At 42.5% G+C, this 144,179-nt stretch overlaps 3 protein-coding genes across 4 annotated transcripts in view; 1 reads left to right on the forward strand and 2 right to left on the reverse strand.

The window, feature by feature from the left end:
• Nucleotides 1-13,112, reverse strand: part of MRPL42 (mitochondrial ribosomal protein L42) — a gene marked incomplete at its 3' end in the record, with an annotated part of 18,620 nt that extends 5,508 nt beyond the window's left edge. The window contains exons 1-4 of the mRNA XM_080706355.1: nt 12,977-13,112; nt 11,472-11,535; nt 10,229-10,313; nt 65-228 (exon numbers count right to left, since the gene is read on the reverse strand). Coding sequence (XP_080562481.1) covers nt 65-228; nt 10,229-10,313; nt 11,472-11,535; nt 12,977-13,049 — 386 coding nt within the window. The 5' untranslated portion in view covers nt 13,050-13,112. The remainder of the gene's footprint in view (nt 1-64; nt 229-10,228; nt 10,314-11,471; nt 11,536-12,976) is intronic.
• Nucleotides 13,113-35,683: 22,571 nt separating this feature from the next.
• Nucleotides 35,684-78,562, forward strand: UBE2N (ubiquitin conjugating enzyme E2 N; the record flags this gene model as incomplete). The annotated part of the gene is made up of 4 exons (XM_080706356.1): nt 35,684-35,713; nt 77,043-77,289; nt 77,700-77,840; nt 78,522-78,562. 4 exons carry the CDS (start codon nt 35,684-35,686, stop codon nt 78,560-78,562), a joined length of 459 nt encoding a protein of 152 aa, XP_080562482.1.
• A 12,621-nt stretch (nt 78,563-91,183) lies between these two features.
• On the reverse strand, nt 91,184-110,274 carry NUDT4 (nudix hydrolase 4; the record flags this gene model as incomplete). 2 transcript variants are annotated; one of them, XM_080706667.1, is made up of 5 exons in its annotated part: nt 91,184-91,386; nt 91,651-91,735; nt 94,512-94,556; nt 95,626-95,736; nt 110,176-110,274. In XM_080706667.1, the coding sequence occupies 5 exons, from the start codon at nt 110,272-110,274 to the stop codon at nt 91,184-91,186; spliced, it is 543 nt and encodes a 180-aa protein (XP_080562793.1). The 2 variants fall into 2 exon arrangements, with proteins under 2 accessions (XP_080562793.1, XP_080562792.1); XM_080706666.1 differs by having other exon boundaries at nt 91,651-91,738.
• Nucleotides 110,275-144,179: the final 33,905 nt, after the last annotated feature.

The following is a 144,179-nucleotide window of genomic DNA, read 5'->3' on the forward strand; positions in this document are numbered from 1 at the left end:
GTGCGATGAAACTGTGTTCTATTAGTTTGTGTAGTGGGAGATGAAGGAAGAAAATCAAACTTACTGTCCATGAGGATACCAACGGTGCTTAGTAGTAAAGAACATTTTGCTAAGTTGTTCTATCATGGGTCCTTGCTCAAGGGGTTCATCTTTCTCTTCCAATCTGGTTTTCAGCACTTGTTCCTGTGTTTCTTCATTATTGTGCACAGGATCAGGTCGAGGGATAGGCTACAAAATAATCAGTAACAAACAACATTAAAATGTAGAATTAAACAAACATATTAAAGTCAATCACTAAGCCAAGCATGGGAAGGAGGGATGGGGAGGGAATGGGGTGGGAACTGGGTAAGGGCTCACTGGGCGATGTGTGCATGTATGTCTCCGCCATCTTTTATCCCATTAAGATGTATGACTACAATGCACCAATAAAAAAAATTTTTTAAATGTAGAATTAAATGTAACCAGACATGGTGGTTCACACCTATAATCCCAGTATTTGGGAGGCTAAGACAGGAGGATCATAGGTTCCATGGTGGCAGTGTAGTATCTCAGTGCGACCCTGTTTCAAAATTTAAAATAAGGGGGAATTGGGAAAGGACTAAATCAGAGATGTGTGCATGTATGCCTCTACCATCCTGTACTCCAATTAAGATGTATGACTATAATGCACCAATAAGAAAAAAGAAAATAAGAGATAGGAGGACACAGGTTCGAGGCCAGCCTAAGCAATTTAGATTCTCAACAACCTGGTGTTTTTGTTTTGTTGGTACTGGGTATTGAATCCAAGGATCTTCCTCCACCTCAGAGCTACACCCCTGAGCCATTTATTTATTTATTTGTAAACGGGGTCTCAACAGGTTGTTGAGAGTCTGGCTAGCAAAACTGCTGAGGCTGGTCTCAAACCCATGATCATCCTGCCTCAGCCTCTCAAGTACTAGGATTATAGGCATGTAACACCACGCCTGGCCAATAATAATATTCTTACTCAGTTATTTTTTATAATAATAAGATACTTGTTACTTTAGTTTCTATTTTCTCAAAGTATAAATTGGGCCTATTATTTCTTAGCTTAAAAGTTTACAGTTAAGCCAGGCATGGTGGCACACGCTTGTAATCCCCGTGCTTGGGAGGCGGAGACAGGAGGATTGCGCAGGTTTGTAGCCAGCCTTGCTGGCTTAAGAGAACCTGTTTCCAAATAAAAATATAAAAATGGGTGTCTGGGAGTGTAGCCCGGAGGTAGAAGGGTTTCCAGGAAGCCCAGTACCAAAAAAAAAAATGTTTACAGTTAGCTGGGTGTGGTGGCAGACACTTATAATCCCAGCATTCAGGAGGCTGAGACCGGAGGATTGCGGTTCGTTACTTAGTGATGCCCTTTGCAAGCTCAGTAAGACCCTGTTTCAAAAATAAAAAGACTAAAAAAATAGGGCTGAGGTATAGCTTGAGAAGTATAATGCACCTGGGTTCTACCCCCAGTACTAAAGAAAAAAAAAGTTTACAGTTTACCTTTGTATCATTAAGATGACAATGAGAAATCAATAGTTGGGGAAAAAAAAAAAAAATATATATATATATATATATTTTTTTTTTTTTTTTTTTTTGCAGTACTAGGGATGGAACCCAGAGGCATTCTACCTCCAAGCTACACCCCCAGCCCTATTTTTTTAATTCTTTATTTTGAATCAGGGTCTCACTAAGTTGCAAAGGGCCTCACTAAGTAGCTGAAGCTGTCTGCAAACCCTGATTCTCCAGTCTCAGCCTCCCAAATGCTGGGTTTACAAAAAAAAAAAAAAAACAAAAAAAAAAAAACAAAAAAAAAAACATGCCCAACTTGGAAATGATATTTCTTTTTTTCTTTTTTTTTTTTTGGTGGGTCTGGAACCAAGGTCATTCGACCTCTGAGCTACACCCCCTGCCCTGTTTTTTATTCTTTATTTTGAAACAGGGTCTCACTGAGTTGCAGAGGGCCTCACTAAGTAGCTGAGGCTGTTAGTGAACCGCGATCCTCTGTTCTCAGCCTCCCAAATGGTGGGATTATAAACGTGTGCCACCACGCCCGGCTCCTTGGAAATGATATTTCTGAGAGCCAACTGAAGCAGGAAATGTTTTCAATGTTTTCATTTCAAGTAACTTAAATGTCATTAATGCTTTATGGTAATTTGGGTAGTTCCCTGTCCCCCCCCCCCCCCAAAGACATTAGTTACTGAAACTTTTACCTATTCAACACATATGAGTGGATAACGGATTCCCATCAGTAATAGTGGCTCACTAAATCCTGTAAGAATCACTGATTTGAGCTGTGGCTCTAATTCAGTGGTAGAGCGCTCACCTAGTCTGCACAAGGCCCTGGGTTCAGCCCAGTACTCGGGAGGCTGACACAGGAGGACTGTAGGTTTGAGGACAGCCTCATAAGTAGAGAGACTCTCACCAACCTAGTGAGACCCTGTTTCAAAATAAAAATAAAACAGGACCGGAGAGTGTAGCTCAGAGGTAGAATGCCCCTGGGTTCAATCCCCAATACCACATACAAACTAAAAAGAAAGAATCATGAGTGGCACGTACCTGCAATCCCACTAGTTGGGAGGCTGAGACAGTAGGACAGCCTCAGAAAGTAGTGAGGCCCTCAGCAACCTAGTGAGATCCGGTTTCAAAGCAACAAAAAAAACTGACCTAGAGTTTAACGCAGAGGTAGAATGCCCGAGTTCAATCACACTTGATGAATCAAGTTACCTGTATTTTAATATTAATGTGTGTAACAATGGTTATAACATTTAACAATACGATGTTATAATCATGAAAATAACTACCCATAATGCATATAACAATTATAATATTGCCTTGTCTTACAAATCATATATATTACAGAAAATCTGACTTTACAATCAGATATGAAACATTCAAAGATGTAACGAAGTTTACATTCATGCAGTATTACCAACAATTGCGACATTCTACCACTGAATAAAATATTATAGCATATACTTGTATCCAGCTTATGTTCACAAACAAGATGTCCTCTTAGAATGCACTGATTAAGTACTTTAGAAAAGCAAAGTACTAAAAGTATCAGTAGGAAGTAGACAGGAGTCAAGTCAGAGCCTTGCCAAAGACAATATTCTAAGAAGGTTAAAAAACATAAGTAACCGAGCACAGGCAAGAACACCGAAGAGGTCATTTTTAGAAATGAATTTTGAAGCCAGGTGTGGGGCACACGCCCGGAATTCCAGTACTTGGGAACTGACACAGGAGGACCTTGGCCTCAGCGACTTAGCAAGGCCCTCAACAACTTAGTGAGACCCTATTTCAAAATAAAAAATAAATAAATAGGGTTAGAGGTGTAGCTTAGAGGTAAAAAAGCCTCAAGCACAATTCCCAGTATTGTTAAAAGAAAAAAAAACTTGAAACATCAGATTATGAAAGGTTCAAAGACTAAAAAGGAACCACTTACAGTGGTGTAGTCCTCCTTGATAGTGTAGAGAATGAAGAGGAGGGGGTAAAAAAGAGGTTAAGAACAGGCACTGTAGTCTGATTCTGCCATTTAGCACCTCTGTGGCCTTAGGCAAGTTTGATGAGGATTAAGTAAAATAATAAGATTTCCTGTCCCCCGTAGTCTAAGAATTTAATATATGATAGGTAGCCATTAACATTTCTTATAAGGCCCTAAACAGAAAAAAGTGATATAAATGAATTTTTTGGTTTTATTTTCGAACTGGGGATTGAACCCAGGGGCATTTCAGAATTACACTCCCAGCCCTTTTTATTTTGAAGCAGGGTCTCCTAAATTGCCAAGGCTGGCCTCAAATCTGTAATCCTCCTATGGAAGCCTCCAAATACTGGGATTATAGGCATAAGCTACAACCCAGCTTATATAAACAAATTTTTGTTTGTTTGGTGGTACTGGGGGTGGAACCCAGAGGATTTCTACCTCCGGGGCTATACTCCCAGACCTTTTTTTTTTTTTTTTTTGGAAACAGGGTCTCACTAAGTTGCTGAGAGCCTCACTAAGTAGCTGAGGCTGGCTTCGAACCCATGCAATCCTCCTGTCTCAGCCTCCTAAGCGTGGGGATTACAAGCGTGAGCCACCACGCCCAGCTTATATAAACAAATTTTAAAGAGGAAGTGGTTCTCAGACATTTAAAGTAATTTTTTTTTTTTTTTTTTTTTTGGTGGTACTGGGGTTCCTGGAAGCCCTTCTACCTCCAGGCTACACTCCCAGACCTATTTTATATTTTTGAAACAGGGTCTCTTACGCCAGCGTGGCTGGCTTCGAACCTGCGCGATCCTCCTGTCTCCGCCTCCCAAGCGCGGGGATTACAAGCGTGCGACACCACGCCTGGCCATTTAAAGTAATTTTAAAAGATCATCTCTTAGCCAGGTGTGCTGGTGCACAGTTGTAATCCCAGCACTTAGGAGGCTGAGACAAGAGGATCACACAGGTTCAAAGCCAGCTGCAGCTATTTAGTGAGACTCTCAGCAACTTAGACCCTGTTTCCAAATAAAATATAAAATAGGTCTGGGAGTATAGCCCAGAGGTAGAAAAGCCTCTGAATTCCACTCCCAGTACCACCCAAAATTTAAATAAATATAAATAATAAATAAATAAATAAATAAATAAATAAATAAGAGATCATCTCTTTTGTATAAAGTGAAATACTAGTGAATGCCGTTGTAAAAATTATACGATGAGCCAGGCATGGTGGGCACATGCTTGTAATCTCAGCATTTGGGAGGCTGAGGAAGGAGGATTATGATTCACAAACAGCCTCAGCTACTTAGGAGGACCTTTGCAGCTCAGTGAGAACCTGTTTCAAAATAAAAAAAAAAAATAGGGCTGGGGACAGGCGTGGTGGCGCACTCTAGTAATCCCAGCATTTGGGGGGCTGAGACAGGAGAATCACGGTTCAAGGACAGCCTCCACTACTTAGTGAGACCCTTTGCAACTCAGTGAGACCCTTTTCAAAAATAAAGAATAAGAGCCGGGCATGGTGGCGCACACTTGTAATCCCAGCATTCGGGAGGCTAAGACTGGAGGATCGCGGTTTGCAGACAGCCTTAGCTACTTAGTGAGGCCCTGTCTCAAAATAAAATATAAAAGCTGGGCATGGTGGCGCACGCTTGTAATCCCCGGGCTTGGGAGGCTGAGACAGGAGGATCGCACAGGTTTGAACCCAGCCTCAGCTACTTAGTGAGGCTTTCAGCAACTTAGTGAGACCCTGTTTCCAAATAAAACATAAAATAGGTCTGGGAGTATAGCCCGAAGGTAAAAAGCCTTTGGGTTCCACCCCCAGTACCACCAAAATAAATAAATAAATAATAAAAACAATAAGGCAGGAGGTATAACTTGGAAGTCGAATGCCCCTGGGTTCCATCCCCAGACCAAGAAAGAAGGAAAGAAGGAAAGAAAGAGAGAGAGAAAGAAAGAAAGGAAGGAAGAAAGGAGGGAAGGAAGGAAGGAAGGAAGGAAGGAAGGAAGGAAGGGGCGTGGTGGCTCACACTTGTATTTCCAATGTTTGGGAGGCCGAGACAAGAGGATGGCACAGGTTCAAAGCCAGCCTCAGCTACTTAGAGAGGCTCTCAGCAACTTAGTGAGACTGTTTCAAAATAAAAACACAAAATAGGGCAGAGGGTATAGCCCGTAGATCAAATGCCCCTGGGTTCCTTCCCCAGACCCAGAAAAAATTAAATAAATAAAATAAAATAAAATAAAAAAAAAATAAAGAATAAAAAAAATAGGGCTAGGGGTGTAGCTCAGAGGTAGAATACCCCTGGGTTCCATCCTCAGTAACGCAAAAATAAGAAAAAAATAGAGCTGGGGGTATAGCTCGAAGGTAGAATGCTCCTGGGTTCCATCTCTAGTACCCCCCCCAAAAAAAAACAAACATATATATATATATATATATAGTACCCTGAGAGGTACTGAACATGGGATTAGAGATCAGAAAGAAACATGGGATTAGAGCTGTGAATCAATATGGAATCGCCTGCGTCAAAGCCTAACCAAAACAAAATCGGAGTAAGTAAATAAAGCTGGGAGGTTCTGGAGGAGGGCATCTCATACATTTACGCCTGATTAGAACTCGCACAAGAGGCTATGCCAGAACCACAACCTTGCAAAGGCCGCTGTAGCCTCACACACCTGCTTAACTACTGCCTGGTCAGCTGACACAGCCTCGACTGATCCTGTAGACAAGGACTGTGGTTTCTAAACAACTTATGCAGGCTTCCTTGTTTTGCCTTTAGGAACTCCCCCTTGTATCAACCTCTTGACCCACTCACAGTCCACTTGGCACTTGTATTCCCCTGGCAATGCTGGGTTACTCCCAAATAAACTCTTGAAATGTGGAGGCTCAATCTCTGCTGTTATTTGCATTGGCACAGATTGTAAGTAAGTTTTATCTCTTTTAGGTTTTTATATTTGTTGCTAAAGAGCAAATGTTTTAAATATTATCAAAATGTTATTAAGTAACAATAAATGTTCCTGTCTCTTTTACTGTTTCCAAGCATGCCTAATTATAATGTATCACAAATTCTCTTTGCTGTATATGGTTTAAAAAATATTTTTCAGTTGTAAAGATGAAAAGACACTGGCATGAATGGACTCTTTGAAGTCTGTAACAAGAGCTCCTGGCAGACTCCACAATTTTTTTATGTAGTACTCCTTGATCAAACTTCAAAGAAAGGGTATGTGTTTCAGTAAGATGAAAAAAACCTGAAACTGTCAACTTTATGAAACTCAAAACTATCCTCAATTTCCCTTGTTTTTCTTAAGAATTTTAAAATTTGACTGGGGCGGGGGGTTGTTGTTGCTGTTTTGGAGACTGAACCCAAAGGCATTCTATCTCCAAACCAACATCCCCAGCCCTACTTTATTTTTATTTTGAAACAGGGTCTTGTATTTTGTTAGTGATAGTCTCACTACTTGCTGAGGCTGTCCTTGAACCTGCGATCCTCCTGTCTCAGCCTCCCAAGTACTGGAATTAAAAATATGACTTTTGATCAGGGATGGTGCTACATTCTGGTAATCCCAGTACTTGGGAGGCTGAGATAGGAAAATCACAGGTTTGTGGTTATAGCCTCAGCTTAGCAGCCTCTGCAACTTAGTGAGACTTTGTTTAAAAAAAAAAATAAAAAATAGGGCTGAGGGTATAGCTTGGAGGTAGAATGCCCTAGTTCAATCCTTAGTGCCACACACACTCAAAAAAATAGAAAGAAATTTTCCACTAAATCAATATTTAAAAAGTGCTTATTTATATTTTTGCTTAATTTTTCTAAGTCATTTTTTTGTTTTGCTTTGTGTAATAACTTTATTTTCCTAAACTAGAAATTCTAAATTCTAGAAATACAGTTTTAGAATAATACTACTTTAAGACGGGCATGATGGCGCATGCTTATAATCCCAGCATTTGGGAGGCTGAGACAGGAGGATCAAGGTTCACAGACAGTCTCAGCTCCTACTTAATGAGGCCCTTTGCAACTCAGTGAGACCCTATTTCAAAATAAGAGATAAAAAAAATAGGGCTGAGGGTGTAGCTCGGAGGTAGAATGCCCCTGGGTTCCATCCCCAGTATACATACATACATACATACATACATACATACATATATGTATATCACACACACACACACACACACACACACACACACACACACGAATAATAGTACTTTAAACCAGGTGCAGTAGTCCACGTCTATAATTCCAGTATATATCTATAATCCCAGAGGCTGAGACAGGAAAACTGCAAACTTCAGGCCAGCTTCTGCAATTATGAAGACCCTCAGTCACTAAGCAAACTCTCGTTTCAAAATAAAATAAGCCGGAGCCAGGCGTGGTGGCGCACACTTGTAATCCCTGCATTCAGGAGGCTGAGACTGGAGGATCACGGTTCGTGGTCAGCCTCAGCTACTTAGTGAGGTCCTTTGCAAATCAGTGAGACCCAGTTTCAAAATAAAAAATGGGGCTGAGAGGCCGGGCATAATGGAACACGCTTATAACCCCAGCACTTGGGAGGCTGAGACAGGAGGATGGCACAGGTTTGAATCCAGCCTCAGCTACTTAGTGAGACCCTGTTTCCAAATAAAATATAAAATAGGTCTGAGGGTGTAGCCTGAAGGTAGAAATTCCCTAGGTTCCATCCCAGTACCACAAAATAATAATAATAATAATAATAATAATAATAATAATAATAATAAAAAAATGGGGCTGAGGGTATAGCTCAGAAGTAGAATGCCCCTAGGTTACATCTCCAGTACTACAAAAAAATAAAATAAAATAAGCTGGGCATGGTGGTACAGGGTTAATCTCAGTACTTGGGAGGCTTAGACAAGAGGATCTCAGGTTCGAGGCCAGCCTCAGCTACTTAGTGAGGCCCTTCACAACTTAATGAGACCCTGTCTCAAAATAAAAGATTAAAAAATAGGACTAAGGATGTACCTCGGAGGTAGAATGCTCCTGGGTTCAATTCCCAGTACTGAAATAAATGAATAAATGAATAAGTGAATAAAAAAATAAGCAAATGGGGCTGGGGTGTAGCTCAGAGGTAGAATGCCCCTGGATTCAATCCCCAGTACTAAAAACAAAAAATAAGTAAATAGGATATCATTCTTTACTAAAATACACATCAGACAGAAGTAGGAAGAAGGAACTTGTCATTTGCATCTAGGAAAAAAAACCAAGTTCAGCCAGATGTGGTGGCGCACACTTGTAATCTCAGCATTTGGGAGGCTGAGACAGGAGGATCGCAGTTCATGGACAGCCTCAGCTACTCAGTGAGGCCCTTTGCAACTCAATGAGACCCTGTTTCAAAATAAAGAATAAAAAATAGGGCTGGGGGTGTAGCTCGGAGGTAGAATGCCCCTGGGTTCAATCCCCAGTACCACCAAAAAAAAAAAAAAAAGGAATAAAAACTAGCAAAAGAAACAGCTAGTTTTATAACTAGCCCTAATGATTTTTAAAAAGATACTACTAGCCAGGCATGTTGGCACATGCTTGTAATCCCAGCATTCGGGAGGCTGAGACTGGAAGATCATGGTTCATGGACAGCCTCAGCTATGTAGTGAGGCCCTCTGCAACTTAGTGAGACCCTGTTTCAAAATAAAGAATAAAAAAATAGGGCAGGGATTCTAGCTCAGAGGTCAATGCCCCTAGTTTCCAATCCAGACCCGCAAAAAAAAAAAAAAGATACTACTAAATGCATCATTATCTTATTACTGTCCCCAGTAATTCAATCCTCAGTACCACGAAAGATAAAATAATAAAATAGGATGCCGGGTGTGGTGGCGCACACTTGTAATCCCCGCGCTTGGGAGGCATGCGCAGGTTCAAAGCCAGCCGCACTGGCTTAAGAGACCCTGTTTCCAAAAATAGGTCTGGGAGTGTAGCCCGGAGGTAGAAGGGCTTCCAGGAACCCCAGTACCACCAAAAAAAATAATAATAAATAAATAAATAAATAAATAAATAAATAAATAATAAAATAAAGTAGGGCTGATGATATAGCTTGAAGGTAATACAACACACAAAAAAAGTAAATAAAAGTTATAAAACAATCCAGGTATGGTTGCACACACCTGTAATCCCAGTACTTGGGAGACTGGGACAGGAGCACTACAGGTTTAAAGCCAGCCTCTGCAACTTTTTTTTTGGAGGGGTATTGGAGCTTGAACTAAGTGGCATTCTACTTCTAAGCTATGCTCCATTCATATATATATATATATATATATATATATATATATATATATATATATATATATATTATATACACACATATATAATATATATATACACACACACATATATACATATACATATATATTTTTTTTACTTGAGAGAATCTACATTGCTTAAAGTCTCACTAAGTTGCTGAGACTGCAATCCTCCTGTCTCAGCTTCCCAAGTACTGAGCCTCAGCAATTTAGCAAGACCCTCAGTAACTCAGTGAGACCCTGTTTATAAATAAAAAATACAAAAGGTAGGAGTGTAGCTAACAGGTAGAATATTTTAAAATAAAATATAATAGGGAGGGTGTAAATCAGAGGTAAAACGCCCCTGTGTTCAACCCCCAGCACTGCCAAAAAAAAAGATGAAAAAGAATAGAAAATCAAAGCAGAAAAAGAGCGAGGCCAGAAGACATACTCCAAATAAAGGAAATCAGACAATTCCCTCAGTTTTTGGTACTATAAGGAAGTATGAACATTCCTAAAAGAAAATTAAAAACCATGAGATTTTTCACACATACCTTGGTGTGTTCGTATGGTATGTCCACAGAAGGGTGGTAGCACACTATCGTCCTGCCGTCAGATGTCAAGGCAAGCTCTACTTTGCTTAAAAAAAAAAGTTTTCAGATTAGAATTATACTTTAAGGCATGAATGCTATTCTTAGAACTAAAATCAATGACAAATTCCTAAAGAGAAGATGTTGCATTACTGGACTGACAAACTGGTACCCTTAACATAGGGTACGGCTCTCTCAGCCCACAACAAAAGAGCTCAGAGATACACTATGAAGTACATTTTACATAACAGACGATAGGCAGTAGATTCTATTTCACCATGATTTTAAGGCTGAATAGCAGGACAGGACTACAATGAACATTTCAACAATCAAATTATTATTATTATTATTATTTTTTGCATGTCTGGGGATGGAACCCAGAGGCATTCGACCTCCAAGCTACAGCCCCTGCCCTATTTTTTTTTTTTTTTTTATTCTTTATTTTGAAACCGGGTCTCACTGAGTAGCAGAGGGCCTGAGTAGCTGAGGCTGTCTGCGAACCGCGATCCTCTGGTCTCAGCCTCCCGAATGCTGGGATTACAAGCGTGCGCCACCACGCCCGGCTCATCAAATGATTTTTGATAAAGCATGGAGTTTATACAATACAAAACATTTTTATGACTCAACCTATGTATATTAAAAAATGCTACCTAATCCAGTTTTATGGCTACTTATAATACTAAATGTACAATTAAAACTAGAGTCAAAAGAGAAGAAAAAAGTTTTTACTAACATTTGCAATAACTACTTCATAGCTTAGAAAAATAGATACAGTTTTTGCACATCATACTCTGCTGTGGAAGAAAAAGGCAGTGTCATATATATATATATAGTGACTGGAACTGAATAAATACCAAATAAATGGTACTGAATTAAATGTTTGTAATTTAGAATTACTGAATGTCAAACAAGAGATAATTATTTAAGCTAATAGAGACGAGCCCTAAGAAAAAAACTATACAAACTAATTAACTTCTACAAAAGCTGAAAGCATGCGTGAGGAAGAAAAGACAGCATTTCTAACGGCATGGAACACAATAAGGACTTTTAAAATATTTAATCCCAGATAATAGGTAAATAAGATTATGGAAACAATTTTTAAAACAAAATTAAAGAAATAATAATTAAAAAGGCAAGCAGAAAATAAAATTAACTAATTTCAGATACAGCTAAGACTGCTTTTTTTAAATTGAATTTTAATACATACCAATTATAGTCATCTGGAAGAGAAGAATATGTAGATTTGTGACAAACACAAGATAAAGCTCCATCTGCAAAAACCCCAAACAAAAAAACAGATTTGAGCATGTATTCTCACACCAATTTAAAACTAGTTTTATTCATTCAGCCATTACTTACCGTTTACTGTGAAACAGATTATGTCTGAACTAGGGGACAGGGATCAAGACCCTACCTACTAACGGGCTGAGAGAGATGACACAAGAAACTACTGCAATATAGAGGACCAGTGCTCAGGGCTGGTGAGCACTGGGAGAGACGGCCCTGGGACAGGCTGCCAAATGCAACCACACAGGTTCAAGAAGACCTTTCCCCTGGAGACGACGGCTACGGCGCTCTGAGGGATGAGGAACCGAGGAGGACTTGGTAAGGGGTGAGCACAAAGTTCCTTGTACAGGAAATAACAGGTACAAAGACCAGAGATAAAAAAGAAAGTATTTGAGTATTTTAACCTTTCCAATGACGAACATGAAGTATTTGGGCATTCCAGGGTATAGAGTTTATAAAGGAAAAAATATTAAGTGTTAAATACAGATAATTTGTTCAACAGTAACTTTTCTCAGTCAAAATGTTCACATTTCAAAGCATATTTTCATTTTTTACAATAACAAATTGAAGAGCTATAATTACATCATCATCATCATCATCATCATCATCATCATCATCATCATATTTGCAACTCAGTGAGACCGTTTCAAAATAAAGAAAAAAAAAAAAAAGAATTACTTGGGATATGGTTCTCAGGTAGAATGCCCATGGTTTCAACCACCAGTATCAATACATAAATAAATAAAAAGTAACAGGTGTAAATACTAAGTATAAATGTTTCAAATAAGAGAAAGTTATCCTGTAAGGATCCCTCACTTAAATCCCACTTGTGGTTTACACAGTTAACTAGTGTTTGAGCCACATCTTTTACTCTGCTTTTCTGCATGTGTACAGTACACACATGGTATATCAACTTTTAAACACAGAGACCCAAACCATATGACAGAAATGATTCTTTGACAGCCTTTTACTTTCTTTTCCATTTGGAAATGTTTTCATGTTTGGTAACAGCTGCATGATTTTCATAGTTTAGATATAGCACGCTGGGCGTGGTAGTACACGCTTGTAATCCCAGCATTCGGGATGCTGAGACTGGAGGATGGTGGTTCGCCAACAGCCTCAGCTACTTAGCGAGGCCCTTCACAACTCAGTGAGATTCTGTTTCAAAAAAATAAAAGACTAAAAAGTAGGGCTGGGGGTGTGTGCCTCGGTGTACAATGCCCCTGGGTTCCATCCCCAGTACTGAAAAAAAAGATGTAGCACAATTTATCCATTCCCCTTTTGACTGACATTTAAGTTTTCTCCCCTTTTTCATTATCACCAACATTCCCACAAAAATAGGTGTATACAATCTTAACGCATAAGTATTCTATACATGTGAAATGCTTAAAATTCTATTTAAACATTAAAAAAAAACTCACTTACTTTGAATTGGAACTACATTCTTCAAGATGGTTCCTTTTGATAGCACCCATTTTACTGCCACCACTGCTGCCATGGTATCATAAGACGATTACCAAGCGGTATGATAAAAGATGTTTTAAAAGAAGCTATCTTTAAAATCTGCTTCTAGGCACACCAATTTTCATTCCTGCTTAAGAAAAAAAAGAAAAATTTGAGTGGGGCCTATGGTACACTTAAAAACTATAAGAACAAACTAGGAATCACACTACCTAGCAATTCAGTCACCTGAAGCTAGGGTTTTAAAGAACTTTGCATTTCCATATAATGTAATAATAGGACAAAAAAAAAACATCAAATATATGATGAGAAACCCCAGAACTAGCTACATTGTTGAAATGTTCAGCTACTTCCCTTAAATACAAACTTCTGAGTACTCACTGCAGCTTTTTCTACTTAATAAGTAATTAGTAAATGTGTAGTTCAGGTACAGTGGCGCACGCTTATAATCCCAGCATTCGAGAGACTTGAGACTAGAGGATCGTGGATTCAGGGACAGCCTCAGTTACTTAGTGAGACGCTATTTCAAAAAAATAAAGAATAAAAATATAGGGCAGGGGGTGGAGCTTGTCAGGTAGAATGCCCCTGGGCTTCATCCTCAGTACCACACACACACAAAATGTGTAGTTACTCTTAGAAACAGTCACTCACTCGTGGTTATACTGAGCATCCATCCTTCTACTACTAATGTATCTATGTACAACCCTCCAGTACCACATACACACAATCTTATTACATCACTTATAGTAGTATTGTTTCTGATTAAATACTGAGGCCTATCCTTGGCCTACTAGAGAAACACTTGTAAATTTCATCATCTTATACATGCATATGGTTTTATACTCTCCAAGATACTTCACCAGCATTTCATTTTACTCTAATATTAATACTTAGTAATAAGGATAATAATAATAAGGTATCCTTATTTTGAGTTATGAAGAAACTAAAGTACAACTTTTTTATTTTTATTTTGGGGAGGGAGTACTGGGGATTGAACTCAGGGTCAATCTACCCCTGAGCTACATTCCCCAGTCCTATTTTATTTTTTATTTTGAAACAGGACTTGCTAAATTGCTGAGTCTGGCCTCAAACCTACAATCCTACTGTGTCTCCCAAGTATTGGCTTTATAAGCTTGTGCCACCACTCCCAGCTTAAAGTATAAAATTTAAGGGACTTGCTTCCAAAAACTTTAGAATTGGCCATTTTCAAACTGGAAAACTAGAAGCAAATCATTAAATAAATGACCTCCCATTTCCTCAACGGTAAAAATGGGGAAAACAATCACCAATCACAATCTTCATAAGCTGCTGATGACATATAACTATTTTACCCCCCCCCTTTTTTTTTTTTTTTTTTTTTAGTATTGGGCATGGAATCCAGGAGCATTCTACCTCCAAGCTACACCCCCAGCCCTATTTTTTATTCTTTATTTTGAAACAGGGTCTGAGTTGCACAGAGCCTCACTAAGTAGCTGAGGTTGGCTTCATCCTGTCTCCCAAGCGCAGGGATTACAAGCGTGGGCCACCATGCCCGGCTCACCCCCTGGTTTTTACTCATGCTTTTAATTGGTCTCAATGACTATTCCTCCTCTTCCCCAATCATATAGTGATGAAAGGAAAAAATTAAGACACATATTCTCTTAATTTGCCAGACTAAGGTGTGCAGGCTGATTCAGGGCACTGTCAATAGTTAGCACTGCTAACCCAGAGTTCACATGGTAGGCTATTTTCAGTCAACATCCCACTACACACACACACACACACACACACACACACACACACACACACACACACACGTGCTGTGACTTTCCTAAGCCTGTGAAGTAAACAGCTTCATTTCATAGATGAAGAAGGAAGACTCAAGCTGGGAGTGGAGGCACCAATATGTAATCCCAGTACTTGGGAGGCTGAGACAGGAGGCTTATTCGTTCAAGGAGAAACACAGCAAGTAGTGAGACCCTTAATCTAGCAGACCCTGTTTCAGAATAAAAATAAAATAGGGCTGAGGATGTAGCTCGGAGGTAAAATGCCACTGGGTTCAATCCCCAGTACCAAAAAACAAAAACCCAAAGACTCAGCCTGGGGGGTAGGGCATGCCTGTAATTCCAATACTGGGGAGACAGAAGGATCGCAGATTCGAAGCCAGCCTCAGCACTTTAGGGGGATCTTGTTTCAAAATAAAAAATAAAAAGAGAGCCAGGTGTGCTGGCGCACGCTTGTAATTCTAGTACTTGGGAGGCTCAGCTACTTAGTGAGACCCTCTGCCACTTAGACCCTGTTTCAAAATTTAAAAAAAGGGGGGCTGGAGGTGTAGTTGGAAGGCAGAATGCCTCTGGATTCAATCCAAAGTACCACCAAAAAATAAGAAATAAAAAGAGCTGGGGATGTAGCTCACAGGTAAGTTCAGCCCCCAGCACCACTAAAAAAAAAAGGGGGGGGGAGGACGAAGACTCGTAGAGGTCAAACGCATTACTTGCTCGCTGTTCCCACTGCCTAACAGGTGGCGTGGACAGACACAAACCCAAGTCTTCCGATCACAAGCCCAAGAACATCTTGGGGGTCTTTGGGTCCCTCCACCCGAGGCCAGAGCACTCAGCCTGAGAGTCCAACTATTCGCCCCAAGACGCAAATTTAAGAGGGCAGATTCCTTGGCACGGAGTTCAACCCCTCAAAGCTATAGAGGTAGGGTCTGAGGTTTGAGAAACAGGCTCCTAGGAGCAGGGACCAGCACCCAGGCACAGCTCCCAAGGACTTCGACCTGGAGGAGTCCCGGGCCGCGAGGTCCACCCTCCAGCCCCACGCCCACCAGGCGCCGGCGAGCGCTGCAGGAATCGCGGGCCAGCCTGCGGTGACACCTGCCCACCAATCTTCTGGGCCTTCGGGGATTCGAGGGACTCCTCCAGCAGAGGAGGAAAGGGCAGCGGTACCTGGACAGCTACTCACCGCAAGACCGCCATCTTGGCTCTATCCGGGTCCTCCGAGACGCCGCCCCGCGTCCGCCCGGCCCGCGGAGCACGCTGGGAATTGTAGTCTCCGTGGGAAAGCGACCTGGGCGCCCAAGGCTGGCGGGCATCCCGCGGAGGGCTCCAGGCTTCCTTTACAGCCCCTTGACCCAGGGTTGCCAGAGTACTCAGAAAGACAAAACCTCTGCCCCACGCTCACATCCGTATTAAGTAACAAGTACTTTTTCTTTTTTGCACAGGGGATTGAACCCAGGGGCATTCTACCTCTGAGCTACATCCCCAGCCTTTTTTGTGTGTGTGTGGTACTGGGGATGGAATCCAGGGGTCTCCTACCTCCGAGCTACAACCCCCAGACCTATTTGGAAGCAGGGTCTCACTAAATTGCTTAGCGCCTCACTAAGCTGCTGAGGCTGGCTGCGAACCTGCAAACCTCCTGTCTCAGCCTCCTAAGTACTGGACTTACAAGCGTGTGAGCCACCACACCCAGCTTCTCCAAACGATTTTTGTCCTCTCTAACCTTCTGGTCTTAGGCTTGTTGGAAGCTGAAACAGGAGAATCACAGATTCAAGACCATTCTCAGCAATTTAGTAAGACCCTGTTTCAAAAATAAAAAATAGCTGGGTGTGGTGGGTGACACTTCTCAGTACTTGGAAGAGTGACACAGGAGGATAGCAGGTTTGAAGACAGCCTCAGCAATTTAGCGAGATTTCTGCAACCTATTACAGGCGTAGCACGCCTGTAATCTCAGGGTGGGAATTTGAAGGCTGAGACAGGAGGATCGCAGGTTCTAGGACAGCCTCAGAAAGTAGTGAGACTCTTGACCTAGTGAGACCCTGTTTCAAGAAATAAAATAAACTAAGGCTTGGGGTGTAGCTTAGAGGTAAAATGCCCCTGGGTTCGATTCGCAATATGGCAAAAAAAAAAAAAAAAAAAAAAAAAAGAAGAGGGAAGGTTGGGGATAGCGCTCAGTGGTACAGCACTTGCCTAGCTTGTGTGAGACCCTCGCTAAGTAACTGAGGCTGTCCTGAACTGCAATCCTCCTGTCTCAGCTTCCCAAATGCTGGGATTACAAGTGTGCGTCACCACGCCAGGCTTTGTAAAAGGCAGATCATAAAGATATTTTCTACTTCAAAGAATTGAGTGGATCAAAAATCAGAAAGTGAGGTGGGTATGCTACTGAATGCCTGTAATCCCATGCCTCTGGCTTCAATCTGCAGTACCACCAAAAAAAAAAAAAAAAAAAAAAAAAAAAAAGCAGAATGTAAAATGCCTTAACAAAGTGTTTGACATGTAGTAAGTAATCAATGCAATCAATGCTAGCTATAATTTTACCGTGTAAGTGCTTAATAAAAAATAGTTATGAAGATCTGCCCCGGGCCGGACGTGGTGGCACATGCTAGTAATCCCAGCATTCCGGAGGCTGAGACTGGAGAATCACGGTTCGCAGACAGCCTCAGCTACTTAGTGAGCCCTCAGCAACTTAGTGAGACCCTGTTTCAAAACAAAGAATAAAAAGTAGGGCTGGGTGTGTAGTTCGGAGGTAGAATGACCCTGGGTTCCAGCCCCTGTACTGCAATAAATAAATAAATAAATAAATAAATAATAAATAAAAATCTGCCCCAATGAGATAACTTATTTCTTACTCATTAAAATAAAATCTTCCCATTTTGACTATCAGGAATAATAGAATGAACGTAATTAAAAGTGAAGAAATAAGCAGGATGTGGTGGTAATAAAATAAGCAGTACTGGGGAGGCTGAGACAGAATGTGCAGATTTGAGGACAGTCTCAGCAACACAGAGAGAGGCTTAGCAACCTAGCAAACTCTGATTCCAAACAAAAAATAAATAGGGCTGGGGGTGGTGCTCATAGGTAGAATCCTCCTGAGTTCAACCTCCAGGACCACACTGAAATAAGTAAATAAATTTGATCTAAAATATAAACTAATGATTTTTAGCTTGAGGTTGGTATATCCTAGCATATCAGCAGAAAACAGATGACATACTCCAACTGGTATAATTCCAGTAGAGCTTCACAAAGTTACGAGCGTCATATAGGGGAATCACAAGTAATAGTATAATTCCTGCTTTGTTACACTGTTTTGTTTTTTTTTTTTTTGCCTGCCCCTCTAGGCTTGAATACACAAAGAGAGGGACTAGTTGCCAGACCCCTTGAAGGGAACAGTGACCTTTACTTGAAGAAGATAGCCAGCCTGAAATGACTTTATAGGATCACCCCAGAGAAGAATTACCCTGACCTCTTCATCCATCCCCTCTCTTACAATCTAAGGCTCAGTTCCGCAAAACCATCCTCTACTTCAGGTGCCAATCTGAGATGTAGATACAGATGGATAGATATGTTTAGATATAGCATACATCTGTGTGTGTGATCTTCTCAAATACAACTGGACAACAGTATTACTAGATGGGTTTAGTAAGTTTGATTTTATCATTTATGTGTGTATACATACATAATTTGTGTATATCTATATTCTATATATACTTGAGAAATTATAAAATATTTGGGATTATTAGGTTTTGTGGCTTATTAAATTTTCTTTGTGATCCTCATTTTTAAGACTTTTTTATTGGCCAGGCATAGTGCTATACACTTGTAATTCAGGTACTTGGGAGGCTGATCAGAAGACTGGCAGGTTTAAGATCAGCCTTCACAACCTAGCAAGACCCTGTTTCAAAAATAAAAAGGGCTGGGGGTGTGGCTCAGAGATAGAATGCCTCTGGGTTCAATTCTTAGTACCACAAAAACAAACAAAATATCTTTTATTACAGAAAAATTCAAACACATACCAAATTTAAAAGAATAATATAGCCAAGCATGGTGGGACACACCCACCATTTGGGAGTCTGAGACAGGAGGATCCCAGCATTTGGGAGTCTGAGACAGGAGGATCGTGGTTCACAAACAGCCTCAGCTACTTAGTGAAACCCTTTGAAACTCAGTGAGACCCTGTTTCAAAATAAATAACAAATAGGGCTGGGGGTGTAGCTTGGAGGTCGAATGCCCCTGGGTTCCATCCAACGAAAGAAGAAGGAGGAGAAGGAGAAGGAGAAGGAGAAGGAGAAGGAGAAGGAGAAGGAGAAGGAGAAGGAGAAGGAGAAGGAGGTGTGGTGGCACACACTTTTAATCCCAGTACTTAGGAGGTAGAGACAGGAGAATTGTGGGTTCACCAACAGCCTCAGCTACTTAGTGAGGCCCTCTGCAACTTAGTGAGACCCTGTTTCAAAAATAAATAGTAAACCAGGTGTTGTGGCGTATGCTTATAATCCCAGCATTTAAGAAGCTGAGACAGGAGGACCGTGGTTCGAGGACAACCTAAGCTACTTAGTGAGGCCCTCTGCAACTCAAGGAGACCCTGTTTCAAAAATAAAGACTAGCCAGGTGTGCTGGTACACGCACACTTGTAATCCCCGCGCTCGGGAGGCAGAGACAGGAGGATTACGCAGGTTCAAAGCCAGCCACACTGGCTTAAGAGACCCTGTTTCCAAATAAAATATAAAATAGGCCTGGGAGTATAGCACAGAGGTAGAAGGATTTCCAGGAACTCCAGTACCACAAAAAGAAAGAAAGAAAGAAAGAAAGAAAGAAAGAAAGAAAGAGAGAGAGAAAGAAAGAAAAAGAAAGAAAGAAAGAAAGAAAGAAAGAAAGAAAGAAAGAAAGAAAGAAAGGGCTGGGGGTGTAGTTTCATCTCCAGTACCATAAAAAAAAAAGTAAAAACTAGTGCTGGGGGTGTAGTTCAGAGATACAATGCCCCTGAGTTCCATCCCCAGTACAATAATAATAATAATAATAATAATAATAATAATAATAAACCACGATGTGCCTCTCATTTGCTTTCAACAATTACCAACTCATGACTAATTCTGCTTCATCTGTACTCCCATCACGTATATTCTTCTATATTATTTTTGAAGCAAATCCCAAGTGGCTTAAAATTTCATCTCTAAGAATTTCAGTAAAATATGCTAAAAAGGTAAAGATTCTTTTCTTCTAGCATAATCACAATATCATTATGCAGTTTTTTAAAACTGACAGTGATAATTTAGTATTGTTAAATATCCAGTCAATAATCAACTTTCCTTTGTATAAAGGTCATATTTTCTAGTTAGTTTGCTTGTTTGAATCAGAATCCAAATTAGATTCATGCATTCCAGTTGCTTAATATCTGTTTTAAGTCTTTTTTAACTTCTAAGTTCCTCCTCCATTTTTCTCTCTTTCTTCTCCTTGTATTTGTTAAAGAAACTAGATTATTATTCAGGCATGGTGACTGGTGACACCCACCTCTAGTCCCAGTACTTGGGAGTATGAGACAAGAGGATTGCTGGTTCAAAACCAGACTCAGCAACTTAGTGAGAACTTGTTTCAAAATAAAAAGATGAAAAAAAAGGATTGGGATAGATGTAATTTAGGTTTAATAACCCTGGGCTCAATCCCCAGTCCACTCCCCCACCCCGAAAAAAAATAGGTTCTGCAAGGCATAGTGCTACACGCTTGTAATCCCAGTGCTTGGGAGGCTGAGACAGGAGGATCACACAGGTTTGAACCCAGCCTCAACTACTGAGTGAGGCTCTCAGCAACTTAGTGAGACCCTGTTTCCAAATAAAGTATAAAATAAGTCTGAGACTATAACCCAGAGGTAGGAAAGTCCCTAGTTCTACCCCCAGTACCAAAAAAAGAAAAAAAAAAGAAAAAAAAAAAGAAAAGAAAAAGCAGGTTGTTTGTCTTAGACAAATTTCTACAATATGAGCTTTGCTAAGTGTATCCTTGGGGGCAGACTTGAACATGTTCTTACGTCATCCTTTAAGTTGTGATTTCAGTTTAAACTTGTCACTAGGTCCTATGTTGAAAGGTATAAAAATCATACTAGGCGTGAAAGAGGTTTTTCGTGGCTGTGACAATATATCTGAGAAAAGCACCTTAGAAGAGGCAAGACTTATTTTGGCTCCTGGTTTCAAAGGGCCATTGTCAGCTGGCTCCTTTGCTTTCAGGCGGGTGGGAGGTGGAGGAGTCTCTGCATTAGGGCGTGGCAGAGAAAAGCTGCTCCCTCTTGCCAACCGTGAAGCAGAGGGAGGGAAGGAGGGAGAGAGAATGTGACTGGGGACAAAAACACCCTTCCAGGGCACACCCCTAGTGACCTACTTCCAACAAGGAGGTTCCACCTCCTCCCAATACTGCCATCAAGTTAAGAAGCCACCAATGGCTAATCCACTGGTGAAGACTCATGATTCAATCACCTCTCCAAAGCCCCACCTGTGAACATGTCTGCCTTGGGGACCCAGCCTTCAACACGTGAGCCTGTGGGGTACTCGAGACCCAGAACGTGACAGTCACCATCCTTAAGTGTACTTTTTAATTTATAAGGATTATTCACTTGGAAGAATTTATCAGTCAGATAAGTAAAGAACAGGCTGATAGCCCCTGCACAGTGGCACACACCTGTAATGCCAGTACTTGGGAGGCTGAGACAAAAGAATCACAGATTTGAGGCCAGCCTCAGCAATTTAGTGGGACCCTCAGCAACCTAATGAAACTCTATATCAAAATAAAAAGTAAGCCGGGCGTGGTGGCGCACGCTTGTAATCCCCGCGCTTGGGAGGCAGAGACAGGAGGATCGCGCAGGTTCGAAGCTAGCCGCGCGCGCTGGCTTAGGAGACCCTGTTTCCAAATAAAAATGTAAAAATAGGTCTGGGAGTGTAGCCCGGAGATAGAAGGGCTTCCAGGAACCCCAGTACCACCAAAAAAAAAAAAAAAAAAGTAAAGTAGATGCTGGGCGTGGTGGCGCACGCTTATAATCCCTGCGCTTGGGAGGTGGAGACAGGAGGATGGCGCAGGTTCGAAGCCAGCCTCTCTGGCTTTAGAGACCCTGTTTCAAAAAAAAATAAAATTAAATTTAAAAAAAATATATATATGCATGCCTGGGGAGTGTAGCCCAGAGGTTTAAGGGTTTTCAGGAACCTCAGTACCACCAAAATAAAATAAAATAAAATAAAAATAAGTAAAATAGGTCTGGGGTTGTAGATCAGAGGTAGAATGCCTCTAAATTCAACCTCAAATATCCCCAAAATATATAAGATATATATCTAATTTACTTGAGCATTATTTTAGTTTCTAGACTTATAAATCTATATAAGACTTGTAAAAAGTTGAACTTGAAATCTTATGAATAACTAGACTTCAGCCGGTCGTGGTGGCACATGCTTGTAATCCTAGTACTTGTGATGCTGAGAGAGAACTCGCACAGGTTTATGATCAACCGCAGCAATTTAGTGAGGACCTCCATAAATTAGTGAGGCCCTTTAAAAAAAGCGGGGCTGGGGTGTAGCTCAGAGGTTGAATGCCCCTGGCTTCAATCACCAGTACCATAAAAAAAAAAAGAATATCTAGCCGGGCATAGTGGTGCACCCTTATAATCCCAGTGGCTTGGGAGGCTGAGACAGGAGGACAGTGCAGGTTCGAAGCCAGCCTCAGCTACTTAGTGAGGCTTTCAGCAACTTAGTGAGACCCTGTTTCCAAATAAAATATAAAATAGGTCTGAAAGTATAGCCCAGAGGTAGAAAGCCTCTGGGTTCCATCTCAAGTACCACACACACACACACACACACACACACACACACACACACACGAATAACTAGGTCTTAATAACTGAAGTTACTTCAATAGGTTTAATGTTAATTAAAAACTAATCTGTGCCGGGCGTGGTGGCACACACTTGTAATCCCCGCACTTGAGAGGCGGAGACAGGAGGATCGCGCAGGTTCGAAGCCAGCCGCGCTGGCTTAAGAGACCCTGTTTCCAAAGATAAAAAAATAGGTCTGGGAGTGTGGCCTGGAGGTAGAAGGGCTTCCAGGAACCCTAGTTCCACCAAAAAATAAAAATAAATAAATAAATAAATAAATAAATAAAAACTAATCTGTGAATGTTCTCCTCAAAGATATCAAAATTCCTCAACATAAAGATGTTTTTGTCTGCCAGGCATGGTGGTGCATGCTTGTAATCCCAGCGCTTGGGAGGCTGAGACTGGATGGCGCAGGTTCAAAGCCAGCCTCAGCTACTGAGTGAGGCTCTCAGCAACGTAGTGAGATCCTGTTTCCAAATAAAATATAAAATAGGTCTGGGAGTGTAGCCCCCCCGAGGTAGAGGGCCCCTGGGTTTCATCCCCAGTAACGCCCCCCCCCACACACACAAAGATGTTTTTGTCTTCTCTTGAAAATCCCACCCAATGAAGGCAAGAGTAGAAACCAGCAGAAGGGAGGCACTTGGCTTGGCAGGTTGCGCTAGGCTCAGGAATTGGTAGCACCAGGTGCTCAGGAAGGCAGAAACGAGGAGGAGGCTAAGAGTGAGGGAGTGTTGAAAAGTCATAGAATGCAGTCAGACCTCAGACATATCCACCAGTCCACCCTGGGCAGAAAAGGGAATGGAGCCGGGCGTGGTGGTGTACCCTTGTAATACCAGTACTTGGGAGGCCGAGACAGGAGGATTGTAGGTTCTGAGCCAGCCTCAACAACTTGTGAGGCCCTCTGCAACTTAGTGAGACCCTGTTTCAAAATAAAGAATAAAAGCCAGGTGTGGTGGCAAATGCTTGTAATCCCAGCAATTGGGAGGCTGAGACAGGAGGATCGCAGTTCACAGTTGGAGGACAGCCTCAGAAATTTAGTGAGGCCCTTTGCAACTGTTTCAAATAAAGAATCAAAAATAGGGTTGGGAGTGTAGCTCAGAGGCAGAATGCATCTGGGTTCCATCCCCAGTACTGGAAAAAAAGGGGGGGGGATGCAATCTCAAGAGGCTCTGGATTCAGCCTTCTCCAAACCTGGATGAAGGCAGGGGAGAAATACCCAACAGAACAACAGAACACTGGGCAGGTGAGTCCCCCGGCGCCCGTGCTTGCCCAGCTCCAGAACACCACGTCAGTTAGGTCAGCCAGACAAGCAGCCCCCTCTGCCTGTGATGGAATGAGCCACCTCCTGTCCTCCCAGTGCATTCCTTTCTGTTTCAGTCAGCCTGAGTCAGTTTCTCAGACGTTACCTGACTACAATAACATTTGCATTTGTTTTGATAATTTGGTTAATATATGTCCCGTTCCACTCCCCATGGAGATGGTCCCATGTTTGACTTTGCTCACTGTTTTACCTGCAGAATCTAGTAGAGTGCCTGGCACGTAGCGTGCACTCACTAGATGTTTATGGCAGAATGGAATGGATGAAGCTTTCCTTTTATCTTCTACGGACTGTGGCTTATATGTCTCATTTTAAGAACTTCTCACATCAAAGTGTATTAATTTGCTTAAATGTGTTTTCCCAAGTTGGGCATAGCAGTGCACACTTGTAATCCCAGTATTTGAGAGGTTAGGACAGGAGGATTCCACACTGGAGATCAGCCTCATCAATCTAATGAGACCCTGTTTCAAAATAAAGAATAAAAAATAGGACTGGGTGTGTAGCTTGGAGGTAGAATGCCCCTCAATTCCATCCCCAGAACTGCCCCAAAAAACCAAAACAAAAATAAATACATAAGTAAATAAATAAATAGGGCTGGGGATGTAGCTTGGAGATAGAATGCCTTTGGGTTCAATTCTTAGTCCCAATAAGTAAATAAATTTAACAATTGAATGAATAAACAAATAAACATATAAATAAATAGTTTTCCCTATTGGAATATAAGTTTAAGTTTCTACTTTGTTCATTTATTTTATTATTTTTATTTTTATATTTTTGGTGGTACTGGGGTTCCTGGAAGCCCTTCTCCGGGCTACACTCCCAGACCTATTTTATATTTTTATTTGGAAACAGGGTCTCTTAAGCCAGCCGAGGCTGGCATCGAACCAGCGTGATCCTCCTGTCTCTACCTCTCAAGCACGGGGATTACAAGTGTGCACCACCACACCTGGCGTACCTTGTTCATTTAAAAAAAAAGATCAGTTCTAGCCAGGTGCATGTCTGTAATCCTAATACTTGAGAAGCTGAGATAGGAGAATCCCAGGTTTGAGGCCAGCCTCAGTAACTTAGTGAGACCCTCAGGAATTAAGTAAGACCCTGTTTCAAAATTAAAAAAAAGGATTGGAAGCCAGGCGTGGTGGCACACGCTTATAATTCCAGCATTTGGGAGACTGAGAAAAGTGGAACTGTGGTTTGAGGACAGCCTCTGCTACTACTTAGTGAGGCCCTCTGCAACTCAGTGAAACCCTGTTTCAAAATAAAGAATAAAAAAATAGGACTAGGGGTGTAGCTCGGAGGTAAAATGCCCCTGGTTCTATCCCCAGTACTTCAAAAAATAAAAAATAAAAAGGGCTGGGAGTGTAGCTTAGAGATAGAACACCCTGGGTTCAATCCCCAGTATTAAGACATGAATGAATGGATGATCAGTTCCTAACAGTTCAAATAAGCTTGTGTCCAGTAAGGTTTCACTACTCACCTCCCTAAAATGTAAAGGAAGAAGGAAGAAAGTAGGGGGATACAGAGGGAAATATACCAAATGAGCTGGGCATGGGGGCGCACGCTTGCAATCCCAGCATTCAGGAGGCTGAGACGGGAGGATGGCGGTTCCCTGACAGCCTCAGCTACTTAGTGAGGCCCTCTGCAACTCAGTGAGACCCGGTTTCAAAATAAAGAATAAAAAATAGGGCAGAGGGTATAGCTTGGAGGTCAAATACCCCTGGTTTCCATCCCCAGACACACACACACACACACACACACACACACACACACACAAATATACCAAATGATGTGTGCAAGTATGTTTGTATCACTTTGAATCTCACTATGATCTACAATTACATTACACCAATAAAAATATTTAACAAGTCAGTCCCTAGGGAGGCCCAGCACATCACAGAAAGAGAATTATTGGAAGCAGGAAGAACAGAACATAGGCCAGGCATTGGGATTGTGTTGCCCTTGAATACACAGCAAAGAATATGGCGCTGACTGCCTGAGGGGCTGTGCAGTGTGGCGAGGACAATACTTAACCATTATTATTATTATTTTTTTTTTGTGGTACTGGAGTGGAACCCAGAGGCTTTCTACCTCTGGGCTATACTCCCAGATCTTTTTTATATTTTATTTGGAAACAGGGTCTCACTAAGTTGCTGAGAGCCTCACTAAGTAGCTGAGGCTGGCTTCAAACCTATATGATCCTCCTTTCTCAGCCTCCCAAGCGTGGGGATTACAAGCGTGTGCCACCACGCCCGGCTATTACCTAACCATTATTGCACATGAGTGCTTGTCAGGGCATCATGGATAAGGTGTTTTGAAGAGGATGGAGAAGGATGAGAGCCCAGCAGGTGGATGGTACAGAGAATGCACGTGAAAGATATGAAAATTATGGTGTTAGAGTACAAATATATCATAGGCCTGTCAAAACAAGTGAGGGCTGTGGCTCTAGCTCAGTGGTAGAGCACTTCCTCAGCATGTGTGATGCCCTGGGTTCAATCCCCAGTAACACACATATAAAACAAGCACGATGCGACTGTCCAGGATATGATCGGCAACTTAGCAAGAATTTGCTTCAAAATAAAAAATAGAAAATAGGGCTGGGGGTGTACTTTGGAGGTAGAATGCCCCTGGGTCCAATCTTCAGAGGAAGAGAAAAAAAAGGTGGAGGAGGAAGAGGAGGAGAAGGAGAAAGAGAAGATGATGACAACAGTGACATGTTCTTTGGAACTCAAAGTCTGAGTCAATTGTCTTTGTGATTAGAAGGAAAGAGAATTAAGTTTTCTGACTAATGAGCTTAAAAATAATGAACTTGGCCAGGCATGGTGGTGCATGATTGTAATTCCAGTACTTGGGAGGCTGAGACAGGAGGATTGCGCAAGTTCAAAGCCAGCCTCAGCTACTTAGTGAGGCCCTCAGCAATTTAGTGAGACCCTGTTTCCAAATAAAATATAAGTCTGGGAATGTAGCCCGGAGGTAGAAAGCCCCTGGGTTCCATTGCCAGTACAATAAATAAATAAATAAATAAATAAATAAATAAATAAAATGAACTTGGGCCTGGTGTGGTGGCGCACGCTTGTAATCCCAGTACTTGCGAGGCTGAAACAGGAGGATCTGGATTTGCGGCCAGCCTCAGCTACTTAGTAAGGCCCTTGCAACTTAGTGAGACCCTGTTTCAAAGTAAAGAATAAAAAAATAGGGCTGGGGGTGTAGCTTGGAGGTAGAATGCCCCTGGGTTCCATCCCCAGTGCTGAAAAAAAAAATGAACTTGGTCTGCTTGGATTTCTCTTTTCCCCTTTTCCTCTAATTACTGTTGTAGTATAATACTTGGGATCAAATCCAGCACTTCACAGGCGCTGGGCAAGCGCTCTACCACTGAGCTGCATCCCAGCCCCTTCTCCACTTTTTTTTCTTTCTGCCTTTCCTTCTCTTCTTTCCCTTCTGCTTCTCTTTGTTATTCTGTCTTCTTCTCTGCCTACCTTGTGTCCTCTTGCATTCCTACCTGCCCTCTTCTAGTTAAGGGGCCTGCGATATCTGGATGTGCTAAGTGACTGGGTCGTTATGCCTGCATGTAGGGGGCTGGTGTGGGGGCACATTACTGAGTTCTACTAATTCAGAGTTGTGTTCTCCAATCAGCTTTGTTAATAATGAAGGCAATATAGCCGGGCATCATGGCACGCACTCGTGATCCCAGGACTTTGGAGGCTGAGACAGGAGGATCTGGGTTCGCAGCTAGCCTCAGCTACTTAGTAAGGCTCTCGCAGCTTAGTGAGACCCTGTTTCAAAATAAATAATAAAACAGGGTTGAGGGTAGAGCGTGGAGGTAAAATGCCTCTGGGTTCAATTTCCAGGAAAACACACACACACACACACACACACACACACACACACACACACAATAACGAAGGCAATATTTGGATCTCCATCTATTGAATTCTTAATGTCATTCAACTGGTTATACTTTCAGGAGTTGAAAGAGGGTATTACTTATCTCTCCCCCTCTAAAAAACCTATAATACTGAACACTTGGAGGCCAACTTAAGCTCCAATGAGCTGAACTATCTAAGACTTGGACCAAGAGAATTTGAATAATCTGGAAGAAAGATACAGGTGTAATTCAGAAGAGTTTAGAAAAAAATAAGAACAAGTAAAGTGTAAATCAAGTTTACCAATGCAACTGTTTTATTTTTCTCAACCAGATCTGATAATATGACATTGACTCCCAAACTTTGGGCCCTTCAGTGGTCCCCAAGCTTGTTAAAAACACAGGTGCAAGCTGGGCATGGTGGCACTTAATCCTGCTACTCGAAAAGTTGAGACAGGAGGATTGCAGGTTTGAGGACAACTTCAGCAAATTAGCAAGGCTCTGAGCAATTGAGCAAGACCCTGTTTCCAAGTAAAATAAAAAAAATAGTTTTTTTTTTGTGGTATTGGGGTTCCTGGAAACCTTTCTACCTCCGGGCTACACTCCCAGACCTATTTTGTGTTTTTATTTGGAAACAGGGTCTCTTAAGCCAGCAAAACTGGCTTCGAACCTGCGCGATCCTCCTGTCTCTGCCTCCCAAGAGCGGGGATTACAAGCGCGTGCCACCACACCCGGCTAAAAATAGGGAAATTTGGGAAATAAAAATAAATAAAATAGGAGATTTGGGTTCACCTGTGTATTTAAGCAGACTCTGAGGTGAGACAGCATTCCAGAGTTTGGAAACCTGTGCTCCGGTCTATATCTGATCCCCAGGTATTGTACTCAGGAGATAAACAAAGAGCTCAGAAACATTTGTGGTTGTACTAGAACCGAGTGGGCAGTTGCCTGCAGATAGCAAGTGGTGCAGCTGAGAAGCATATGAGAAATGAACAGGACCAGAGCTAGACAGGTGGGGGGGAAGGTGATGGTGTTGAAAACAAACCTGGGCGGGTACTGCAGGTGGGGGAGAGGGAGCCCAGTTCAGGCCTGACAGGCTGAGTAAGCAGTCCCAGGGGAAGCCCTAGGACAGGAAATGCCACAGATCTGGGAACCTGAAAGGGTGGTGCACAGAGGCAGGGAGAGAGACCTGACTTAACCTGTTGCAGCCAGGCTTTTGGCCAAATGTCTTGAGTCACCATCCTAGTACCTGGAATCCTATTTCCACTGGGAACTGTTCCAGGGGAAAGAGACAAATATGTACAAGGAACACTCCCCTGTCTACCTTTATCTTTTGTGTATGTGATGCTAGACTTTGAACCCAGGGACATTCTACCTCCGAGCTATACTCCAGCCCTATTTTATTCTTTTGGTTTTGAAACAGGGTATCACAAACTAAGGCGGTCTGAAACCCTGTAATCCTCCTGTCTCAGCCTCCCAAGTGCTGGGATTATAGGTGTACATGACTATGGCCGGGTCCATTTACCTTTTTAGGAACATTGTGGAATCAGTGAGGGGCTCTGCAGAATCACTCCAGTGGTACAGATACTGAAAACTGCCTGGATGAGATAACATCCAAAAACACTTTGTAAAGCACAAAGCACTAAGCAAAGGTAGGCCTTATGACTGCCTCCTCAGCCTGATTCTCCCCAGATCCTTCCCCCTTGAGAACAGTGCTCCTTAGGGACAGCTAATGAGCCTGGCCGACCCTCCTAAGGTTCTTCTTACAGGCTGTCCTGTGTTGGGGAACAGTTTGGAAGTGCTCAGCTGCTTATGTTGGAAGCATGAATGTAAGTCAGCCGGCATTTTTTTTTTTTCTTTCTTGTTTTAAACCAGTGTTCAGCCTTTTCTTCCTCCCCACCCACTGCCTGCCTGAGTCAGTGTTCATGAACCCTCCTCTCACAGATACTTCTGTCTTGATCGCCCACGAAACAGTTTCCCTACGCTACAGGAAACAATAGAGAACTTGCAAACAAATACTGCTGCCTGGTGACTCTGCTTATGACTTGAAACACGGCCTCTGTTAACTGTGTGTGTGTGTGTGTGTGTGTGTGTGTGTGTGTGTGTGTGTGTTACTGGGGATTGAACCTGGGGGCATTCTAACTCCGAGGTACAACTCCAGCCCTATTTTATTTTTATTTCAAAACGGGTCTTGCTAGGTTGATGAGAGTCAGACTACTTGCTGAGGCTGTCCTCGAACTTGTGATCCTCCTGACTCAGCTTCTCAAGTACTAGAATTACAAGTGTGTGCCACCACCCCGGCCAAGGCCTCTATTACTGATATTCCATTTTCCAAACTGGTCTACTCTATTTCCTCTTTGCAAATCATGCGACGCTTTGTTACCCTTCAGGAAGTCAAGCTGCAAAGTTTAGCAATGATCATAAACATCCTGTGCTTTTTGTAAGCGCTCACTTATGGATCATGAATCTGTGTCAACCATTCTCAAACAGGTGTTTATTTCACCTTGAATTCATTGACTCATTCCTTTGACGAATAAAATTTTGAAAGCCTTCATGTAGCCAACCTTGTGTTAGGTTTCAATGATACAATGGTGACCAAGATGAAGGAGATTCCGGATTCTGAGCAGCTCAGGCATAAATGTCCGAAGTTTTTGCCTGCAGGGTAAATAGTACTTATGCATTTGCTATTATAGGCAAAGTCTGGGATTCTTGGGGTGGAGGAGGGGTAAAGGAGCAGGAAGCAATAAAATAGGTTCGCAGAACTAAGAGATTCCCATAGAACAAGACTTCTCTCTCTTGCTCACTCTTCTACATCTTATTGCAAAGACACCTGCAGTGTGAAACCCAGAAGGAACAGACAGGAAGAGTGAAGCTTGACGAAGAGCTGGAAACAAGTAATAAGCTAAGAATTCTGTCTGTTCAGTGTAGCGGTGTTAGGCAGAATTACACTGTTCAGTGCAAACATTTATTCAGTTATCATGGACCAGTACATTTTTGCTATTTTAAGTGAATGATACCATTTCTTAAAATTAGCATTAAAAGAGCTCTGAATATCTTTTAGTGTAGACTCTTGAAATTAGTGAATTGCATTCATATTTATTTATTTTTGGTGGTACTGGGGTTCCTGGAAACCCTTCTACCTCCAGGCTACACTCCCAGACCTATTTTACATTTTTATTTGGAAACAGGGTCTCTTAAGCCAGCGAGGCTGGCTTCCAACCAACGTGATCCTGTCTCTGCCTCCCAAGCGTGGGGATTAAAAGCGTGTGCCACCACGCCCAGCCATACTTATTTTGAATAAGTAACACATTCATAAGGTTCAAATTAAAAAGGTAGAAGAGTATAGATGCTATGTTTTAGATGTGTCCCTCAAAGGCCCATGTGTTAAAGGCTTGGTCCCCAGCACTTAGTGCTATTGAGAGGTGGTGGAAGCTTATTTTTTGGTACTGGGGATTGAACCCAGGAGCATTCTAATTCTGAGCTATACCCCAGCCCCTTTATTAATTTTTGGTACTGGGGATTGGACCCAGGGGTTCTACTTCTAAGATACACCCCCAGCAATATTTATTATTATTATTATTATTATTAATGTATCGGGGATGGAACCCAGCAGCATTCTATCTCCAAGCTACACCCCCAGTCTTTTTTATTCTTTATTTTGTTTTATTTTATTTATTTATTTTGGTGGTACTGGGGTGGAACCCAAGTGCTTTTCTACCTCCAGGCTATACTCCCAGACCTATTTTATACTTTATTTGGAAACAGGGTCTCACTAAGTTGCTGAGAGCCTCACTAAGTGGCTGAGGCTGGCTTCGAACATGTGCAGTCCTCCTCTCAGCCTCCCAAGTGCTGAGATTACAAGCGTGCGCACCACACCCGACTTTTTATTCTTTATTTTGAAACAGGGTCTCACTGAGTTGCAAAGGGCCTCATTAAGTAGCTGAGGCTGGCTTTGAACCTGTGATTCTCCTGTTTCAGCTTCCCAAGTACTAGTATTATAAGCATGTACTACTATACATGGCTATAGTGGTACCCCTGTCCCCTTTTCGTGATACTAGGGATTGAACCCAGAGGCATTAATTTATGGGGTTTCTTTTGTGTTTTTTTGGTGGTACTGGGGTTCCTGGAAGCCCTTCTACCTCCGGGGTACCCTCCCAGACCTATTTTATACTTTTTATTTGTAAACAGGGTCTCGTAAGCCAGCACGGCTGGGTTCGAACCTGTGCAATCCTCCTGTCTCTGCCTCCCAAGTGCAGGGATTACAAGCAGTGTGCCATCACGCCCGGCCCAGGCTATTTTTTTTTAAACTAATTAACTAACTGATTAATTTTGTGGTGCTAGGGGTCGAATCTAGCCACTTTCTACAGCTAAGCTATACCCCCAAAACTTTTTTTTTTGTCTTGAAATATGGTCTCAATAGGTTACAGAAAGTTTTGCTATACTGCTGAGGCTGTCCTTGAACCTGTGATCCTGTCTTAGCCAAACACCAGGATCACAAGCATGTGCCATCAATGCTGGCTATTTTTTTTTTTTTTTTTTTGGTGGTGGTGGTACTGGGGGTGGTACCCAGAGGCCTTCTACCTCCAGGCTACACTTCCAGACCTATTTTATTTGGAAACATGGTCTCAAGCCAGCTGAGAGTGGCTTTGAACCTGTGCGATCCTCCTGTCTCAGCCTCCCAAACACGGGGATTACAAATGTGCACCACCACGTCCAGCTAATGCTGGCTATTTTTAAATTTTGAAACATGATCTTGCTAAGTTGCTGAGAGTCTTACTAAGTTGCAGAAGTCAGTCTTGAACCTGCGATCCTTGGGTTTCAGCCTCCCAAATACTGGGATTACAGGTGTACACTACCATGCCTGGCTAACATATAAATTTTCAAACCCAGGTTGAGGTTTTAGAGCTCTCAGTCTTCATCTACATGATATTTTTCATTATCTGTTCTGATTACAATAGCCAAAAGAAAACAACCAGTTGTTTTTGCTCATATATATATATATATATATATATATATATATATATATATAGTTGTTGTTCTTGCTTATTCAAAATCTTTTGTTCTCAAATGCTAAGATAGAGTGGAGCATGGTGCCTCACACCTGTAATCTCAGCCACTTGGGAGGCTGTGCCAGGAGGATGGCAAGTTTGAAGTTAGGCTGGCGAGCTTAAGACAAACCCTTTCTCAAAATATTTGGAATAAAGGGGTTGGGGGAGGGCTGCTGAAGATGTAGTTCAGTGGTAACTTGCTTAGTGTACATGAGGCCCTGGGTTTAATCCCTAGTAACACACACACACACACACACACACACACACACACACACACACACGACATCAATATTACTTACTATGTTTAAATGTAGATTCCTAGGTCTCAACACTGACCTAGAGAATTTGGATCTCAGCAAGAAGGGCTCCAGAAAGGTTGTCCCAGCACCCTTGGGGATTCCAAGGTACATGGCTAGAAAGTATCTTCGTAATAAATGTTTCACATGTGGCAGTTGTTTTCCAAAGTTGGCCACAACCAAGCTTTCCATCATACACATTCTGCTAGTTTCTAGAATCTTATTACTTCTTTCAAGAGGTGGACTTGGAACTGGATGAATTTTTGTTTGTGGCTAGTGATTTTTGTAGTGATCGTGATGCTCTGTGACTTCTACAGTTATGTCAAAAGTTGTAATTCAGCAGGGCAAGGTAGTGCACGCTTGTCATCCTAGCATTTGGGAGGCTGAGACAGGAGGATTGTGGCTTGAGCTACTTAGTGAGGCTCTTTGCAACTCAGTGAGACCCTTTCTCAAAATAAAGAATAAGAAATAGGGCTGGGGGTATAGTTCAGTGGTAGAATGTCCCAGTACTGCAAAAAAAAAAAAAAAAAAAAAAAGAGTTGCAATTCAATTTCTACTTTACTTGCTAGAACACTCACTCTTGGAACACAGCCACCATGCAGGGGGGAAGGTCATGATGCCCCAGGGACCGTGTGGTGAGGGAGTAACAGCTTGCACTGACTTGCCAGCCCTGGGCTGACACACACTAAGCAGGGATGCGTCTTCCTTGCCAAGTCTGACCCAAATTGCAGATTTGAATGCTGCTAACCCTATAGCTGCTATGCCTTTCTTCCTATGGGGTGGGGAGAGGGAATTCCCTTGGCCCATTTCTAAAATATTCTGAAAGTAACTTTGTCCATTAGTCACTTACCCTTCCAGATTCATCTAGTCACAAAACAACCCCTTTCTGACTGAGCCATAGTTATTTATTTAAAAGGTATTGGGGATAATAGAGCCTACCTTATATGCTTTATAATCAAATGAGATAATCCAACATAAAATGTTTCTCATTATTCATTCATATCCTCAGTTCTTTTTTTCTTTTTTGTGGTAATGGGGATTGAACCCAGAGGGCTTTACCTCTGCACTACATTCCATCCCTTTTGTATTCTGGGACACGGTCATGTTAAGTTACTGAGGCTGGACTTGAACTTGTGATCCTCCTGTCTCAGCCTCCCCAGTCACTGGGATTGCAGGCACACACTATCATTCCAGGCTATCATTTCCCAAGTTTCGTTATGCATTACTCTTTTCTTCCTTTCTCAAAGCGCAGTGCCATTTCACAGGCTATGTTCCTCTGCTTGGTACGGTCCGGTAGTTTATTTTGGATTTCTTTACGATGCCTTCTCCGAGTTCTAATGTAGTTAATGGCCCTCTGTCATCAGATAGCAACTCGGAGGAACCTCTGTTACAGTCCTTAACACACTGGATTGTAATTAATTTACTTGTCTTTCTCTTACGCTGGACTTTAAGTCTCTGGAAGGCATGGTCAGTCTATTTATTTATTTGTATTCTCATTCCTTAACACAGCGTCCGTCCTGTGGCCGGCGCATTTCCATTCACTCACCACCTATGGTTAGTGTTACTGTGCTAGGAAACACTGCGGTTAAGCGGCGCCTCGCCTGTGTCTTGGCTGACCTTCCCAAGATCAAAAACAGCTCTGCTCTCTTCTATAATCTTGGAAAAAGTTAACACTCTAAACCTCATGTGAGAGCAATACATTCACCTTAAGACTGGTGTGAAAACGAAGTAAAATGCCTGCAAAAAGTAAACTAGCCTAGCAAGCCACCACTCATCAGGTCGAAGAGCTTCCCCACAATTCCATTATAGGGGGGGGGGGAGGCTCACCCTAATCCTCCTTTACCGCCCCCTCACCCCCCGCACTCAACGGGAAATCCCTCTTTTAGGGATTACTCTGCGTTCTCTAATCCTCTGCTTGGTCGTTCGTCCAGCAATTTAGCCACCCGAGTGCTAAATTCGGCCGTTCAAAAGCCAGTCAGTGTCCTTCCTGACCCTAAACGGCAACGAATCCTTTCCCCTCAGCCCACGTGGGTGTAGGGGAGACGTCCACGAGGCCGGATTCCGGCCAAGTTTAAGCATCCAGAAGTCTCGGGAGAAGCAGCGAGGTCCGCGGCGGGCAGCTCGGAGTAAGGGCGCCAAGGCCGGCTAGCTGAATGGAGCCCGGGAGGATGAATGGGCCGCGTCGGAGGCCGGGCCTCTGTTACGTGGCCGCGCGGGCGGCGCCTGCAGCCGGGCGGGAGGGCGCGGGAGCCAGAGCCGGGTCCGCGGCCAGCAGCCGCCCTCGCCGCCGCTCCGCGCCTCCCCGGGCCCGCCCCGCCGCGCGCGTCACTTCCGGCCCGCGGCCCGGGCTGGGCGGGGAGCGCGGAGAGGGGCCGGGTCGGAGGGAGGCCCGTCGGAGCCGGAGCCCGCGTCCCCGCCCGGACTACATTTCCCGAGGGGCCTCGGCGGCGGCGGCGGGCGCGGCAACGTCCCCCGGAAGTGGAGCCCGGGACTTCCACTCGTGCGTGAGGCGAGCGGAGCCGGAGACGAGACCAGAGGCCGAACTCGGGATCTGACAAGATGGCCGGGCTGCCCCGCAGGATCATCAAGGTAACCGCCCGCGCCGTCCTCCGGCGCTGCGGTCCGCTCCCCGGCGCGGCCCCGCGGCCCTGCGCTGGTTCCGGGCGGCGGCCCGCGCCCGGAGGCCCGAGGCGGCGCGGAGAGGGGCCGGCCGGGCGGCGAGGAAGTCGGCGCTGGGGAGGGGGCGCCGGCGAGACTTCCGGCCGCGGCGGGGCAGCCGGCGGCGGGGCCCGGGCTTCCCGGCGGCCGCCCCGCGGCGGGGAGGCCCGGCCCGGCCGAGGGTGGGGCGGCGGGCTGCGGGCGCCGCTGTCGGCGGCCGGCCTCCCTCCGCGGTCTCTCCGACCACCCCGGGCGGAGGCCGCGGGCGCGCGGGAACGGCGGCGGGGCCCCACTCCGGCGGGGGTTGCGGCCCAGCGCGGCCCCCGAGCGAGCCGGCTCTCTGCCCGGCCGAGGCGCGGGGTGCGGCAGCCCTGGGTGCAGAATGAATGAATCGGGAGCGTGAGCCGGGCGGGGCCCGAGCCCCGGGAGGCGGCTCCGGAGGGCCGCGCGTCCTGCCGCCGCCGCACATGCTCGCCGCCCGGGGCCGGGGCTTGGGGGCTCCGCGCCGGCTGGCCCAGGCTTCCGCGATCTCCTCCTACCCGAGTCCATTTCCCCTCTTTATCTCGGCGAAGTGATTTTTACTCTGGTTGGCAAACTCTTTGCGAGCTGTTTCAGTTCCCAGGAACTAGTTTAAACCCAAGGCTCCGTTCTGGAGGGCCGCAGTTACGGGAGAGCTTGTGAAATCTTTTGCCTCTCGATTTGGGGCCCTTTAATTATTAAACCGTCCTTCTGCATTTTAAGAATACTACACTTTGATAAGTACATATGGAACCATGAAACACTGGGTGTCTTTACATAACATTGTCGAGTTCTGGGGCCTAATAGGGCTCTTGTATTCCAGTAAAACGAAATCTTTTTTTTTTTTTTTTAATTTTCAGGTCAGTTTTTATGAAGGAAATTAGTTGAACATCTGCATTGCTCAGTATGCCATTAAAGTGACCAAACTGCAGCTTTGTTTTGTTTGATATAAGCTGGTGATCGTATCGTATTTAATCTTGTTCTGAAGTTTTGGAGAGGTGTATATTCTAAGCGCTCGGCTTTGAAAGATAATGTATTGTGTGTGCTCATGCAGTCACAAATATATCTGAGACGGGAGGGTGGAATTCATTGACCTAAAGATGCTTGATTTAGAAAAAACATTTTGTAAGGTAGATATTTTTAGGAATGAGGGGGAAACAGCACTGGAGTATTGCTGTGAACCTTCATTGTTGTATTATGTATCTGTCTTAGACTAAGTCCAGGGAGGCTAAGTTGACATGTTCCTTGGAAGATCCTTGGAGCATGGTTTTAGGATTGCAGTCACGTGCCACTAAAGTTATGTTTATGAAGGCCCCAATTAAAAAATGAGAATGGGGGCACCAAATATTGTAGAGTTTTTAATTATTGTTACAGTGGGTTGTGGACTAATACATAGTACAAATTGACATTGAAGATAATCTTAAATACACAGTGAACTAAACACATGACATGCACTTTTTCTTTTTCTTTTTGTGGTACTGGGGATTGAACCCATGGGCATTGCACCTCTGAGGTACTCCTCCAGACTTTTTAATTTTTTTTTTTGTTTTTTGCGCTTGTACTGGGGATGGAACCCAGGGGCATTCTCTCTCCGAGCCACAATCCTAGCTCTATTTTTTTCTTTAGTATTTAATCAGGGTCTCATTGAGTTGTAAAGGGCCTAAGTAGCTGAGGCTGTCTTTGAACTGCGATCCTCATGTCTCAGCCTCCCAAATGCAGGAATTAAAAGTGTGCGCCATCACACTCGGCTTCCCTCAGACTTCTTTCTTTTCTCTTCTTTCTTTCTTTCTTTCTTTCTTTCTTTCTTTCTTTCTTTCTTTCTTTCTTTCTTTCTTTCGCAGGTTTGGGGATGGAACCCAGGGGCATTCGACCTCCGAGTTACACTCCCTGCCCTATTTTTTATTCTTTATTTTGAAACAGGGTTTCACTAAATTGCAGAGGGCTTCACTGAGTAGCTGAGCTGCTCGCAAACCGCCATCCTCCAGTCTCAGCCTCCTGAATGCTGGGATTACAAGCGTGCGCCACCATGCTGGGCTCCCCGACATTTAAAAATATATATATGTTTATTTTTGAGGTACTAGGGATTGAGCCCAGGGTCATTCTACCTTCAAGCTACATCCCCAGCCCTATTTTTTATTCTTTTATTTGGAAACAGGGTCTCACTAAGTTGCGGAGGGCCTCATTTAAGTAGCTGAGGTTGGCTGTGAACCTGTGATCCTCCTCCTATCTCAGCCTCCCAAGTACTGGGATTACAAGCCTGCCTCACCGTGCCCGGCTTATTTTTGTTTTGAAAAGGGCCTCACTAGTTTGCTGAGAGTCTCCCGAGGGAGGCAAGTCTTGAACTTGCCGTCCTCCAGTCTGAGCCTCCTAAGTATTGGGATTACAGGCATGTGCTAGCTTACACTTTTCTTGATTCCAAAGAGATTCTACGGTAATAGGAATACTTTAGATAGAAAAGTAAATTCTATGGAACCTTGTTTATAAATTTGCAGAAACGGTTTAAGGCAATAATTAAAGTCCTCACTGGCACATATTACTTAAATTTACACTAAGCATTTACTGTTTAAGATGATAACTGATGTAATATTTAATCCCAATCTTTAGAGTATCTTATTGATGGCATCTCTAATTAATCTTTCTTGACTTTATTCTGTAAAAGTTAAAATTAGGTGGCTTTAAGCTGGGCATGGTGGTGCACCCTTGTAATCCCAGCATTTGGGAGGCTTAGTCAGGAGAATCTCAGTTCTCGGGTTCTTGGGCAGCCTCAGCTACTACTTAGTGAGGCCCTTTGTAACTCAGCTATACCCTGTTTCAAAATAAAGACTAAAAACCAGGCATGGTGCATCACACTTGTAATCCCAGTATTCGGGAGGCTGAGACAGGAGGGTCGGGGTTTGCGACAGCCTCAGCTACTTAGTGAGGCCCTCTGCAACTTAGTGAGACCCTGTTTCAAAATAAAGAAGGAAAAATAGGGCAGGGGGTGTATCTTGGAAGCACCCTGGGTTCCATCCCCAGACTCACCCCCCCCAAAAAAATAGGTGGCCTTAGTTTAATAGTTTAATATTATTTATGGCTTTTAAAGACAGTTTTCTCCAGTCCCTAGGAGAGATTGGATTGTAATTTCCTTAGTGTTCACATTATGTAGGTTCTATGATCAGTGAAAAAAACCTTTTTTTGGTACAGTGCTGGGGATTAAACCCAGGGACACTTTACCTCTGAGGCAAATCCCCAGTGATTCTCTTTCCACGCCCAGCTTTCTTGGATTGTCTTTTACTTTTTGGTGACCCCTTGAGTTTCAAACTAAGAAGGTGAAGGTTGATTATAGTATCAATGTTACTATTTTCATATAATGTGATTTGCACAATTAACACGATCCCCCCCACCTCATAATGGTCATTATTTACATTTGCAGACTTCTTCAGCCATTTGATTCTTGCAGAAATTTTGTGACCTAGACAATATGCTTTACAGTCTAGTAACTGATTCAAATGACTTTCTTAAGGTCTTAAAACTGGCACGAAGAACTTGGATCTTGACCAGTGTGACCTTCCTGTCTCTTGTTATTGGGAAATGACAAGATTTGTACAGGTACCTTTATTTATAAATAAATATACAAATACCACTTTTTAAATAACTTCACCCAGACAGTGTGGTTGTTCATTCCTATAATCCCAGTGCTTGAGAGGCTGAGACAGGAGGATTGTGGGTTTAAAGCCAGCCTTAGCAACTTAGTGAGGCTTTCAGCAACTTAGATCCTATTTTCAATTAAAAAATAAACTAGGGGTAGGGATGTAGCTTGGAGGTAGAATGCCCCTGAGCTCAATCCCCAGTAACTTTACACACTCGCACACATACCAAGTATACCCAAAACAGCTCATTTACTTTTGCTAGAGGAGAACGAAGGTTCTCATGTAAGAACTAAGGTTCTCATATCCAATACAGTAGCAAATTCTGTATGATCTACTTTCAAAGTATTTACCAAGTCAGACACATATGCTCATCTCTCTCAAATTCCTTTTTAATTATATAATTTTTGCCTGGCCTGTATTCACCTATTATTTATTTATGTGTGGTACTAGGGGTTGAACCCAAAGGCGTTCTACCCCTGAGCTACATACACCTCCAGCCCCATTTTTTCTTTATTTTGTAACAGGGTCTCACTAAGTTGTAGAGGGCCTCACCAAGTAGCTGGGGCTGGCCATGAACCTTTGAGTCTTCTGTCTCAGCTTCCCAAATACTGGGATTACAAGTGTGCACCACCATACCTGGCTTAGCCTATTTCTAAGTGATAGCTAAGTATTATAAAATCATATCATGTCATGCCTCTGTTAAAAACATTACAAAGATTTTCCATCACAGTAAAATCTTGTCTCCCCCCACCCCCATGTATAAGGCCCTACTCGTGCCCAGGATCTACTTAACTCTGAACTCATATCCTGTACTTCTCTCCCCTGCTGCCCTGGTATTGCTTTGCCCTAACCTGAACAGTAAGTGGCTAAGCTTATTCTAATCACAGGACTTATTCATGTAGATTGCATTGCTCACTTTGGCTTTGTTATAGACTTTGCTCACATGGTATATTCTCTGCCTCTGACATGGTATATTCTCAGAGATGGGTTACCTTAACTGTCCTTTATAAACCATAACTTCTTTTATCCCTACACACCCGCATTCTTACCACTTTCACTTATCTCTGTTCAAAATTGTATGAGGACATTAGGGTGATGTCGGTATTGCTCATTAATGCCTAGAATAATACAGTATACTAAGTTTTTTTGGGGGGATACTGGTGATTGAAACCAGGAATATTCTACCTTCAAGCTCATCCCTGTTTTTATTTTTGTTTTTGAAACAGGATCTCTCTAGGTTGATGAAGTCTCACTGCTTGCTGAGTCTATCCTAAAACCTGTGATTCTCCTATCTCCGTTCCCAAAGTACTGTGCCACCATGCCCAACTCTTATTTTTTATTTTGTAACAGGATCTCACTAAATTGCTGAGGCTGAAGCCAGGCGGGTGCAGTGGTGCAGGCTTATAATCCCAGTTTTTGGGAGGCTGAGACAGGAGGATCATGGCTCAAGGCCAGCCTCAGCTACTTAGGGAGGCCCTTTGAAACTCAGTGAGACCCTGTTTCAAAATAAAGAATTAAATAAGGTCAGAAGTGTAGCTTGTGGGTAGAACGCCCCTGGGTTCCATTCCCAGTACTGGAGAAAAAAAAAAAAAGCTGAGGCCGTCTCTGAACCTGTGGTCCTCTGTCTGGGGATTACAACCATGTATAGCTGTGCACAGTGGCACTGAAATATCAATTGAATGAATAAGTGAACCTTAATCTCTTTGTAAAAAAACTTCTAGAATTGTTATTCTATATCATAATTTAACATTTTTGTTGTTTAGTAGATTCTCACTAAACCAGTGTCTGAGCTAAAAAAAAAAGTCTGTTATTTAGTAAGTTCACTAAAAAACAAAGCATATCAATCTTCATTGTTTTCTTTGTTGACTAGGACAGAACACAATGAGAAAGGCTCTAAAGGCCACATAGTGGAATTTGAGACCCCCTCATCTATCCTCAGCATTTGAATTACCCTCCTTAGAAAACTATTTTTACTGTGTGTGTCCTTCCAGAAAGGCCAGAGTGACTCACTGCACAGATGCTAGGCTGCTTCTGCGCATGTAAATACCTCGATGTCCTACACCTCCCCTAACCCCAACACTCTCTTTGTGGTGATTTTTTTTTTTAAGGGCTGCTTGAATTTTGTTGAACTTTGCAGTTCAGATTTTGTTTATTTTATTTTTGTTTTTGTTTTATTGTGGGTCTGGGGATGGGACCCAGAGGCATTTGACCTCCGAGCTACACCCCCTGCCGTATTTTTTATTCTTTATTTTGAAACAGGGTCTAAGTTGCGGAGGGCCTCACTAAGCTGAGGCTGTCCTGGAACCAAGATCCTCCTGTCTCACCCTCCCTAAAGCTGGGATTACAAGCATGAACCACCACACCCAGCTTTACAGTTCATATTTTAACTAATTAATTACTTTTTGATAGCTTTTAGATTGTGCCCCAAATTGTGCTATACAAACAGTGCTGTAATGAATAGTTTTTTCTTTTCTCTTTTCTTTTCTTTTCTTTCTTTTTTTTTTTTTTGTGGTACTGGGGTTCCTGGAAGCCCTTTTACCTCCGGGCTACACTCCCAGACCTATTCTTTATTTTTGGAAACAGGGTCTCTTAAGCCAGCATGGCTGGCTCGAACCTGCGAGATCCTCCTGTCTCCGCCTCCCAAGCGCGGGGATTACAAGCGTGCGCCACCATGCCCGGCTTTTTGTGTAATAGTGAATCTTGATAGTTCTGTTTTTTTTCTTTTTTTTTGGTGGTACTGGGGGTGGAACCCAGAGGCTTTCTACCTCCGGGCTATACTCCCAGACCTATTTTTTTTTATGTTTTATTTGGAAATAGGGTCTCACTAAGTTGCTGAGAGCCTCACTAAGTAGCTGAGGCTGGCTTCGAACCTGTGCGATCCTCCTGTCTCAGCCTCCCAAGCGCGGGGATTACAAGTGTGTGCCACCACGCCCGGCAATAGTTCTGTTTTTAATTAGATTTTTAGAGGAGGATACTGGGTATTAAACTTTGGGGATGTTCTATCTGAGCTACATCCCATTCCTATTTATTTTTTATTTTGAAACTAGGTCTCATAAGTTGCTGAGAGTCTTACTAAGTTGATAAGGCTGCCTCTGAATTCGCTATCTTCTTGTGTTAGCCTTCCGTGTACTGGGATTACAGGTATGCACTACCACCTCACTAAACTTTTTTTTGTGTGTGTGGTACTGGGGTTCCTGGAAGCCCTTCTACCTCCAGGCTACACTCCAGACCTATTTTATATTTTTATTTGGAAACAGGGTCTCTTAAGCCAGTGCGGCTGGCTTTGAACCTGGCGATCCTCCTGTCTCCACCTCCCAAGCGCGGGGATTACAAGCATGCGCCACCACGCCCGGCCTGACTAAACATTTTAAATTTCTATTTTCTGTCTTTTCTCCTGGGCCAAAACTCCTTGGGTATACGTTTGGGGTAGGGGTGAGGTTGCTGGGGATTGAACTCAAAGGCCTTCTGCCTGTGCTTTACACCCCTGATCCTATTTTTTTTTTATTTTGAAACATTTGCTCCCTAAATTGTGGAAGGCCTTGATAAGGTACTGAGGCTGGGCTTGAACCTGTGATCCTTCTCTCTCAGCCTCCCAAGTACTGGGATTACAGATGTGCACCACTGTGCCAAACTTTTTAATCTAAGTAAATGAGCAATTAAAGCTTAAAGTCACAAAAGTTAAAAGGTATCTAAAACTTCTCTAAAATGAGATCGTCTCCCATATCCTGTCTATCATAGCGTCTGAAGAATCAGAGTTGGTTGTTGGGGATGTGGTACAGTGGAAGAGTGCTTGCCTAGCATTCGAGGAGTCCTGTGGCCCCAAAAAGTTATTTGGGGGAACAAATGAGATCTGTGGTTATAGCCTTGGTCAAAATAAATTTATGTGTTACATTGATATAGCAATATCCTTTTGCCTTTTAAAATTAATCATAAAAACAGTAAAATGTAGTCTTAGGAAATAGTTAACTTATTCAAAAAGTTGACATATTGAATTAAACCTAGCAAGCTAGCCTGCTTTAATTATAATTTCACCATTCTTTTCCAAAATATTGATTTCAATTGAGACTTGAGTTGTGTGTTTACTTTTTACTAATTATGATTTTAAATATTTTGGGGTTACCATTTAAAAGCCACTCATTTGCTTACCTTAGTGCATAAGGTATTTTTAGAAAGAAAAGTAATTTAGAAAACTACCCCTTTATTTTTTATTAATCCCTAAATTTTTGTGGTACTGGGGATGGAACCCAGGGGCTTTTTTTTTACCTCCAGTCTATACTTACAGACCTATCTTATACTTTATTTGGAAACAGGGTCTCACCAAGTTGCTGAGAGCCTCACTAAGTAGCTGAGGCTGGCTTCGAACCTGTGTGATCCTCCTGTCTCAGCCTCCCAAGTGCTGGGATTACAGGGTTACAAGGGTGCGTCATTGTGCCCAGCTAAAATCTGTGTGTGTGTGTGTGTGTGGTATTGTGGGTGGAACTCAGGGGCATTCTACTTCTAAGCTACAACCTCAGCCCTGTTTTATTTTTTATTTTGAAACAGGTCTCACTGAGTTGCAGAACGCCTCCCTTATTAAGTAGTTGAGGCTGTCTGTCAGCCATGATCCTCCTGTCTCAGCCTCCCAAATGCTGGGGTTATAAGGGTGCATCACCAAGCTTGGCTCCTAAAAATCTTTGCTAATTGTTCTTGCTATAAAAAAAGAAAGCATGAAAAACCTTATGTGATGCAAGTTAATGTGTTGTTACTTATAATTAAATCATTGTTGTTTAGTAAAAATTTTGATTGGAAACAGTGTGGTTCTTAGTTCTCTTTGGTTGTTGTCCCACTTAAATATTTTCTGACCTTCGTCCTAGGAAAATAAATCTTTTTTTTTTTTTACATATGACTTCTGGGAATTTAGGTTCTTGCCAAGTTTATTTGTGGATTCCCTTGGTATCTATGGGCTCAATATTGAGAATCCCTGGACTGTTTCTGGTAGTAATTAAACTTCTAGACAGAAAAGATACTGTTTAATATACTATCCAATGTTTTGGTTATGAAATACAAGCATAATTAAAAGTAAATTAAAAATAGTAGGCAGTTGAGTGTTATTTTTAAGCTCCTCTATGTCAAGCAACTTCCTTCAGTCCAGACTGATCAACTTCCACAATATAGAAATTGCATTTTAAGCCAGGTATGGAGGTGTACTTTTGTAATCTCAGTACTAAGGAGGCTGAGATAGGATTACAGGTTCAAGACGGGCCTCAGCAACTGAGGGAGACCCATTTTAAAGTAAAAAGCAAAATAGAGCTCAGGTGTAGCTCAGAGGTAATGGGTTCAAGCCCCAGTACCAAAAAGGGGGGGTGGGGTTGAATTTTGTAGAATCATCCAGCGATCCCTGAGTAGCCACCATGGTAAGCAACAGTAGCATCAAAAGTACAATTTATGCATTTACTTTGCTAAAGTTTGGATACATGCTGTGACTTACACAGGAAGAATGTGTTTTTTCTATCCTTTTTTAGGTAGAGTTTGTAGACCAAAAAAGTTGAGTGATCAGGATTTCTGACTTGCAAATTAGTACCTTTTCTCTTTTTTATTATACTTTTTATGGTGCTTTATCTATATGTAAATGCATTTAAGGAGAAAATAATGCTACAAATTGAAGTAGTATGGATTTTGGGGGGGGGTCTGGGATGAAATCCAGGGGCATTTGACCTCCAAGCTACATCCCCTGCTCTGTTTTTTATTCTTTATTTTGAAACAGGGCCTCACTAAGTTACCGAGCCTCATTAAGTAGCTGAGGCTGTCTGTGAATCACCATCCTCTGGTCTCAGCCTCCCAAATGCTGGGATTACACGTGTGCGCCACCATGCCCGGCTGTATAAATTATTAACCATACCTTTTGTGGCAGGGGTACTAGAGATTGAATCCAGGGTCATTTTACCTCTGAGTTATACCCTTGTCCCTTTTTTATTTTGAAAAGGGGTCTCACTAAATTGCTGAGGCTGTCTTTGAACCTGCAATTCCCAAGTTTAATTTATTTTAAATTTTGAAACAGGGTTATAGTTGCTGAGGCTGCCCTTGAACCTGCAGCTTTCTTGTCTCAGCCACCAAACCCAGCTACAAGTGAAGCTTAAAAAAATTCAGTACAGCCAGGCATGGTGATGAGCACCTGTAATATCAGTACTTGACGGCTGAGACAGTAGGAGCTCAGGTTCAAAACCAGCTTCAGCATCTTATTGCAACTTTTTTTTTTTTTTTTTTTTTTTTTTTGCGGGTCTGGGAATGGAACCCAGAGGTATTTGACCTCTGTGCTGCACCCCCTGCCCTATTTGTTATTCTTTATTTTGAAACAGGGTCTCACTGAGTTGCGGAGGGCCTCACTAAGTAGCTGAGGCTGTCCGTGAACCGCAATCCTCCAGTCTCAGCCTTCCAAATGTGTGTGCTACCATACCTGGCTTGAAACTCCGTTTTAAAATAAAAATAGGGCTGGGGTTGTAGCTCAGAGGTAGAAAAAAGAAGGAAAAAAGAAAAACATCAGTACTGTCATTTTAATTTGTACATCACATAGGATGTAGTCCAAGAGATAGAACTATGGCCCAGGGGTCTTTTGTGGTAGATACATACTTACCTGGTTAAGAGGATAACTGGGTAAAGATATAGTGGTACACACCTGTAATTCCAGTGTTTGGAAGACGGAGGAGGATTGCAGATTTGAGGCCAACCTCAGCAATCTAGACTGTTTCAAAATAAAAAATAACAGAGTTGGTGTAGTTTGGAGGTAGGGTGCTCCTGTGTTCATCCTCTACCAAAAAAAAACAAACAAAAAAGAATAACTAACTGGTTAAGAGTCTCAGAATCAACAGAAAGAATTCTATATTCATTCTTTTGTGGCCTGCATGATACCATCATTGTATATTTGTTAAAAATCTGTACTCTCGGCCTGGTGTGGTGGCACACGCTTGTAATTCCTGCACTTGGGAGGCTGAGACAGGAGGATCGCTCAGGTTTGAAGCCAGCCTCCGCTACTTAATGAGACTCTCAGCAACTTAGACCCTGTTTCCAAATAAAATACAAAATAGGTCTGGGAGTATAGCCTGGAGGTAGAAAGCCTCTGGGTTCCACCCCTAGTACCACCAAAAAAAAAAAAAAAAAAAAATCTGTACTCAACTTCCATGTACTTAGGCATAATTTTTTTAATTTTTTTTTTTTTTCAGTACTGGGGATGGAACCCAGGGGCATTCTACCTCAGAGCTGTACCACCAGCCCTATTTTTTGTCCTTTATTTTGAAACAGGGTCTCACTGAGTTTCAAAGGGTCTCACTAAGTAGCTGAGGCTGTTCATGAACCATGATACTCCTGTCTCAGCCTCCTGAATGCTGGGATTACAAGCGTGCACTACCACGCCTGGCTCAGGCATAGGCATCTTTATAATTCTGAATTGGCTTGTAACTCACATGTTCCTAAATAATTAGGATTCTGCTGTAATTTAATGGTATTTATTTATTTATTTATTGGTGCTTAGGATTGACTCGAAGGCCCTTGGCATGCTGAGCCTATCAAGTTGTACCCCACTCTTGAGGACTTTGAAACATCGATATCAGATTTGTTAACATGAGCCAGGGGTTGGGAGATAAACACCCTTCCTCCTGCAATGACTATTTCTTCTTGGTTTTGCAAACTCTAACTTTTCATTGTCATTACATGTCTTTGACAGTTGGGTAGTTTTGTGTTAATCAATTTGTATTTTCAAAGTCTTTACAAATCTAGGGACTAAAGGCATTGTAATTAAGAGTGCTCTAGAAAGAAATGTAGCAAGCCGGGCATGTGGTGGCACATGCATGTAATCTGAGCATTTGGGGTAGGGTCATGATTCAAGGCCAGCCTCAGCTACTTAGTGAGGCCCTCTGCAACTCAATGAGACCCTGTTTCAAAAATAAAGAGCCGGGCGTGGTGGCGCACGCTTGTAATCCCTGCGCTTGGGAGGCAGAGACAAGAGGATCGTGCAGGTTCGAAGCCAGCTGGCTTAGGAGACCCTGTTTCCCAAAACAAAAAAACAAAAACAAAAAAAAGAATAAAAAAAGGCCGGGCGTGGTGGCGCATGCTTGTAATCCCCGTGCTTGGGAGGCGGAGACAGGAGGATCGCGCAGGTTCGAAGCCAGCCGTGCTGGCATAAAAGACCCTGTTTCAAAAATATAAAATAGGTCTGGGAGTGTAGCCCGGAGGAAGAAGGGCTTCCAGGAACCCCAGTACCACCCAAAAAAAAAAAAAGAATAAAAAAAATAGGGCTGGGATGTAGCTATTAGGTAGAATGTTCCTGGGTTCCATCCCCAGTAACACACACACACACACACACACACACACACACACACACACACACTAAAGAAAAATATAGCAACTGTATGTTATCCTTGTGTCATGAGAGCATGGACAGTTTTAAAATTTCTCTATAATTTTTCCTTTAGAGTTTATATTCAGGAATTCTTTTTTTTTTTTTTTTCTTCAGCACTAAGGATGGAACCCAGGGCATTTTACCTCCAAGCTTCACCCCTGACCCTTTTTTTTTAGTCCTTTTATTTTTGAAACAGGGTCTCACTGAGTTGCGGAGGGCCTCACTAAGTAGTTGAGGCTGTCCCCAAACCATGGTCCTCCTGTCTCAGCCTCCCAAATGCTGGGATAACAAGTATGTGCCACTATGCCCAGCTTATGCTCCAGAAAAATATTATTTCTGTAAGTTGCTGTGTCTTTTTGTGACACGTAGGACAGTTAGATAACCATCTTACACTGATGTAGAGGCAGTGGCTTCAGTAAGCTACAGGCAGCTCAAGGCCAAATTTCAGTGTTTCACAACTTGATTTGTCTGTCTTTTTATTACCCACCCATGTTTTTCAATTGAAGTAATTGGACATTTACTGAATGCATAATATATATTTAGCACTAAACCAGGTGAACAAGATAGGCATCCTGGTCCAACAGAAAACACAGTTGTGAAACAAGAAATTACTGCAAGTTGTGTTATGAAAGAGGAAATACAGGGTATTTATCATAGTCTAATGATCAAGGAGAGGTATCTGTTGAGGAAATGTTTTTAGACTTGAAAAGTGGAAGTTGACCAGGCCAATTACTGATGGGAAATGTTTGGGGCAAAGGGAATAATAGCAAGTATGAAAACTGGAAGAAGAGACAGAGTGGGTTTGGCATGTTCCAGAAACCAGTATGTGTGGTGGATATTATAATTCTTAGGGTCCTGTGAATAACTAGGTTTTTTTTTTTTTTTTTTTTTTTTGGTGGTACTGGGGTTTCTGGAAACCCTTCTACCTCTGGGCTACACTCCCAGACCTATCTTATACTTTTTTAAATTTGGGAACAGGGTTGTTGATTTGTTAAATTCAAATTTAGTCTGCACATGATATTCACCAGAGTATAGTGTGGTGACTATTCAGAAGTAGGTTGAGCCGGGCGTGGTGGCGCACGCTTGTAATCCCCGCGCTTGGGAGGCTGTGACAGGAGGATCACACAGGTTCGAAGCCAGCCTCAGCTGCTTAGTGTGGCTCTCAGCAACTTAGTGAGACCATGTTTCCAAATAAAATATAAAATAGGTCTGGGAGTATAGCCCGGAGGTAGAAAGCCTCTGGGTTCCACCCCCAGTACCACCAAAAAAAAAAAAAGAAGAAGAAGTAGGTTGGTCATAGGTTTTTGTTTTGTTGGTTGGTGCTGGGGATTGAACTCAGGGGCATTCTACCTCTGAACTACATCTCCAGCCCCTTTTATATTTTATTTTGAAACAAGGTCTCTAAGGGTTCCCCTCATTCCTATGATCCTCCTGTGGTTTTTGTTTGTTTGTTTGTTTGTTTGTTTGTTTGTTTTGTTTTTGCAGTACTGGGGATAGATCCAGGGCATTCTACCTCTGAACTGTACCCCCCCCCCTTTTATTCTTTATTTTGAAACAGGGTCTCACTGAGTTGCAAAGGGCCTCAACCAAGTAGCTGAGGCTGTCCGAGAACTGCTGTCCTTTTCCTATCTTAACCTCCCAAATGCTGGAATTAGAAGCATGGCCACCACGCCCTGCTTTGGTCCTCCTGTTTTATCACAGGCTTGCATGGCCATGGCCTAGGTCATAGTTTTTATTATGTAAGATAGTGGGCTTTTTATTGATGGTAGGCTTTTTTTTTTTTTTTTAAACAGGGTCTCACTAGGTTGCTGAGGCTGGTCTCAAACCTGTGAACCTCCTGTCTCAGCCTCCCAAGTACTGGGATTACAGATGAGTGTCACCACACCCAGTTTGTCTTAGGTTTATTCTGACCATGTTATGTATGCTAAATTTTGTTGGTACTGGGGGTGGAACCCAGAGGCTTTTTACCTCCGGGCTATACTCCCAGACCTATTTTATATTTTATTTGGAAACAGGGTCTCACTAAGTTGCTGAGAGCCTCACTAAGTAGCTGAGGCTGGCTTTGAACCTGTGCAATCCTCCTGTCACAGTCTCTCAAGCGCAGGGATTACAAGCGTGTGCCCCCACGCCCGGCTATGATGTGGAAATTTGTATTCTGCATAGAGGAGTAAATTTGTAGAGCTGTGATTTGAACCCAAGTGGTCTGATTCTCTACTTTAGATGTTGCACATAGAATATTATCAGAATATAGCTGCCCCTAGATCATATTTGGCAATACATGTATTTTAATTAGTTGTATAGATTAACTAGAGACATGTCTAAGTGCAGGATCTGAGTGCTTAGTTGGTTTTTTGTTTGTTTTGCTTTTGTCAGAAGTCTTATTGCAGTTTAATTAGAAGCTTTTGCATAAGTGGGAGGCCCTGTTTGGGCCCATTTCTTTTTATTTAGGTTTTTTTTTTTTAATTTAGAAACAGGGTCCTGCTAAATTGCTGAGGCTTTGCTTGAATCTTCCATCCTCCTGTCTCAGCCTCCAGCCTACTGGAATTACATTACAGGCACGCTTTACCACACCTGGCATTTAAGCAAATCTTTTTTACTTGGTCTAAAGGTAGATTGGAATTATCTTGTACTTATTCTTATGTATTAAATTGTGTTTTATATATATACATATATATATATATATATATATATATATATATTGTTTGTTTGTTTGTTGTTGCTTTTTGCAGGTCTGGGGATGGAACTCAGAGGCATTGACCTCCAAGCTATACCCCCTGCCCAATTTTTTTAATTCTTTACTTTGAAACAGTGTGTCAGTCACTGTGTTTTGGAGGCCCTCACTAAGTAGCTGAGGCTGTCCTCAAACCATCCTCTGGTCTCAGCATCCCAAATGCTGGGATTACAAGCGTGCACCACCACATTCGGCATGTTTTATATTTTCAACTCAGGGAGAGTACTTGTATTTAGCTTAATTTCCTTGTTCCTGTTTACAGACAATAAGGAAAGATCCTCTTCTAATATAGTTTTCCTTATGCATGCAGATACAGTTCTTGCTTTTGAAAATGTCATTTATATTTAAAGTTGAAGACATAACAAGCTAAACAGCTTGACTTTTCTTATGTTTGGTTGTAAAAGAGCCACTCAAGTTAAAGAACTTACATCCTTTCAAGTAAAACAGTGTCTACCATCTTTATTGTTGTGATTCAGATAACTACAAGTGCTGGGAGCTCCATTTAGGTGCTTACCCCATTGTGATTAGAAAAGAAGTGAATACTTGGTCAAACCTAGACTATTTCCCCCCCCCCCCCCCAGTGGATGTGAGGGATTAAGCCCAATGAGCATTCTACCTTTGATCTACATCCCCAGCCCTTTTTATTTTAATTCTTTATTTTGAAAGTCTTCACTAAGTTGCAGAGGGCCTCATGAAGTAGCTGAGGTTGATGTTGAACCTGTGCTGCTTCCTGTCTCAGCCTCCCAAGTACTGGTATTACAAGCATGTGCCACCATGTCTGGCTACATCTTGCCTGTTTCTTATCAGAATCTTCTCCCATTTTAGTTGGCAGGACGCTGATGTGTTATGAAAATGGTGGGCCTACAAAGTATTTTATCTGAACATTTGTTTGTAATCTAAATACTTCATGGTTATGTATCAGAATTATCTGGGGGCGTTTGTAAATTTGACAGTTGCCAACCCCAACACATCTTTTTGTTTTGTTTTGTTTTAAGATCTCCAGATGGTTTTTAGTATGCGTCTTGCAGAAACACTGGTCTTGTGTGTGCTTGGCTTCGATGCAAAGATGGGTACAATGTGGGGAACACAGTTACACAGCTAATGCTGCTTTTATAGAATATAGAGGTATCAAAGGGAACACCAAAGAAGTGACCAGATGGATGGGGAAGCCTTTACGATTGGTTTAGGAAAAGAGATTTTGAGAAGGTAATATTTGAACTGAATTTTGAAAGGTAAGTAGGAAAGCAGGGTGGTGGGAATAGAGTGTCATTTTAGGATAGGTATACCAAACCCTAGGGCAGATGTTTCAGTAGTGCTAAAACTAACACAAGTCAGCACTTTGTGCTTGCACCACCAATACTTAGTTTCAGTTTTTAGTTGAAAAGTTTTTTCAGAGAAACTCATGAATATACATCATTCCTAAAAATTCAGCTAATATACCAAATACTTTATATACTAAAAAGAGCCTAATAAATTATTTCTACTTCACTTTCTTTTGTTATTCCAGTCCTTTTTTATCTTTTATTTTTCAGTACTGGGAATTGAAAAGCGCTTTCTACCTACTGTTGAGCTACGTCCCAGCCTTTTTTATTTTGAGACAGGGACTAACTGTTTCCCAGGCTTCTGATCCTTATGCTTCAGCCTCCTGGGTTGCTAGATTTACAGATCGGTGCAGTGTACCCATTTGTATTTTATTTTTTTGAGGTATAATTTATATGACATAAAATGTGCCCCTTTAAAGTATGTAATTGTCGGGTGTGGGGTGCACTCCAGTAATCTCAGTACTTCTAAGACAATATTGCAGATTTGAGGACAGCCTCAGGAACTTAGGCAATTTAGTGAGAAATTGTTTCAAAATAAAAAATTAAAGTGTGTAATTTAGTGGGTTTTTTGGGAGGGAGGGGTTACTGGGAATTGAACCCAGGGGCATTCTATCTCTGAGCTATACCTCCAATATTTAAAAAAATTTTTTTTGAAATGGTCTCACCCAGTTCCTGAGACTGTCTTCAAGCCTGTGATCGATCACCTATCTCGGCCTCCTACATACTTGGATTACAGGCATGTTCCACCATACCCAGCAATTCAGTTTTTTTTTTTTTTTGGGGGGGGGTAGTAGTAGTAGTGGGGATGGAACCCAGGAACATTCTACCTCTGAGCTACACCCCTATTTTTTATTCTTTATAAAAAAAAAACCCTATTTTTTATTCTTTATTTTGAAACAAGGTCTTCCTAAGTTGTAGAAGGTCTGTCTCACTAAGTAGTTGAGGCTGTCTCCCAGCTGTGATTCTCTTGTCTCAGCCTCCCAAATGCTGGGATTACAAGCTTGCGCCACCATGCCCGGCTTTCAGTGGTTTTTATATTCTAAAAGCTTTGTGACCATCACTAGTTACAAAAAATTTTGATCACATCAGAAAGAAACCCTGTACCCATTGGAATCATTCCTGACCCCTACTTCCCACCCTCTGGAACCACTAATCTACTTTCTGTCTCTGGATTTGCCTATTGAGCACATTTCATATAGATGGAATCATACAGTATGTGCCTTTTTTGGCTCATTTCTTTCAGCACAGTGTTTCCCCATCTATATTGTACCATGTATCAGTACTTCACTCCCATGTAATTGTGTGTGTGTGTGTGTGTGTGTATGTGTGTGTGTGTGTGTGTGTGTGTGTGTGTGTGTGTGTGTGTGTTACTGGGGGTGGAACCCAGAGGCTCCCAGACTTAATTTGTATTTTATTTGTAAGCGGGGTCTCACTAAGTTGCTGAGAGTTCCGCTAAGTAGCTGAGGCTGGCTTCCAACCTGCTCAAATCCTGTCTCAGCCTCCCAAGTGCAGGATTACAAGCATGCACAGTGCTGGCATGCCAGAGTAATTTTTTTTTTTTAGCTGAATTATTTTCTAAGTACTTGAAAGAAATGACGATGAAGAAGGCAAGGTATATGATTTTGGAGATGTATGTACTGACTCCCATAAAAATAGTTACACTTGAAGCTTGTTTTGATTTAGGACATTTAAGAAATAGTCCTTCAGGCCTTCTGAGCCACTTTTTCTTTTTTGTGGTACTGGAGATGGAACCCAGGGACATTCTGCCTCCAAGCTTCATCCCCAGCCCTATTTTTACACATTAATTTCCCAGTGTGGAGTGTGTGTGTGTGTGTGTGTGTGTGTGTGTGTGTGTGTGTGTGTGTATGGAACCCAGAGACATTTGACCTCCAAGCTACAACCCCTGCCCAATTTTTTTATTTTTTGTATTCTTTATTTTGAAACAGGGTCTTACTGAGTCACGGAGGACCTCACTAAGTAGCTGAGGCTGTTTGCGAACTGCCATCCTCCTATTTCCACCTTCCAAGCGTGAGCCACCATGCCCGGTTGTGGATTTTCTTTTCCTTTTTTTTTTTTTTTTTTTTTTTTGGCGGGTCTGGGGATGGAACCCAGGGGCATTCGACCTCCGAGCTACACCCTGCCCTATTTTTTATTATTTATTTTGAAATGGGGTCTCACTGAGTTGCAAGGGGCCTCACTAAGTAGCTGAGGCTGTCCTTGAACCTCGATTCTCCAGTCTCAACCTCCCAAATGCTGGGAATTCAAGCGTGCACCACCACTGCGGCCCAGTGTGGATGTTTGAAAGGTAGAAAACTGCCCAACACAGCCCAGTCCGTGATCTGTAGGGGAAACTTAAAAGCCCTTGAAATGTTGCCAGTATGTGGCTTGACATCACTCCTGCAAAATTAGAAATTTTGTAGGTTTTTACTGCAGTAGTATGGAGTGAACTGTGGGATTTTTAGTTCAGTGTACCACCTGGGAAGGTTTCTCTGTACTTTTGTGTCAAATGTCTTGAGTGGTGGTTCTGAAGATTAAATGAGCTAAGCATAGTGGCACCTATCTGTAATCCTAGTACTTGGGAGGCTGAGATAGAGGATTGCTGATTGAAGGCCAGCTTTGGCTACTTAGCAAGACTCACAGAAACCTAGCAGAGACTGTTTTAATTAAAAAAAAAATTTTTTTTTTAAAGGACTTGGGGTATAGTTCTTAGGTAGAATGTTCCTGGGTTCAAGCTCTAGTACCACAAAAGAAAAATATATTAAATGAAACAAATTGATTTCAAGGACTAATTCAAATCTCAATTCTTTCACTTTGGAATTATAGCTAAATTTATCTAGTTTTCCAAACCATTAGCCTCTGAAAGCCCAAATCTCTGCCTAAGGTTTGGCGAGTTATCAAGTAGTTTAAGATTTTGAGGTTTCTTTTTGTCTGTGATATTGGGATTGTACATAATATTAACCTAGACATTTTGCTGAGCCCTTTGAACATTTTCCTCAGGAGAATCTACTAATGCATGGCAAGCGTTTTGCAAGTATGGAGATTTTTATTGACGATTTAGGGGCTTGGGTTGTCATCAAATGCAGGCAAATGGTCATAAGCTGCCACATTGGTCCTTGATATTTTTTTCTCCTTTCTTTCCTCTTGGTCCATTGCTCAAATTCTGCTAATAGCTGAGTATGCTGGCCACTGAGGCAGGAGGATTCAGGTTTGAGGCCAACCTGGGCAACGTAGGGAGACCCTGTCTAAAAAACAAAAGCAGGGACTGTAGCTCAATTTTTTAATTTTTTATTGGTGTATTGTAGTCATACTTTTTTTTTTTTTTGTGGTGGTACTGGGGTTCCTGGAAACCCTTCTACCTCCGGGCTACACTCCCAGACACCTATTTTTTAATTTGGAAACAAGGTCTCTTAAGCCAGCAAGGCCGGCTTCAAAACTGCTCTTCAAAACTGCTCGATCCTCCTATCTCTGCCTCCCAAGAACAGGGATTAGAGCGAGCACCACCACGCCCGGCCGTAGTCATACATCTTAATGACATACAAGATGGTAGAGGTATACATGCATACATCGCCCATTTAGGCCTTCCCCAATTCCTACCCCAGTATCCTCCCCCTTCCTCCTTTTGTTTGGCTTAGTGATTGTCTTTGTGGATATACATCATGTGCATTAGGGAATTTTCATCTTTCCCCAGTACATTTGAATTAAAGCCCCTGGATTTAATCACCAGATCCCTCCCTTCCGTGTGTGTGTGTGTGTGTGTGTGTGTGTGTGTGTGTGTGTGTGTGTGTGAGAGAGAGAGAGAGAGAGAGAGAGAGAGAGAATTTAGCATGGTGCCTAGCCAAATGATGTAGGTCTTGTCCAAAAATCTAAAAAGGCATACTTTACTCTTCTCAAATTAGGATGCATTTCCTGCTTTCCGTGAGCTCAAGATGCACAAATAACATTTTTTTTTCCTTTTAAATTGGCTTATTAACAACCTAGCCAAAAAATTAATTAATTTTTTGTTTCAAAACAAAAAAATAAAAAGGGGCAAGGGATGTAGCTTAGAATACCCCTGGGTTCAATCCCCAGTACTATCCCCCCACAAAAAATTGGCTTAAGGTTTAATTTATATATAACTATAAATGCACCCATTTTTTTTAAAACAATTTGAGTTTTGACAAACTTATATAGATGTGAAGTTGCCGTCCTAGTTAAGATATAGAACTTTCTCTACTGCAGTTCAACATGTAATTAAAAGATTATTTTGTTTTGAATTACACTTTCGTTTGGTATGAATTGTTGCAGATGAAATGTGTTTGGTGTGTGTGTGTGGAGAAGTAACTCCCCCAACACAATCACACAAACAGAACAACCGTGGATTCTTGTCCTAAGCTAAGAATAAATATGCATAGCTTGGACAGTTGCTGAAGATTTAAAGAAGTTCATTAAAAGAAATACAGAGGATAGGTACAGCTCCATACTAGACTGGCATGGAGGGATGACTTGAATGAGTACACCAAAGAATTACACGTGGACTCAGCCTTGTTATACCTATGACCTCCATCTTGTTCACGTAATCCTGACAGTGAACGACCCTGTAAGGTACCTCCCCTTACCCTGTAAGGTACCTCCCCCAGCAAGGTGTGGCAGGGTGTCTCCTTTCATGAAGGGCAAGGTCAAACCCTGCTCCATCTTCCCTAGATTATCATGTAGGTCTGTATTTAGATAGAGAAAAGCCTAGTTCTCCTCTCCTATTGACTTGCTAATTACATGTTGCTAAGTCAATCTAAGTTTGCTTCCTGACCAAGCCTTTCTCTGTCCAGGTCTGCCGCCATTTTGACACAATTATTTTTGAAATATATCAATTATTTTCTTGAAATATATTAATAATCAGAGCTTTCTCAAATCCTCCTTGGCCATTCCCAATACTGGTACAGAATGAATATTTTTCAGCTGGGCGTTGGTGGTGCACTCTTGTGATCCTGGCACTTGGGAGGCTGAGACAGGAGACTTGCTCTGGTTTGAAGCCAGCCTCAGATACTTAGGCTCTCAGCAATTTAGTGAGACCCTGTTTCCAAATAAAATATAAAATAGGTCTGGGTACTGCTACCATCCCCAGTGCCACCAAAAAAAAAAAAAAATACAATGAACATCTTTCTCTGATGTTACACAGTATACTTAATGTGTCTTTTCTGTAGGCTTTATTTTCTGGAGGTATACCTTTGAGCATATCCTGATTTTTTTCCTTATGTAAGTTTCAAGAAGTAGCACTGTTAAAGATTAGGCCATCTTATAGTCTCACCAGTTATGTATGTGTGAGCCAGTTTTCACTTCAACACTAAATATTAGCACTTTTTTCTTAGCCATTACTGACACATTGTCAAATAACATTGCTCAAAATGCTTAAATTTTTTTGAAGTGATTTTATTTTCTTGCTTTTTTGGATAAGTAGTTATGGCTTGTGTTAGATGAATTAGGTTCTTATTTCAGATTCCCCCCCCCCCCCCATAAGCTAAGTCTCCTGAAAGGCCCTGGTCTGACCAGTTAAGCTACCATCCCCCTCTGACCTCACCTGATCACTTACCTGGGAGACCTGCCCCCTCCTGGTGCCCTTGGCCAATCAGTGAAAGGGACATTCCCCGCTGACCCCAAGCCAATTACCTCCCCGCACGACCCCCTCCCATGGGACTCTAGCCAATTAGTTCAAAGGGCATTTCTCCTAGCCTATTGGCCCCCAATCTGTAACCCCAACTCCCTATATAACCCTGATCCCAGCACATGCTCCCTCTCTTCCCGGATTCTTCTTTCTCTCTCCCCTTCTGTCTGTCTGTCTCTCTCTTCCTTTCATACTGGCCCCTCCAGTAAATCTCTTGGCTACAAGGTGGTCTCTGGTGTGGTCAAACTTTGTCCTTTCAGCTTGGGTTTGGAATGTCCCCTCAAAGGCTCCTGTGTTGAAAGCATGTCCCTAGTGCAAAAAGGTTCACAGTTGGGGTTCAACCAGAGAGCTTTGTCAGTGGATCAGTGACCCTGGATATTATATCTGCCTCTGGCCTCTGTCTGCCTCTCTACTTCCTATAACCATGATGGGAGACCAGCCCCTTCCTCCTCCAAATCTTGCCTTGGGATCAACTGAATATGTACTGAATCTATGAAGGAGGGTTTTTTTTTTGGGGGGGGGGTGGTCTGGGAATGGGACCCAGGGGCATTCGACCTCAGAGCTATACCCCCCTGCCCTATTTTTTATTCTTATTTTGAAACCAGGTCTCACTGATTTGCAAAGGGCCTCACTAAGTAGCTGAGGCTGCCCACGAACCACATTCCTCTGGTTTCAGCTTCCTGAATGCTGGGATTATTACAAGCGTGCCCTTGAAAGTTGTATTTAAGGGTAACTTTAATAAAAAATTATACAGTTTCATGTTGTTGCTTTACATTGCTAGCAAGCGCTGAGTCCAACATTCACATTTTTTAAATGTATCATTGTGTTTCAGAGACTCAGGCTATCCACACAAAGTAGATGAATTTGACCCAGTATTGTACATAAGTATTCTATCATAATACATCTATTGCGGTATGTAAATCTGTGCTTATTTCAGTTATAATAAAATCTGAATTGTCTGGATCATTTCCTCCTCTGGCTTAGTAGCACAGACAAAATAGTCTTCTGAAATCACAGAATACAGAATCTGCCATTATTTACTCCAGCTGAATCTTCAGACAAAATCCAAAATCTGAGATATTAAAGATGTTAACCTTGGGTAAATTTGATTTTTTGAGCAATTTAGTTTCAGATTTTTCTAAAAACTTTGAAGTAGAGGGCAGAGTCCTTAATATCTCACTCAGTATTGAGGCAATGCTTATTATTGAAATGAAGGAAAATAAGCCCGGCATGGTGATTTGAGCCTTAATCCCAAATACTTGGAATGCTGAGACGGGAGGATTCATAGGTTCACGGCAAGTATGTGATAACATGCCCTATTTTTTCTCCTACTTCTTTTCTCCTCCTCTGTCAGTGGTGCTGAAGATTGAATCCAGGGCCATTCTACCTCCATTCCACACTAGAAAAATTTATGTTTTTTCTTTGAATCAGGATCTCAGCTAGGTTCCTCCTGTCTCAGCCTCCCAAGTATTAAGTGTTGGGAGGTGTGTGCCACCGTGCCTGGTACAAAAGAAACTTTTAAGAGTGGTTAGTCTGGTGCTTCGTATTTGGTCCTTTTTTTGTGTGTGGTACTGGAGGTGAAATTCCAGGGGCATTCTACCTTCGAGCTGCCTCCCCAGCCTGGTTTTGTTTTGTTTTGTTTGCGGATCTGGAGTTGGAACCCAGGGGCATTTGACCTATGAGCCACCCCCCCCACCCTATTTTTTATTCTTTATTTTGAAACAGGGTCTCACTTAGTTGAGGAGGGCCTCACTAAGTAGCTGAGGCTGTCTGCAAACCGCTATCTCCCTGTCTCAGCCTCCCGAATGCTGAGATTACAACTGTGGGCCACCACACCCCGTCTCAGCCTCCCAAATTCTGGGATTGCAAGCCTGTGCCACCGCACCCTGTTTCCCAGCCCTATTTTTATTGTTTGTTTGTTTGTTGTTTTTAGTGGTACTGGGGGTGGAACCCAAGGGCTTTCTACCTCCGGGCTATACTCCCAAACCTATATGTATATTTTATTTGGAAACAGGGTCTCATTAAGTTACTGAGAGCCTCACCAGGTAGCTGAGGCTGGCTTCAAACGTGTGCAATCTTCCTGTCTCAGCCTCCCAAGTGCAGGGATTACAAGCATGTGCCACCACACCCAGCTTATTATTTATTTTGAAACAGGGTCACTAAATTGCAGAGGACCTCACCAAGTGGCTGAGGTTGTCCTTGAACCTGAGATCCTCCTCTCTCAGCCTCCCAAATGCTGGGGTTACAAGCTTGCACTACCATGCCTGGTGCATTTGGTCCTTTTAATTGTACAATCTGTAGGGACAATATAAAGGCTAAGGCTTTTGAGCAAAAGTGTTAAATGGTTTATGAAGAATTTAAAAAGTCTTTCTGCATGCCCTTGATATTTACAGCCACTCTGACGTATTTTTTTTCTTCCTTGTTTTTGGTGGAACTGGGAGTTGGACCTCAGGAACGTTCTACTTCCTAACTCTACCCCCAGCCCTTTTTTATTATTTGCTACGGTTGCTGAGGCTCTCCTCACATCTGTGATCCTCCTTCTCAGTCTCCTGGGTACTGGGATTGCAGGCATTTGCCGGCACCACCCACTTCTTAAGTCTTAGGCCAACCAATTTGGGAAGTTTTCGAATTTCCACTTAGTAATTTTCTTTCCCTTTGGGGGTTGATCTCGGTGGCTCTAATTTTTTTTTTTTTTCAAATGGTATGGTAGCTCATTGTATACCATACCTTATAGGGAAAAAAGAGCCAACATTGGAATTTGCTTCCAATTTTATTTATTTTTTATTTTTTTGTGGTACTGGAGATGAAACCAGAGGCCCAACTCTGGGCAGCACTACCAGACCTATTTTATTTAGGATCAGGGTCTCACTAAGTTGCTGAGAGCTCACTAAGTGAGAGCCTCACTGAGTAGCTGTGGCTGGCTTCAAATCTGTATGATCCTTCTGTCTCTGCTTCCCAAGTACTGGGATTTTACAAGTGTGCACCACTACGCCTGGCTCTTTGGGAGGCTGAGGCTGGTGGATAGTGTTGTGGTGAAATGTGTTTGGTGTATGTGTGGGAAGAAATAATTACCCCAGCACAATCACACACACAGAACAACCGTGGATTCTTGTCCTAAGCTAAAAATAAATATGCATAGCTTGGACCGTTGTTGACGATTTAAAGAAGTTTATTAGAAATATAGAAATACAGAAAATAGAAATATAGCCCCATGCCAAAATGGCATGGGGGGGTGACTTGAAATGAATACACCAAAGGGATCGCAAGTGGACGGACTTTTATACCCATGACTTCCATCTTGTTTACGTAATTCTGATGTAGTGAACGTCCCTGTAAGGTACTTCCCCCAACCAGGTGTGGCAAGGCATCTCTTTTCCTGAAGGGCTAGGTCAAACCCTGCCCCATCCTCCCTAGATCATCATATGTAGATCTGTCTTTAGAAAGAAGCCCTAGCTCTTCTTCTTGACTTGTTAATTATTTTGAGCTAGGTTAATTTACATTGGAATAGCTGCCTGTTTTAGGCAGAGATCAAGTCCTTGCACAGATTTGCCCCTCATCCATGTCTGTCGCCATTTTGATACAACTATTTTTGAAATATATCAATTATTTTCCTTTGGAATATATTAAAAATCAGAGCTTTCTCAAATCTTCCTTGGCCATTCCCAATACTGGTACAGATAGCAAGTTTGAGGTAAGCCCAAAAGCATAAAAAGGGTTGGGGATGTAGCTCTCCCCCTTCGAATCCATTTAGTCTCAAGAGATGTGGAGCTTTTTTTTTTTTTTTTTTTTGTGGTTCCAGGGATGGGACCCAGGGGGTATTCTACCTCCGAGCCACACCCCCAACTTCTTTTTTTTTTTTTAATTATTTTGAAAGAGGGCCTAAGTAGCTGAGGCTGACTGCGCACGAACCTGTGATTCTCCTGCCTCAGCCTTCCTAGTGCCATGCCTGGCAAATGAAGTTTAAGAAGCTAAATATCAGCCGAGTGTGGTGGCGCACGCTTGTAATCCCAGCGCTTGAGAGAGAGAGGGGGGGGGGAGGGAGGGAGGGAGGGAGGGAGAGAGAGAGAGAGAGAGAGAGAGAGAGAGAAGAGAGGAGAGAGAAGAGGGAGAGAGACAGACAGACAGAACGAACAGGTTTGCGGACAGCCTCAGCTATTTAGTGAGGCCTTCCACAACTTACTGAGACCCTGTTCCAAAATAAAGAATAAAAATAGGACTGGAGGTATAGCTCAGAGGTGGAATGTCCCTGGGTTTAACCTCTAATACCGCCAAAAAAAAAAAAAAGGACAAAACTAAAAAGCTCTCCCTCAATTAACAGACCCCCAGTCTGTTAATTCTCTTTTCTTCACTTTCTTCCCTATCTAGTTTTAGACTGTGTGTGTGTGGGGGGGGGCTACTGGGGGTGGAACCCAGACGCTTTCTGCCTCTGGGCTATACTCCCAGACCTCTTTTATATTTTATTTGGAAACAGGGTCTCTCTAAGTTGCTGAAAGCCTCATTAAGTAGCTGTGGCTGGCTTCGAACCTGTGCGATCCTCCTGTCTCAGCCTCCCAAGCGCGGGATTGCAAGTGTGCGCCACCACGCCAGACTAGTTTAGACTCTTTATCTTCAGCAGTCAACAGAAGCGGATGGCTAATTTAAGCAGAAATGGTATTTACCACCATCTTGAGGAGAGCCAACAAAAGACATTTACATGGCTTACAACTGCAACGTGGTGTAGATTGAACTGCACTCGTTGTGTGCAATACATTCCACAGTGTGTGCAGTGTGATCGTACACTGAACTTCTCTTCCATTGCTGCCTTAGTGGTAACTGCTGTTATCCTTTCTAGAATGGATGCTTACATATCTTAATGTCTAATGCATAGGTGTTGACTATGCCTAAATAAGATAGTTACAAAAGAGAGATACTGAGCTTTCAGCTTCTGTTGAGACGTGTGTGTGCGCGTGCACGCTCATTCCCAAACAAGGGTGTTTTAGCTGTGAGTGGGCCAGAAAGAACGATGGTGCATGACAGACCTCATTTTGCACTTCATGCTGCCAGGCTGTCCTTTTTTGTGACCATAGGCAAATTTTTCTATTTTTTTACAGCAGTTACTTCTCAATTTCACATCTTCTTAAGCTCCCAACTCTAATATACTAAGAAAGGGAAAGTAAAAAGGAATGTATGAACAAATAGGATTTTTATTGCTGTCCAAGGTCACTGGTTTTTTCTAACATGTGGTCATGATATTTTTTTCCCTTGTGGCATTGGGAGTTCTAACCTCCAGGCTATACCCCCAGCCTCTCACCCCCAGTTTTGTTTTTTGAAACAGGATCTCAGAAAGTTGCTAAGACTGTCATTGAATCTATGATCTTCCTGCCCCAGCCTCTCAAGTACTAGGATTACAGATGTGCATCACTGTGCTGTCCTGCATTTAAAAAAAAAATTTTTTTGGAAAGAGAGTCTTGCTGAGCTGCTGAGGGTCTCACTAAGTAGCTGAGGCTGGCCTGAAACTTGTGATCCTTATGTCTCAGCCTCCCAAGTACTAGGATTACAAGTGTGCACCATCATGCCTGGCTATGAGCTATGATTTGAATGTTTACTATTCCAAAATGCATTTTTAAAATATTTCCTGAAGCTGGGCATGGTGGTACACGCTTGTAATCCCAGCATTTGGGAGGCTGAGACAGGAAGATCACAGTTCTTGGACAGCCTCAGGTATTTAGTGAGGCCTTCCGCAACTTTAGTGAGACCCTGTTTCAAAATAAAGAATAAAGAGTAAAAAATAGGGCTGGGGATGTATCTCAGAGGTTGAATGCCCCTGGGTTACATCCCCAGACCTCTGCACGTGCTCACACACACCACACACACACACACACACACACACACACACACACACCCTAGTTTTTATTTAGGATGAATGCAGAAGATCTCTTATCCTATCTAGTAAATTAAATGTTCTCATAATCAAAAGTATGCAAGTTTAAAGCTGGGTGCAGTAGTGCACACGTGTAATACCAATATTTGGGAGGTTGAGATAAGAGGACCACTGATTGAAGCCCAGCAACAGAGTAACTTAGACCTTTTGAAAATGAAAATAAAATCAGGAGGGGGCTGTGGATGTAGATTTGGTAAAGCACCCCTGGGGTTTAATCCCAGTATAAGAAAGAAAAAGAAAGACCATAACCTTTCCAGAAACCTTATTCCCCCTAGTACTTGGGATTGAACCCAAGGCTTTGTGCATACTTAGCAAGTGCTCTACCACTGAGCTACATCCTCACCTCAGAAACATTTTATAATGCCTTTAGAAATAAACATGAATACACCCATTCTAATCCTGTTGTTCATATATTATCCTAACACATCCTTTGTACCTTTTTAAGGCTTGGACATACTCATTCTAAAATGCACCTTTCCAAGACTGACTTTGATGTATACTTTATACTCAGAATGAAATAAATTCCTAGGGAATGAGTAAGGGATACTGTTTTGTTCTTCCTTTCAGTTAATTGATACCATAGTACTACCTACAAAATAACAATAAACATTTGCTAGTAAATCCATAACTCAAAGTCTTTGAATATTTCAGAAGAGCATGATGGTTTCATAGAGTATCAGAGAAAGGCAAAATGGTTTGCCATTTTGGAATTGTAAGAGCTAATATACCAGTTTTTCAACTGAAGCAGTTATTTATTTATTTTTGCGGGTCTGGGGATGGAACCCAGGGGCATTCAACCTCTGAGCTTCCCCCCCTGCCCTATTTTTTATTCTTTATTTTGAAACAGGTCTCATATTTTTGAAACAGGTCTCACTAAGTTGCAGACGGCCCCACTAAATAGCTGAGGCTGTCCGCGATCCTCTGGTCTGTTTTTATGACTAAACTTTTTGAGTTCCCAGTCCAAAAGGAGAAAGACACTATTGCTCAATTTTCTCTTTCATGAAGTACTTCTTCATGCGAAGGAAGGCTTAAAATAGGCCTTTTTTTTTTTTTTTTTTTTTGGTGGTACTGGGGTTCCTGGAAGCCCTTCTACCTCCGGGCTACACTCCCAGACCTATTTTATATTTTTGAAACAGGCTCTCTTATGCCAGCGCGGCTGGCTTCGAACCTGAGCGATCCTCCTGTCTCCGCCTCCCAAGCGCGGGGATTACTAGCGTGCGCCACCACGCCCGGCCTAAAATAGGCCTTTTTTTAAAACTCCTATGCTACTTACTGTCCCTGCCAAACATTTGACACTTAGAGCTGACAATTTGTTGGTAAGATTTTGTTTGTCCACCATAGCTGAAGTGTGTGTGTGTGTGTGTGTGTGTGTGTGTGTGTGTGTGTTTTACTGGCGATTTAACCCAAGTGCATTCTACCTCTGCACTATACCCATAGTCTTTCTTATTTTTATTTTGAAATAGGGTCTCTGTGTTGTGGAGGCTGGCCTGGAACCCGCAGTCCTCCTGTCTCAGCTCCCAAGTACTGGACTTGATGGCGTGCACCACTGTACCTCGCTAGAATTAGTCTTTTTTTTTTTTTTTTTCCTCAGTGGTGCTGGGAATTGACCCTAAGGGGCATTCTACCTCTGAGCTACACCCCCAGCCCGATTTTTTTTTTTTTTTTCGGTACTAGGGATGGAACCCAGGGGCATTCTACCTCAGATACATACCCATCTCTATTTTTTATTCTTTATTTTGAAACAGGGTCTCACTGAGGTTTTTTTTTTTTTTTTTTTGCGGGTCTGGGGATGGAACCCAGAGGCATTTTACCTCTGAGCTACACCCCCTGCCCTATTTTTTATTCTTTATTTTGAAACAGGGTCTCACTAAATTGTGGAGGGCCTCACTAAGTAGTTGAGGCTGTCCTCAGGTCTCAGCCTCCCCAGTGCTGGGATTACAAGTGCCCACCACCACATCTCGCTTGATTTTTTTTTTTTTCTTTTTCTTTTCTTTTCTTTTCTTCTTTTTTTTTTTTTTTTTTTTGGTGGTATTGGGGATGGAACCCTTCTCTTCAGGCTATACTCCCAGACCTATTTTATATTTTTATTTGGAAACACGGTCTTTTAAGCCAGCAAGGCTGACTTCAAACCTGCGTGATCCTCCTGTCTCCGCCTCCCAAGCGCGGGGATTACAAGCCACCACGCCTGGCTCGCTTGATTTTTTAATCACTTTTTTTTATGTTACTGGAGATTGAACTCTGGGATATTCTATCTCCTAGCTATACTCCTAGCCTGATTTTATTCTTTTTTGTTTTGTTTTGTTTTGTTTTGTTTTGTGGTGCTGGGGATGGAACCCAGAGGCTTTCTACCTCCAGGTTATATTCCCAGACCTATTTTATATTTTATTTGGAAACAGGGTCTCACTAAGTTGCTGAGAGCCTCACTAAGTAGCTGAGGCTGGCTTCGAACCTGCGCGATCCTCCTGTCTCAGCCTCCCAAGCGAGAGGATTACAAGCAGTGCCACCACGCCCGGCTCTGATTTTATTCTTTATTTGGAAACAGTCTCACTAAGTTGCAGAGGGTCTTCCTAAGTTGCTGACACTAGCCTCGAACCTGTCAGTCTCAGCCTTCTAGGTACTGAGATTACAAGTGTTCACTCAGTTTGTATCACCTTTCTTAAACTATTTCTATTTTATTTGCTTTTGGAATGTGGATCAGGATAACACCTTTTCAAGGACAGGTTCAGGTGGATGCTAAGCTTTTTTTTTTTAGTTTTGCAAGAGTGATTATATGGTATAAATTTTAAAAACTGATTTGGTGAAATGAACTTTTATCAGGGTGCTTTTCATTTACAAAGGAAAGGGTTGAAGTAGAAATGTTTTGTCTCCACTAGGGGGTGGTGTGCACCGTAAAAATTAAAATTATTCCTTTGTTAACCCTGATTTATCATGCAGTAGTATTGTTTGAATTTTTGTTCAGTTTTTTTTAATTGCTGCAAATCATTTTCAAAGCAATCCTTTGATTGTAGCAAACAGTAGCTTTTTTTTTTTTTTTTTCAGTGCTGGGGATGGGGCATTCTACCTCTGGACTACATCCCAAGCCCTTTTATTTCATTTTATTATAATTTTTGTGGTACTGGGGGTGGAACCCAGAGGCTTTCTACTTACGGGCTATACTCCCAGACCCATTTTATATTTTATTTGGAAACAGGGTCTCACTAAGTTGCTGAGAGTTCACTAAGTACCTGAGGCTGGCTTCGAACCTGTGCGATCCTGCTGTCTCAGCCTCCCAAGCGCGGGGATTACAAGCGTGCACCACCCCGCCCCAGCTCTATTTTATTTTTTTTTTATTTTGAAACAGAGTCTCACTAAGTAGCTGAGGCTGGCTATCAACGTGTGATCCTCCTGTCTCCGTCTCCCAAGTACCGGGATTGCAAGTGTGTACCACCATGGTGGGCTTGCAAACAGTAACTCTTACACACGTTCCTGTTCCTAGTGAACACAGGTGTTCTGACATTCTTTTTTTGCGGGACTAGGGATGGAACCAGAGACATTCTACCTCCGAGCTACACCCCCTGTCTTATTTTTTTATTCCTTATTATGAAACAGGGTCTCATTGAGTTGCAAAGGGCCTCACTGACTAGCCGAGACTGTGAACCGCGATCCTCCTGTCTCAGCCTCCCAAATGCTGGGATTACATGCGTGCACCCACCACTCCCAGCTCCTGACATTCTTTTCTATGTTTAAAAGCATAGTTTAGGGAATGCTTGCTTCTGTTTTCCCCTTATTTTCCTGGTTCCAGGGATATTCAACCTTCAAGTTACAGTCTCAGCCCTTTTTACTTTTGTTTGAAAATGATCTTGCTATGTTGCTGAAAGTCTTGCTACATCGCTGAGGTGGGCCTCAAACCTGTGATCCTCCTGTCTCAGCCTCATACAGGGATTCCAGACATGCACTACCAAGCTTGGCCTATGATCTCTTTTTTTAGTCTCATTTATGCTCATTGTAGTTCTCCTTACCAGATGCACGAAGCCATGGGTTGTAGACACTATGTTGTTTTTTAGTGCTATTTCCATCTTAACTTTTGTAAGTTCTAGGTGTGACAGGAAAACTTGTATCAATTTTTTTCCTTCACACAGTTTCCTGGATGGAAGATTCATCCGTCTTGCAGTCATAGATTTCTAAACTTATAAAACTTACATGACCTGCTGTCCCCTTTTCAGAAAAAAAGAAATTACTCGGTGCACCCCACTCCCCTACCCCTGAAATCTATCTTCTTTGGGCAAATAAAGATTCAGTGTCAAAGTTACATTCCTTTGTTTTTGTTTGTTTGTTTTTGTTTTCTTTTTGCAGTACTAGGGATGGAACCCAGGGGCATTCTACCTGTGAGCTACACCCACGGTCCTATTTTTTAGTCTATGTATGTACGTATGTACGTACGTACGTACTGGTGGTACTGGGGATGGAACCCAGGGGCTTTCTACCTCAGGGCTGTACTAAGGGTCTCACAAGGTTGCTGAGAGCCTCAGTAAGTATCTGAGGCTGGCTTTGAACCTGTGTGATCCTCCTGTCTCAGATTACAAGCATGCGCCACCACACCCAGCTTTCTTTTTATTTTTTGAAACAGGGTCACGCTGAGTTGCAAAGGGCCTTGCTAAGTAGCTGGAGCTGTCCAGGAACCATGCTCCAGAATGCTGGTCTCCACCTCCCAAACGCTGGGAGTACAAGCCTGTGCCACCATGCCCCGCCTTCTTTGGGTGCGTGTGCGTGTGCGTGTGCGTGTGCGTGTGTGTGTGTGTGAGAGAGAGAGAGAGAGAGACAGACAGACAGACAGACAGTCAGTCAGTCACTGGGGGTGGAACCCAGGGGCTTTTTCTACCTCTGGGCTACACTCCCAGACCTATTTTATACTTTTTTATTTGGAAACAGGGTCTCTTAAGCCAGCGTGGTTGACTTCGAACCTGCACGATCCTCCTGTCTCCACCTCCCAAGCGCGGGGATTACAAGCGTGCGCCACCATGCCCGGCTTGTTTTTAAATTGAGAACTTTTTCCTTTTTACTTAAAACTATTTGTGTATATTGGGTTAAATTTAGAGAAGTTCTAACTCTGAGCTATATCTCAGCCCTATTTTGTTCTTTATTTTGAAATAGGGTCTCACCTGTCTCAGCCTCCCAAGTACAGATTATAGATGTGTACCATTACCATATCAGCTTAAAAGAAATTTTATGTAGCTTCTCTTTGGCATATCCACAAAAGCCAGCATTCTGTTGTACTTTGGACCATTATTAAGTAAAATGTTACTTGAACACAAGTATTGGGAGACTGCTACAGTAGATCTAACAAGTCACTCTGATAACTGAGACTGCAAATTACTTTTTACTAAATGACTAAAGGGCTAGTGTATCTTTCTGGATAGGTAGGACAGAGATTTCATCACACTTCCTAGGCGCACAGTTTAAAATAAATTGGAGCCGGGCGTGGTGGTGGCGCACACTTATAATCCCAGCATTTGGGAGGTTGAGACTGGAGGATCGTGGTTCACAGACAGCCTCAGCTACTTAGTGAGGCCCTCTGCAACTCAGTGAGACTCTGTCTCAAAATAAAGAGTAAATAATAGGGAAGGGGATGTAGCTTGGAGGTCAAATGCCCTTGGGTTCCATCCCCAGACTTGCAAAATAAAATAAAATAAAATAAATTGGGAATGAATCCATCATATGATCTGGCTATACCACTCCTGGGTATCTTTCCAAAGAGGTTGAAATCAGAACTACAGTAACATGCATACCCATGTTAATAGCAGCACAATTCGTAATAGCCAAAATATGGAAGCAGCCTAGGTTTCCATTATCAGATGAATGGATTGCAAAATTATGGGAAATATGCACAATGAAATTCTATTCAGCTATAAAGAAAAAAATCATGTTATTCACAAGAAGATGGAAAGACCTGGAGAACATTATGTTTCAATATGATCCACATAAAAATGAAATAAATTTATTTATGGAATTTTCTTTTTTAATTTATTTATTTTTGGTGGTACTGGGGTTCCTGGAAACCCTTCTACTTCCAGGCTACACTCCCAGACCTATTTTATACTTTTTTATTTGGAAACAGGGTCTCTTAAGCCAGCGCAGATGACTTAGAACCTGTGGGATCCTCCTGTCTCTGCCTCCCAAGTGCGGGGATTATAAGTGTGCGCCACCACACCCGGCTTGGAATTTTCTTTTTAATATTTTTTGACTGAGTGTAATAGAGACTGGAAAGACAAACTCTGTTGGGGGGGGTCTGCTGTAACTCTGCGTGAAAGGTAATGAAGCTGTGGCTTAGAGCAAGCTTGCTCAAAAATATAGTTTTAAGTGAAGTGCTTGAGTTGGGCGTGGTGGTGCACACACTTGTAATCCCAGTAGTTGGAAGGCTGAGACAGGAGGATTGCAGGTTGGAGGCCAGCCTCAGCAACTTAGTGAAACCCTGTTTCAAAATAAAAGAATAAAGTCGAGCTGGGGTCTAGCTTGGAGGTAGAGTACCCTTGGATTCTATCCCCAGTACCACACATAAAACAAAAACAAAAAACTTGAAGGTTTTCTACAGGCAACCATCTGTTGGATAGTAGAAGGGAGGATTTTATTTCCTGCCTAGTTTTTCCCTCTTCAGGGATGGTGTCAACATCAACTTGCTTGTGGTGGGTAAGGCTTTCAGATGCTGATGTCTGAGACTTACTTATTTGGTTTGAATTTTATTATTTTTTCCTTTTGGAAAATCAACAATGTTGAGTCAAATATTATGTGTCTGCTCATTATGTCAAATCCATTGGAACCTGAGAGTACATAAAAATGTTTTCCACACCTAAAAGCTTATTCTAGAACTTGTTCCAATTAAATCTTACTGTGGATCAAGTCATGTGATGTGTTGACTATGTATACCTGTTAGGAAGAGCATCTGACTTTGAGGCTGAACTGACAAGAAAATGAATGTCTTATCTATCTTTGCTAGTGTGTGCTCAGAGTGATTCTGAACCTATTTTAGGATCTGATCTTAGAGGCTCTTCTGTTAGCTTTTTACAGCTTTAAATAGAGCTGCTCCTACTTTGTATAACCAGGAATGGTGGTTTGAGATTCCTGGGCCCTGGCTTCTCTTTTTCCAGTCTTTCTGTAGAAACCTGAGGTAAAACAAGGAAGGTGGAGGTGAGAAGCCAAGATTTAAGAAATCTTGCCTCTGTGCCTACTGTTCATTTTTAATGTCTACTTTTGTTCCTAAAAGTGAAGCGCTTCCTCCTTTGTTTTGTTCACACATGGGTATATTTCCCAGTGAGAGTCTTTAAAATCTCAAGCTTGTAATCCCAGCATTCGGGAGGCTGAGACCTGAGGACTGTGGTTTGCGGACAGCCTCAGCTACATAGTGAGGCCCTCTGCAACTCCGTGAGACCCATTTCAAAATAAAGAATAAAAAATAGGGCAGGGGTTATAGCTCGGAGGTCGAATGTCCCTGGGTTCCATCCCCAAACCCGCATAAAAGAAGAAAAAAATCTCTTATGCTTTTTAATGCTCTGCAAATGTTTTACTTTGAACCTAAAAAAAAATTTATTTTATTGAAAGTGGTTCACTTTAGTTTTATTTGTCCTTGGATTGCCTTCATTAAAACAACAACAAAAAACTGTCTTGAATTAAAATACCAAAGGCATTAATTTAAGTGACTGTGGATCTGCATTTGGGAGGATTTGATTATATCTACATCTTAGGACTAGTTCAGTATTTGTGCTGAGGCAGAAATCTTTTTTTTTTTTTTTTTTTAAAGTCATAGAATGAAGCCAGGTGTACATGCTTGTAAGCCCAGTACTTGGGAGGCTGAGACAGGAGGATCGCAGGAGGTAGGATGTTCTTGGGTTCAATCCCCAGTACTGAAGAGGAAAAAAAAAAGTTGTAGAATGAAAGTGTAAGGTGTGTGATTTTTTTTTTCTTAAGTGCGGTTATTATAATAAAATAATCCCAATTATTGTTTTTTATACCTAAAAGCTTAGATATAGGAGTGGAGTTGTGTGTATGTTGCTGGGGATTGGACCCAGAAGCATTCCACCTCCAAGCTGCACCCCCAGCCCCATTTTATTTTTATTTTGAAACTATCTCACTAGATTGATGAGAGTCTCACTGCTTGCTTAGGTTGACCTCAAACCGGCAATCATCCTGTCTCAGCCTCCCAACTACTGGGATTGCAGGTGTGTTCAATCACTCCTAGTTGTGTACTTTCTTTACCTGCGTGTGCCTATTCAAACTGTTGAAATTATATTACTAACATGTTATGCATATTGTTATCAGCTTGTAAAAACTAAATATTAATTCACCTCCAAGCTATACCCCCAGCCCTATTTTTTATTTCTTAATTTGAAACTGGGTCTAAGTTTTGGAAGGACTCACTAAAGTAACTGAGGCTGGCTGTGAGTTGCGATCCTCCTGTCTCAGCCTCCCGACTGCTGGGATTACAAGTGTGCGCCACCACGCCCGGCTCTAAATATTAATTTTTGGTTAAATAGAAGTTTGACTGTTTCTTCTCGCAGCTGAATGGATCCGTTTGTTTTCTCTATTGTTGAAATTAACCCTACTTAAGCGGGCACCCGGTGATGCACGCCTGTAATCCCAGTACTTGGGAGGCTGAGATAGGATGATGGGTTCAAGGACAGCCTCAACAAGTAGTGCGGCGCTCATCAACCTGTTTCAAAATAAAAATAAAATGTAGGGGTTGTAGGTCAAAGGAAGAATGTCCCTAGGTTCAATCCCAAGAACCGCCAAATAAATATTAATTAGCCCTACTTTAATGATATTAAAGATGGAATTCTTATAGTTTATTCTCTGCTGATTTATTAATCAAGATTTCACAAGCCGGTGTGGTGGCGAGGCTGAGACAGGAGGATCGCAGTTCGAGGCCAGCCTCAGCTACTTAGTGAGGCCCTTTGCAACCTTGTGAGACCCTGTTTTGAAATAAAGAATAAAAAAATAAGGCTGGGGGTGTAGCTTGGAAGTAAAATCTCCCTGGGTTCAACCCCCAGCACCAAAAAAATAAAAATAAAAAAGATTTTGCTTTAATCTCTAGTACCGCTAAAAAAAAACATAATTTAAGGGTTTTTTTTTTCTTTTTTCTTTTGGGTGGTGGTGGTAGTGCTATACCTCTGAACTATACCCTTAGCCCTGTATGTATGTATGTATGTATGTATGTATGTATGTATGTATGTAAATAGGGTCTTACCTCGCTGGGTTGCTGGAAGTCTTGCCAAGTTGCTAAGGCTGTCTTGGAACCTATGACTCTCCTGTCTTAGCCTTTCCAAGTACTGGGGTTACAGGCGTGCACCACCGCATCTAGTTATCTAGCTCAACAAGTATTTTTTGACATTTATAGTGGAGCGTTTTGTTCCAAATACTGAGTGTATAACAGTAAATAAAGCAAACTCAAATCCCTCTTATGGTGCTTCATTCTGAGTAAAATACAAGTGAGATGTGACCTGTTAGTGTTAAGAAGTTAGGTATAAGAAGTGTATGGGTTAAGGTGGAATGGATTTGCAGTTTTAGTTTATGGCAGCTTTACTGAGGAAAGATGCTTTTTTTTGTGGGTCTGGGGATGGAACCCAGGGTCATTTGACATCCGAGCTACACTCCCTGCCCTATTTTTTTATCCTTTATTTTGAAACCGGGTCTCACTGAGTTGCAGAGGGCCTCACTAAGTAGCTGAGGCTGTCCGTGAACTGCGATCCTCCAGGTCTCAGCCTCCCGAATGCTGGGATTACAAGCGTGCGCCACCACGCCCGGCAGAAAGATGCTTGAATGAAGATCTTAGGAGCTGAGGGAGCAGCCACATGTAGAAATCTGGGAAGAGAGCAAGTGTACAGTCTTTGAGAGTCAAGTGTGTCTAGTGTAAGTTAAAGAACTCAAGAAAAAGCTAATTTGTCTGGAGCAAGGGGAGTGGCGAGAACAGGTGTAAAGTAATCGAGGTAGGCAGAGTGAGTGAATCATATATTCATTATAAGGACTTTGAATATGTATGTATGTATGTATGTATGTATTTATTTATTTTGTGGTACTAGGGATGAAACCCAGGGGCATTCTACCTTCGAGCTACACACCCAGCCCTATTTTTTATTCTGAGATATAACCCAGTGAAGTTTTGAAGTTTTTCAAAGCAAAATTTGCTGACCGGGTTGGATGTGTGCAAGCCCGTCTCAGCCTCCCAAGTACTGGGATTGCGAGCCTGCCCCACCCGCCTGGCTCTTTTCTTCTTTTTTCTGGTACTGGGGATTGAACACAGGCATTCCACCTCCAAGATATACATCCCCCAGCCCTTCTTTTCTTTTGTTTTTTCTTTTTGTTTATTTCATAAAAAGGGAAAAAAATCGCTGCAGATAAGTGGCTGCAGAACTGCACCTGAAGCCTTTGCACACCTTTCTGAGAAAACTCGGTCCGAATGGATTCATTGGCCATATTCAGTGCTGGATTTATTATTCCCGATTGAGCCAGTCTGTCGCACTTTTTTGTGTTGAAACAGGGTCTTGTTAGGTTGTTGAGAGCCTCACTAATGAGCTACTGAGGCTGCAATTCTCAGCTTCCAAAATACTGGCATCAAAGGTGTGTTCCACCATGTCCAGCTTCTCATTAGACTTCCTTATTAAGAGACGTCAAGCAGGCAGTTATAGATAGAAAAAGCACCACCAGGGGAGGGGTTGTGCTAGATGTGAATTATAGGGAGCTCCTGTGTGTACAGAGTGTAAGCATATGTAGTATTTTAATTCCTTGGATTAAGCCTGGCATGGTGGCGCACACTTGTAATCCCAGTGCTTGGGAGGCTGAGATAGGAGGATCACACAGGTTCGAAGCCAGCCTCAGCCACTTAATGAGGCTCTCAGCAACTTAGACCCTGTTTCCAAATAAAGTATAAAAATAGGTCTGGGAGTATAGCCTGGAGGTAGAAAAGCCCCTCCCCCCAGTACCACAATAAATAAATAAATTCATTCATTCATTCATTCCTTGGATTATATAAGCTCACTATGAAAATGTGTAGACAGACAAAATCCTAGGACAGGACAGAACCCTCCTGCACTTTAGTGTTAGCTTGTTAGGGAAATAGGTTAAGAGGGAGGCCTAAGGTAGTTGCTGCCAGACCAGTAGTAAGAGAGCCAGGAGAGTGTGGTATTAGGGTGGAGACTTGTAAGAGAGAGGCAGACCATTTGGAGATGATGTTCCATTTAGGTCAAGGAAAAGAAAGATTGGACCTACATGTGGTGCAAGTCTGTGATCTCAGTACTTGAGAGGCTGAGATTGGAGGGTGCAGGTTTGGATTCAACCCCAGGAAGTTAGTACAACCCTGTTTCCAAATAAAAGTAAGATGGGGCTGGGGTGTAGCTTGGAGGTACAGTGCCCCTGGGGTCAATCTCCAGCACACACACACCCAAATGGCATTGACCATTTTGATTTAACCATTGTGGGAATCTTTGGTGACCTTGATAAGCAGGTGGCTACAGCTTGATTGAAGTGTGTTCAGGTTAAAGGGGAGGAGAGAGGTGGGAGATTAGTGATTAATATACATCACTTTGAAAGAGAAGTAAAACCGTGGGGCAGTACCTGGTGGGGCTGGGGGCAGTCAGGTCATTTCCTCCTATTGGGAGAAATAGGTTTGGTTTAGAGAAAGAGCCAATAAAGAGAAGAGAACTGATAATTAAGGAGAGGAGGGATGCTGGAGCAGTATCCTTGAGTAGATGAGATAAGATGAAGTACTGAGCTGGGCATGGTGGCACACATGCTTGTAATCCCTGTGTTTGGCAGGCGGAGACAGGAGGAATTCGCAGGTTCCAAGCCAGCCTATCTGGCTTGAGACCTTGTTTCCAAATAAAAAATATAAAGATTAGGTCTGGGTGTGTAGCCGGGAGGTGGAAGGGTTTCCAGGAACCCCAGTATCCCCCCCCCCCCCAATGATGAAGTACTTAAGGAGGATAGTTGGTGGCTGGTGATGCACGCTTGCAATCCCAGCGATTTGGGAGGCTGAGACTGGAGGGTTGCAGTTTTCAGACAGCCTCAGCTACTTAGTGAGGCTTTGCAACTCCATGAGACCCTGTTTCAAAATAAAGAATAAAAATAGGGCAAGGGGGTGGCTCGGAGGTAGAATGCCTCTGGGTTCCATCCCCAGTACCACATTAAAAAAAAAAAAGAGGGGTGTATTCATTTCGAGTCACCCCTCCATGCCAGTCTGGTATGGAGCTGTATTTCTATTTTCTGTATTTCTGTCTTTCTAATAAACTTCTTTAAATCTTCAAAAAATAAAAAAGAGGACAGTTGGCTTTAATTAACTAAGAGGATTCATCTACAGAGGGAGAGAGGAGAGAGTTTGCTACAGATAAAGATAGGGCTGCAGATGTACCATGGGAACTTAGGGAAGTTTCTGGGGTTCTTTTCCCTTTTTTCCTCATGAAATAGGAAACAAGACATCAACCAAAAGTGAGAATGAAAATAGAGGTTTGATATGAAGAGAGGAGGAAGAGGGGGAATGATGGAAAATGGTATTAGTGAGCATTAAGAGTCCCTGTAAAGTTGTCAGCTTTAGAGACTAATAAGCTTATCACATATTTCTCTATCCCTATACAACTGCCTAGCTTGTTCTTGGCTCTTTCCTTCATTTCATTACAGTTGATACTCTGTATTCTTGGGCTCCACTAGGCTTAGAGAAGCAGCTCAGTAGAGTGTTTGCCTACCCTGTTCAAGGCCCTGGATTTTAAAATGCCCCAGTATTTTCAAGATGGGGGGGTGTCCATCTGCTGAACCACATACAGACTTTTCTTGTCATTATTTCTTAAGTAGTGCACCAACTATTTGCATGACATTTACACTGCATTAGGCATTATAAGTAATTGAGAGATGATTTAAAATATACAGGACTAAAGTACATAGGTTCCTTGCAAATGTCATTTAAATGCACGTGGGCGCATGCTTGTAATCCCGGCATTTGGGATGCTGAGACAAGGAGGATTGTGGTTCGAAGACAGCCTCAGCTACTTAGTGAGGCCCTCTGCAACTCAGTGAGATCCTGTTTCAAAATAAAGAATAAAAAAATCAGGCTGGGGGTGTAGCTCTGAGGTAGAATGCCCCTGGGTTCCATCCCCACTACTGCAAAATAAATAAAGGACAAAAAAAAATAGGGCTGGGGGTATTGCTCAGAGGTAGAATGTTCACTGGGTTTCATCCTCAGTACCGCCAAAAAAAAAAGGAGGGGCGGCGGGAGGGAGGGACTTAAGCAGCCAAGGATTCTGGTATTTGTATTCTTGGAGGGTCCTGGACCCAATTCTTCCTCAAATGTCAGGGAATGCCTAGGGGAGATTTCAATCGTTTTAAAAACTAGCAGAGTTTAGAGCAAGTTGCCATACCTGTTGGGAATTCTAGTGTTATTTTCTTTGAGTATCTGTGTAGAAATGTGTAGCTAAAACATAAAAGCCATCCATATTTTCTTGCAGCTATATTCAGCTGATTGTGTTTACTTAAATGGATTTTTCTTTGACTTTGATTTTATAAGCCCAAAACAAAAACCCACCAGGAGATTGGAGAGGTTTTGTTACATCTGATGTCAAGAGATGAACTCTTTAACTTTATGGCATTTGTTTCACGAATGTGTTTTTATTTGTCTGTTATAGGAAACCCAGCGTTTGCTGGCAGAACCAGTTCCTGGCATTAAAGCAGAACCAGATGAGAGCAACGCCCGTTATTTTCATGTGGTCATTGCTGGCCCCCAGGATTCCCCCTTTGAGGGAGGGACTTTCAAACTTGAACTATTCCTTCCAGAAGAATACCCAATGGCAGCACCTAAAGTACGTTTCATGACCAAAATTTATCATCCTAATGTAGACAAGTTGGGAAGAATATGTTTAGATATATTGAAAGGTAAGTGTTGTCTTTGTAATCATATGCTATCATTTAAGATTTCTCAAGCCTGGCATGGTGGCACATGCCTGTATTTAGAGTACTTGGGGCTAAAACAGGAGTATCACAGATTGGAGGCTAGCCTCAGCAATTTAGCGAGGCCCTCAGCAATTTATCAAGACCCTGTGTTAGAATAGAAAAAATAAAGACTGGGAGTGTACCTCAGAAGTGGAATGCCCCTGGTTCAGTCCTCAGTATGGGGCAGGGGTGGGGGGGAGATTTCTCCTTTCTCTTTTAGGCATTTCATAATTTGGATGTAAACACTGTAATCCTGCCTATACTAAGGCTACTGAGGTCTGTGGGAGGGAAATGCAGCAGTTCTGGGCCTATTTTTTGTGCTGTATCAAATACTGGGCCCGTTGCCTTCATAGATAAGTGGTCCCCAGCACTGCAGATCCGCACAGTTCTGCTATCGATCCAGGCTTTGTTAAGTGCTCCTAATCCAGATGATCCATTAGCAAATGATGTAGCGGAGCAGTGGAAGACCAACGAAGCCCAGGCCATAGAAACAGGTATTTAGCACTCATGTTTCTTTCTGTCACTTAAACTACCAGTTTTTAAAGGAAAAAAAGTATTAGATGTGGCTTACAGATTGCAAATTCCTCTTAAAAGATGTTCAAGCTCCATCTCATGGCCTACTATGGGACCTGCAGGATTAAAAATAGTGTTTAGCTGGGCGGAGTGGCGCGCGCACTTGTAATCCCAGTACTTGGAGGCTGAGACAGGAGAATCACAGGTTGGAAGACAGCCTCAGCAAGTAGGGAGACTCTCATCAACCTAGTAAGATCCTGTTTCAAAGTAAAAATTAAAAAATAGGGCCAAGGGTGTAGAATAGCCCTGAATTTAACCTCCAGCGCCCCCCCACACACACACACACACATAGAGATAGTCTATAACTGGGAGATCTTAAATTCTGAATTTACCATTCATTTAGGTATAGGTAAAGATAACTGGAAAACTTTTGAACTCTTGAGCTGTTTTTAAAATCTATTTTGATTAAAGTATACAGTTTTATAGCTAGAGTTTAAAATCAGGAATCTTCTCCCTGCTACAGATAAAATTAGGAACATTATATATTCAAAGATTACAGCATGACCTTTCCATAATTAATCGTGTTTGTTTGCTGTTTATGGAGTTTGGAAAGTAACTGATTGAACTAAGTAAAATAATTGCATGTTTGTTTTTATCTACAGCTAGAGCATGGACTAGGCTATATGCCATGAATAATATTTAAATCGATCCGATCATCAAGTGTGCATCACTTCTCCTGTTCTGCCAAGACTTCTTCCTTTTTTGTTTGCATTTAATGGACACAGTCTTAATAGAAACATTACAGAATAAAAACCCAGACATCTTCAGTCCTTTGGTGATTAAATGCACATTAGCAAATCTATGTCTTGTCCTGATTCACTGTTGTAAAGCATGAGCCGAGGCTAGAAGTATCATCTGGATTGTTGCGAAGCGTTTAAAAGCAGTGGCTCTCTGCTTTTATCCATTTCCCCCATCATGGTTTAAGTATAAAGCACTGTGAATGAAGGTAGTTGTCAGGGTTAGCTGCCAGGGTTATGGGTGTTTTTATTTTATTTTATTTTATTTTTTTGAGGGGAAAGGTGTTTTAGTTTTATATGCTCCTTTCCCCCCATTTAGGGTGATCTAATTGCATTGGTTAAACGCAGCTAACCAGTTCTTTAGTGTATGCTCTCTAGCCAAGTCTAACTTTATCAGACGCTGTAGGTGGACGAGCTTTGATTGTTTGAACCAGAATGGGAACATTAAGAACATCACAGCCCTCACTAATACAGTGTGACTTTGCTGTCAAGTGCAGATTTCCCCTAAGAAAGAGCTTGTGATCATTTTGTATGGCTTGTCTGGAAACTTCTGTAAATCTTATGTTTTAGTAAAATATTTTTTGTTATTCTACTTTGCCTTTGTACAGTTTATTTTACTGTGTTTAATTCATTTTCCCAATGTGACAATCGAATTTAAAACAAACTCTGATGGGAATGTTCTGTTTTGGTCTTCACCATCTGACAAATTGAATGGCAAGAAGTAGACTTTGCCCATTTCTTTCCACTGATGCAAATTTATGTGAAGATATTACTAAATGGAGTATTTATAAACTGGCCCTGAGCATGCAGAAAGCATCAATATCTGACCTTATTTTTTACCGTCTAGAAATTTGAAATAAGTATTTGCGTTTCTGATTAGTTAGGCAATCATTGGTGTCTTGCCACAATATTTGAAAATTACCGTACAGGACAGTCACAGCAGAGAAAGCAGTTGTGACTGGCGCGTAGTACTCTCACATGTGCCACGTGTTTGCCTCAAATGTGGGTTATGACTTTTTTCTTGGTTCTGGTCTGGAAACTTTATGTGTGGCCATTAGTGTATGTTCCTGGGAAACACCAATCTGATGCTCATCTGGGGTTGCTCAGGCTTTTGTGAGTCTTCCTCATGGACCTAAGAGCAGTCTCGCAACAGCCTGCACAGGTGTCTTCTGCACGTCTCTTCAGAGAGCATCAGATCTCCAGTGAAGTTTTGCTTTCACCCCTCTAGTGTTTGCTGTGGGAACTCCTTCTATTCTTTAATTTGGTATTTAGTAAATTTTCCTTCACTGATAGAGTTCTTCCCCTCACAAAACTGTTCTTTTTACTTCTCTACATCTATTTTCTAATTCTTCTTTTTGAATCATAAATGTAGCCAGTCACAAATATGTAAATGTTAACCTTCAGGTTGGAATCTTTTGTCTCTTGCAGTTTAAGGTAATGGATATTGTAGCCCATCTGAATTTTCCTCACTCTTATTCTCATAACTTCTGGAGTTTCTTCAGAATGTGGTGTATTTTATTGTGCTCCTATGTAAGATGAAGAATTATCTATTAAAATTACATTTTCAACATACAAAACTTTCGATGACTGGTAACTGGTATCCTTCCAAATAAATGCATTGCTTGGTTACAATTGTTAAATTCAGAATATCATTTTTGATGACCCTAATAATGTAAATCAAGAAACAATTACAGCATTGTCATTTATAACAATTCTTGGGCTGAGGACATGTTTTGACGACAGCTAAGGAAACTGAATCTCATTCTAAAAGTTACTGAACTCCACAAAACTCGAAGTTACTAGAGATAAGCATTAGTTACTGCAGGTAGCTCTGCTCATGGTTATAGCTAGTGCCGCAGTGATTTACAAGTTCTGAAATTCCAGATTTCAACCTATTGCACCGTAAGTCTACAGGATTCTGCTGTCTTAGGGAGTTGTAGCAGTAGAGAAATGGAAGAAGTCACTGTTTGATTTCCTAATTTCAAGACATCACTTTTTTTCCTTTGCAGTTTGATAGAGTCCCTGCTGTTTTGGTAAGACTCACTTTATCACCCAGTGGGATGAAGCAAGAACCAGTGCATGACTGAGCTTTCTTAGGACTTAAGGGACATCTGGCCTGTCGGCCTGTGTTCTTTGGCTCACACTGAATGGTTGGTTAAAAACATTTTGCATTTGTTTATTTATTTATTTATTGGTGGTACTGGGGATGTAACCCAGAGGCTTTTTACCTCGGGCTATACTCCCAGACCTATTTTCTATTTTATTTGGAAACAGGGTCTCACTAAGTTGCTGAGAGCCTCACTAAGTAGCTGAGGGTGGCTTCGAACCTGCGCAATCCTCCTGTCTCAGCCTCCCAAGTGCGGGGATTACAAGCGTGCGCCACCACGCCCGGCTAACATTTTGCATTTGATGCCAACATTTTTTAAACTCCAGAGATTCACATGAAAATCCACAGAATTTGTAACTTCAGGATGATCTGAAGATGGGCACTAGTGAAGCTTGACCACCTCTGTGCTTACTGGGAGGAACCAAGAGCGGTCACTCTAAGAAGTTATTCTCCAAGTGGCTATAGTTCCTCCCAGTCCAGCTGCTCCTTACGGTAGGCTTGTGTAAGCCTTTGGCTTTGTAGCCCAAGCTGAAGGAAACTGTTCATCTGGCTGAGGCTGTGGGAATGACTAGGTGAACGAGCGTACGGGCATTCCCTTTGAGGACCTTAGAGTCTAATGAGGGAGGTCACTCAGGCAAATAGTGCAGCTCTGTCATGCAGGAGGGGAGTCCTTGGAGAGACTACTTTGTTGGATTCAAGCCAGATGAACACCTCCAGGCGGAGGGAGCAGCATATGAAAGCCCTGAGAGAAGAAAAGAATCAACCTGTTGAAAATCACCTGGTGCCCAGTTGGGGTTGTCCTGAAATTCCAATGTGTCGATGTGAGCTTGTTTTTTGTTTTTATTTTTTGTGTGGTTTTTTTTTTTGTTTTTTTTTTTTTTTGTTTGTTTTTTTTTTTTTTGGTGGTACTGGGGTTCCTGGAAGCCCTTCTACCTCCGGGCTACACTCCCAGACCTATTTTATATTTTTGAAACAGGGTCTCTTACGCCAGCGCGGCTGGCTTCGAACCTGCGCGATCCTCCTGTCTCTGCCTCCCAAGCGCGGGGATTACAAGCGTGCGCCACCACGCCCGGCCTTTGTGTGGTTTTATTGTAGTCTGCTTTGCTTTGATTTGCTTCCATTCTGAGTGGAGCAGTTATCTTTGGTCCTCTCAGAGTCCGTCTAATAAGATCTTAGATCTGATGTGTTTAGAAGATTACTGTAGACTAGGAATGTACTTGTAAAATAAATTTCAGGAGAAGCATTTAAAGGTTAAGTACAAATCAGTCTATAAAAGCCTAGGTGCTATGGCTTAGCAGTTTTAAGATTAAGGAAGGAAAATTGTTGTCCTAAAAGATAAATAAACACAGCTAAATAGAACTGAGTGATGTCATAGGAGTGATAGGAATTGGCTTTATTTTGATAGTTTAGGAATGTTCCAGGTAGTAGGAAAGGTTCAAAAATACTTTATCTAGAAAAGCTGTCCAAAAAATAAAATGCAATGAAAAATAAGAACAATGTAATAATCTTATAAATTAATGTATTTTGGAACTGGGAGCAACATTTCATTTAGCTATTTAGCATGCTGCCTATCTTGAATTTTATCGGGGTTTATATTTTAAATGACAACACAAAAGCAAAATGTTGAACGTAATACTTTGAAGAAATATAAATAATAAAAATCTGTGACCTACCAATTGGACTAGTGATACTTATCTATTTCAAGTCTATACTCATTCCTGGATTATTTTCCATTCTATCATTAAGGCTGGGAATAGCATTCCAGGAGTTTGCTTTGCTGTGATAGCTTTATGGTACAAATTGGGCAAGGTCCCATTGACTGCAAACCTGCGAGCAGGACTAAAACCACTTTCCAAGTGTGTGACTCAACACGAAGAGTTTCCGTTTCCTCCTGGTGGTGTGTTGGCCACCTTTTTGCTCATCTCATATGTTAGTGTTGATGCAGCATCAGCATGTGGACAGAGACTTCATGCCAAGCCGCTGCCCAATCGATCTCGTAAGTTTTTGTTTCTAATGGATCATGAAAGCATTCTGTAGCAACTGCCTTAATGTTTAGACTTTGTCTCTTCAGGATCGCAGGTTCACGGCCAGCCTCCGCAAGTTGATGAGGCCCTCCACAGCTTGGTGAGACTGTTTCAAAGTAAAGAATAAAAAAATAGCCGGGCGTGGTGACGCACACTTGTAATCCCAGCGCTTGGGAGGCTGAGACAGGAGGATCGCGCAGGTTGAGGCTCTCAGCAACTTAGACCATTTCCAAATAAAATATAAAATGGGTCTGGGAGTATAGCCCGGAGGTAGAAAAATAAAAATCCATTGAAGTCTTTTTTTGTCTTTTTTTTTTTTTTTTTTCCTGGTGATACTGGGGTTCCTGCAAGCCCTTCTACACGCCCAGACCTATTTTTTATATTTTTATCTGGAAACAGGATCTCTTAAGCCAGCGCGGCTGGCTTCAAACCTGCGCGATCCTTCTGTCTCCGCTTCCTAAGTGCAGGGATTACAAGCGTGTGTCACCATGCCCGGCCTCATTTTCTCATTTTGTACATTTTTCTGGTGGTCATTAAGGAGCACCATTTTTTTTTTTTTTTTTAAGTCTGGGGATGGAACCCAGGGGCATGCGATCTCTGAGCTATATCCCATGCCCTGTTTTTTATTCTTTAAAACAGGGTCTAAGTTGCAGAGGGCCTCAACTTAGTAGCTGAAGCTGTCATCGAACCACAATCCTCCAGTTTCAGCCTCCCAAAAGCTGAGATGACAAGCCTATGTCACCATGCCTGGCCAATTTTTTCCTTTTCAAACCAGAGTTTCAGGTTCCAGGGTGGAGGATGTGAGGGGGTGTGGCTTGGAGGTAGAACACCCCTGGGTTCAATCCCCAGTGCCACCAGAATGGAAAGACTTAATAACCTCATGTTTTCACCACCTAGAATAACTAACAGATTTCCATTTTTATACATTACTGAGCCATTTTAACCTTATTTACCAAGATTTGAACCTTCTTATTTACCAAGAAAGTAAAGCAAGAACTGCTAACTCATTGCCACCATATATAAAAATATGTCATAGGGCTGCTTTTTATTTTTAATTTTGCAGTACTGGAGATGGAACCCAGTGGCATTCTAACTTTGAGTGACACCTCCAGCCTTATTTTTTTATTCTTTATTTGGAAACAGGGCCTCACTAAGTAGCTAAGGCTGGCTGTGAACTGTAATCCTCCTGTCTCAGCCTCCCAAATGCTGGGATTATAAGCATGTGCCACCATGCCCAGCAGTAATAAGGGCTGCTTTTGAAATAGGATCTATATGAGAAAATCTCAGTAGTTTTAATTTTCATTATAATTTAGTAACTTTACCAGATTTTCTGCCTTAATTTTCAAAGTAGGCTATTCACGATTTACTCCCACCAAAGCAACTTGTGACATAATTTCTTTTCCTGTGCTCATGTTCCAAGCATTCCGCCACAGATCAATACACCCCGGCCCTGGTTGCCACCAGATCTGAACTTAATCTTTCTCTTAAATTTTGGCAGGGAGCAGGATCATGACTAACCAAGGAAGGATGGTCCAGATTTTTGCAGTTCTCATTTCATTTCTCCTAATAAAACAGTAAATATTTGGAGCATTGTGAGCCAGTTCTCTACTCAATTCTGCCATCATAGTGAAGAAGCATCCATACACTATTTGTTAAACACATAGGCGTGCTTGTGCTTCCCAGACATTAATTACCTGTCAAGAAAAGAGGTATGATGATGCATGCCTGTGATCCCGGTACTTGAGGAACCTGGACAGGATTCCAGGTTCAAGGCCTCAGCAATTTAGCAAGAAAGATCCTGTTTGAGAATAAAAAGGGCTGAGGTATTACTCAGAAGTAGAACACCTCCTGGGTTCAATCCCCAGTATCACACAAGAGTTAAAATGTAAAATTTTCTAGCCGGGCGTGGTGGCGCACGCTTGTAATCCCCGCGCTTGGGTGGCTGAGACAGGAGGATCGCGAGGGTTTGAAGCCAGCCTCAGCTACTCAGTGAGGCTCTCAGCAACTTAGTGAGACCCTGTTTCCAAATAAAATATAAAAAAGGTCTGGGAGTATAGCCCGGAGGTAGAAAGCCTCTGGATTCCACCCCCAGTACCACCAAAAAAAAAAAAACACACACAAAAAAACAAAACAAAACAAAAAGATGTAAAATTTTCTAAACTTGCTGGCTATACAAAAATGGTGGACTGGGTTAGACCAGTCAACTGTAGTTCACTCCTTGGCAGTGATAATTTATGTTGGAACCAAATGCCCCCTCCTCTTAAAGTGGCACATTACTATTACTTAGGTTTGTGGGTTTTCCATCCTCCTCATCAAAATCTGCATATTTTGGTACTTTTTTTTTTTTTATTGGAATTGAACCCATGGGACATTCTACCTTTGAGCTACACCTCCAGTACTTTTTTTTTTTTGTAGTACTGGGGATGGAACCCAGGGGCCTTCTACCTCCGGGCTATACTCCCAAACCTATTTTATATTTCATATTTTATTTGGAAACCAGGTCTCTTAAACCAGCTGAAGCTGGCTTTGAACCTGCACAATCAATCCTAGCTCAGCCCCCCAAGCCCGGGGATCACAGGCATGTGCCACCATGCCAGGCTTTTACTTTCATTTTGAAACAGGGTCTCACCAAGTTGCTAAGATTGGCCTCAAACCTGTGATCCTCCTGTCTCAGCCTCCCAAGTACTTGGATTGTAGACCTGGTTCACTCCACCTGGCTATTGTTTTAAAGGTGCGTGCCCTGAATCAAGTCTGTAATCCAAGTACCCGGGATCCAAATACCTGTGAGGCTGAGAAGGAAGACTGCCAGCCTCAGCAATTTATCTAGGTACTCGGCTACCTAGTGAGATCCTGTTTCAAAATAAAATAGGGCTGGGTTCTGCCTCCAGTACTTCTCACAAAAAGGGTGATAACTACTCCCCAAAAGACTATCAAGTTTATATATCCAGATTCTTACTTGAAATTTTTTGATTTCTCTGTAAGTCTATTAGACTTCAAAAAAGTCTATATAGACATCAAAAAAGTCTATTACATGGATATATTGCAAGTTAACCATTATCTCTTTGCAGCTGGACACTTTTTTCCACTCTTAACCATTCTTGTGCCTTATCTTGGTATCTAGATCTTAAAACCATGTACTTGCAGATGTTAAATTCCTAGTAAAATTACTTGGTCAAAGGGTATGTTTAAGGTTGATACACACTGATGGAAAATGTGGCTTAAGTATTCCATCAATCTAAGGAACGAATTTTGAGTAGAAACAGGAAAGTTTATCATCCGTGTGTTCATGTCTGACACTGCTGTTTGACAAGCATCAGGAGGTATGATGCCCAGAGGGAGGCAGTTCACTTGCTGGGAGATGTTTGTCTAATGTTACACAATGCAGAAGAGTAGCTTCTGGAATTGTAATCTGTTGAAATCACATCAAAGTAGAGAATTTAGTACTAGTTCCTGGCAAAAAAGGACACAGAGCTTTGAGTGTTTAAGGCCTTAGGCCTCTCATCTTGGTGCTAGAATTTAGCCAGTGGTACCTGCCAGGAAGGCATTAATAAGGGGAGAAAGCGGGGCATGGTGCATGCTCCTAATCCCAGTACTTGGGAGGCTGAGACAGGAGGATTGCAGGTTCACAGCCAACCTCAGCTACTTAGACCGTTTCAAAATAAATAAGAAATAGGGCTGGAGGTGTAGCTCAGAGGGTAGCATGCCCCCGGGTTCAGTCTCCAGTACCAAAATTAAAAAAAGGGGAGAGGGCCTAGGAGTTTATCCCGGGGTGTAGCACTTTCCTAGCATGCAGAGGCCCTGGGTTTAATCCCCCTCACAAACACACAGAAAAAATTACCTGTCTGGCTATGTAATTTCATAGTAAACATTGCTAAGTATTTGGTAGGAAATCATATTTTTAAGTAAAATTTTGCTTTTAAAATTATTTAGATAAGCAGCTTTATATAATAAGCCTCAAAAGATAAGTCTCTATCCCACTAGATGGAAGCTCCCCCACCCCCCCAGCAGGTCTGGAGATGGAACCCAGGAGCATTTGGCCTTCAAGCTACACCCCCTGCCCTGTTTCTTATTATTTTTTTAAATATATTTTTATTTGGAAACAGGATCTCTTCAGCCAGTGAGGCTGGCTTAGAAACTCCTCCTGTCTCTGCCTCCCAAGCACGGGGATTACAAATGTGCGCCACCACACCCAGCTTTTATTCTTTATTTTGAAACAGAGTCTCGCTAAGTTGCGGAGGGCCGCGATCCTCCGGTCTCAGCCTCCCAAATGCTAGGATGACAAGTGTGTGCCACCATGCGAGGCTGTGGAAGCTTCTTGAGGGAGGAACATGTTCCCTGTGATATTAGGCATTAGTTAATAGGTGGTTATTGTACAACTACCTAGCCAGTAAGCATTATAGAAAATTTGATGAAAGGGTTAAAATCTTCATTTGAGACAACAGTAACATGGTAGCTTTGCCAGATGTAGTAACCCATACCCATAATCCCAGAGTCAGGAAATGGAAGCAGAAAGACTGCCAAATTTGAGGCTCATCTGTAACTTAGGGAGACCCTGTCCTGAAAAAATTTTAAAAGATGGGCTGGGGATGTAGCTAAAAGGTAAGGCACCCCTGGGGTCAGTACCAAAAAAACAATACATGTTAAAACACCAAGCTTAATTTCTTCCAACTTAATCCTTAACTAAAACTCATCCTTAAACTAAGAGAGATGAGAACTTTTACATGAAGATCCTAAAGTTGGGAGTTGGTGGTCTTGAGACTAGCATCGAGGGGATCCTAGCCAGTTCACCCTTCCCAACACAGAGCTTATGACAACACAGAGGAATCTAGGACAAACTCACTCCCCCACCCTCTGCCCCGGTACTGGGGGTAGAACCCAGAGGCATTCTACCTCAAAGCTACACCCAGCCCCCCCCCCTTTTTTTTTTAAAGAAATAGGTCTGGGAATGTAGGCCAGAGGTAGAAGGGTTCCATTCCCAGTACCACCAAAAAAAAAAAAAAAAAAAAACACACACAAACTGATAAGAGCCACATGGCTGGTATATGCCACTAGACTGGCAACAGGAGAGTAGTGACACCTTTGTGGTAAGGCAGCTTACCCCCCACCCCGTGGTATTTCAAGCAACACCCCATCTCTATTTTAAGTCTTGTTAAATTGATGAGCCTTACTACTTGCGGAGGTTGGCCTCAAACCTACAATCCTCCTCTCAGCCTCACGAGTGCACTACTGTGCCCAGCCTCGCCTCTCCCCTCCCCATTTTATTTTTTTATTTTGAAACAGGGTTTCACCAAGTTGTGGAGGGGCCCTAAATTGCTGAGACTGGCAACAATTTGCCAATCCTGTGTCAGCCGCCCAAGTACTTGGATTATGGGATCGTGCCATCACACCTGATTAGGCAGTCTTTTTTGCCAGGCAGGTTCTCACATGGAGGGTGAAGTTGGTTGAGGAAGCCACACATTCTGCACTGAAAGATACAGGCTGCTTCTGGGTAGTCATTTTACGTATACATGAAGCCGGGTGTGGTGGCGCACGTTTGTAATCCCAGCATTTGGGGGACTGAGACCAGAGGATCGCAGTTTGTGGACAGCTCTTGGCTACTTAGGTCCTCAGCAACTTTATTAAGACCCTGTTATGAAATAAAGAATAAAAAAAAAAATAGGGCAGGGGGTATAGCTCAGAGGTCGAATTCCCAGACCTACCAAAAAAAAAAAAATATATATATATATATACACACACACACATTAAACTTACTCTTAAGCTTCAAAAGGCAAATTATTTAAAGCCTCATTCATTTTATTTTAAAAAAACCACAAAGGATCATTTTCCATTTTTATTTGATGTTTCCAAATATAAAAAAGTCAAGATTCTTACACCAATTATCTCAAATGAGACCATGCAAAGCAATCCACTGTGTACAACAATCATCCCCCCTTCAGTTTCACTGCTTTATACAGCATGTTATCAACAGAAGACTGGGTGGCATGTGCTTGGCTGGAAAACAACATCTCTACAAACAACATGCAGGGCAGTTTCTATGTCTGCAAGTCAATTTACAATAAAGGTTTTTATTTAGGAGGCACATGGAATTGAAGAATTTAGCTGCCCAACTTTATCCAACTACCCCACAATGAGCACGAGTGCCGGTCTCAACACTGCCAACTTTGGAGGGTTGAGAGAGCAGACATTCTTTGTTATCTTTATAAGATTCAACTAGCCTCAAAGTTGGTTTTCCTTTTAAGAGAAATTTTCCTTAGGGCTTTTCTTCTAATTTTGCTAGAGTGGGTTCCAAAAAAATAGTGAAGAACCCTTTATGTGAAATTTAAAATTGAAAATGTATTCTGTTGTATTACATAAATTGTTGCTAGTTGCAGAGACTAAAGACAGTTGGTTTGCTAAATGGCACTGAAGAAAAAAAATCTTGACCCAAGCGGCACTACTCAGACCAAATGTTTCTGACCAAAGAAAATTATAAAACAATATTTATAGACTAAAGAGATGGCTGACATTAATACTGTACATTTTTACATGTCAAATACATAGTCCAAGAGTTTATAAAATATGCTCATGCATTATTACCTCTAAGAATATCATGTACAAGTAAATCCCCCAAGTCCTTGAACAGCATTTCAGGTGGAAGCAGTCTTATATACAAAAACAATCCAGTTTCTCTGCTGTGTTAAATATATAATTTAAAGAAATTTCAGAGATTACTGAGAAAAAAACCTTAGTCCACTGGTGATTGACAGAAAGTGTCAATTTGTGGGATTTAAAATGTTTGCTTTTTAAAAAACAGCCAGAATACGTAACCTCTGTACAAAGAAAAATATAAAAATTCCAGATGACTGTATTTGACTACACTACATAATTTAGAATGAAACATCACTGGTTTAAAGTTTCTCTACTTTGCTCATTCCATTGACAGCATTAATTTGTGAACTAATGTTTATATTTAGTTCAGCTGCATTTATGGCACAAGATCTCATTTTCAAAATGGCACCAATTTTCCTCAAGTGTAAGAACTTGTATTTTTAGCAGCAATTATACTTTGAATGGTTAACAATTTAGAGTAAATGTTTTTAACCATGCCTTTCCTACTTTATACTCAGCAGTTACAATATTTACAAAGGGCTCATGTCTACAGAAGATGTCATCTTTCACTCTTGCCCAGCCTCATATCTTCAAGTTTCTTCCCTCCCCTCCCTCTGCCCTCACAGAAGAGCAGGCATCGCACACCAGGTACCTGTGTGTTTTAGACGGGATGTCTGACTTTGAGTATAAAGACAAGTGTAAGATGAAACAATTCTTAGCTCAGGGATGTTCCAGTGCCCCCAAAAAGTTAGTTATGTGACAAACAGAACTTGTTGACAACCTAGAAAAGCTGAGACACTTGGAAGGTGCCCTGACAATTCTAAGTCTGTAACAGCTGAACGGCAAGAATGCTATTTCAGCCCACTGCGACGCAGCGTCACTGACTGGCAAAAGGTGACTCCCGTTTTGTGGTGACCAGTAAACACGCAGTTTAGCAGAAGAGGTGTCACTAAATTAGAAAACTGAAAATTTGTTTTAAGAGGAATTTACATTGAGGGAAATGTGGTTCTAAGGTATTCTATGTGAAGGGAGATTACAGGTAAAGGGCATTGGCAACCAAGCATGCTAAATAAATTCTGTGAATACAATTTTCATGATAAGATGTACTTACTACATGCACTTTGCTAACAATACTTCCCTAAAATCACCAACTCTGTAGTTATATTTTGTGTTAAAATACTAAGTTTCAGGGGAAATAGCCATATCATGTTGACAGTGACATAATACATTATGAATACTCAGAGGAGCTGACAAATTCCCCAAATAGCAAATTGAAGTCCTTTGTCAAAACAGAGAACATACAGAGATAGTCCAAATCTGAAATTTATAGATTAAAATTCTGAACCTATGAAGCAAGTCCTGGAATGCATGAGTTTTTAAAATACCAAAAATATTTTTAATAATTCCCACCACAGAAAGATTTGTTAAATATGTTAATGCTGCAAATGAGAGAATTCAGGGGGATACACCCACAAGTAATTTGATCTGACAAAAAACTGATGTCAAATGGACAAAAGTACCCTCAAAAAAACAACAAAATGCTGTGAAAAAATAACAACCAAAATAACATGGGGGGGGCACATTTAAGGCATCTAAAAAAAATTCCACATGGCTTTGGCTTATTAAAATATTTTACACTATTTTTTTTAAAAGACTTGAAAGCATCTGAAAAACATGCAAATTGTTTGAAATCCCTGCATGGCAAATTCAGACAGTTTGCGAGCATCGTTCAGATGCTTGCTAAGGAAAGTAACGACGCCTCCCCCCATAAGATCACAGATGGTGGGGAGAGGCCCTCCCAATTCTCTCTATCTTATACTAGATGGCAATCCAGAGGTCTGTGCAGCGGTCACAAACAAGGTGTTATTATCTGGAAGGGAAGGGACAGAGGAATTTCCATTGGCTGGGGAACAACCCCGCTTTAGTTTTTCCAGATACTCCGCATGTACAGGCTTATGACACTGGAGAACTTTGATTGCATCTTCTACTTTGAACCACTCTCTCTTCCTTCCTAGAGAATAATATGACACCAGTTACTATAAAATAAAAAAAAGCCATAATCCATTTCCCTTCACCACTCCCTATCCCCATAAAATAACACTTTGGCTTTTTTTTTTTTTTAAGAAATGGCTTAAGAAACAAGAAGTTGGGGAAGAATTTTAAAGTATTTCAAATGAAGAAATATATATTCACCTTCCTTTTTCTAAAAAAAAAAAAAAATACTTCAGATTGAAATTGGGTATACTAGATAGTGAGAGTTAAAATTGGAACTTACCTATATTAACAGAATCTTCCCAATCTTCTAATATTTCAGTGACTGTAAGAACATAAACATATGTTCTGTGCTTTCGGTCTTGGTTCTGCTTGAATATAAAAAGAAAACCATTTTAATCTATAGGAGTCAGCCATGGATGTCTTCTAGGGGGAAAAGAATCAGTTCTGGCACAGTGCTGACCAGCACAGCGCATTTCCCAGTGGAGGCAAGTGCACTCCATCCTCTGGTCCAGCACAGAGGACTTTATATAAAACTTTTTTTTTGGGGGGTGGGTCTGGGGATGGAACCCAGGGGGATTCAACCTCTGAACTACACCCCCTGCCCTACTCTTTATTCTTTATTTTGAAACAGGGTCTCACTAAGTTGCGGAGGACCTAAGTAGCTGAGGGTGTCTGCAAACCGTGATCCTCCTGTCTCAGTCTCTCAAATGCTGAGATTACAAGCGTGCGCCACCATGCACCGCTAGGACAAAACATTTAAAAGACTAAAGGTTCAGAATTGGAATGTTACTACCACCCATGGTGAAACTAGCTCCCAATATTAAACTTATTATGTATATTTAACACTATTTTCATGATTTAAATATAATCTAAAAAATTTTTGGTGGTGGTACTGGAGTTCCTGGAAACCCTTCTACCTCTGGGCTATACTCCAAGACCCATTTTTATATATTTTTTAAATTTGGAAACAGGGTCCCTTAAGCCAGCAAGGTTGGCTTCGAACCTGTGCGATCCTCCCGTCTCCACCTCCCAAGTGCGGGGATTACAAGTGTGCGCCACCACACCTGGCTAGAATCTACATTTAAGAACCCTATTCCAAGCTAGGCATGGTGATGCATGCCTGTAAACCCAGTACTTGGGAGATTGAGATTCTTAGCAACCTAGCAAGACCTTATTTCCAAATAAAAACTAAAGAGGTCTAGAGGTATAGCTTGATGGTAGAATACCTCTAGTTCAATCCCAGTACCAGGAAAAAAAAAAAATGTGGTTTTTTGGTAGAACAAATATTACAGTCCCTGTAGAATATTCTGGGATTTATTAAGATGCACACAAAGCAGAACCCTACTAACCTCGACTAGGGCTTCAACACTGGCTGTATATTAGAACAACCGAAAAAAAAATTTAAGATACCAATTCAATTAACTGGGAATGAGGCCAGTATATATATCTAAAGTATAGATATTTTATAAGCTCCCACATAAATTTACACAACCAGGGCTGGAAATACTTGGGGATGGTACATTCCTGGAATATTACCTTTTAGTCATAAGAGCAGAAATCCAATTTTAGCCTTATTAAAACTGGTCCTAGTCTTATTTCTTAAGTTAAAAATTGAATAAAAGGAAAGTGTTTACCTTCAAACTCATTAAATGTACTCATTTGCTAAGACTTCAAATAATTAAAGTCTTGAAATACCCATTTTTTTTCCTACCAAAAATAACCTAAGGGAAACGGTGTACTGACTGGTATTTTCTGTTGAATAGTATTTGTAAAACATTACTACCGCGGGGATGTAGCTTAGTGATAGAGCACTTGCCAAGCATGTGCAAAGCCCTGGGTTTAATCCCAGTACGAAGACTTCATCGGCATATTGACAAATCTCATTTACTTTGATGTTTGAATCACAGAAAACCTCTATATTTTTTCAGTTTAACCAGGAGATGGTGCTGTGGGACTGGATAAAATGAGTGCTGAGTTTTAGAAGTCTTGAATGCATTAAGGACTTTATTTTTGTTTGTGTGGGGTACTGGAGAGATTGAACTCAGAGGCATTGTCTCAATCCCCAGCCCACTTTATCTTGATAAAAATTAAGACCCGCTGGGTGTGGTGGCACAAGTTTGTAATCCCTGCACTTGGGAGGCGGAGACAGGAGGATCACACAGGTTCGGAGCCAGCCTTAGCTACTTAGTGAAGCTCTCAGTAACTTAGTGAGACCCTGTTTCCAAATTATATATATAAATAGGTCTGGGAGTATAACACAGAGGTTTTCAGAAAGCCTCTGGGTTCCACCCCCAGTGCCACCAAAAAAAAAAAAAAAAAAAAAAAAAAAAAAAAAAGACCCAGTTTTTTGAGTATACTATGTATCCAGGCCTGAGAATATATTTGAGAATACTCTGGGTCTCAGAACCTGTTCTTTTTTTTGTTCATGGAGTACCTATGACTTTCAAATTCCCTCCCTGAAAATTCTCTTCAGTCTTAAGCAATAACAGATTATATAGAAGCGAGTTATATTCTTTTACTATCTACTCCAACAGTTATTTATTTACTTATTTATTTTTGTAGTACTGGGGATGGAACCCAGGGGCATTCTACCCCCAAGCTACACCCCCAGCCCTATTTTTTATTCTTTAGAAACAGGGTCTAAGTTGCGGAGGGCCTCACTAAATACCTGAGGCTGTCTGTGTATCGCAGTCCTCCTGTCTCAGCCTCCAAATGCTGGGATTACAAACGTGCACCACACACCCTGCTCCAACAGTTTTAGACTTTGACTGTTGTCTGATGTGTGCTGACCAATGGATGTACTGTACTGCCAGACAGAATCCACCCCATCCAAACCCTGAATGCCTGAGGATGCTGCCTCCTAACAATCTATTATCTACACAGTGTGCCTGAACCAAGAGCGATTTTTCTGCGTCAGCTGCACTGTATTGTCACACAGAGGTAATTTCTATAATGATGCTGTAGAAAACTGATGGCATTTGAAAAGGTTAAATGGCTTCTATTTCCTTCCCTCATTCTAATCCCTTTGAATGACTTGCCTACTGGTAAGTTTCAGAGGAATAGCTGATAAATTATCTAGCCGGTTAGGAAGCAATCATACATTTTATTACCAACAAAGTAAGGATTACCTTTGTAACTCACCTCAAATATGCCCAGGAGTCTGCCTAGTTTTCCTTTGACTCCAGCCTATTTTAAAAAATAAAAAGATTAAATGTAAAAATTTATCTTTTCATAGAAATGAAATTTACCTAAGTTGTATTCTGGCTAGTTTCGATTTTTCAGTCTAAATACAACAGTCACTACCTTCCTGAAGATTTGTGGCTACACCAAGATTCAGGGTCTATAAAAGAATGGTTAACTTTGTTTCTCATACAACTTCTTATTGATCATAAGGAATTGTACCTATCTCATAAGAAGTGACAAAAACTGATAAAAACTTGGACTTCCAACCAATCCGGGACAAGCTTCATGAATGAAGTCTCCTATATGAATAAGCAGGCTTCTTCTTAAGGTCACTTCTTTCTCCTCAACCCTTGCACTGTGACGGGGAGACTGCAACTTCAGCTGCTCCCCATCCATCCCACACTGCACGCACCCGCACACGCACACACGGGACAGCCTGCTTGTGCTCCTTGAGGTGTCTTTCCCTTAGGAAGCTGCTCATCCTTCAAGACTCATCTCTGAAACCTGTCTTCAAGGACACCAATGAGAGGTGTACACACCTGCTTCCCATTGACACCAGCACTGCTGGTCACTTATGTTCTGTTCTTTGTGTCTTTGAGTAAAAGATCTGAGCAGTTGACTCAAATGAGCAGGCTGTGTATGCTCCTTAAGACAAAACAGGTAAAACACAAGCAGTCTGCTTCTTATGCTTTTTTGAAGGAATTACAATACATGATTCATGTCCGCGTGCATTCCTGTTTGAGGTAATACTAACCTTGCAGAGGCAAGGCCATCACGTTACATATTGATCATTGATCAAACAAATCTGATCAATAGGAAATTACATTTTAATATAATTTTGAGACTTTCATTTATTTTAGCTCTTAAATACGGCAAAAAGTTATATATATATACATTACATATATTACTTTATATATGTAATATATGTATATTATATAGGCTTAGCAAAATGCTAACTATAGTATTGCCTTTCTCAGTGTCAGGCAGGATGCCTTGTCTGTAACCATGAGAAGACTCCTAGAGAACGCCACATACAGTGCGTATGAAAAGAGCAAACTTCCATTTATCTTACCTCCTCATACACTTCCCTCACCGCAGCGCCCCCGGGCTCTTCCTCGGGCTCCATTCCTCCTCCTGGGACAATCCACTGGTCTGGGTACCGACTGCTACTCACCAACAGCACCTGCAAGACCCACCATGACCAGCTTGAGAAGCACTGCAGACACAATCAACACTCTCAGACCTGTGCAGGGTTGTAGCCACTCTAGAATAATCCATTCTTCTGTGTATATGTGTGGGGTGAGAGTGGGAGTGCTGGGGATTGAACCCAGGGGCATTCTACCTATGAGCTACACCACCAGCCCTCTTTAAATTTTTTTTACATATTTATTTTGTGGTACTGGGTGTTAAACCCAGGGGCATTTTACCTCTAAGCTACACCCCCAGCCCTGTTTTATTTTGAAACAGGGTCTTGCCAGATTGATGAGTTTCACTGCTTGCTGAGGCTGTTCATGAACTTGTGATTCCACCCGTGTCAGTCTCCCAAGTACTGGGATTAAAGGCATGTACCACCACACCCAGCTTAGAATAATCCATCTTAAAATTACTAAGAGTAAAGTTATATCACAAAAAATCAATTGAAAAAGCTGAAATCAGAGCTTAACAACACGGTCACATCAGATCATTATGTCATTTTGTACTTAATGAGGTAATTTAAACTACCTAATTCAATTAGTAAATTTCCAATTCTTGAAGCCAATAAAGGATAAAAGCAGAAACTTTAGAAGGGTATAGTGTTGCAACACCTGTAATCCCAGTACTTGGGAGGCTAAGACTGGAGGATTGCAGGTTTGCTGCCAGCCTCGGCTACTTAGTGAGGTCTTCCACAACTTAGTGAAAACCTGTTTCAAAATAAAGTGTTAAAAAAATAAAGGGCTGGGGGTGTGGTAGCTCAGGTAAAATGCCTCTGAGTTTTATCCCCAGTACCAAAAAAAAAAAAAAAAAAAAAACCAAGAGAGAAAAGAAAACTTGGAAGGGTACAGATGCTGTGAGACAGGAATAAGGAAATAAATGTAAAGTCAATGCTTGGTACATAGAGTGCTCATGATTAAGTTGAAAGAGGTGCCCTTAATATCTCAAACCTATATAAATGAGCCCAAATTGTTCCATTTTGATGAACAGCTACAACTTATGTCTAGGACAGGGCTGGCAAACTACAGCTCACCACCTATTTTGGTATAGTCTGCAAGCTAAGAATGGTTTTTATACTTCTAAATTATGACATTCAAGCCGGGCGTGGTGGCACACACTTGTAATCCCAGCATTCAGGAGGCTGAGACTGGAGGATCACGGTTGGTGGACAGCCTCAGCTACTTAGTGAGGCCCTCCGCAACTTAGTAAGACCCTGTTTCCAAATAAAGAATAAGAAACAGGGCAGGGGGTGTAGCTCGGATGTAGAATGCCCCTGAGTTCCATCCCCAGACCCGCAAAAATAAATAAGTAAATTACATGACATTCTAATCATTTTAGTTTCCATGGATAAAACTGTTAAAATTTATTCACTCTCAAGCTGGATGTGGTGGCGCACGCTTGTAATACCCACGCTTGGGAGGCTGAAACAGGAGGATTGCATGGGTTCGAAGCCAGCCTCAGATACTTAGTGAGGCTTTCGGCAACTTAGTGAGACCCTGTTTCCAAATAAAATATTAAAAAAAGGTCTGGGAGTATAGCCCGGAGGTAGAAAGCCTCTGGGTTCCACCCCTAGTACCACAAAAATAAAAATAAAAATAAAATAAAATAATAGAGGAAAAGTCAATAAAGGACAGTGGTTAAGTCTGAAGTATATACATTCTTTAAAACAACAAAACCCCACTATATTATCATAGACAAATATCCTAGATCAGCCTCGGCAACTTAGTTAGACAGTCTTAGCAATTAACAAGACCCTGTTTCAGCATTCATTTAAAAAAAAAAAAAGTAGTAGTTGGGGGCATTTGGCTCAGAGGTAGAAAGCCCCTGGGTTCCATCTCCAGTACCACAGTAAAAAACTAAATAAATAAAAAATAGGGCTGGGGATATAGCTAAGACATAGATTGCTCCTGCACCTCCTTCCCCAAATCTATGATGTACAGCCAAAAGATAAGCTGAACCCAGGGACATCTTACCTGAGCCACACCCCAGCACTTATTTTGAAGCAGCCTCTCTAAGTGGCTGGCTGGCTTTGATCCTCTTTTCTTAGCCTCTCAAGTTCTGAGATTACAAGTGTATGCCATGGCTTCTGGTTTTTTTGACATGGACATGGGCAGTCTGACCCCCCAGGTCCCTCCCTACAGTCTGAGGAGCTGTTGGCCTTCCAAGTTCACAGCCGGCATAGGTGACCGACCACTCCTCCTTGAAGGAAGCCAACCGGAACTCAACCCTTCCCAGCTGGGCAAGGCTTCAGAATGAATGCAGTTCAGCAACTCCCACTTTCCCCCTCAACCCCAAAGGCTGAGTTGGACAATGCAGAATACACATTCAGCACCTAAATCCCTCACTGAGTAGCAGCACATCTGCACCTCAGTGACCAACTGATACTCAAGGGGCCGGCACTGTTTCTCTCATTCTGGATCTGAACTAGACTCTCTTGACTTCACCAGCATCATCCCATCAAGCAAGCAAGTGGCACAACAGTGGCTAACTCCAGAGAAAGTACTGTAAATTAACATGATGGTTGACAATGTCTTGCCTGAAAAGATAATGGCTGTTCTTGAGGGTATCAGAGCAATTCTAGTAAAATGAAATATAAATGTGCCTTACCATTTACAGTTTAAGTATTAGCAAACAGACCTTAAGTACCAAAACCAGACGCTAATGAGCAGGATTAAGAAAATCTAACAAGTATGAGAAGACATAGGTTTGAACTTAAAGGTGTCTGTGAATGTATAGAAGATTATCATCAAGGTGTTTCATTCCTTGACACCCACAAGCTGTCAGTGAATTGGTTTTCGTGTCTGTAAAGAAAAATACCCTTTTAAGATTGGTGTTAACAAGTGTTAACATTTTAGATCCTGGCCTAGGTAGTCACTGATGGCCATTACAAGTTGTATATTGCCCTAAGCTACTGACTTGACTCCTCTTACCAAGAATTAAGCTTGTTCCTATATGGTACCAGTTGTACTTGTTTAATAGTTACTGAGGATTAACAATGACATGAAGGCAGAAAGATTTATCAAAAGACTGCAGAAACCAGGCATGGTGGCACATGCTTGTAATCTCAGCATTTCAGAGCCTGGGACAGGAGGATCATGGTTCACGGACAGTCTCAGCTACTTAGTGAGGCCATTTGCAACTTGGTAAGACCCTGTTTTGTTTTGTTTTTTTTTTGCGGCACTGGGGATGGAACCCAGGGGCATTCTGTCTCTGAGCTACACCCCCTATTTTTTATTCTTTATTTTGAAACAGGGTGAACCACGAACCTCCTGTCTCAGCCTCCTGAATGCTGGAATTACAAGTGTGCGCCACCGTACCCAGTTTGAGACACTGCTTTAAAATAAAAAAGACACTGGGTGTGGTGCACGCTTGTAATCCCCGTGCTTGGGAGGCGGAGACAGGAGGATCGCTGCAGGTTCAAAGCCAGCCTCACTGGCTTAAGAGACCCTGTTTCCAAATAAAAATATAAAATAGGTCTGGGAGTGTAGCCCGGAGAAGGGTTTCCAGGAACCCCAATACCACCACCAAAAAATAAATTAATTAAAAAATAGGGCTGAGGGTATAGCTCAGAGGTATAATGCCCTGAGTTTCATCCCCAATACTATACACACACAAAAAGACTATGCAAAGATTCACTGAAGGTAGGCTATTAAAAATGGAAATTAGTCAGCCATGGTGGCACATGCTTGTAATCCCAGTACTAGGGAGCCTGAGAGAGCAGGATCATGGGCTTGTAGCCAGCCTCAGCAACTTGGTGAGATCCAATTTCAACCCAAAACTTAAAAATAGGGCTGGAGGTATAGCTTAGAGGTAGAAAGCCCCTGGGTTCCATCCTCAGTAACACAAAAACTGAAATTAGGTATGGATAAACTAGTATAAAAAGGTTGGGAAAATATAAAAATTCAAGAAGAGCATGTAAGAGTCTCTACATCCCAATTCTACTTTAAACAAGGCAAAAAACGCAAAACTCATATTTAAAATTCAATTCAATGTTCTATTTAAAAAAGAAGCTTGGGAGGGCATGAAACTCCGTGTTACAGCAACTTGCCTAGGATATGCAAGGCCCTATGTTAAAGCCTTGAATGTTTCTTTGTGTGTGTGGTACTAGGAATTGAACACTGGTACTCTATCTCCAAGCCATAACCAGTCTTTTGTATTGGGGGGGGGGGAGGGCCTGTGGTAGTGGGGATGGAACCCAGGGCCATTCTACCTCCAAGCTACACCCCCAGCCCTAGTTTTTATTCTTTATTTTGAAACTGGGTCTCACTGAGTTGCAAGGGCCACACTAAGTAGCTGAAGCTGGCTGCGAACTGCGATCCTCCTGTCTCAGTCTCCCAAATGCTGGGATTACAAGTGTGCACCACCACACCCGGTCCTTTTTATTTTGTAACAGGATCTCACCAAGTTGCTTAAGGTCTAAACTGCAGAAGCTGGCCTCAACCTCTGGTCCTCCTGTCTCAGCCTCCCAAGTACTGGGATTACAGTTATACATCACCATGCCCAACTTAAAATACCTTTTCTTAGACTGGTAGTTTGGTCATTAATATGCCATAGATATTAAATATCATTTAAATTGATCATTTGGGGGGAAAATACATTTGAAGTTAATTGTTTGGTGCTTAATGAATTAGTAATCCCAGTACTTGGGAGGCTAAGGCAGGGGATGGCAGGTTCAAGACCGGCCTCGGCAACTTATTGAGATTGTCAGTGACTTTGTGAGACCCTGTTTCAAAATTTCAAAAAAAAAAAAAAAAAAAAAGGCTGGGAGTGTACCTGGGTTTGATCCTCAGTACCCCCACACACAAAGAAAACAAAGATAGCTAGAGACTTGATACAGATATGATGGCATAAAGTTGAAAGCCAGTGTATTTCATTAAGTACTTACCTACTCATCTCGAATATTCCATTACAGAGTTCAAATGAGGGCAAAGCCATGTATGGAAAAAGAAAATGGTGATAAAAAAAATTAAAAATGAGCCGGGTGTGGTGGCGCACATTTGTAATCCCAGCATTTGGGAGGCTGAGCCTCAGCTACTTAGTCTCTCTGCAGCTCAGTGAGACCCTGTTTCAAAATAAAAAATGCGCTAGGGGTGTCACTGGGAGGTAGAATGCCCCTGAGTTCCACACTCAGTACTGCAAAAAAAAAAAAATAAATAAATAAAATAAAATAAAAAAATAAATAAATAAAAATAAGAGCAAGAACTGAAGGACATACAACACAAATAGATTAGGTACGTCTTCTAGGATGGAAGAAATTAATCTTAATAGCATGGGCAGAGATGAGAATTACAACAGTCTGTCACCCCTACTACCCCACCCCAAATAGTCAGGTTTCCAATTTGAGGTCAGCCAGCAGGACAAAAAAGCAATCCTGTAATTAACTGGAGTCTGTCGCAGGTGTGAGAGAAGGCTAGGAAGTACACAGCCATACCTAGCACTAGACTAATACAGATGAAGGAAAACTGACATTCACTTTGGAAAATGTTTATGTTCTAATCAGGCAGACAACAAAGAAGAAAATGACAGTTTATGGGCAGGAGGTTGAGATTAAGATGAAAACAATGAATTTCTCAGTATTTTCTAAGCACTTCCTACTTTATCCTCAAGCACCCAGACACCTGTTCTTTTCCAGAGGGTTATTAGAGTAAGATTACAATAGGAAAGCCAGGGTTGGCCAGTTGTGGTGGCATGCTTGTAATCCCAGCATTCAGAAGGCCGAGGCAGGAGGATTGAGGGTTTGGGACTGGTTTCATCTACTTAGTGAAGCCCTCTGCATCTTAAGACCCTGTTTCAAAATAAAGAATAAAGGCCGGGCGTGGTGGTGGATGCTTGTAATCCCCGCACTTGGAAGGCAGAGACAGGAGGATCGTGCAGGTTGGAAGCCAGCCTCTCTGGCTTAAGAGACCCTGTTTCCAAATAAAAAATATGCCTGGGAGTGTAGCCCAGAGGTAGAAGGGTTCCATGCCCAGTAACAAAAAAAAAAAAAAGGAAGGCCAGGTTTCCGTTTACATAAAGTGCAGTTCACCCTCAAGTGGTCTTTGTAATTCTGGTTTTTTTAACTTAATGGCACCCTTCTCTAGAAATGAGAAGAATCTTACATTATAGTACTAAAAGCTGCACTGTGGTGCACATCATCACTCTACACTGTTAAACCAAAAAGAATTAAGGCTTTCGGTGAATATACTGAAGATGAAAACCTATGTAGATTTCTCTGAAGTACATTTCTCTTTTTTCCTTGCTAAAAAGATACAGAAGATAGCTACAGCCTCATGTTGTAACAGAGGGGATGGTTCAAACAAATTCACCCTGAAGCACATTTCTTTAAGGACTAAAGAAACTCAGCCTTAAGAATAAGTCTATAAAGTCAGGTGTGGGGGTGCACGCCTGTAATCCCACTACTTGGGAGGTTTGGAAAGGAGATCTCAGGTTTAAAGTCAGCCTCAGCAATTTAGTAAGGCTATTTGCAACTTAGTGAGACATTATTTCAAAATAAAATGAAGTTGGCTGGGAGTGTAGCTCAGAGGCAGACTGTCCCTGGGTCCAATTTTCAGCATCACATAACAAACAAACAAACAAACAAACAAACAAACAAAGCATGTATGTATGTATGTATGTAAACCAGGTGTGGTGGTGCATGCCTGTAATCCCACTACTTGGGAGGCCGGGACAAGAGGATCGATCACAGGTTAGAGGCCTGCTTCAGCAAGATCCTCAGAAACTTAGTGAGACTGTTTAAAAATAATAATAATAATTAAAAGTTTTCCAGGTATGGTGGTGCATGTTTATAATCCTAGTACTTGGGAGGATGAGACAGGAGAATTGCAGGTTTGTGGACAGCCATAGCTACTCAGTGAGACCCTCCACAACTTAGTGCGACCCTGTTTCAAAATAATGAATAAAAATAGGGCTGGGGGTATAGCTCAGAAGTAGAATGCCCCTGGGTTCAATCCCTAATACTAAAACAAAACAAAACAAACAAACAAACAAAGGCTGGGAGTGTAGATCAGAGGCAGAAATGCCTCTAGGTTCAAACCTCTAGTAGTCCCTCCCAAGAATAATTTTTTTTTTGGTGGTACTGGGGGTGGAACCCAAAGGCTTCCTACCTCCGGGCTATACTCCCAGACCATTTTTATATTTTATTTGGAAACAGGGTCTCACTAAGTTACTGAGAGCCTCACTCAGTAGCTGAGGCGGGATTCGAACCTGTGCAATCCTCCTGTCTCAGCCTCCCAAGTGCGGGGATTATAAGCGTGCGCCACCATGCCCAGCCGCAAAAATAATTTTGTAGAGTCTATTCACTTGTTTCTCAGAGGCCAAAATTAATAAGGCACTTTTACTATCAAAGATTTACTAATCTTTTAATTGCATGTTATGTATAAACCAAATCAAAAGATTTTATGTAATGAACTAGTTTTCCAATATTAAACATCACTTTTCTGTTAGTACAATTTTTTTTTCTTTTGGTGGTACTGGGGTTCCCGGAAACCCTTGTACCTCCAGGCTACACTCCCCGTTTTATTTGGAAACAGGGTCTCTTAAGCCAGGGAGGCTGGCTTTGAACCTGTCTCCTCCTCACAAGCGCAGGAATTACAAGCATGCACCACCATGCCTGGCGTGTTAGTACACATTTAAAGTCTTCCACACACACACAAAAGAAACCTTGAGACTGATGAAGACATCTGGTGCAATCAACTCCAAAACTTCTTTCTTACATGAACTTGTGGGATACTACTACTGAGCAATGACTGTTTTTACTAGGTACAAATCCACAAATCTCAGCTTCATAGATCTTTTCTACTAACAGTCTATGGGTAAAGTGAACCATTAATATCTTCACATGTAGAAATCTAAGATTGAATCTTAACACAATTTAAGAACTTTTGTTGAAGCCACTTTCTTAAAACAGCAAATACTGTTTTCTTGCAATTATTACCTAAGTACTTTCTATAACACTGGAATATAAATCAATAGATCTGTACCACAAAACATTATTGATATCCCTCTTAAAGCGGACTAACAGGCATGCAAACATTTTCATAACATCCCCAAATCTAGTAGATCTAAGACAGTTAGCAAGCTAATTGATGCTCTAAAGTGGCACTGCTGAAGTAAGGAAGCTGAGTTATAAAAAACTCAGCACAGAGATACAATGCCTCAGGCAAAGCCCAGCCTTCAGGAGGCTGAGACAGGAAGTGGTTCTCTGACAGCCTCAGCTACTTAGTGAGGCCTTCTGCAACTTAGTGAGACCTTGTTTCAAAATAAAGAATGAAAGTATAGGGCTGGGGCTATAGCCCTAAGGTAGAATGCCCCTGGGTTCCATCCCTGGTACAGCAAAACAAACAAACAAACAAAAAAAATAGCAGCTGACAGAACATATGTGGTTATTCAGATTTTAAATTCCTCTACTGTAGTGTGTCATATTAGTGATCAGATAAACCAGCACTCAGGTAGAAAGAAAGATTTATAAAGAGGTGGCTGCTTGGCCAGGCATAATGGTGTGGGGCTATAATCCCAGTACTAGGGAGGCTGAAACAGGAGGATGGCAGGTTTGAGGCCAGCTTTAGCAACTTAGCAAGACCCTGTTTCAAAATAAAAATAAAATGGGTTGGGGTATACCTAAGAGGTAGAATTTTCCTTAGTTTAATTCAATTCCTTGCACACATATACAAAGGCTATTCATCCCATTGGGTTGTAGAACCAGATGTGTGTGTGTGTGTGTGTGTGTGTGTGTGTGTGTGGTGTTAAGGATTGAACACAGGGGCATTTTACCTCTGAGCCACACCCTAGCCCATTAATCTACTCAGCCCGTTTCATTTTATTTTTTGTTTTGTAACAGGGTCTCTCTAGGTTGCTGAGAGTCTCACCTCGTTGCTGAGGCTGTCCTTGAACATACAGTCGTGCTGTCTCAGCCTCCCAAGAGTACTGGGATTAAAAGCGTGTGCCACCACCACACCCAACTACAGAACCAGATTTGGGCCATATTTAAACCCCACCGCCAAAGCTGTGAAGAGTGGTGAAAAGGCATTTCTTCTTGTTTGATTTAACCTCACTACCTTCATTTAAGCATTCTGCCTCTACTCCCCTCCTGCTTCCCTCTTTCCATGCACTGACAGTTATCAGAATAAAACATTCAATACAGCATGGTGCACACTAATATCCCAGCTCCCAGCTCAGAGGCTGAGACAAAAGGATGGCCAAGTTCAAGGTCAACCTGGGCAGCTTAGTAAAATAAGGGCTGGGGTATACTTCAGTGGCACAGTGCTTGTCTCATGTGTGTGAGGCCCCGGGTTTTTTTTTGTTAATTTTTTATTATTATTTTTTGTAATCATAAATCACTTTGGAATTCAAGACTTGAGAGGATATACAAGCACATATCATCCAATAAGCCCTCATCCAATCCCCATCCCATTCCCTCCCCCTCCCTCAATCCCATGCTTAATTGGGGATTATCTTTGATATAATTGTTTATGCACCTCAGGAGTTTTAAAGAGATTCCATCCTCCCCCACCCCCTCCCCTCTGACTGGTCACCTTAATTGCTTCTCAACAGGGCCCTTTCTACTACTCGACCTCCTGTTACCCCTTTCCTCCAGCCCTGGGGTTTAATCCTCTACAGTTAATTTTGATGAAAGTGATCTCCATTTAAGTACTCATTTTCAAATATTAAGTCTCTGAGGAAGCCAGGCATGGTGGTTAACACCTGTAAACCCAGTACTTGGGAGGCTGAGACTAGAGGATCTAAGGTTCAAAGGCAGGCTCCGTGAGACTGTTTCCAAATAAGAAATAAAATTGGGCTAGGGGTGTAGCTTGGAGGTAGAATGCCTCCAGGTTCAATCCCCAGTATAAAACAACAACAGGGCTGGAGTTTAACTCTGAGGTAGAGCATCTGGGTTCAATCCTCAGTACCAAAAAAAAAATTTTTTAAATCTCTGAAAAATTAAGAGCCCCAGACTGTACATCTCATTGTGTTACTATTTCTGATTAGTACTGCTGTTTTATTAGAGCTCTGGTTTTAGGTTCAGATTTGTTTTGAAACTCTACCTTATTTTTCCCACCAATTCTTGGTTTTAGTGTATGACTTTGCAGAACTAGGTTTTCTGGGAATATATATATATATATATATATATATATATATATATATATATATATATATACACACACACACACACACACATACATATATATATTTTTTCCCCCCAGCATTCTAGTGGATTATCTGTAGAAGACGTCAGTAGCTGGTTCCTGGAACTTAACCCAATGGCAGAGTAGTGGCGGTTCTTGGAGTCTGATCTGGTAATGCCTTTCTCTTGCAACTGTGCCTAGACTCCACCCAGGATCGAGTCATTCCTATTTCTCTCTTTGGCAGTATACTCTACTGTCAAATCACTCTCAGGCTTGAGTACTCCTAAACTCTTCAGTATCCTTTGTCCAAAGGTTCCTGTCCTGCCTAGCTAGTCCTCATCCACTTTGTTTAGCTATTCCTTGTTCTGTGTCATCCTCAGCTGCAGCAGGCTAGACCACAGCCCCAAATAGCTGCAGCAGGCTAGACCACAGCCCCAAATCTTGTTCTGCTTGGGATACTTGGTCCTTCCTTTCCCACTCACTGAAATCCACTGCCAAAGGATTTGTGTTGGATCTGAGCTCCACTGTACTTGAAGTCGCTTTTATTGTACTTCCTTTAATCTGCCATTTGTATAACCTCCCAACGCCAAAGGAGTTGGAGACTCCATCTTTGGACCTAATGTTCAAGCTATCACATATGCAAATATGTTCAATAGAACCCATTTTTGGTTACCTATGTATAAAGGTATGGTTATTTTTCCACTGTACAAGCACAGTACCTAAGGTATGTAGGGGGAAATTACTTGTGGGTTTGTGTGGAAACTCAACTGCCAAAGCTGTGGATAGTTCCCCACAGAAGTAATTATATGGAAAGGCTGGTCAAACAATGTAAGATTTAGAAACAAAGCCAGGTGTGGTGGCACATGCCTGTAATCCCAGTACTTAGGAGGCTGAGATAGGAGGATTTCAGATTTGAAAACCCGTTTCAAAACAGAAATGTGGCTGGGGGTGGAGCTGAGGTAGAATTTCCCTGAGTTCAATCCCCAGTCTCTCTCTCTCTCTCTCTCTCTCTCTCTCTCTCTCTCACACACACACACACACACACACACACACACTCTCTCTCTCTCTCTCTCTCTCTCTCTCTCTCTCTCTCTCTCTCTCTGAGGTAGAATTTCCCTGAGTTCAATCCCCAGTCTGGTCTGTCTGTCTGTCTCTCTCTCTCTCTCTCTCACACACACACACACACATTCAGAAACAAAAAACTTGTGCTCAAAATGTAATCTTGAACAAATTCTAATGCATAGTTTCTTCCTATACAAATGCTAATAAAGTACCAGTGTAGCAGCAAAAGCCTGTAATCCCAGTATCCGGTTTCCAAACAAAAAGAATTGGGGTATAGCTCAGAGGTGGAAATACCTCTGGGTTCAATCCCCAGTACCAAACTCAATTGAAAAATGCTAATACTTACCTCACAGGAATGAAAGATACAAATGGGAAAAACTATAAAGCCACCTCCAAAAGAAAACACACTCTGCTGTTAGAACACCCGTCTTTCCTAGAACTCTTCTAAAGTGAGAGCTTACCGAGAACTCCTTCAGGACAGGGAGAGGAAGATGCGAGCTCTACATAGTTTTTTAAGGCCCAAAGGCAATTACTTTTTCATTTCAATTTATACTCACCAATCAGGACCTAGGTGTTTAACCCAGAAGAGGGAAACATTTCTCACCCATTAGCTAAAGAAAAGTGGGTTTAAAGCTGGTTTGCACCTTATCCTCAGAAGGCAGTTAATGTAATTTTAAGAGTGGAAGTAAATTTACTGCATTCCTGGTCAACTTACTGTTTTCCTAAGACTTTATTCTGTAATTATCCTGTAATAGAAAGAACCTCAAATATATACAACCACAAAAATAAAGATCCTGAAGCACTAACCCAGATGTTAAAGCTGCCTATGCATTTTACATACAGGATGAGTCTTTCCTCACAGCATATCCTCTAACAAGCTAATTCACTTGGTTTCTCAACCTACAGATTATAAGTTTTACAGTTTTCAGTTTTACATAAAGGAATCTCTACTATATCCACCATAACTACCAACACTAGTCTCTTGACTCAGGTTACAATTTTTTTTTTGTTTTGGTATTGGGCAATCGACTCAGGGCATTCTACCTTTGAGCAACCCCTCACCCCATTTTATTTTATACTTTGAAACAGGGTCTCACTAGGTTACTCCAACTGGCCTTGAACCTGTGATCCTGTTTCAGCCTCTCAAGTACTGGGATTGCAGGCATATGCCACCACATTCAGGGAGGCTATGAACTTAATAGTTATTTTTACAGTAGAAGCAATTTCCTGGTTTTTTTTTTTTTTTTTTAATGCTGGGGATGAAATCCAGGGCCTCCACAGGCTAAGCAAGAACTCCACCACTGAGCTACATCCCGCCCCCAGTATAAACAGTTTCCAAGCACAAAAACAGTCCGTTTATCTGCTAAGGTAATTCCTGAAGCTGAAGCTCTTGGCAGACTCTGCCACATACACTATGGATCATTTCCACTTCCTCCCTATTCCCCATACTTTTCCCCTAGGGACTTATGTTTTTTTTTTTTCCCCCCCAAAGCCTGAATTTCCAAGTTCACACTATGGCAAGACTTCAAAGATAACACTTTCAGAAAGGCTTTGAAGCTTAGTCTCACAAAATCTCACCCATTCAACAAATGGTGAGTATCCGATTGCTATGGGCAAGCCCTCTGCCAAGAGCTCAGAGGCTGGGCTCTGAATTCCGACTACCACTTCCTAATTGTGTCATCTGGGTAAAGACTTATGTGCTGTACTGTGTCACCTATAAAACAGGAATAGCCAGCACCACCTCCGAGTGTTAAAGGAATAAATGTAACAAACTTTTCTCTGGCTGCTGTTAGTACATCATTAACTCTCAAGGAGGAATAGTGAACAAGTCAGCCAAGGTCCTGGATCATCCCCAGTAACTGTTTCTCTGGAAACTTTTTTAAGATTTAGGTACAACAAACTGATCACAAGGTTGCTTTGTCCTAAAGGGTTTAATTTCTTTTTTTTTCTTTTTTGGTGGTACTGGGGGTGGAACCCAGAGGCTACCTCCGGGATATACTCCCAGACCCCTTTTTTATATATTTTATTTGGAAACAGGGTCTCACAAAGTTGCTGAAAGCCTCACTAAGTAGCTGAGGCTGGCTTCGAACCCATGTGATCCTCCTGTCTCAGCCTCCCAAGCACAGGGATTACAAGCGTGTGCCACCATGCCCGGCTTAAAGGGTTTTTCTTAAAACAAAAAAAAGGCAAAAGTTGTTTAAAGAGCATGATTTTCAAGCAGGTCATTTTGTTAAGAACTAGCCACGAAGTATATCTTATGTCATATCTATCATAACTACAGGGACCAGCAAAAAGAAAACCATTAAGTTCCCCGCTCCGACCTTAGCCTGGTATTTCATTGGTCACAGTTATGGAAGAAGTCAGAATGCTAATTTTTTCTTATCTAATAATTTCAGGAGTGGCAATCCTGTAAGATTTTCAGCTACCAAATGACTTGCTACCCTAAACAAATTTTAAATGAAATTAAGAACTCCAGGTAAACTCCATGGGATCACTCAAACCAACAAGGGTTAATTACAGCAGACCGATTTCTTGTGCTGAGAGCAAGGTACCATTCCTTTCCAGATGTCACGCCGAACAGCAAAGAAGCCTTGATAAATACATGCTAAGAACTAGCGGTTACTACCGTCTGAAAATGGCAACCTTCCTCATTTCTAGATCGTTATTCCACACCTTCAACCACCTTTGTGCAGTCGGAAAACTTTAAGAGAAGATAGGGCGTTATTTCAAACCTTCGACCACCTTTGTGCAGTCGGAAAACTTTCAGAGGGGGTCGTTTCTTAAAATGATGTATCATTACGCCGGCTGCTTGCGAGTTAATGGGAGCCACTAGAAACTGCCGAAACTAGACCGAAGGGATTTCTCATTTTGGAGCACGGAAGAGCGTTTGCTCCTCCACAAACAAGCCTAGATTTAATCCGAAACCGCAGAGGGCCGAAACACGGCAGGGAAATGTGAAAGAGGCAGAAGGGCCCGACTGCTACACGCCACGCCATTTCTGCCCTGCGTTGACTCCGGAGGTTGATCCGGCTTTGCGCTCCGCTCGCATGTTAAGATGGTGACTCCAGCTACCCGGACAGACGCAGCCCGGACCTTCCCGGCCAGGAGGTGCCTCGGCCTCCGTCCCCACGAGGGCCCGACGGGGAGCGCCGGGTGGCGAGCCCCTTTGTCTCCTCGGGCAGCGCGGAGAAGGCAGGAAGGGAGGCGGGCAGGGGCGGGCAGGGCGGAAGGACCACCGGGCGCCTCACCTCGTCCTCCTGCTCGCTCCGGAAGCACAGGCAGGCCGCCCGCTTCTTGAAGCCCTCGCGGTCATAGGTCCGCGTCTGGTTAGGCTTGAACTTCATCATAGAGGCGGGCTCCTGCTCCCGCTCCGGCCGCTGCTGCTGCTGCTGCTCCGGCCGCCGCCGCGGGGGCCCGGCCGCCGCCACGCCGCCGGGGAGAAGGGCGAGGGCGAGTCGGCGCCGGGGCGCAGGGGCGCCGGGCGCGCTGGTCAGAGAGGCGGCGGCGCGGGGAGGGACCGCGAGGCCAGCCGGTGCCGACGGCCGCTCGAACGCGGTGAGGGACGCGAGCGCGGGTCACTGGAATCCGGGTGCCGGGATGGAAGCGCCGCCTCTGGCCCGGCGTCCGCCGCTCTCCATGGAGCCCGCCGCCGTCGCCGCCGCCTGGGAAGAGCGAGGCTGGAGGCTCGCGCCACGCGGAGGCAGTTACAAGGACGTGCGCCGACTGGGCAGCACCGCCGCGGCAGCTGCGCGCCGCCCCCTCCGCCCGTATTTAAGCTGGGCCCGAACGCCCCGCCCCCTTCCGCGCGCGCCGTCGTGCGCGCGCCACTGCGCCTGCGCGTCCGGATAGTGGCGACAGGGCCGCAGGGGCGGGGTGGGGGCGGGGACTCCGGGGCGGGTGGGGGCGGGGCCGCGGCAGCCCGAGGGGCGGGGCCGCGCGCTCCAGGGCTCGGGTTCGCCTGGGCCTCGGGGCTAGTGCTCGAGTTAGCGTGGAGTGACTGAGCCCCTGTAATTGTCAGGGAATGGAAGGAAGCCAAGGCCGTCAGGAGCTTAATGCTATCTCCTCCAGTGGGGGTCTAACTACAGACACCCTCAGCAAAGATGCACCCTGGTCAGGAAATGCCAGGCGGGATTGCAGTGGCTGTGGGCGCTCCGCCGTGGCTTGAAGTCCTAGAAAGGTCAAGGCGTTCATTGAGGGATTTTTTTTTTTTTTTTTTTTTTTTTTTTGGTTTGTTCTGTTTCCTCCCAGAAGGGGAGAAGGCAAGTTTCCTATTTTTCTTACTTTTTTCATTTTTCGTTGTGGGGGTTTGCTTGTATTCTCTTACCAGCTCAAGCTTAAACATGTCTTTGAAATTGTCTATAGCCTCCCCCACTTTTTCTCACCCTCCAGAATGCATTCATTAATACTGGTAATGGCCATTGTTTATTGTTTTTTGTGTGTATCTCATTCTAAGTAACAGGCACTGCTGGGTGCTAGGGCCACAAAATTAAATAAATGGATTTTTTTTTTTTCCTATCAGGGAGTTTGCAATCTTGGGGACTTGGGACACACAACCCTAACATTTTAGTGTCATAGAAGAGCTAGGATGAAAGGCAGGCCAGGTATTCAGGAAGCTACGGGGACCCTAACGCTCTCCATCCCGCCCTTCACAGGGGCACAGCTGTTACCACCCAGCTGTTTGGATCCCAGCACATCCACAGCCACAGCTTCTTCGGTTTCTCGAGAGCCTCCTGTGTGCCAGGCATTGGTATTTAACAAAATCAGTCAACCCTGCGCTCCAAGAAGTTAGGGACCTTACAGCAGAAAGTCTTGTGTTCATCAATCGCTGGGGTGCATATAAAATTGGGCCGGGCGTGGTGGCGCACGCTTGTAATCCCCGCGCTTGGGAGGCAGAGACAGGAGGATCGCGCAGGTTCGAAGCCAGCCACGCGCTGGCTTAGGAGACCCTGTTTCCAAATAAAAATGTAAAAATAGGTCTGGGAGTGTAGCCCGGAGGTAGAAGGGCTTCCAGGAACCCCAGTACCACACACACACACACACACACACACACACACACACACACATACAAATTGCAAATGTGACGGGCTCTAAGGTGGTAGAGGGTTTTCACAGCGAGATTTGGCCAGATCTGAAAACCAGAAAAGGCTTCCAGGAGGCTATGGGAGGAGGAGCCCAGTAGCCTAAGAGCTGATGAACTTTCAAGGCAAAGGGAACTGGGATTTATGCAAAGGCCAGTGGGGGAGTGAGTGAGAAGAGCTCTAAAAAAATAAAAGAAAAAGGCAATAGTGGCTGGGGGTAGTAGTGGGGGTTTCACTTCAAGCCAAGAGGGCTGCAAGGGCTGCAAGGCCTGACCCCTGAGACCATGGAGACCCTGGGGAGGGAGGTCAGAGTGCTGAACTGGGACTTCCTTTCTGTTTGAGACTGCTGCATCTAACTCATCTTACCCCGGTTGCCTGACAGATCCAAGTTTGGAGAATGAGTTAATGTTGAATAAGTAAATGGTTTGAGCAATGAGGCCTCACCGCAATTAGAAATCAAGTCTGTACAGAGACATGACATTTTCTAAGCCTGAGCTTTCTTATTGAAGTCACTTGAAGTTTAACTATTTTCAGAACAGAACACATCTAGCTAGGAACTCCAGGTTGGCTGATAAGCAGATACTATTTTTAGATCATTGGTTCACATTGGTAAGTCATTAATCTCACTGTGATCTTTTTAAATGGACATAGAAATAATGTTCTGTTTCCCTCTCTTTAAACCCTTCAAAGATCTGGCTTCTAGAGTTGGGAGCAGTGGTACACACCTATAATCCCAGCTACTAGGAAGGATGAGGCAGGAGGATTGGATGTTCCAGACCAGTCTGGGCAACTTGATCTAGTTTCAAAAAAAAAAAAAATATATATATATATATATATATATATATATATATATATATATATATATATAGTGAGTGTCGTGGTGCACATCTGTAATCCCAGTATTTTGGGAGGCTGAGACAGGAGGATCACAGGTTCAAGGACAGCCTCAGCAATGTAGTGAGACTAACCTCAGCAAGCTAGTGAGACCTGTTTCAAAAACAAAAATTAAGCTGGGCGTGGTGGTGCACGCTTGTAATCCCCCGGGTTTGGGAGGTGGAGACAGGAGGATCGCGCAGGTTAGAAGCCAGCCACTTGCTCTGGCTTAAGAGACCCTGTTTCCAAATAAAAATATAAAAATAGGTCTGGGAGTGTAGTCCAGAGGTAGAAGGGTTTCCAGGAACCCCAGTACCACCAAAAAAAAAAAAAAAAAAAATTAAGGTAATGTGGTGGCACCCGTCTGTAATCTCAGTATTTGGGAGGATGAGACAGAAGGATCAAGGTTTGCAGCCAACCTCAGCAATTTAGTGAGACCCTGTTTCAAAAACCAAGTTTCAGCCGGGTGTGGTGGTGCACACTTAGAATCCCCGCGCTCGGGAGGCTGAGACAGGAGGATCACACAGGTTCAAAGCCAGTCTCAGCTACTTAGCTAGTGAGGCTCTCAGCAACTTAGTGAAACCCTGTTTCCAAATAAAATTTAAAATAGGTCTGGGAGTTGCCAGGCGTGGTGGCACACACTTGTAATCCCCGCGCTTGGGAGGCTGAGCCAGGAGGATCATGCAGGTTTGAAGCCAGCCTCAACTACTTAGTGAGGCTTTCAGCAATTTAGTGAGACCCTGTTTCCAAATAAAATATAAAATAGGTCTGGGAGTATAGCCTGGAGGTAGAAAGCCCCTGGGTTCCACCCCCAGTACCACCAAAACAAAAACAAAAACAAAACAAACAAACAAAAAAAAAAACCCCAAAACCAAGTTTCACTGGACTTGGTTAAAAAAAGAAGAAAAAAATTGGATTTAGCTCTTACCTGTATTTTTTTTTTCCTTATCCCTCAGCCTCAGCTTTTCTTACTTAAATGGGTATGATTTATAGCAACTTGCACAAGGCTTAACCAAATTACCACTGTGAGTCTCAACGTGTTTTGAAATGAAAGCATTTAGAGAAACATGTTATTGACAAGATAGTTTTCATTAGAGAGCTCTCTTCTTCCCTTTCCTGCAAGACTAGAAGAGTGATCCAGAAGTAGCTTGGAAAAGGCTCTGGATGTTAACACAATGAAAAAAGATCTTAATTTAAAATAAATGCTGCAATGAATTATTTAGGCTGAAGAATGCTTTGATATCAATAACTACATCAAGCCTAGGGAGATAGCTTAGCGGTAGAGTACTCAAGGAGCATGCATTAGGCCCTGAGTTCAATCCCCAGTAGTTGAAAGAAGCTGGGTGTGGTGGTGAACATTTGTAATCTCAGTACTTGGGAGGCTGAGACAGAGGTTTGGGGGACAGCCTCAGTTACTTCAGCAACTTAGTGAGACCTTGTTTCAAAATAAGGAATAAGAAAAATAAGGCGGAGGGGTGTAGCTTGGAGGTAGGATGTCCCTGGGTTCATACCCAGTACAACAACAACAACAACAACAACAACAACAACAAAAGAAGAACAAATAGCTATGACACAATCTATTCATTTATCTGCTTTTTGCATTTACTTGAGAGAGACCAAATAGAAAAGGAAGGTCATCTGCCTACAGGAGATAGAGAAAGGCCCACCGGAATGCTAGGTCTTCATCTGCCTGGGTATGTTCCTCATTTCCTGGTTCCCCAACGCAAAGCTCCTGCTAAGTCCTGTTATCATGTTTTATACATCTGAAATGGGCCTAGGCCCTGTTCAAAGCTTAGATCATACCCAGCCAGATCACAGCTGAGATAGCCGCGGGCTTGTTTTTCCTCTGCTCAGCCAGTAAGGACTGGGCTGCACTGGCCCGTTCACTTGGGGATCAGAGTCCAGTTTCAGATTAATCTCTGCTCAGTTCATTTACCATCGGGTATTGTCTTACCTGCAATTTATTATCCACAGAGCCATTTCCTACACTATTTTCAAATTTCTTAACTTTCAGAGAGGGACACAGTTTAACACTGGCATATAGGCTACCATCTTTCCCCCTGAGTCATTTTAACAATGTAGCAGAGGATCTTCTGGGGGCCACTCCTGTAGCTTCTGGGCTTCTTGCCTTCTCTCCATCTTGTTACCAGTAAACTTCTTCTCCTTAAAACTCTGATAAGGACAAATAATCCCTTCCTATGCTCTTCCAGTAATAACAATAGCTATTCTTTGTGTGTGGGAGGGGGTCTGTATTTTTATTCTGAAACAGGGTATCACTAAATGGCAGAGGGCCTCACTAAGTAGCTGAGGCTGTTCTCCAACTGTGATTCTCTGGTCTCAGCCTCCTGAATGCTGGGATTACAAGCTTGAGCCACCACGCCCCGCACAATAGCTATTCTTTACAGATTGTGCACCAGTGCTGGTGATTTATTTGATCTCCTTTGAATGATCCCATCAGCAGCAGGCAGCTACTTTTTGTGTGCGTGTGTGTAATCCTGGGAATTGAACCTAGGGGGATTGTACCTCTGAGCTACATACACCCCAGCCCTATATTATTTTTATTTCGAAATAGGGTCTCACTAGGTATCAACTACTTGCTTACTACTTGCTGAGGCTGTCCTCAAACCAGCAATCCTCCTGTCTCAGCCTTCCAAGTACTGGGATTACAAGCATGTGCCACCATGCCCAGCTCAGCTACTTTTTTTAGTTCCTATTTTACCAAAGAAACCCGAGGGCAACTTCTCTCTTTGGATTTCAGGCTCCTAATTTCTGTACCTGTTACTGTGAGCTTGTCCAGATATTTCTTTTATTCAGTAATGGTTTGTTTGTATGTGTTACATTCTACCACTGGGGATTCTTTTAATTTTAAATTGAAAAAGAAACTCAGTGGGCACTGGGATGGGGTAGCTCTTCAGAAGGGAAATGGAAGCAGAAGTCTACATTAGTTTCATTTTACTCTAAATTTCACTTATTACATATATATATATATATATATATATATATATATATATATATATATATATGGCAGAGATGAGCCAGGCATATTGGTCTACATCTGTAATCCCAGTACTTGGGAGGCTGAGATAGGAGGATTGCAGGCTCAAGGACAGCCTGAGCAATTTAGTAAGATCCTGTTTCAAAGTAAATAAATAATCCAGATGAGGTGGTGCATGCTTATAATCCTAGTATTTGGGAGGCTGAGTTAGGAAGATTACAGGTTCACAGCCAGCCTCAGCAACTAACATGCCCTTCTCCTGTCTCAGCCTCCCAAGTACTGGGATTGCAATCATGTTGCCACCACTACTGGCACATGAAATAAAGAATAATGTATTTAATATATTATTAATATAATATAAAATAAAGAATATAAAAATAATAAAACTAATAAATAATATAATTAATAATAATGATAATAATAATAATAATAATAAATGGGGCCAGGATGTAACTCTGAAGTAGAATGCCTCTGGGTACATCCCCCAGTACTGTAAAATACATACATACATACATACATACATACATACATACACCTGGGCATGGTAGCTCACACCTATAATTCCAGTACTTGGGAGGTTGAGGCTGGATGATCACAGATTTTTGGCCAGCCTCAGCAACTTAGTGAAACCTTGTTTCAAAATAGAAAATAATGGGAATTGCGTTGAATCTATAGATCAGTTTTAGCAGAATGGCCATTTTGATGAGATGGATGGATTGCAAAACTCTGGGAGATACACACAATGGAATTCTACTCAGCCATAAAGAAGAACAAAATCATACCATTTGCAAGAAGATGGAAAGCCCTGGAGAGCATTATGTTAAGTGAGATCAGCCAAGCACAGAAGGAGAAGACACATATGTTTCCTCTAATATGCCCAAACTAGGGAACACAGAGGATACCAGTGGGACTCCAGGTAATGGAGGGCAAATACCAGCAAAGCTTGGATGGAAAGAGAGGGGAGGAGGAAGGCTGAACTTGATTAATGAGAGTCTACATCCGAATATGTTTAAACTTATGAATATGGCATGGTTACCCTGGACAATCATTTGTGGGAGGGGAGAAGGGAAAACAGGGGCGGGGGTGGGGGTGGGGAGGGCACCAAGTATAGTTTAAATGTATACCATTTATGTTCAACAAAAATTTTTAAAAATAAATAAATAAAATAAAAGAGGATCTTGCCAAAAAAATAAATAACTTTATTCCATGTTTTTTATAGCTTGAAAAAAAAAAAGATCATTTGGAAGGGAATTAAATATAAAAAAATAGAAAATAAAATAGGGCTGGGGTGAATTAGCCCCTGGGTTCCATTCAACAACAACCACCAAGGGCACAGATGAGAATACAGTAGACAAACATTGAAAATTAAAAAGCCTTAAAGCTTTAGGATTAGGCCGGGCGTGGTGGCACACGCTTATAATCCCTGCGCTTGGGAGGCTGAGACAGGAGGATCATGCAGGTTCGAAGCCAGCCTCAGCTACTTAGTGAGGCCCTCAGCTAGTTTCCAAATAAAATATAAAATAGGGCTGGGAGTGTAGCCCAGAGGTAGAAAGCCTCTGGGTTCCACCCCCAGTACCACCAAAAATAATAAATAAATAAATAAATAAATAAATAAACTAAACAAAATAGGGATGGGGTGTAGCTCGGAGGTAGAATGTCCCTGGGTTCCACCCCCTCCAAAAAAAGAAAAAAAAAATTAAAAAAAAAATAAAGCTTTAGGATTAAAAATATTTTTTAAAAATGACCAATCAGTCCAACCGGCATTTGAAGTACAAGCACAGACTTTGGCATGTTTATAAACTTCTCTTTCCTTGGAATGAAGAAGTGATTTTCGGACTTCTAACTTATTTCCCATTTTCTCGATTCTGATGCACTGCAGAGCTTCTTGTTCCACACACGTCCTGTTCAGAAGCAGTTCTCAGTGGCTCATGAAAATGTTTACTGGGAAATGCAGTTCTTCCCTTCTTTATCATTTAGAGAGCGGCGTATGCCTAGGAGTTATCTCCTTGTAAAGGCATGACTTGACATTTTCAAAGCCTTCTGCAGGCTGGCCTTCTAAACTGCAGCTTCATTTGGAGGTGGTTGTTTTTGGTATATAACAATTCTTCAATTTTCATTTTTGCGCTCTCTCTCTCTCTCTCTCTCTCTCTATATATATATATATATATATATATATATTTTTTTTTTTTTGCGGTACTCAGGATGGAACCCAGAAATATTCTACCTCCGAGTGACACCCCCCCAACCCTATTGTTTTATTCTTTATTTGGAAACAGGGTCTCACTGAGTTGCAAAGGCCTCACTAAGTAGCTAAGGCTGGCTTTGAACCTGCACGATCCTCCTGTCTCATCCTCCCAAATGTTGAGATTACGAGTGTGTGCCACCACCTGAACAAAGGCAAAGCTAATGTAGCCAGGTGTGGTGGTGCACGCTTGTCACCCCAGCATTCGGTAGGCTGAGACAGGAGAATCGCAGGTTTGAGGTCGGCCTCAGCTACTTAGTGAGGTCCTCTGCAACTCAGTGAGACCCTGATTCCAAATAAAGAATAAAAAAATAGGGCTACGAGTGTAGCTCAGAGGTAGAATGCCCCTGGGTTTCCATCCCCAATACTGCAAAATAAATAAATAAAATAAACAAAATAAAATAAAGCAAACAAAAAATGTACCCCCTAAAAAAAAAAATAAAGATTTTGCCCCATAACAAACATGTTAGGAGCTGGGCGTGGTAGCACACCTAGCATTCGGGAGGCTGAGACCGGATGATCTTGGTTCTCGGGCAGCCTCAGCTACTCAGTGAAGCCCTTTGCTACTCAGTGAGGCCCTTTGCAACTCAGTGAGACCTGGTTTCAAAATAAAGAATAAAAAATAGGGCTGGGGGTGCAGCTCGGAGGTAGAAAGCCCCTGGGTTCTATCCCTTGGACCGCAAAAAAAAAAAAAGAAAGAAAGAAAGAAAGAAAGAAAGAAAGAAAGAAAGAAAGAAAGAAAGAAAGATGTTAGTCAATTGTAATACATAGACCTTGTTTTAATCTAAATTCTAACAAACTATTTGTTTATTTTGGTGGTACTGGAGGTGGAACCCAGGGGCTTTTCTACCTTCGGGCTATACTCCCAGATCTATTTTATACTTTATTTGGAAACAGGGTCTCACTAAGTAGCTGAGGGCCTCACTAAGTAGCTGAGGCTGGCTTCGAACCTATGCGATCCTCTTGTCTCAGCTTCCCAAAGTGCTGGGATTACAAGTGTGCGCCACCACGCCCGGCTCTTTTTATTCTTTATTTAGAAACTCTCACTGAGTTGCAAAGGGCCTCACTAAGTAGCTGAGGCTATCCACTAACCACGATCCTCCTGTCTCAGCCTCCCAAATGCTGGGATTACAAGCGTGCGCCACCACGCCTAGCTTATTTTTTTATTTTTAAGCAGGGTTTCACTAAGTTACTGAGGCTGGTCTCAAACTTGTGATCCTCCTGTCTCAGCTTCCCAAGTGCTGAGATTACAGGTATGTGCTACCATGCCTGGCCAAAAAAGAAAAGAGAGAGAGAGAGAGAGAGAGAGAGAGAGAGAGAGAGAGAGAGAGAGCAGCAGTCTTGTGTTTGTGTTATTTATTTTGTGGTACTGGGGATTGAGCCCAGGGGTATTTTACCTCTGAGCTATACCTCATCCCTACTTTATTTTTCTATTTTGAAGCTATACTCCCAGCCTATTTATTTTGAAGCAGGTCCCTCACTAAGTTGTTGAGGCTGGCCTTGAACCTATAATTCTTTTGTCTCAGGGTAGCAAGAAAGAACTGGTATTACAAGTATACACCACCAAGCCCCGCTGACAAAATATTTTTAAAACTTAGGTTGAGCCAGGTGTGGTGGCGCACACTTGTAATCCCAGCATTCATTCGGGAGGTTGAGACCCGAGGATCGCGGTTCGCGGACTGCCTCAGCTACTTAGTGAGGCCCTCTGCAACTCAGTGAGACCCGGTTTCAAAATCAGGAATAAAAAAATAGGGCAGGGGGTGTAGCTCAGAGGTAGGATGCCCCTGGGTTCCATCCCCAGACCTGCAAAATAAATAAATAAATAAATAAAACTTAGGTTGAAAACTATTTAAAAAAAAACAGAGAAAGGAAGCAGAAAGAAAAAAGGAAAAGAGGGTATTCTATAGTTCATATGAGCATTGAAATAAATTTTCACATTATTAGAATGTAAGTGTGTATATTCATGGTATTAGCATTAGAGTCTAGACTAGCATAGGAAAGAACCATAATAGCTTAATAATTTGGTTCTGGATGTCTGATTTTAACTCTTTCAATATACTCTCTGTCTAAAAGCTCTAAAAACAAGAAGCTCTCTGATTGCAGCTATAAAAATTGATCCTAGAGTATAAAGATGTTCATTGTTTTGTAGCTTTTTTTGTGTGTGAGTGGCACTGGAGATGGAACCCAGGGCATTCTACCTCCGAGCTACACCCCCAGCCTTATTTTTAAAAATTTTTTATTTTGAAACAGGGTCTCACTAAGTTGTGGAGGGCCTCCCTATATAAATACTGGCTTATTTTTATTTTTTTGAGACAAGGTCTCTTGCTAAATTACTTTGCTAAATTGCTGAGGATGACCTCAAACCTGTGATCCCCATCTCAGCTTCCAAGTACTGGGATTATGTACACCACCACATTTGGCTCACTTAAGGTTCCTAATCCCTTTGTTGGGGTTCCTTGTAACTCTTCATAAAACACATATACCTATACAAACACAATCTCCATTCACTTTCAAGAAGTTATTGGTCTTTCTAGGCCCCTTTGATCAAGTTCTGCCAGTAGTTACCTATAGCGTAAAAAAACAAAAGCTACAGACTGGGCGTGGTGGCGACACTTGTAATCCCAGCATTTGGGAGGCTGAGACAGGAAGATCGAGGTTCACAGACAGCCCCAGCTACTCAGGGAGGCCCTCTGCAACTCAGTGAGATGCTGTTTCAAAAATAAAGAATAAAAACTAGGGCTGGGGTGTAGCTCAGAGGTAGAATGATCCTGGGTTTAGCCTCTAGTGTTCAGCCCCCCCCAAAAAAACCTCTCCCCAAACAAACAAACTTAAATGGACCCACCTCAGCATCCCAGTCAAGAACAATGAGAATCTGGATTAATGCTTATTTAGGAAGTTGGGTCAAAGTTATAATCACCTGGTTTAGGAAATTAGAGTCAAATTTAGAACCAGAAGCCGGGCGTGGTGGCACATGCTTGTAATCCCAGTACTTGGGAGGCTGAGACAGGAGGATCACACAGGTTCAAAACCAGCTCAGCAGTTTAGAGGGGCTTTCAGCAACTTAGTTAGAGCCTGTTTTCAAATTAAATATAAAATAGATTAGCCGGGCATGGTGGCGCACACTTGTAATCCCCGCACTTGGGAGGCTGAGACAGGAGGATCACACAGGTTCGAAGCCAGCCTCAGCTACTTAGTGAGGCTCTCAGTAACTTAGTGAGACCCTGTTTCCAAAAATAGGTCTGGGAGTATAGCCCGGAGGTAGAAAGCCTCTGGGTTCCACCCCCAGTACTACACACACACACACACACACACACACACACACACACACACACACTAAGACTAAGTCTGGGGGTATAGCCAAGAGGTAGAAGGCCCCTGGGTTCCACCCCTAGTACAATAAATAAATAAAGAAATAGAAAGAAAGGAAGGAAGGAAAAAAGGAAGGAAGGAAGGAAGGAAGGAAGGAAGGAAGGAAGGAAGGAAGGAAGAAAGGAAGGAAGCCTGGTATGGTAGTGCACACTTGTAATCCCAGTACTTGGGAGGCTGAGACAGGAGCATCACAGGTTCACTGCCAGCCTCAGATACTTACTGAGACCCTTTCCAACTTAGTGAGACCCTATTTCAAGAATAAAGGCCGGGCATGGTGGTGCATGCTTGTAATCCCCGTGCTTGGGAGGTGGAGACAGGAGGATCGCTCAGGTTTGAAGCCAGCCTCGCTGGTTTAAGAGACCCTGTTTCCAAATAAAAATATAAAAATTAGGTGTCTGGGAATGTAGCCCGGAGGTAGAAGGGTTTCTAGGAGCCCCAGTACCACCAAAAATAAAAAAAAAATAAAAATAAAAATAAAATAAATAAATAATAGGAGTAGGGGTATAGCTTGGGAGGTAGAATGACCCTGGGCATTATCCCTAGTAACTCAAAAGAAAGAAAGAAAGTTTTGTTTGTTTGTTTGCTTGTTTTTGGTACTGGGGATTGAACTCAGAGGCATCTACTTCTGAGCTATACCCCCAGCCCTATTTTTATTCTTTATTTTGAAACAGGGTCGCACTAAGTTGTGGAGGGTCTCACTGAGTAGCTATGGCTGTCCACAAACCTGCAATTCTCCTGTCTCATCCTCCCAAGTACTAGGATTATAAACATGCACCACCATACCTGGAAAACTTTTAATTATTATTATTATTTTTAAACAGTCTCACTAAGTTTCTGAGGATCTTGCTGAAGCAGGCCTCTAACCTGTGATCGATCCTCTTGTCCCGGCCTCCCAAGTAGTGGGATTACAGGCATGCACCACCACACCTGGTTTACATACATACATACATACATGCTTTGTTTGTTTGTTTGTTTGTTTGTTTGTTATGTGATGCTGAAAATTGGACCCAGGGACAGTCTGCCTCTGAGCTACACTCCCAGCCAACTTCATTTTATTTTGAAATAATGTCTCACTAAGTTGCAAATAGCCTTACTAAATTGCTGAGGCTGACTTTAAACCTGAGATCTCCTTTCCAAACCTCCCAAGTAGTGGGATTACAGGCGTGCACCCCCACACCTGACTTTATAGACTTATTCTTAAGGCTGAGTTTCTTTTTATTTTCTACTCTGAAACAGAGTCTTGCTAGGTTGCTGAGGCTGGCCTTGAACCTACTATCCTCCTGTCTCAGTGTCCCACGTACTGGAATTACAAGCCTGTGCCACCACGTCCAGCTAGAAGGTGTTCCTTGATAACACACATGCATGTATACACACCCCTAATAAAAGTAGCTTTCAATATCACTTTTCCTTTCCATTTCAAAATGAAAATCAATAACACATTAAAGTATGATGGCCAAGCATGGTAGTGCATGCCTGTAATTCCAGTACTTTGGAAGCTGAGACAGGAGGATCACAGGCTCAGGGCCAGCCTCAGCAACCTAGCGAGACCTTGTTTCAAAATAAAAAATAAAAGATCTGGGCATGGTGGCACATGCTTGTAATTCCAGTACTTTTATGAAGACAAACTATGACAATAAGTAATTGGGAACACTTTGGGAAGAACACATATATCGAATTAAACCTTTTTGGGGGGAGTACTGGGGATTGAAACTCAGGGACATTTTACCTCTGAGCTACACTCCCTTCCCTATTTTTTATTCTTTAAAATCAGAGAGATGCAAATCAAAACTACCCTGAGATTTCACCTAACTCCAACTAGAATGTCAATCATTCAAAACACAGACAACAACAGATGCTGGCGAGGGTGTGGAGAAGTGGGAACTCTAAGACATTGCTGGTGGGATTGCAAATTAGTGCAAACACTTTGGAAAACAGTATGGAGGATCCTCAGAAGAATGGGAATGAACTTACCATTTGATCCAGCAATACCACTTCTGGGTATCTACCCAAAAGAATGGAAAACAAACTACCAAACTAATGTGTGTGTATCTATGTTCATAGCTGCACAATTCACCATAGTCAAACTACGGAACCAGCCAAGATGTCCATCAACAGATGAATGGATTACAAAACTGTGGGATATGTACACAATGGAATTTTACTCAGCCATTAAGAAAAACACAATTACATCATTTACAGGGAAATGGATGGAACTGAAGGACATTATGCTAAGTGAGATTAGTCAGTCACAAAAAATAAGAAAGCAGATGCTCTCACTAATATGTGGAAGCTAGGGAGAAAATGGGTCATAGGAGAAATTCTAGACGAAGAAGGAGATACTATCCATGAGCAATAAGGTGACCTAACTGAGGGGATAGGAGGGGGAAAGAGGGAAATTCTCTAATGCACATGATGTACTTAAGCATATCAATGTCAATCACTAAGCCAAACATGAGAAGGAACTGGGTAAGGGCTAATTGGGTGATGTGTGCATGTATGTCTCCACCATCTTGCATCCCATTAAGATGTATAAATACAATGCACCAATAAAAAATTAAAAAATAATAAAAGGACCAAAATATATATAATATTATAATATAAATATATATGTATATGTATATATACAGGGTCTCAGCCGGGCATGGTGGCGCATGGTTGTAATCCCAGCATTTGGGAGGCTGAGACAGGAGGATCACGGTTCGTGGACAGCATCAGCTACTACTTAGTGAGGCCCTTTGCAACTTAGTGAGACCCTGTTTCAAAATAGATATAAAAAATAGAGCTGGGGTGTAGCTTGGAGATAAAATGTCCCTTGGTTCCATCCTCAGTACCAAAAAAAAAAAAAAGTACCAAAAGTAAAATGTGTGACATACAGTGAACGCGCGCGCGTGCACATAGGTGTGGACATGCCCATGTGCACGTGGTACTGGGGATTGAACCCAGGGACATTGAACCCAGGGACATTTTACCTCCAGGCCTGACACTGAAGTACAGAACCAGCTCAAGATATCTGATTGCAGAAGCACAAGCCATGTGTCCACGCCCCTCCAGCAGTGTCAGCTGTCCAGGCCACTGGGAGTCTAGTCTGGCATGGGAAGGCGCCCAGGCCAAAGGCAGGGCCCCTGGCACCGGGCGGCAGAGCCTCTACTCTCCTTATCTTTTCTTTTGTCTCTGAAGTGGAGGTAATCATGCTTGCCCTACCTGTTTCTCAGGGTTTTATGAAGACAAACTACAAAAGTAATTGGAAACACTTTGGGAAGAACACACAAAATCAATTAAAACTTTTTTTTTTTTTTTGCAGTACTGAGGATTGAACTTGAGGGCATTCTACCTTTGGGCTACGCTCCCAGCCCTATTTTATTTTTTAAAACAGGGTCTCTTAGCCAGGCTTGGTGGCGCACGCTTGTAGTCCCCGCGCTTGGGAGGCTGAGACATGAGGATCACATAGGTTCAAAGCCAGCCTCAACTACTTAGTGAGGCTCTCAGCAACTTAGTAAGACCATTTCCAAATAAAGTATAAAATAGGTCTGGGAGTATAGCTCAGAGGTAGAAAGCCTCTCGGTTCCACCCCCAGTACCACAAAAAACAACAACAAAAACGAAAAAATAGGATCTCACTAAGTTGCCGAGGCCTCACTGAGTATCTGAGAATGGCCTTTCAAACCTGTGATCCTCCTGTCCCAGCCTCCCAAGTACTGGTATTATAAGCATGCACCACCATGCCAGGCTGAATTAAAAATTTTAAGATAATTTTTTTTTTTTTTGTGGGTCTGGGATGGAGCCCAGAGGCATTTGACCTCCAAGCTATACTCCCTGCCCTATTTCTTATTCTATATTTTGAAACCAGGTCTCACTGAGTTGCAGAGGGCCTCACTAAGTAGCTGAGGCTGTCCATAAACCCCGATCCTCTAGTCTCAGCATCCTGAATGCTGGGATTACAAGCATGCATCACCATGCCTAGCTTAAAATAATGTTCTAAGAAAAACACGATTAAAGTGAAAAGTCAATGGAAATATAATGATATAGCACCCTCCCCATTGCTGCAAAGGTCCAGGGAATTAGGGTTTTAGGAAGACTCTAAATCCTACATCAGTTTATTTATTTATTCATTCATTTATATTGAGGATTAAACCCAGAGGCATTCTACCTCCAAGCTACACCCTCAGCCTTATTTTATTTTTATTTTGAAACAAGGTAGTGCTAGGTTGATGAGATCTTCACTACTTGCTAAGGCTGTCCTTGAACCTGCGACCTTCCTGTCTCAGCCTTCTAAATGCTGGGATTATGAGTGTGCACAACGATACCCAGCCCTACACTTCAAGAGTGTCCTCTAGCACAGTGGTGCATGTTTATAATCCCAGCTGCTCAGGAGGCTGAGGTTGGAGGATCACAAATTCGAGGCCAGACTGGGCAATTTAGCAGCACTATTTCAAAATATAAAATAAACATAAAAAGGTCTGGGGTAGCCAGGTGTAATGGTGCACACCTGTAATCCCAGAAGTTGGGAGGCTGAGACAGGAGGATTGCAGGTTCACAGCCAGCCTCAGATATTTAGTGAGGGCCTCTGCAACGTAGCGAGACCCTGTTTCAAAAATAAGGAATAATAAATAGGCTGGGGATATAGCTTGGGGGTAGAACATCCTGGGTTCAATCCCCAGTATCGTTAAAAAAAAAAAAATTCTGAGCCGGGCGTGGTGGCTCACGCTTGTAATCTCTGTGCTTGGGAGGCGGAGACAGGAGGATCACACAGGTTCGAAGCCAGCCACGCTGGTGTAAAAGACCCTGTTTCCAAATAAAAAGTATAAAATAGGTCTGGGAGTGTAGCCTGGAGGTAGAAGGGTTTCCAGGAACCCCAGTTCCACCAAAAAAAAAAAAAAAAAAAAAAGTTCTGGAGTGTAGCTCAGTGGTGGAGCACTCCTACATTCAACTCCAAGTACCACAGGAAAAATGGACAGAAAAGGATTTCAGATTTCCTCTCTGGTGATCAATGCCTGTCACGTAGACTATGGAATCACGTCTGGCTCTCCAGTCTGCTGCTGGCAGTCTAGTTGCATAAACAAAATAATGCCTAAGTAGTTCCTAAAAACAAGTCAAAAGCTTGTTACAGTTAGTTGAGTATAAAAGGTTATAAATACAATACAGTCACAATTACATAAAGATCCTAATACAAGAGTTGAAAAAATACTAACATTTTCTTTGGGTGAAGCATAGGTGGAGATTTCTTTTTCTCTTCACATTATCTGTATTTTTCAATTTTTCAATTTTTTTTTTGGTGGTACTGGGGGTGGAACCCAGAGGCTTTCTACCTCCGGGCTATACTCCCAGACCTTTTTTATATTTTATTTGGAAACAGGGTCTCACTGAGTTGCCGAGAGCCTCACTAAGTAGCTGAGACTGGCTTCGAACCTGTACGATCCTCCTGTCTCGGCCTCCCACGCGCGGGGATTACAAGCGTGCGCCACCACGCCCGGCTTTTTTTCAGTTTTTTTTTTTTAACATAACCATGCATAGATTTATTAAAATACATTTAAATATTTTTCAGTCCGAGATATTAAGTAAATTGCTTTTACGTCAGTTAATAAGAATAAAATCCACTTGAGAGCCAGGAGTGGCGGCGCACGCTTGTAATCCCAGCATTTGGGAGGCTGAGACAGGAGAATCTCAGTTCATAGCCAGCCTTAACTACTTAGTGAGGCCCTTTGCAACTCAGTGAGACTCTGTTTCAAAATAATATAAATAAAATAAAGCCAGGCGTGGTGGTGCACCCTTGTAATCCCCGGCTTGGGAGGCGGAGACAGGAGGATCGCAAGAGGGTTCGAAGCCAGACGCGCTGGCTTAAGAGACCCTGTTTCCAAATAAAATATAAAATAGGTTCGGGAGTGTAGCCTGGAATTAGAAGGGTTCCTTCCATCCCCAGTACCACTAAAGAAATAAATAAGTAATAAAAAATAGGGCTGGAAGTGTAGCTTAGAGATAGAATGCCTCTGGTTCCCCAGTACTACAAAAGAGAAAAGAAAATAAACCAAAAACAACAACAACAACAACAACAACAACAACAAAAACAACAACAACAACAAACCTCACAAGAATAAAAACCACCTGTAATTGCAAAAGTAACGACAAAATACAACATTCTGGGAGGGACTGGTCAAGGGTAAATGAGTTCAGTCCAGACCCCTCCGCTTCAAGTTCACCCTGGAGCACAGCCGGTTCTAAGGGGGAAGTGGCGGGATTACCGTAGCTCTGTGGTCACCTGCACTGACCTCAGCCGCGACAGGCCGCGATTGCTCAAAAGCCCCCGTGGCCGCCTTCCCCTTCATCCTTCACGCTCTCTTCCCTTGCCAACTTCCTATTTTATTTCTTTGCCTTCCTGATGGCCCAAATCAATGAACAGGAAGGAAGTTAAAAAATGGGGGAAGGTCAAACTTAAAGGTATAGAAACGCTTCTTTTTCTTACTACCGACTCTGCAGGCAGGAGCGTCCTCTGGACAAGTTCTGAGAACTACGGCTATTTCACGTGGCTGAGCTCTCCGGTACTGTGGCTGATGGAGCTGGTGACCCCGTTGTGGGAGCCGAGTTGAGCTCCTTTTTATTTCTTAGAGTGATTTTTTTTTAAAGGCACTAGAGCATGTAATTGGCTCTTTCTTCCTTTCTTTCCTTTTTATTTTTACAACTAGAAATTCACAATGATTGCTATTGCCTCATTAACATTTTGTGAAATTGATCCAGGCCTAAGCAGCCTTTCTGGCATAAGCTTATTGAAATATAATATTTAAGAACAGTTCAGCTGGTAAAGTTTAGTTGACACGGGACCCCGGATTTGGAGGCCCTCCGGAAATCTCTCTTAACTCCCTAAGGACACCAAAAAAATTTTTTTAATGTAAAAATTGTATTTTGTGATGCAAATAAGGTTTTCTCAATTTAGTTTAAAATGTTGAAGAGAAGCCAGGTGTGGTGGCACATGCTTGTAATCCCAGTACTTGGGAGGCTGAGACAGGAAGATCTCAGGTTCGAGGACAGCCTCAGCAAGCAAGTAGTGAGACTCATCAACCTAGTGAGACCTTGTTTCCAAATAAGGAAATAAAAAATCAGGCTGGGTGTGTAGCTCAAAAGTAGAATGCTTCTGAGTTGAATCCCTAGTACCACAAAAATAAATAAAATAAAATAAGATAAAATGTTGAAGAGGAAAACTGTCTCTAGGAAAATTTGCCCTTGCTGTTTATTTTGTAACATACAATTTGTACAATTCTAAGACAAGCCTCCTAAGTACTACTGGCAGGAAAGAAAAATAAACATTTACAAGCTGGGAAAGAAGGACCATGACAGATGTGTATCCAAGGTTCATTCCTCCTCAAGGTTCCACAAAGACTGGCACAAAAGGTCTTGGGATGAAACTTTCCAAATAAGGTGGAGAGAGAGAGAGAGAGAGAGAGAGAGAGAGAGAGAGAGAGAGAGAGAGAGAGAGAGAGGAAGAAGAAGAAGGAAGAAGAAGAAGAAGAAGAAGGAGAAGAAGAAGAAGAAGAAGAAGAGGAGGAGGAGGAGGAGGAGGAGGAGGAGGAGGAGAGGAGAGGAGAGGAGAGGAGAAGAAGAAGAAGAAGAAGAGGAGGAGGAGGAGGAGGAGGAGGAGGAGGAGGAGGAGAGGAGAGGAGAGGAGAGGAGAGGAGAGGAGAGGAGAGGAGAGGAGAGGAGAGGAGAGGAGAGGGAGACCTAGGCAGGGAAGACCTGGCTCACAGGCTGTGTGAAAGAGAAGCTTCACACCAGGGGTGTGGTGGCGTACGCCTGGAATCCCAACCCTTCGGAGGCTGAGACAGGAGGCTTAAAGGCTTTAGGTTAGCCTCAGCAACTTAGTGAGGCCCTCCAAAACTTAGTGAAAGCTTGTCAAAATTAAGTAAATAAATAACTGGCTGGGAGTGTAGCTGAGAGGTAGAACATCCATGGGTTTAATCTCCAGTACCAAAAATAAATAAATAAATAAATAAATAAAGGAGCTTTGGACATTAGAATCAAAGTGTGGACCAATAATATCAAAGAGATGTCAGAAGGAATTTTACTGGGCCAGGAGTGATGGCCCACACTTGTGATCCCAGCACAGGAAAGGCTGGGACAGGAGGATTGAAGGTAAACTTAGTGAGGCCTTTCAACAACTTAGTGAATGCCTTTAGGTGGGATGGGAATCCTCCTGGCCCACACAGGTCCCTACTTTGCTGTATACCTTATAAGCCCCATGGCTGTACACATTCAATGGCCTGGTGTTACCAACATTTCAGATTGCACCAAGAAGCCAGGCGTGGTGGCACACGCCTGTAATCCTAGTACTTTGGAGGCTGAGACGGGGGACCCCAGGCTGAAGGTCAGCTTCAGCAATTTAGCAAGGCTCTCAGAAATTTATTTTATTTTTATTTTTATTTTTTGTGGTACTGAGGGTGGCACCCAGGGGCTTTTCTACCTCCAGGCTATACTCCCAGACCTATTTTTTATACTTTATTTGGAAACAGAGTCTCACTAAGTTGTAGCTGAGGCTGGCTTCGAATCTGTGTGATCCTCCTGTCTCAGCCTCCCAAACTCTGGGATTACAAGCGTGTGCCACCATGCCCAGCTCTCAGTAATTTATTGAAACTGTTTCCAAACTAAAAACAAAATAGGGCTGAGCATATAATTCCCAGGTAGAGTGCCCCTGGGTTCAGTCCCAGAACCACACACACACACATACTAATATAAAATAAAAAGATTGTCTTAACAAACCTCTGGGTAGCTGGGCATGGTGATACAGACCTGTAATCCCAGTACTTGGGAGGCTGAGACAGAAGGATCACAAGTTTGTAGCCAGCCTCAGTAACTTAGCAAGGCCCTGAGCAACGCCGTCAGATTCTGTTTCCCAATAAAAACTAAAATAGGGCTGAGGGTGTAGCTCAGAGGTAGAATGCCCCTGAGTTCAATCCTTAGTACCCTGCACCTGCGGGCGCACATGCACGTGCGTACACACACACACACACACACACACACACACACACACACACACACCGAATTTTAGAGAGGCAGGTCAGCAAGTTAGAGAGGGTCTTATGACCTTGGTGATAGAATTGACAGGTTGACAGGATCTGGCTGCTGCATGTGTAGTAGAAGAGGAAGGAGGAGGAGGTACGGAAGGCTCCCGCCTCTTGCTCCAGTTAAAGGGTTGATTGACGGACACTCACTGAGATGGGGGCTTTGCCAAAGAAGTACAAGGGTGTGAGGAAGGGATTTTGAGTGCAGGCTAGGTTAGGTAATTCTGAAGGCCCTGTGGGACAGTTCTATCAAGCTGTCTGGTGGGCCGGAGATTCAGATCCCACGGAGGGTTGGTCCAGATCCAAGCCAGGTTGTCGGGAGTGAGCTGCTCTCAGCACGGTTTGCCACTCTCCGGCTACACCCAAGGAAGATGTCGATTTCTATTCTCGAGCGTCCCCACCTACCTCAGCTCTCTAGACGCCTACACTGCAGGAGTTTTAAGGAGGAGGGCAGCTGTGTCATCTTCTTGTGACTGTTCCCTCTCTCCCTACGCTTCAACCAACTGCCCCATGGCTGTTTGCTCTGCTGTGGGTGGGAGGTAAATGTGCCTACATGGGTAGCCGCCCCTAAGCTTGTGCTGAGAGGTGCGGACTGCAGGGAACTTGAGCGGCTACCAGCACGAGGTGGCGGACATCCAGCTTTGGCTGTGAGCACACCTGGCATCGAAGGCTTTCCTGTCACATGAAGACCAGCTGACTGATCTGTAGTAGGCTGCCGGAGCAGGCAAAGCTCAGGCCGGGCTGTTTGTGGAACCGGAACTAAAGGTAGAACCATTCTTAGAAGCTTGGTAGGACACTTTCAAAGGGACAGCTACTGCTCAGGCCACAAAGCCTTTGCACTGCCTTCAGGAATTTGAAGGTTTTTTTTCCTGGGACCCTAGAGGGCTTTGAACTGCAGAGATAAAATCAACTTCAAGCTTGCTTCAAAACGATCAATTCGCCGGGCATGGTGACGCATGTTTGTAATCTCAGTATTTGGGAGGCTGAGACAGGAGGATCAAGGTTCGCAGACAGCCTCAGCTACTTAGTGAGGTCCTCTGCAACTCAGTGAGACCCTGTTTCAAAATAAAGAATAAAAATAGAGCAGGGGGTATAGCTTGGTTAAATGCCCCTGGGTTCCATCCCTAGACCCACAAAAAATAAAATGAAATAAAAAGGAGAAGCCAGGCGTAGTGGCACATGCTTGTAATCCCAGCATTTGGGAGGCTGAGACCGGAGGATCGTGGTTCACGGACAGCCTCAGCTACTTAGTGAGGCCCTCTGCAACTCAGTGAGATCCTGTTTCAAAATAAAGAAAAAAAAAATAGGGCAGGGGGTGTACTTGGAGGTAGAATGACTCTGGGTACTATCTCTGGACTTGCAAAAAAAAAAAAAAAATCAAGATCAATTCTAGCTAGGTGTGGTGGTTAATGCTTGTGACTCCTGTACTTGGGAGGCTAGGATGGGCAGATTGTAGGTTCAAGGACAGCCTCAGAAAGTACTAATACTCTTATCAACCTACTGAGACCCTGTTTCAAAATAAAAATGAAGAAGGGGAAGCTGGGCATGGTGGCACACGCTTATAATCCCCGTGCTTGGGAGGCTGAGACAGGAGGATTGCAGAGGTTCAAAGCCAGCCTCAGCTACTTAGTGAGGCTCTCAGCAACTTAGTGAGACCCTATTTCCAAATAAAATAGAAAATAGGTCTGGGGGGATAGCCCGGAGGTAGAAAGCCTCTGGGTTCCACCCCCAGTACCACCAAAAAAAAAAAAAAAAAAAAAAAAAAAAAGAAAAGAAAAGAAAAAGGGGTAGGGGTGTAACTAAAAAATAAAGTTCATATTCTTAGTTTATATTTGGCATTTGGATGGTTAAAAAGTTCAAATTCTTAGTTTAACTTTGGCATTTGGGTTTATAGAAAAAGGAAAAAGTAAAACCAGTATGATCAGTAAGATCGTACTATAAGGTGACTCCACAAGAGGGGGGGCCTCATTTGTATCCCCCCATGGCGCCTTAGGAGCAGCTCTGTGATGGTAATTGTACCCTTACTTTGTGGTGATGAGGGAACCTCTGGTTAAAGGCAAGAGGCAATTTTTTTTTTTTTTTTTTTTTTTTTGGCGGTACTAGGGATGGAACTCAGTGGCATTCTACTTCTGAGCTACACCCCTTACCCTATTTTTTATTCTTTATTTTGAAACAGGGTCTCACTGAGTTGCAAAGGGCCTCACTAAGTAGCTGAGGCAGTTGGCAAACCATATCCTCCAGTCTCAGCCTCCCAAATACTGGGATTACAAGCGTGCGCCACCACGCCCCTCTTTTATCTTTGTTTTTAATTGTAATTTTGTTTGTTGCGAAAAAATGTAAACACACACACACACACACACACCCTAATCCTACCAACTCAACTAAAAAATCTTCTTCAGCCAGGCATGGTGGCAATGCCTGTAATCCCAGTACTTCAGAGGCTGAGACAAGAGGATTGTAGGTTCCAGAATGGCTTCAGCAAGTAGCAAGACTGTCAGCAAGCTAACAAGACTGTTTCACAACAAAAATGAGTAAAAGCTGGGGATGTAGCTCTGAGGTAGAATGCTCCTGGGTTCAATCCCCAGTACCACCCAGCACCCCCCCAAAAAAATAGTGGTTCATGCTGTTGTAAAAATATTTTACCTTTTACCTTTGTCAGTTTGTAATGAGAGGATTTCCTTTTACCCTTTGTAGTTCAGAGAGCACTGATGTATCATCTCAAACACAATAAACATAGTCCTGAAAAATAAATAAATAACAAACAAAACTTTTCCAAATCTTTTTCTTTTATTTTTTTGTGGATTTTTTTTTTTTGAGGGGATTGAATTCAGGGGAATTCTACTTCTGAGCTATAGTCCCAGTCCTATTTTTTATTCTTTATTTTTGAAACATGGTCTCACTAAGTAGGCAAGGCTGGTCACTAGCCTGAGATCCTTTTATTTCAGCCTCCCGAGTACTGGGATTACAAGCATTCATCTCCATGCCTGGCTTCCAAATGCATGTTTGGAGGCTTTGTTTCTTACTTAAACTTAGATATAATTTGCATAAAGTGGACTGTTAGTGAATGTTTTGATGTTTTTTGTTAACGTGTGTGTGTGTGTGTGTGTGTGTGTGTGTGTGTGTGTGTTGTGTTTCTTTATTTTGTATTGTTGGGGATAGAACCTAGGGTCCTACTATTGGGCTACACCTCAGCCTTTGATGAGGTTTTTTTTGCGGGTCTGGGGATGGAACCCAGGGGCATTTGACCTCCGAGCTACACTCTCTGCCCTGTTTTTTATTCTTTATTTTGAAACAGGGTCCCACTAAGTTGCGGAGGGCCTCGTTAAGTTGCTGAGGCTAGCTTTGAACCTGTGTGAGCCTCCTGTCTCAGCCTCCCAAGTACTGAGATTACGCCACTACACCTGGCTGTCTTTGAAAGAATAGTCAAGATAAGAACAAGATTATTGTTTAGTTTGCATTTATGGGAAATATATATTTTTTTTTTTCTAAAAAGACTTGATTTAGTGGTGTGCGGCTGCAAGAGAAAGCATCTTTAAGGATCAGAAATAGCCCGATGGGAGAACAAGGCTCATAGTGGGCTGGGATTGCTGCACAAATAGTCTTTGTTTTAGAGAGTGCGGGTTATGATAATCAGGGGCTCCTCTTGTTTGCTTCTTTGTTTGCTCACTGTGTAATTGAATCCTGCACAAATGAGCAAGGAAAAACTATTTTCAGGTGCACCATTGTATTTTCTGTAGATTCTTTAATTTCTTTAGAGCCTTTCTCTTTGCTAAGTGTTCTCCCGAGGGTATATTTTAGTTTTTTTTTTTTTTAAATGAGATTCTAAGAAGGAGAGTGACATTTCTTTTGAAACCAACTTCTGATTTGATTGGATGTTACTTTTTTTTTTAAATAGCAAAAAATTGGCTTTCAATCACACATTTGATTTCCCGTGACTTGCCAAGGCAAGCCTTATTGGAATCAGAAGAAACAATTACGTTTCCTGTTCCCCTGGGCTTTGCTTCCCTGGCCACAGAGACAGGACTGCAGAGCCTTCTGTCACATGGCAGTATAAACTGGGTGCCAGGTGCCCTTCTCGGTCCCGCCACATTTTCCTGTGTCTTTTGTTTGGCGCCTGGTGTTTATACCTGGGGGAAATAAATCCGGGGAAGTCGGTACATCTTCATGCGGAGGCAGCAACCCTCTGCTGCTGTCTCGTTTTATGGTGTGTGGAATTGGGGTGTGGGAATAAACAGGAACAAAGACTTAGGGAAAATAGCATTCAAAGGATCCAGGGGAAACACAAGAAAAATATTTTGCATGGAGTTCAAGTTCAAATATTTGCATTGCCATTAAGTCTAATTACTTGCTATTATTTTGTTAACAGGAGACAAAAGGAAAACTTAAGACATTTTCTGAACATGAACATATAGCTATGAATCTCATTATATTAGCTTTTTTTTTTTCTTTTGCTACTGGGGACCGAACCCAGGGGCCTTCTCTTTTTACTTATTTTTTAATTTTTTATTTTTTTGGTGGCACTCGGGGTGGAACTCAGGGGCTTTTCTATCTCCGGGCTATATTCCCAGACCTATTTTATATTTTATCTGGAAACAGGGTCTCACCAAGTTGCTGAGAATCTCACTAAGTAGCTGAGGCTGGCTTCGAACCTTTGCGATTCTCCTGTCTCAGCCTCCCAAGCGCGGGGATTAAAAGTGTGCGCCACCATGCTCAGCTTTTTTAATTTATTTTTTATTTTTTGTGGTACTGGGGATTGAACCTGGGGGCATTCTACCTCTGAACTACACCCCTAGCTGTATTTTTTATTCTGAAACAGGGTCTCACTAAGTTGAAGAGAGCTTCACTAAGCAGCTGTGGCTGACTGCGAACCTGTGATCCTCCTGTCTCAGCCTCCCAAGTACTGGAATTACAAGTGTGTGCCACCACACCTGGCTCCTCTTTTTATTTTGAGTCAGGGTCTTGCTAAATAGCTGAGGCTGGCCTGGAACCTGTGATCTTCCTGTCTCAGGCTTCCAAGCACTGAGATTACAGGTGTGTACCACCACACCAGGTTGTATTAGCATGCCTGCCTGCCTGCCTGCCTTCTTTTTTTGTGGTACAGGATTGAACATAGGAGAATTCTACCCCTGAGCTACACCCACAGCCTTTTTTTTCTTTTTTCTTTTTTCTTTTTCTTTTTCTTTTCTTTTCTTTTTTTTTTTCTTTTTTTTTTTTTCGGTACTGGGATTGAACCCAGGGGCATTCTACCTCTGAGCTACACCCCAGTCCAATTTTTTTATTCTTTATTTTGAAACAGGGTCTCACTAAGTTGCGGAGGGCCTCATTAAATAACTAATGCTGTCCACAAACCCTTGATCCTCCTATCTCAGCCTTTCAAGTACTGAGATTACAAGTGTGTGCTACCATGCCTGGCCCTTTTTTGATTTTTGTTTTGAAACAGGGTCTCACTAAGTTGCTGAGGCTGGTCTTTTTTTTTTTTTTTTTTTGAGGTTCTGGGGATGGAACGTAGGAGCATCCTACCTTCGAGATATACCCCCAGCCCTAATTTTTATTCTTTATTTTGAAACACAGTCTGAGTTGCAAAGGGCTACACTAAATAGTAGCTGAGGCTGTCCATGAACTGTGATCCTCCTGTCTCAGCTTCCCAAATGCTGGGATTACAAGCATGAGCCACTACGCCTGGCTGTGAGGCTAATCTTAAACCTGAGGTCCTCCTGTCTCAGGCTCCAAGTTACTAGGATTATAGATGTGTGCCATCATGTCCAGCTATAATAGCTTTTAACCATCCAATCTACAGATTCAGAATCACATGAATCACAGGGAAGAAAGGAACAGTGCTGTTATATTAGAAAGGCTGCTACTGAGGCTGGGCGTGGTGGCGCACGCTTGTAATCCCAGCATTCGGGAGGCTGAGACCAGGGGATCGCGGTTCGCGGACAGCCTCAGCTATTAGTGAGGCCCTCTGCAACTCAGTGAGACCCTGTTTCAAAATAAAGAATAAAAAATTGGGAAGGGGGTGTAGCTTGGAGGCTAAATGCCTCTGGGTTCCATCCCCAGACCTGCAGAAAAAAAAAAAAAAAAAAAGAAAGGAAAATAAAGGATGCTACTGGTGGATTCAAGGGTAAAGAAATAGCATTTGTTGGGGGAAATGGATTTTTTAAAAATTTTTTTGTGGTACTGGGGGTGGAACCCAGAGGCTTTCTACCTCTGGTCTATGCTCCCAGACCTATTTTCTATTTTATTTGGAAACAGGGTCTCACTAAGTTGCTGAGAGCCTCACTAAGTAGCCGAGGCTGGCTTCAAACCTGTGCGATCCTCCTGTCTCAGCCTCCCAAGTGCGGGGATTACAAGCGTGCGCCACCACGCCTAGCTAGGAAAATGGATTTTAAAGGTGATAAATGGCTGAGAATTGTGTACATTCATCATCTGTTCTCTCATTCTATAACTACCTTTTCTTTCTTCTTTCTTTCTTTCTCTTTCTTTCTCTCTCTCTCTCTCTCTCTCTCTCTTTCTTTCTTTCTTTCTTTCTTTCTTTCTTTCTTTCCTTTCGTGTGTGTGGTACTGAGGCTGGCCTTGAACCTGTGGTCCTCCTGTCTCAGCCTCCCAAGGACTGGGATTACCGACTTGCGCCACCATGCCCCAGTTACTGCTCTACTTTTGAGTACTATTCATCTCTATGGGGCCGTGGCTGCCTTTTGTGTGTACTTTTTAAGAGCGGCTGGTTTGTAGAGGAAGTCCATTCCCAGCAGCGCCCACTGGGCTGTGGTCAACGAGCACTCTCATTAGGACTTTCTGGCTACCTAACCTCAGCCTATCTCCCATCTATTCCATCTACTAACCACAAACAGGCCTCACGCTGCTAAGCTCATCATCTGTGGGATTCCTCAGAGGAAGCTTCTTCCACATTTCATTTTAATCTGCTTTATGCATCAAGCCCATGTCAAAAGCTTGGGTCTAAGACACTAGTGTTCTCCCTTGGAACTGCTCAGAGTGGCGCCTGGGGACTGTGTGGCGTGGACAACACAGAGGGCTGGGGTCTTCCTCCTCGTTTAAAACACTCTTGGGCCGAGGATGTAGCTCAGTGGTAGAGCACGTGCATGCTAGGCCCTGGGGTGGATCCTGGGCACCTTCAAAACCAGGGAAACACCTCACTTTTGGCGTGCCCTGCATTTTCCCTTGAATATATACTCCCTATTTTCTGAAATAAATTTCTCTCTCTAAAAAAAAAAAAAAAAAAAGAACCCAAAGACAAATAAATAACCTCTTGAAAATGTTTTCATCATTGGAAAGGGAAGCTAGTAAGTTAGTTAGTTAGTTAATTTATTTATTTATTGGCTCAGGGAATTTAACCCAGGGGCATTCTATCTTCGAGCTACATCCTCAGTCCTATTTTATTTTATTATATTTTCTCCTTTTTGGGGGGGATGGGGAGGGTACTGGAGCATTCTATCTCTGAGCTACACCCCAAACCCATTTATTTATTTATTTATTTATTTATTTATTTATTTATTTATTTATTTATTTATGTGGGTCTGGGGATGGAACCTAGAGGCATTTGACCTCTGAGATACACCCCCTGCCCAATTTTTTATTCTTTATTTTGAAACAGGGCAGGGTCTGACTAAGTTGCAGAGAGCCTAAGTAGCTAAGGCTGTCCGCGAACCGTGATCCTCTGGTCTCAGCCTCCCAAATGCTGGGATTACAAGAGTGAGCCACCATGCCTGGCTTGTTTGTTTCTTTGTTTGTTTATTTATTTATTTATTTATTTATTGGTGGTACTGGGGGTGGAACCCAGAGGCTTTCTACCTCCGGGCTATACTCCCAGACCTTTTTTTTATATTTTATTTGGAAACAGGGTCTCACTAAGTTGCTGAAAGCCTCACTAAGTATCTGAGGCTGGCTTCGAACTGGTGCGATCCTCCTGTCTCAGCCTCCCAAGTGTGGGGATTACAAGCGTGTGCCACCATGCCTGGTTTGTTTATTTATTTTTGAAACAGGTTTTTACTAGGTTGCTGAGAGCCTCACTAAATTGCCAAAGCTATGCAGAACCTGAGATCCTATTCTTTCACCCTCCCAAGTACTGGGATGATTGGCTAATTTACCACCATGTCCAGCTCCCTATTTTATTTTATTTATTTATTTATTTATTTATTTATTTATTTATTTTTTTATTTTTTTGGTGGCACTGGGGTTCCTGGAAGCCCTTCTACCTCCGGGATACACTCCCACAGGCTACACTCCCAGGCCTATTTTTTTACATGAAACAGGGTCTCTTAAGTCAGCGCGGCTGGCTTTGAACTTGCGCGATTCTCCTGTCTCTGCCTCCCAAGCGCGGGGATTACAAGCGTGTGCCACCACGCCCGGCTTATTTTTTTTAATTTTGAAACAGGGTCTCACTAAGTTGCCGAGAGGCTCGCTAAGTTGCTGAGGTTATCCTCGAACCTGTAATCTTCCTTTCTCAAGCTCCCAAGTACTGGGATTATAGGTATGAGCCCTCGGAAGTTGCTCTAACAGACAAATGTGAATCCTGCATCGGTCATTCACTAGCCATGAGATGCTGGGTAGTTATTTTATCTTTCTGAACGTCAGCTTTCTGGTCTACAAAATAGAGATTATTACCTTGCAGGTTGTTATGAGGGTTATACAACAGTCATTTAGCCACTCAACAAATGTTGACATAGAGGGAGTATAGCTAATTTAGATAGAGTCAGGGTAGGTTCCCCCGTTTTAATTCTCTTTAGCCATCACTCCGAATACAGGAGGTAATTTCAGATATTTCAGGCAATAAAGAGATAGGGAAGTATTACACTCTTAGACTCAGAAAATCTCTGACAGCTATTTAGACTTTTACAACTTCTATTAAAGATAATATCCTAACCCTATGCTGTGTAAATCTTATAGAGTTCTCCAGCCAAAAGCAATAAATCTTGCTCTAGTAAGATCAAAGGCTATTTAAATAATGTGAATATAAATATTAGATAGAATTTTCAACTTCTGGTCCTTTTACACAATGACTCACTGACATCAGAGAAGCATCTCAGTTATTTTCTAGTGGTGGGGTATTTTATTTGTTTTTGTGGTGCTGGAGATTGAGTCCTGGGGCATTCTACCTCTGAGCTAAACCCCCAGCCCTGTATTTTTTAACTTTCAAAACTTTTGTTTTGAAAGAGGGTTTAGCTAGGTTGATGAGGTTCACTACTTGCTGAAGCTTTCCTGGAACCTATGATTCTCCTGTCTCAGCCTCCTAGTTACTGGAATTATAGGTGTGTGGTACTGTGCCCAGCCTGGTAGGGTATTTTATGAAATTCTTTTAAATTTTTATCTTTATATTATTATTGTTGTTGTTTGGGATCTGGAAACTGAATCCAGGGACATTCTACCTCTGAACTACACTCCCAGCCCCTCTCATGTTTTTTTAATTTTTTGTGGTACTAGGGATTGAACCCAGGGGCATTCTCCCTCCGAGTTATACCCCCAGCCCTAATTTTTTTTATTTTTTAATTTTTTGTGGTATGGGGGATGCAACCCAGGGGCTTTCTACCTCCAGGCTACACTCCCAGACCTATTTTATATTTTAAATTTATAAATATAAAATGTAAATTTTATTTTACAAATAAAATGTAAATGTTTATTTAATGTGAAATATACATATTAAAATAAATTACAAATTATATTTTAAAATATTTTATATATTTTTTGGAAACAGGGTCTCACTATGTTGCTGAGAGCCTCACTAAGTAGCTAAGGCTGACTTCGAACCTACACAAATCCTCCTGTCTCAGCCTCCCATGTACTGTGCTAACAAGTGTGTGGCACCACGCCCGGCTTTTATTTTTTATTTTGAAACAGGGTCTAACTAAGTTGCGGAGGGCCTCACTAAGTAGCTGAGTCTGGCTGCATACCTGCAATCCTCCTATCTCAGCCTACCAAGTAATGGGATTAAAAGTGTGTGCCACTATGCCCAGCTTTTTTATTTTTATTATTTATTTATTTATTTATTTATTTATTTTATTATATTTTTTGGTGGTACTGGGGTTCCTGGAAGCCCTTCTACTTCCGGGCTACACTCCCAGACCTATTTTTACATTTTTATTTGGAAACAGGGTCTCCTAAGCCAGCGCACGCGGCTGGCTTCGAACCTGCGCGATCCTCCTGTCTCTGCCTCCCAAGCGCGGGGATTACAAGCGTGCACCACCACGCTCGGCTTTTTTATTTATTTTTTATTGGTGCATTATAGTCATGCATCTTAATCGGGTACAAGATGGTAAAGGCATATATGCACTTATCATTTATTATTCTTCTTATTCTGACACAGGGTTTCAGCCCGCTGTGGTGGCATATGTCTGTAGGGTGCGTGGCACAGGCCTTTAATCCCAGTACTTGGGAAGCTGAAATGGAAGGATCATGGGTTTAAGGCCCTTTTCAGCCATTTAGTGGGACCCTCGGCAACTTACTGAGAACCGAGGATTAGTAAATAGATTGCAAATGGGAGACTGGAGGGTCAGCAAGGGTAGGATAGCGAGGTAAAAGGAAGCAACCTCAGGGATCCAGGGAGAAGAAAATGACCCGAGCACACAGTAGGGGTTGAGTAAATACTGTGTCAGAGAAGTGAATAGTTATATGAGTTTGGGCTTCTGGATATGTTGTCTTCTCAATCTGTGTAGACAGCCGTGCAGGGCCAGGCTGCCGCTGCGCTTGCTTTTTTGCACATTAGAAGTAGCTCCAGGTCTAGGCAGATGGGTTAGAAAAGGGTTTCAGCTTTTTCAGGTTCTTAACAGCTTTGTCTCAGCAACACATACATTGGATTTCAACACTGAGTTAGGGTGAGGAGGGTAGGACAATAAAGAAACAGGGTTCTATAGTCAGTTCTCCACCCTTCCACCCCCAGGGGTCTTCATGTTGCTTGGATCCTGCAACAAAAGACCCCTGCCATTATATTCCTGCCATTTCTGAAGTCAAAAGTACTTCTCTCAGCTTTTCTGCTGGGTCCTACCTTTTGCTCATTGGTGAGGCCCAGGTCAAGTTTGAAATAAGAGCTGATTATGGGGTAGAGGTGCTCACCTATAATCCCAGAAACTTGAGAGGCTTAGGCAAGAGGATCACAAGTTTGGAGCTAGCCTGAATGTACCGTCCCGTCATTAAAAAGTAGAGCGAGATGTGGTGGCACACGCCTGTCATCCCAGCACTTGGGAGGCTGAGACAGGAGAATCGCAGATTCAAAGCTAGCCTCAGCAACTTAGTGACGCCCTGATTCCAAATTAAAAAAACAAAAAAACAAAACAACAAAAAAAAACAGGGCTGGGAGTTTAGGTGAGATGTAGAATGTCTCTGGGTCCAATCCACCAAAAAGGGGAGAGAGGAACCAAAAAATAAGCATTCTTATCATATGTGGAGGATTATAGATTTGAAATCAGCCTCAACAACTTAATGAGACTCTCATCATCCTGAGAACTTGTGTGTGTGTGTGTGTGTGTGTGTGTGTGTGTGTGTGTGTGGTACTGGGGATGGAACCCAGAGGCTTTCTACCACCAGGCTACACTCCTAGACCTATTTTTATTTTATTTGGAAACAGGGTCTCACTAAGTTGCTGAGAGCCTCACTAAGTAGCTGAGGCTGGCTTTGAACCCGTGCGATCCTCCTGTCTCAGCCTCCCAAGTGCTGGGATTACAAGCGTGCGCCACCATGCTTGGCTTGAGAACATGTTTTGAAACAAAAATTAAAAGGGCTGGAGGTAGCCGGGCTTGGTGGCGCACGCTTGTAATCCCAGCATTCGGGAGGCTGAGACAGGAGGATCGCAGTTCTCGGACAGCCTCAGCTACTTAGTGAGGCCCTCTGCAACTCAGTGAGACCCGGTTTCAAAATAAAGAATAAAAAATAGGGCAGGGAGTGTAGCTCGGAGGTCGAATGCCTCTGGGTTCCATCCCCAAACCCGCAAAAAAAAAAAAAAAAAAAAGTAAATAGAAGCATTCCTAATAATCCTTTGTTATATCTCTGGATGCAAGTGTCAAATAAAAGCAAGCAGAGCCAATAGGGAAAACTGTCAACTCCCAGGAACTATGGGAACCACAAGGAAAACAATGTTTCCAGATTAGCTTGGGTCAAGTGTCTGTCATCCTGGAGCAGGCAGATTCCCAGGATGAGAATATTTCCTTAGGAGAGGGTGGTGGAAAGGATAAATTCTGGAGGCTTGTGCAGGTGCAGAAGTCCAGATCAAAATGCCTGGGGGGACGGGTGCAGAGGCAGTGGGCTTGCTCAGCCACATTCGGTTTGACCCACAGACCTCATTCAGCACTTTCTTGGTGTCAGAGAAGATACTCAGTCCTGGGGATGGAGGAAAGTTGAAGAGCTAAAACAATGGCTAACTTCAGAGACTTTCTATCCAGTGGTGTATTTCAACAGGAAAGACAGCAAACTGCGGCCCAGGGAGCCCCAGCGTCTTCTCATAGATAGGAGCCCAAGTTACAGGCTCTCTTCGGGCCTCCAGAAGAAGGTCCAAATGGCTATGAACACAAGCCTAGAAAGACTGTTTTCTCTTTCTCTTTTGGCAGTACTGGGAATTGAACCCAGGGACATTCTCCCTTGTCCTTTTTATTTTTATTCTGAAACAGGGTCTTGCTAAATTATTGTGTGCTGACCTTGAACCTGTTACCCTTCTGTCTCAATCTCCCTAGTCCTGGGATTACAAGCCTGTGCCATCATGCCTGGTGGAAAGATTGTTTTGAGGATTGAAATGATCCAGATAAGCCTGGCGTGGTGGCGCACGCTTGTAATCCCCGCGCTTGGGAGGCTGAGACAGGAGGATCACACAGGATCGGAGCCAGCCTCTGCTACTTAGTGAGGCTCTCAGCAACTTAGTGAGACCCTGTTTCCAAATAAAATATAAAATAGGTCTGGGAGTATAGCCCGGAGGTAGAAAGCCCCTGGGTTCCACCCCCCAGTACCCCCCCGCCAAATCCAGATATTTATTTAACCCAGAAAATAAAGAGGAATCCCAAAATAAACCCATTTCGTGTGTGTGTGTGTGTGTGTGCACACGCGCGTGCGTGTGTGCTACCTCTGAGCTACATTCCCAGTCTTTTTTATTTATTTATTTTTTTGAAGCAGGGTCTTGATAAATTGCTGAGGCAGTCCTCGAACCTGTGATCCTCCTCTCAGCCTCTCAAGAATTGGGATTACAGGTATATGCCACCACACCCTGCTTTTGGGCATTCTCCTTTTTATTGACTTCCAATGTGGCATTAAATAGACTGTGTATTTTCTTTTTTCTCCTCCTCCTCCTTCTCCTCTTCCTCCTCCTCATCCTTCTTCTCTTCCATAGGAGATTGATCCCAGGGGCATTCTACCTGATTTACACCTCTATTTTATTTAGTTATTTGTAGTATTGGGGGTTGAATTCAGGGGCGTTCTATCTCTGAGACACACCCCAACTCATTTTTTTGTTTTTTATTTTGAAACAGGGTCTCACTAAATTGCAGAGGGCCTCACTAAGTAGCTGAGGCTGGCCATAAACCTGTGATTCTTCTGTCTCAGCCTCCCAAGTACTGGGATTACAAGTAAGTGCTACCATGCCCAGCTCTATTTTATTTTTTTAATTTTGAAATAGGATCTTTTTTGTGTGTGATACTGAGGATTGAACCCAGATACACTATAAT

The sequence above is a fragment of the Muscardinus avellanarius genome (assembly GCF_963383645.1).
Source record: "Muscardinus avellanarius genome assembly, chromosome: 11".
NCBI lineage: Eukaryota > Metazoa > Chordata > Mammalia > Rodentia > Gliridae > Muscardinus > Muscardinus avellanarius.